Source organism: Hoplias malabaricus, chromosome 2 (genome assembly GCF_029633855.1).
Source record: "Hoplias malabaricus isolate fHopMal1 chromosome 2, fHopMal1.hap1, whole genome shotgun sequence".
In the NCBI taxonomy this organism is placed as follows: Eukaryota; Metazoa; Chordata; class Actinopteri; order Characiformes; family Erythrinidae; genus Hoplias; species Hoplias malabaricus.
This window is the reverse complement of record NC_089801.1, coordinates 11,982,193-12,094,026: the sequence shown is the minus strand read 5'-3', so window position 1 is coordinate 12,094,026 and position 111,834 is coordinate 11,982,193. Positions and strand designations below refer to the sequence as shown.

The 111,834-nt window shown below is 37.8% G+C and overlaps 4 protein-coding genes, 1 long non-coding RNA gene and 1 pseudogene across 19 annotated transcripts; 4 read left to right on the top strand and 2 right to left on the bottom strand.

Moving 5' to 3' along the window:
* Positions 1-14,389: 14,389 nt before the first annotated feature.
* LOC136687471 (SLAM family member 5-like) lies at positions 14,390-67,682 on the bottom strand. 13 transcript variants are annotated; one of them, XM_066661903.1, is made up of 7 exons: positions 67,552-67,682; positions 62,561-62,875; positions 62,182-62,469; positions 61,001-61,132; positions 60,569-60,639; positions 59,831-60,152; positions 51,380-52,752 (listed from the first exon to the last, which is right to left on the bottom strand). In XM_066661903.1, exons 1-6 carry the CDS (start codon positions 67,610-67,612, stop codon positions 60,075-60,077), a joined length of 945 nt encoding a protein of 314 aa, XP_066518000.1. In that variant the 5' UTR covers positions 67,613-67,682; the 3' UTR covers positions 51,380-52,752; positions 59,831-60,074. The 13 variants fall into 13 exon arrangements, with proteins under 13 accessions (XP_066517999.1, XP_066518007.1, XP_066517998.1 ...); XM_066661902.1 differs by lacking the exons at positions 51,380-52,752; positions 59,831-60,152; positions 60,569-60,639; ... (1 more) ...; positions 62,182-62,469; positions 62,561-62,875 and adding exons at positions 14,390-16,086; positions 16,421-16,491; positions 16,855-16,989; positions 18,058-18,345; positions 18,439-18,753 and having other exon boundaries at positions 67,552-67,674; XM_066661910.1 differs by lacking the exons at positions 51,380-52,752; positions 59,831-60,152; positions 60,569-60,639; ... (2 more) ...; positions 62,561-62,875; positions 67,552-67,682 and adding exons at positions 14,390-16,086; positions 16,421-16,491; positions 16,851-16,989; ... (1 more) ...; positions 18,439-18,753; positions 23,074-23,210.
* Positions 67,683-75,387: 7,705 nt separating this feature from the next.
* On the top strand, positions 75,388-80,516 carry LOC136687456 (piggyBac transposable element-derived protein 4-like). Its single transcript, XM_066661872.1, has 3 exons — positions 75,388-75,725; positions 78,002-78,070; positions 78,146-80,516. The coding sequence occupies exons 1-3, from the start codon at positions 75,562-75,564 to the stop codon at positions 79,770-79,772; spliced, it is 1,860 nt and encodes a 619-aa protein (XP_066517969.1). The 5' UTR covers positions 75,388-75,561; the 3' UTR covers positions 79,773-80,516.
* Positions 80,517-83,394: 2,878 nt separating this feature from the next.
* Positions 83,395-89,868, top strand: LOC136687457 (piggyBac transposable element-derived protein 4-like). Its single transcript, XM_066661873.1, has 3 exons — positions 83,395-83,581; positions 86,862-86,924; positions 87,042-89,868. Exons 1-3 carry the CDS (start codon positions 83,421-83,423, stop codon positions 88,585-88,587), a joined length of 1,770 nt encoding a protein of 589 aa, XP_066517970.1. The 5' UTR covers positions 83,395-83,420; the 3' UTR covers positions 88,588-89,868.
* A 7,260-nt stretch (positions 89,869-97,128) lies between these two features.
* LOC136687486 (uncharacterized) lies at positions 97,129-105,458 on the top strand. The gene is made up of 5 exons (XR_010800478.1): positions 97,129-97,377; positions 101,611-101,728; positions 103,635-103,767; positions 104,139-104,999; positions 105,306-105,458. It is a non-coding gene; the product is annotated as an uncharacterized lncRNA (long non-coding RNA).
* On the bottom strand, positions 99,211-104,373 carry LOC136687466 (CD48 antigen-like). 3 transcript variants are annotated; one of them, XM_066661894.1, is made up of 8 exons: positions 104,241-104,373; positions 103,419-103,757; positions 102,393-102,683; positions 102,173-102,286; positions 102,003-102,067; positions 101,609-101,721; positions 99,988-100,096; positions 99,804-99,889 (listed from the first exon to the last, which is right to left on the bottom strand). In XM_066661894.1, exons 1-7 carry the CDS (start codon positions 104,290-104,292, stop codon positions 100,012-100,014), a joined length of 1,059 nt encoding a protein of 352 aa, XP_066517991.1. In that variant the 5' UTR covers positions 104,293-104,373; the 3' UTR covers positions 99,804-99,889; positions 99,988-100,011. The 3 variants fall into 3 exon arrangements, with proteins under 3 accessions (XP_066517990.1, XP_066517992.1, XP_066517991.1); XM_066661893.1 differs by lacking the exon at positions 99,988-100,096 and having other exon boundaries at positions 99,211-99,889; XM_066661895.1 differs by lacking the exons at positions 99,988-100,096; positions 101,609-101,721 and having other exon boundaries at positions 99,211-99,889.
* A 3,228-nt stretch (positions 105,459-108,686) lies between the features above and the next one.
* On the top strand, positions 108,687-111,632 carry LOC136675762 (CD48 antigen-like; annotated as a pseudogene).
* Positions 111,633-111,834: the final 202 nt, after the last annotated feature.

Below are 111,834 nucleotides of genomic sequence, written 5' to 3'. Positions count from 1 at the left end.
ATAACATAACTGTTTTCAAATAAATGCAAATCTACCATTGGCATAAATCAAAGTTTAGAAACAATAAAGTTTAATGACCTAGAAAATGTAATAAATGACATGATTTGACAACGGGCCGCACAAACATTTACATAAAAATCTATATAATCCACATATTTTCATACCTGCACTAATCTGACAGAGTTCTTTAATGTTGATTACGGCTGTTTGGTTGCTGACTGGATTGGAGGCTACACAGCTGTAGGTGTCATGGGCTCTCTGCTGTATTTCCAGAGGAAGATGTACTGTGTCATGAGGATTTGAGCTGTTGGCTTGCTTTAATATGACACTGCCTTTAAACCAATAGAGATTCAGTTCCTTCACATTCTTCACTGAGCACAGCAATGAACAGAGTTTACTCTCTGAAGAACTGTTGGTGGTTGTATTTGTCACTCGGGGTGTTGAAACTTTATCTGACAAAAAGAACAAAAATTTAAAAAATTTAAGAAAGAAGAAAGTAATAAGAATATGTGTATATTGTTTTATACTAAACTGTGAAACAAACTTACCATAAACATTCAGCTGGTGGTATTGTGTTATCCGAGGCTCTTTAGTGCTCTCTAATTTATAAATACCAGAGTCCTCCATCCTCAGATCTGAGAGAGTGAAGAGTCCACTCTGACTGTTCCAGTGAAGACGATTCTTAAACTCCTCAGTGAGGTTAATATCAGTCTGTTTATTAAACACCGTACCAATGGTACTGCCTTTAAACTCTATATCTCCAGATACAGGTACAGAGGTGGGGAACGGAAGAGACTCTCCCACAGCTCGGATCAGTACTTTCTGACCTGAAGTAGTGGAGATTGTCACAGAGCTGAAGATCACTGTAAAATTATTGATGAACAGTGTCACAGTTAGGATTTTAGAGTCTTTAAAAAATCCAAATCTCAATGTTCATTTTTGAATTTTGTTTCATTCAATGTGTAACTGAAAACTCAATTGAAATGGAATTTTATTGTTTATAAAAACCTTAATTTCACAGTGGTGGATGCACAACTGAACAAGTTCCTTAAATTGCCTAAGATTTTTTTTTTAATTCACAGTTTTAAAGCCATGGTTTTAATTCAATAAATGGCATCAACAACAAATACAAATTCATATTTGAGGTCATGAATATGATTCCAACTTTAGGATTTTATCATATCTACAACTCTCCACATTCCTCTATGTGTTCGTTTCTTAAAGCTCAGAGAAATGTACAGACAGAAAGCTGCAAGCACCAAGAAATTACAACTTAGAATGTAAATAGTCTATCACGGCCAAACTCATGGCAGAAGAAATGCTCCAAAATTACACTGAAAATGAAAAAACCACGAACATCCATTAAAACATAGTAAGGTTGCTATCCTTCTGTAAAGCATTTTGTAGATTAGAGGTTCAGTGGAGACAGCAATGTGTTAATATGGTCATTTCAACTCACCCAATAAACACAAGAAATGTAGACTCCAGTTATTAACTCGACATGTCCTCGATTTCACTGCTTTAAAACACAAGCACAGCATTGAAGACATGACCTTATAGAGTTCGGAAACTTCACTAACAGTCTGCTTTCAGGCCGACTACAGCTATGTGTGGCCACTGTGTATACGGAGGGGGGGGGGCAGTGTGGGTTGTAGTGCAAAAAAATAGAACGCAAAATTAGTAGCTTGCACAACAGTGTCACTCTTAGTTCTATGATCACACAGAGCAGAGTTTAACGTCAATTATATTCATTTACTGATGCACCAACCTAGTAACTTCACTGAGTAATTCATTAGGAGACAGCTTCAGTTTTACATGTGAACCAATGACTGTGATCTGAAGAATTATGATCTTGAATTTATGTGACTTTCTCTCTTCAGTGAAACAAAGATTACTTTTAAAAAGGTAGGGGACAAATATAAATAGTAAAAAAAAATGTTGAAAGTTCGTAGGGCCATTACTGGACAAAAATACCCCATGTACTCACATAGACATAGATAACACAATATACCATGCAAATATATGCCAAAATTTCCATACAGGCTCAATATCAAGGCTTCATTAATATAATATTACAATTCTAGAAAACTGAATGTAAAATACAAGACACAACAATTCACAACAACCTACAACAAGGTCTAGGCAAATGTGTCTTATATTGTACACTGTATAAGTAGTAATGTAATGTAATAAATATATCAATTCATTCATTAGTTCAGGGTCGTGGTGGGTCCATAGTTCACTGGGAGCAAGTCAGGAACTCATGTGTCTGTATGCGTCATAGATTCTATATTAAACTGATTTTTAAACGTGGGTCTCCCGATGTAGGATATCCAAACTATTGAACATAAACTTGTCCATTCGTTTGATATAAAGGCGTTTGTGTGTATCTAATGTTGCCTGCATTTTATACCATATTCCACAAAAATGTTCTGTAGTAACAGCAAGGTCAATTCAATGTAGTGCACTGTATTATATCAACAAATAAGTAAACATTTATTTATATAGTACTTTTCGAACACAGGCTACAAAGGGCTTCACAATCAATAAAATAAAAGAATAAAATAAAATAAAATAAAACAAAAACACACATAGAAACAGACTCCAAAACATATAAACAATGCAGCGCCATCTAGTAGCCAAAAACACAGGGAACATCAGCTGTGTCCATCCCCATAGGCTAAAGTCTAAAAATATGTTTTAAGACTTCTTTTAAAAATGTCCTTTAACCCAGCAAGTCTAACGCATGTGCGGAAAAAGCACAGTCTCCTTTCCGTTTCCGCTTCATAGGGACAACTAAAAGCCCCTGACTAGAGGCCCTCAGTGCCCTAGCAATGGAATGTGGCACTAAAAAATATGAAATATATTCTGGACCAATACCATATACTAATTGTATGTTAAAACCAAAATTTTAAACTGCACTCTAAAAGAAACAGGCAACCAATGCAGAGATGCCAGTACTGGAGTAATAAGCTCCCTACTGTTAGTCCTAGTAAGTAAGTGGACAGCTGCATTTTGGACCAATTGCAGCCGTGCCATTGCCCCTTGTCTAAGACATGGCCAATGTCTTAGGGGCAATGTCCAGTCCAGAGCTAACCTGCAATCCAAGAACAGGGCATCAGTCCATCATAAGACTGATACATTCAGTTACCCACTCACACCTTTGGACACTTTCGAATAGCCCACCAACCTACAAGCAAGTGTCTTTACACTGTGAGAGGAAACAGAAGCATCCAGAGGAAATCCACACAGACACAGGGAGAACACAACAAGCTCTTCACAGACAGTCACCCGAGGTGGGCTTTGAATCCATAGCTCAAGGACCCTGGAGCTGTGTGACAATGACACTGTAGCTCTATCGTGGCACATTCATTCAAAATATAAGTAACAGCTAGCATTCTGTGAAGGCATGAAATATGTCAAATCATTGCAGTGAAGATTTGATTGCATGCATTCAGAGTATTAGTAAAGTCAGTTACTGATGTAGTGCATTTAAGAGCATTCCTATATGTCCATTCATCATGACGTTTTTGTACTATAAATACAAATAGCAACATCTGTTCCACTTATGCAGAAAAAATAAATATTGATAATGTTTTTTAATGTGACTCCACTACGGAGTTCATACAGGTTTTGGATGTATGTTTATTCTGTTGTGAAATACCTGTTGTGAGAAGATCAGGATCATTCAGGTCTTTTGATGCTGGTGAAAACGTAGACTTCTTTCTCCACATCATTATTAAAGCCACTGCTGCACATAGGACAGAAATGACAAAAATGACAGGGCTTAGAGAATCCTCAGCGTCAGCATCTATTTCTGTAAAATATAGGAAATTACTTTAATAAAATGATGTCATTAATTAGTTTCATATCATTATAAACTATTATTCTGATTCCACACAGGACATCACATATAGAAATACTAATTTATATTTAAACAGGTATTTTATGAATAAACAAATACAAATGATTATTATTGTTATTAATACTAGTCGACCCACTAGTAAACGACTCCAAATCACTTAACAAACATTAAATAATAAACTATGATCTAGGATTATTTCAGCATGATTGTTTTGACATCCCTGACCTACTGAAGTGTGTTGTTGATGTTCTAAGTGAAATTCAGGAAATAAACTTTTACTGCACATTTCATCAGAGACAGAATGCAGTACACAATTTATGTACATTTCCCCCAACAATACCTTAAACTCCTCAAATAAACTGTAATTGTGCATAGATTGTGCAGAAGGGTGCTCTGTCCACATGGTGAAACTAAATGTTCCAGTGCACTGACCTCTCACTAAATGTTGGATCAGTGTAAAAATTCTTACAAAAGTACAAGAGTTTCTTAAATGTTTTACTACATTCTCTTTTCCAAAAGCAAAAGGCAACATCAGTAAGTTTCCATAACATAACTGTTTCAAATTAATGCAAATCTACCATTGGCATAAATCAAAGTTTAGAAACAATAAAGTTTAATGACCTAGAAAATGTAATAAATGAAATGATTTGACAACGGGGCGCACAAACATTTACATATAAATCTATATAATCCACATATTTTCATACCTGCACTAATCTGGCAGAGTTCTTTAATGTTGATTACGGCTGTTTGGTTACTGACTGGATTGGAGGCTACACAGCTGTAGGTGTCATGGGCTCTCTGCTGTATTTCCAGAGGAAGATGTACTGTGTCATGAGCATTTGAGCTGTAGGTTTGCTTTAATATGACACTGCCTTTAATCCAATAGAGATTGAGTTCCTTCACATTCTTCACTGAACACAGCAATTAACAGAGTGCACTCTCTGAAGAACTGTTGATGGTTGTATTTGTCACTCGGGGTGCTGAAACTTTATCTGACAAAAAGAACAAAAGTTAAAAAGTTTAAGAAAGAAAAAAGTAATAAGAATATGTGTATATTGTTTTATACTAAACTGTGAAACAAACTTACCATAAACATTCAGCTGATGGTATTCTCTTATCTGAAGTTCTTTAGTTCTCGTTACAGCATAAACACCAGAGTCCTCCATCCTCAGATCTGAGAGAGTGAAGAGTCCACTCTGACTGTTCCAGTGAAGACGATTCTTAAACTCCTCAGTGAGGTTAATATCAGTCTGTTAATTATACACCGTACCAATGGTACTGCCTTTAAACTCTATATCTCCAGATACAGGTACAGAGGTGGGGAACTGAAGAGACTCTCCCACAGCTCGGATCAGTACTTTCTGACCTGAAGTAGTGGAGACTGCCACAGAGCTGAAGATCTCTGTAAAATTATTGATGAACAGTGTCACAGTTAGGATTTTAGAGTCTTTAAAAAATCCAAATCTCAATGTTCATTTTTTTTTAACTTCATTTAATTTAATGTGTAACTGAATACTCAATTGAAATTTAATTTCATTGTTTATAAAAACCTTAATTTCACAGTGGTGGATACACAACTGAAGATTATTTTAATTAATTCACAGTTTTAAAGCCATGGTTTTAATTCAATAAATGGCATCAACAACAAATACAAATTCTTATTTGAGGTCATGAATACGATTCCAACTTTAGGATTTTATCATATCTACAACTCTCCACATTCCTCTATGTGTTCCTTTCTTAAAGCTCAGAGAAATGTACAGACAGAAAGTGGCAAGTACCAACAAATTACAACTTAGAATGTAAATAGTCTATCACGGCCAAACTCATGGCAGGAGAAATGCTCCAAAATTACACTGAAAATGAAAAAAACCTGAACATCCATTAAAACATAGTAAGGTTGCAATCCTTCTGTAAAGCATTTTGTAGATTAGAGGTTCAGTGGAGACAGTAATGTGTTAATATGGTCATTTCAACTCACCCAATAAACACAAGAAATGTAGACTCCAGTTATTAACTCGACATGTCCTCGTTTTCACTGCTTTAAAACACAAGAACAGCATTGAAGGCATGACCTTATAGAGTTCAGAAACTTCACTAACATTCTGCTTTCAGGCCGGACTACATCTATGTGTGGCCACTGTGTATACGGAGGGGGAGGGAGGCAGTGTGGCTTGTTGTGCAAAAAAATAGAACGCAAAATTAGTGGCTCGCACAACAGTGTCACTCTTAGTTCCATGATCACACAGAGCAGAGTTTAATGTCAGTTATATTCATTTACTGACGCACCAACCTAGTAACTTCACTAGGTGAACTAGGTGAGTAATTCATTAGGAGACAGCTTCAGTTTTACATGTGAACCAATGACTGTGATTGTGACTGTTAATTTTAGATTTTGACTTTAAGATATGCAGCAGTGGTAAAAGTAAAAATCACTTTTTGGGCTGAGCTAGGCTTCTCAAATCATCTCAGGGCAGACTCAGATGTGTAATAGCTGTTACATGTACATTTTTGTTGGACAAGAATACTCCATATACTCACATAGAAAAAGATAACACAAGTGCAAAAATGCCAGCAAAATCCATAGGGGCTTATATCAACACTCCACATCCATGATATAACAATTCTAGAAAACTGAATGTAAAAATAGACACAACAACACAATAACAAGGGTCAGACACTAATGTCTGTATATTTAAGTAGTAGCCAACAGTTCTGTCTAGAATAGAACAAAAGGCCCAGTATGATGAACAGATCCCTTTACATTAATGTACTAAATATATTAATTCATTCATTATTTCAGGGTCATGGTGGGTCTATGGGTCTCTGGGTGCAAGCCAGGACCCCACCCTGTACAGAGTGGCAGTCATATATGGGGAGGTTATGGTCCTGCTGTGTGTAGGCACTCTCATGTTACTGCTGTCTCTGAGGCTACAGCAGCACCTGGATCTAAACTGGAAGAAGACAAATATTCTGATATTCTAATGAGGCCAGGTGTCAGGAAAACAGATATTGGTTCAGTCTGGGCTGCACTGGCACATGTTGCGGCATACGCAACTCTGTTTCATCATTACTCTATCCAGGAGTCGCCAGTCCACACTAGATGGGACAACAATCCAACAGTTCAGCCAATAAATAACAGTCTGTCATCAAACTGTTTAGAAGTGTGTTTTCTGTATGAACTGGAAAACAACAATATATGTCATGACGGTGGTATCCAAACTTTTGCACAGGTGTGTAAGAAACTGTGGATGACCACGTGAACTTGGGTTTGACCACAGCTTCCCTGTTTAGCTTTGATACGTATTTTACCTAAAGTATTGCGCTACACTAGAAATATTTAAGAAAAATTTACAGTTTACAATTGTAAATTACAATGCAAGTTACAATTTTTTACCCACTTGGCCAGGTAATTCTTCTTAGATATAATGCATTAATTGCTTTGTTTTGTTCCTTATATTTTTCACTTACAATCATCTTCTTTCCACTATTATCTTTAATTGCCATTTTTCATTCATTCATTCATTGTCTGTAACCTCTTATCCAGTTCAGGGTCGCGGTGGGTCCGGAGCCTACCCAGAATTGTACCCAGGTCGACACACACATTCACTCACGCCTATGGGCACTTTTGAGTCACCAATCCACCTACCAGCGTGTGTTTTTGGACCGAAGCACCCGGAGGAAACCCACGTGAACCCGGGGAGAACACACCGAGCGGGACTGGAATCCACAACCTACAGGTCCCTGGAGCTGTGGGCCTGTGACACTAGCTGCTGCCCCACCGTGCTGTCCAATTTCCATTTTTATCATTTCAAATAACTGGTCATTCTTTTGTTGATCTAACTTAGTTTTAATTCTCTCTTTCCTTTAATCCTTCTAATCATTCTTAATGCTTTACTTTAGATGATGTTATTTTATCCAAATTTATTTTAGATACAATTAGATACCTGTTGTTTTAACATTCCTCTGAAATCCTTTTTAATCTCTGAGTGAAATTCTTTTTAAACTGGGGGTGAAGGACAGTAACTGCAACCTAGTGGTATGAGGAAAGGAACAAATACAGTGGTATGAAAAAGTATGAACAGGATCTACACTTTCTGTAAATCCTATAACTTCATCTCACTTGTCAAATATCACAGTTCGTCTGCTATATAATATATTTAACTGAAATTGCTGATCCAAACAACCAATGATTTATAAAGGAAAATCAGGGGTGCCCAAACTTTCGAGAGGCAGTATTAACACGGAAAGGCATCGGCATCTTACGTTCGCGTAACACTGGCACATGCCAGTGACATCGGCACCTTACATAAGGGTGACAGTGGGATCTATATATTTTTTTTTTTTTTGGAGACAGTGGCATATGCCTCTGTTTTGTGCAAATGCCGATGACCTTGACATCTGTTTTATGACACTGGTATGTACTCCACTTCATTGTTGAACATCTGCCAGTAGACTAAGTTTAGCTAGCATTTGGATGTTTAAACAAATATATATATATATATATATATATATATATATATATATATAGAGAGAGAGAGAGAGAGAGAGAGAGAGAGAGTGAAAATCTAATATGACAGTGTATTAAAACGAAACATTACTTTTTTAAATTTTCTAATTTAAATTGAGGTAGCAACCCTGCTAGGCCTAATCAGAAAATTGAACACTGGTATCATCTAGGGGCCTAAGGTCTTTCTCAAGAAGAATGAGAAAACAATATGGAGACATTGCTTGGTAGGTGTGTTGTACTATTACGTATTAAATGGGTACAAATAGTGGTGTAGCTACCATTATTATTTATATTAGTTTATACAGGTAATGTTAAATGCCGTGTAGTATCATGTTCACTGGTTATCAGTAATATATGGGAAATACATTTTATACTGTTAATATACAATAGAATGCTGTATAGGAATGCTATTAAAAGTGGCAGAGGGCTATACTATAAGGTTTATTGTGCCTGCGTTCTGGTGCTGCAAGTCTCTGACATGTTAACATTAATACCTTAATGCTATCCTGTATTTATTTTGCTTTTTAGGACACACATTTAAAACGCGTGATGGTCTGTTTCATGACATCCAGGCTCACAGTACTTGTCCATTCTGTAGAAAGTGTGATGAGTGCACCCAGGACCACATCTCTAAAAAACATCTCTAGTATTCTGTTTTTTTAAAGATGCTAGCAATAGTAAGCAGTCTGTTTCTAATCTGAATTTCTATGTTAATAATGCTATATTTATTTTGGTAAATGCTGAGGAAATACTAATGGTCAAAATGTTCATTTGTGATCAGTGTGATTGTCTTATTATTGAGATTAAAAACTTAAAAATGATGTGCTGTTTATGATCTGTTGTTTTTTAGATTTTGATGACTTGTGCAGCTAAACTAACTGTTCAGTAGTAATTACATAATGTTGAATTCTTTTTTCTGTCAGATCTTTTCACAGTGCCATGTTTTTGTGGACAAGTTAAAGATATATATATATATATATATATATATATATATATATATATATATATATATATATATATATATTGCATAAGACTGACAAAAATATTTAGGGGAAATCTGGATTTTATGTCAGTAGAATTGGATGTCAGCACATATTATGAGCCTTCATCAGAAAGTCATACATTGTCTTGGTTAAAGCGTCAGCTTTCAAGAATCTGACATGCAGTGTTGTACAAGGCTATTAGAGCTTCACGTGCCATAAAGACATTTTCATTTATCTAGTAGTCCAGTAGTAATGTTGCTTGGCAGCATTGTGGTATGTCGACGTCTTGAAAGTGGTGGTTTTGAGGAGCGTCGTATACCCCTAACTGTGAAGAACTTGTAGTTCAGTTGTCCATGAACACAGTGACAGTGGACTGTGTGCGAATAAGGGATGCTATGTTTGTAGCATGTCACTTGTTTGGTCCGTTTACATGCTAGTAGCATACGTGTGCTAGTTAAATATATAGCTAGTTTAAACATCCAAATGCTAGTTAAACTTAGTCTACTGGCAGATGTTCAACAATGAAGTGGAGTATATGCCAGTGTCATAAAACGGATGTCAATGTCATCGGCATTTGCGCAAAACAGAGGCATATGCCACTGTCTCCAAAAAAAAAAGAAAATCGATGCCATTGGCACATGCCATTGTCACCAAAAAAATGATGCCAGTGTCACCCGTACATAAGGTGCCGATAACTTTCCACGTTAAAAGCGCTACTGGAACTTTCTCATGCCACTGTATAAATGAATGATTCTTAAAAAGTAGCTTTTTAACTGTGTTAGGGTTGAGGGGATTGTTTTTCTTAGATAACATGTCCCCAGCCTTAGAGATATGCTTTAACGTGGCACTGAGGAGGCCGAAATGCATTTATGTCAGTGCTAGCTGATATAAAAGTGGATATTGATGTTTTTGTTTGTTCCGGTATATAAGTGGATCTTAACTGGATTTAATGGTCTACAAAGTATCACGAGACTCAAAACGAAACGATCAAGTGTCCCATAGAATCCGTGGCGTCGTTTGTCACCACTCACGTTGTTTTAACGGTAACGATACAAGTGTCGTACCGGGGCTTTATCTGGCACCACCGTTTTTGCTCGACACAAGCTCTGACGACTCGCTTCAAATGTCACATCTTCCTACTACCGCTGACTTCGTAGATGATGGGTTATGTTGAATTAAGTACTAGAACAAGCCAGCTTAGCGGTGTAGAGTTGCTAAGTGATATGCGTGCCTGACATTATGTGAGTTAGTCGTTATGTTGTTATACAGTAAGCGTTAACTTGTGAAAGGAATAATACGTTGTTAAGTCGAGTGAAGTAAGGTTCACCAGGAACCATTTATGTTTAGCCTGCAGTAAAATATTTTCATGTTAGACATGACAGTGTTCAAGAGTTCATGGAAATGTATTTGGTTAGCATGAGATTTAGTTAATTAATTGTGTGTATTAATGTGGTAGTTATGAACAATCTCTTTTCTCTTTATTTGTTTCTGTAGACCATATCAGAATATCCTCAAATCAGCTACATATCACTCTCATATCTGCCTTCCATATTCCACCTGCCATATCCATAGACATGTTCATATTAAGTCACCTGTTGACGTACTCTCCAGTAAGTATTGAGTCAGCCTAAGAGGGTGTGAGACTGTATCAAAGAAACAATAATAGTTGTCTGGATGAGCTGCCGTTATTCAGTAAACCATCCTAACTTTACACTGACTCTGGTGTCTTCCTGGGCTCTAATAGACCTTCCCAGTCTGATGTCTATCTATGATTAAGTGAAACCAGTTTTTTGGAGTGGGATTGAGATAATCACATTGAAACCTTCACCACAGTTAGCCTTTATAAAAAAAATTCCCTAAATCCCCAGGAGCCGGTTTTTCAAAAGTTACCCAACAAGATTAAACAATTTAGTTGGAATAAACTGTAAAACTGTTCTGTAAAAGTGATTTTAAAGCACATACACTCAACTATATTTACAATAAAACAAAATTGAACTCTTTTAAAAGTATATTTAAAAGTATATATATATATATTATATTATATTTGCTCTCTTAAAATACTTGATTTAATCATTTTATTTTTCATTAACAACAAAAATGGTCAAATTCGTCCAGCAGATGGCAATATTGAGGAGTATTAAATCAAATCAAAATCTAGATTCCCCCAGGGGCTGGTATTACACCAAATTCTGTGACCCTAGAGGGCGCTACTTCAAAGCCTTGACATAGGGGGGTCACAACTCGACAGTCACAGAATAAAAGTTTTCGAAAGTTTTAATCTTTATCTAAATTGTCTGAATAACCATTTTCAGACTGGATTAAGCTGGTCCAGATTTCTCAGTATAAGGATTTCTCGATCTGGATTTTCTGTGATTTAACACTCTTCAAACGAGAAATGCTAAGAAATCACAAAGATAGACACTCAGCAAAGACTCAACTGAAAACCCTGGCTAAATACAGGGTTGCTTACCAAAATGGAAGCAGCTGGATTTAGAATTCAGGTGACTGGGACCGATGAGGAGGGACATGATTGGTAGATTATGGCACATGGTCTTGCAATGGATCTTGGGAACAATAGTCCCCTGAATTATGCAAGTCCAATGACACAGAGCGATGTGAGGTAAGGGAGTAAAGAGATACCTCAGTAGAGGGCGTGACACAATGAAAAAATGAATTTTTCAGCAACAAATGCATTTTCTGCAAGCGCTCTAGATGAAGCTCAACTAGGAACAGAACAAGACTAGTTTTGCCACACTGCCATTCACAGAGGTGTTTTTGGCATTTCAAAAACAGAAATGCCCAAATTATATACTCTTGTCATTGGAAGGTCTGGAGAAGCTTTGGTGCTTCATATCAATGGCTTTGTTTACATGTGGTATTTATTAGGTGATTGTGTTATACAGAAAATAAGAGAATAATAAATGCAGAAATGAAAAGGGAGCTCAAAGGTTTGTTCATGATATATTACACAGGCATCAGTGTTTTTCTTGTTCATTTTATTTAAAAATAAATACTAGATGATCTAACCACCAAAGAAGACCAAGAACAGTGTGTTGATTATAAGAATTACAATTACTTAATTATTCAATGTAACCGGTTAGAGAATGTGATGTTTAAGAGGCTGTGTGCAGCGATACGGGGTTTTGTAAACACACCAATGTCACAAAATATCTCCCCACAACTTACCTTTACAGTATTTCAGGCAAATACACACACTCATGTGAAATAAGACAAATTCAGCAGCCCTCCTGTCTCAGTGAGATATGTGTGTAAATTTTGCAGAGTTCTGAGCTGTCCTGCTGAGCTTGTGAACAGCAGAGAAATGTGACTAAGGCAGAGCCAAACACAGCCAGAGAAACACACGCAAGCAGGGCTTGTTCCTGTTTTATTTCCTGTTATTTATTTATGTGAAACATATAAATTTATATGAAGCGACCCCGTCCAGCTCCACTGGGCGATAAAGCTCTGAGCTTTCTTAAATTACTGAACCTCAACAAGCCCTGGTTCGCGCTGAAGAACCTACTCTTCTTTGATTCCGCCTGGGAACAAATTGTCGTGGTTCACAAACCAGTTTATGTCTGTGGAAATGCGCCGAAAATTTCCAAACTTAGTTCACGAACTCGTTGAAGGAAAAGTGAAATATGGCTGAACTAACAGCAGAAGTTGAAATAGCGTTCCCACTTATGCATGTGCATTCTAACATTAGGAGACAGTCACTCAGTAAGGGAAAATGCCTCTTCTAGGCCGGCCCTATAAGTGGTCTGGCAAAAATAAATAAAATATTTTATATTTGACTATTTCAAACTGTATCACTTTATAACAGTTTATATGTCTTTAATATTTAAAATACTCTAAAATGTCTTATACCAGACTGTAGCCAGAAAAAAAGCTATACAGATGATAGTAATCTGCCAAAAAAAAAAAGCTTCACTGACAAATAAAGGAGTATTTTGTAGCTCTACAATTATAGACTGTAGTCTGTCTGTTCTTTGCATACATTCTTATGCCCATTTCACCCTGTTCTTCAGTGGTCAGGACCACCACAAAGCATATATGATTTGGGTGGCGGCCCGGTCTCAGCACTGACACTGACATGGTGGTGGTGCATTAGTGTGTTGTGCTGGTGTGAGTGGAGCAGCGCTGCTCAACATTTTAAAAACTTATTTGTCACTGCTGTACTGATAATAGTCCACCAACCAAAATTACCCAACACAAACTGTGCAGCAAGACTTCAACAACAGTCTCTGATTTTGCATCTATAAGATGGACCAAAAGGTTGGTGTGTCTAATAAACTGGACAGTGAGTGGACACAGTACTGCTGTGTCTAAATTTAAATACAAGGTAGGTGTTCCTCATCCAGTGATCGTTAACTGTAGTGAGGAGGTCCCGGTGAGAAATCAATAAGCTTTTACCTGGACATAGCAGCAGTGTCCTCACAAGACCTTGGAGTCAATAAAAAAAATTAGCATAATAAAATAATAAGAAAAAAAAGTGTTTATCTACACACACACACACACATATGTGTGTGTGTGTTGTTTTCCAAATACTAAATTTACTGTCTACACTGTTCTGCTTCAACAAACATTTGGATTTTGCATTAAAGTAATTCCAATGCAAACAAACTTTGTCATAAATATAAAGCATTACTGATCTGCACAGTTCACTTTGTTCTACTTAAAATATAATACAGCTTTTTATAAAGGTAGTTTTAGCATTGGTTAAGTAACATTACTTGTATTTACCTTCCCTAATGTTTTACTTTGGCATCATGCACAGGGGTAATATGTCGTCGAGGTTAGCCCTGTTTGTCTAATTTTATTCAGATATTTATTCATGCTCAAACTTTACTCAGTCACTACTTTCTCTACTACTCTTATCAACAAGAAGCAGACGTCCTGTCCAGCAGATTATGTAGTGTTCAACGTTCCCCTGATGGTTTCTTGTTTGTTGTGGACAGTTTATAAAAAAAAGTAAAAATATTTTGTCAGAAAAGAAAAAAAACAGCACACACTATTTTATTTCATTGTTTAATGAGGGAGTGCTAAAAGCACAAAGCATTACTATAGTGCAAGTTTGGGACATGGACATATTTTTTAACTAAATATTCCTGTACATTTGGCATTTGTGAATATTATATCCATTCAACCACTGGGAACATAAATTAATGTATCCAGACTTCTTTGAAATAACTTCAGTGCAAATATCCTGAATGTGGTCTTCATTTTAGCAGCAACAGTGCACAGAGTTCCTATTAAATATAAAATAAATTATTACAGAATAGAAACAATTTGATAATTGTGATATCAACACTGGTGAACAAGTAGGGTTTGATCTAACAGAAGAACAAAGCAGGACTCAAGGCGAGAACTACAGAAACTGACTACGTGAAACAAAATACACTCAGTGCTGAAATAAAAGCAGTGAAATAAAATAGTACATTCATTACAGTACATTCGTTATTATAGTATGTGTGATATAGTAAAGTACAAGGTTTTGGTTGCAGTCTGTAGAACTTGTAATGTGTTTAGCTGAAATATAACTGTTTACAGGGCGTTATATTTTCCCGTGCTGACTGATATATAAACCTCAATGGTAGTTTGGCCTAGTTCTGCCTATTCCCACTCCAAAGAGGAACTTAAACAACGACATCCTGATTATTTTCCCTTCCTCGTTTTCATGCCGACCACATCAAATAAAAGAATAGCTGCTGGTAGCTGTTGTTCCTGCAGGTGTGTTTATGGCATTTATGGACCTGTTACACACATTGGAAGCAAAGTTTTAAAGTATAAACGAAGCAAATATCCAATGAAAGAAATGTGTTTGAGGTTGTGAAGAGATTATGTCAATAAGATAACTAAACAATCAGATAAATATTGGCAGATTCCAAAGAAAGTTTGAAAATGTATTAAAAAGTGTTGTGTTGCCCTGAAATACAGCAGTGATTTTTTTATTTAAAAAACAACAAACAACAACAACCTTGTAGCAATTAGAAATGCAGTTCAACTACATACAAAATAAACTACATTTACCAGTGATGTGACTGAATGTACGTATACAGAACACACATTTAGCAAAACATAGTAAAATAAATAAAATTAAACATAGAATAAAACAAACACTAGAGAAAGCCATTTTCCAACCCACCCACTCACACAATCATGTTTTAAGAGATTGTAGGTGTCACGTCTTTTAAGTGCAATTTGTAACAAATATCAGAGTAGTTCATTACTCTGTAAGAGTGTACATTTATTCATATACATGTGACAACCTTCAGCACTGTTTACTTCAATATGATATCATTGACAGAGTATTAAAAGTTTGGACATGGTTTGTGAAATATTAACCTGAGGGAATAACAGAACATGTCATCTACAATAGACACATCTACATTTTAACACACAATTTCTATTTACTTACTCTGCTAAAATTATACTTTGATTTACTTCATGTTGCAGTGTGGAATATGCTAATGGAAAAAGACATTTAGCAGAAATAGGCCCCCATGTAGAAAATGATATGATATTTTTCACTTAGAATTAAACCAATATGTACTTGATCAAGTTATTTAATGCACAGGATTGTATACATTGTCTGATGGCTGCTTTCCTGTTTGCAACTGTGCTGATCCATCATGGAATGAGACCCTTTACTTGTGTGGTTGAATCTTGTCATAAATCGTGGTTAGATGACATGTTTCCTCTGAGGTATGTTCACATATATTTCCCTGGTTGAGATCAGACGAGAGAGGGAGAGGGGGAGAGAGAGAGAGACTATAAGTGCATTTATCTGAGTTACTGGAGATACACTGTACAGTAGTACAGTTTAAAAGCTTTCACAGAACAGGCCATAAAAGCCAGACACTGCAGGCCTGCTGTACATCTTTTTAGCAACTTTTACACACATTTAAACCACAGCCCAGTGAAGTAGAATAACCACAGTGAAGTTCGACACAAAAATGAAACCAGACTTGCTCATGGGAAACTGCTCTGTGTGCACACTGTGATGTTCCTGCACGTTCAAGATTGTTAGTGTCTGTCAGTCCATCAGATGTCACTGACCTGATTACGATTTCTATGACTGATTACAGAATACTGCACTTCTTCCTGTTGTCCTTCAGTTGCAGATGAGTCTGCAAAGATAAACAAAGGAAGGTCAGTCGGAAGCTGATTTCACTTTGGTTGTTTTTATCAGACAATAGACACAAGGAGGACTGACAGACACTGACTAATACACTGTAGTTAGGGCATATTAAACATAAAATGCATAATGCTAATGTTTGAGATATGTTTGGTGATGACAGAGAATTATGTATAAAAACATGGTAATTACAATGAAAAATCTAAATATGAAAACACAATACAAGCTCTTCAAAGTTTCAGGTCTGTGTGTGCCCACAGATGACTACAAAGTTCATTATTATATGCACGTGTATTGTAAAAATGTGGTTTCAAACACATTTTTTTGGAATGTACATAATGAGACAAATACCTGCCTTCTCTGCGATGATCTGATTGATTTTTCATCTTTTTTCTCCACAAGCACCATGCCATTCCTATTATCACCAGAACAAATACAATACTGAAAACTATAATAGTCGGGATATGCTTTTTAGGACCTTCCTTCACTTCTGGAAAAAAAAAAACATAAAATTATTAGCTAACATATTTTTCCTACCCTTATTAAAGTTGACCTTTAGATGTTAATCTTTAATATTTTCTTTACTGTTTAAAATATATAATCAAATCTAAATATTTTTTTTCACTTGTTTAAAACTATACCACAGTTTCACCAATCATACTTCATCTCCAATTCCACCCCATAATTTTTTTGGCTGACTTCCCCCACCACACACAGTGCCACCAACATTCAGAGGGTGAGGACAAGCATGTTTCCTTTGAGAGACTAGGATTCAAAGCCGTGCATGACTAAGGAATCAGCAACCTCAATTTACCAGCAGCTCAACACAGAAATAAAAAAATAAATATCTTGACCATTTTCGAATAATGTCCAAAAAGGTTCATTTGGTTTCACAAGTTCAGAGTCACTAACACCTTTATATAGTGACTATGCACTTTCTAAAAGTTACGGAACTGGTATTGCAAATGATCAAGGCATCAGCACAGTAAAATCCCTAGTTTTAAATATGTTTAATGTTTTGTTTTTTTAATATTCTTTGGTGGGGGCTGTGGGTTCAAACCCCATCTTGGGTTACTGTCTCTAAGGTCCTGTCCAAACTCAAATATTGATAGGAGGATTGGCTATTCCAAAACTAGCTGTGAGGAGTTAGTGTGTTCTCCCCGTGTCCGCGTGGGTTTCCTCCGGGTGCTCCGGTTTCCTCCCACAGTCCAAAAACACACGTTGCAGGTGGATTGGCGACTCGAAAGTGTCTGTAGGTGTGAGTGTGTGAGTGAATGTGTGTGTGCGTGTCTGTGTTGCCCTGTGAAGGACTGGCGTCCCCTCCAAGGTGTATTCCCGCCTTGCGCCCGATGATTCCAGGTAGGCTCTGGACCCCCCGCGACCCTAAATTGGATAAGCGGTTACAGATAATGGATGGATGGATTCAGTTATTTAATAGAGTTCTTCATACAAATGTGAAAACAGTATATGTAGTCTGTTGAAAATATTTAAAGATATAAAGCATAAAATATACCCTTAAAAATTGCTACATTTTGAAATAAGGTGCATTTTTTCATACCTGCACTAATCTGACAGAGTTCTTTAATGTAGATTACGGCTGTTTGGTTGCTGACTGGATTGGAAGCTACGCAGCTGTATTTGTCATGGTCTCTCTGCTGTATTTCCAGAGGAAGATGTACTGTGTCATTATAATTTGAGCTGTAGGTTTGCTTTAATATGACACTGCTTTTAATCCAACAGAGATTCATTTCCTTCACATTCTTCACTGAACACAGCAATGAACAGAGTTTATTCTCTGAAGAACTGTTGGTGGTTGTATTTGTCACTCGGGGTGCTGAAACTTTATCTGACAAAAAGAACAAAAGTTACATTTTAAAAAGGAAAAAAATTACAAGAATATGTATATACTGTTTTATACTAAACTGTGATACAAACTTACCATAAACATTCAGCTGATGATATTGTGTTATCCGAGGCTTTTTAGTGCTCTCTAATTTATAAACACCAGAGTCCTCCATCCTCAGATCTGAGAGAGTGAAGAGTCCACTCTGACTGTTCCAGTGAAGACGATTCTTAAACTCCTCAGTGAGGTTAATATCAGTCTGTTTATTAAACACCGTTCCAATGGTACTGCCTTTAAACTCTATATCTCCAGATACAGGAACAGAGGTGGGGAACTGAAGAGACTCTCCCACTGCTCTGATCAGTACTTTCTGACCTGAAGTAGTGGAGGCTGCCACAAAGCTGAAGATCACTAGAAAGACATAAAAATTGGAAACAGTATGTTTCAGTACAGTTTCAGTAGTTATATTTTAGTATTTTCATGTTCATTTCATTAAATTGATAAAAAGCACTCATGTTAGGTATGTCCCACTAAAGAAACAAATTACTGTAAAGGTGGTTATTTTGGTTTGTTCAGTAAATGGTTTCAGTTGTGTATGAAAAGTTGTGTACAAGTTCAGTTGTGTACCAAACTCATCACACACAGTGACCCAAGGTAGGAATTGATCCCACAAACTCAGAACTCTGTAGCTATGAGAGAGAACAGCATTACCTGCTGCATCACCATGTTGCACAAATTAATACATGAAAGGGATAAAAGCCCACGAGTCCATGTACCTCATAAAACCTCTTTCTGGTTTATTCAACAGAGCCTGTCTGGTGATACACTTTGTGGACAGATCAGGGCCAGATACACAGTCAGGCCTGTGTACTGTGATGAAGGAAGTGAAGTTAGACACTATGTGTGTCACGTTTTATGGCTTGCAGAACTTCTAAAGGATGGACTGCTCTGTCATGGGGTTATTTTCTGTGATTGCATCAGTAAATTAATTCCATGTTTTGCTTTATTTCTTGTATATTTATAATGTTAATGGATGCATTGAATGTTGAATATTTAATTTGCAGTTATGTATGTATGTAACATTTACTAAACAGAAAAACAGAAGGAAATGATCGCTCCTTAGCTAGATTAAAAAGGGTAGGCTTAATAAGCTAATGCTTCTGCTTACTGCTTTTCGGTCAGTAATTTTGTTTTGACTGCAATGTCTATTAATTTAATATGTGGTATCTTTACTTCTGTGCTTTATATTTATGCAGCTTTATATGTGAATTCATTTTGAAAAACCAAAATAAACCAACTAACCAACTAAGAAAGCTACCTAGTTCCAGCTGGTCATAAATTTACAGTTTTTACAGTTGCTTTGCATAATTCTTTTGGCAATTGCCTTTGCTTGTAAATATTTAAAGATATGTCAGTGTTTACACAAATATACAATAATTTACTTATTGCATGTGCAATATTTATGTCTATATCATTAATATTTTTTTCACCTCATCTTTTATTACTAGTACACTGTTACCATCCATTATAGCTGTAGCAAATATTTTGCCAGATCAGTAACCTGATCCGTGTAGCCAGCTATGCAATAATATTCTCCTGACCTTCCAGAGTCTGTTACATTCTTCCTAGAAATTCAGAAAATAAAGTTATGGCAAATAAGTACTAAAACTATTGATTATTTATTTATTGTATATTTTATAGTTTCACAATATAAAATGCTATACCCCTTCTGGAATAAATATATTTCAAATAATTGTTTTTTTTTTTTTTTTTAGAGCAGGTCTTCTGCAGGCAATTCTCAAATCATTTAAACAGAATATAACTGTAGCACTACTACTTTTTCTTAATAAAAAAAAAATGACAAAACACTCATGGAACAAAGTATCAAAGCTCGCTTACACTTAATGTCACCTAATTTTTGGATCCATGACAATATTTATAAGGTAGCAGTGTTAAAAGTTGACAAATGCATTCATAACTATGTAATTACTGTGTCTGTTACTGAATCTGATAAGCGTAAACATATACTCTTAAATAAGACAGCCAGATAATTTTATTCCTTTTCATTCACTGTTTGGCTCTAAACAATAAACAAAATAGTGAGTTTAATAAAATAAAATAGAGAGTTTGTGATCATAGAAAATTTGATATTGTCTGTTCCTACCAAACTACGAAATTGAATCACTGCATTGAAATTACATTCAAGCGACTCCTTTACCCCCAGAAAAACATCATATTAATGGCTGGAAACCACAAGATTGCATTTTAACGGTAATGTTTTTTGAACGGTATTAAAACAAGCACGTTTACTATTTATCAACCAGAATAAGGGTGGGTGATACAGCCGTAAAATATTACACTGTCTCTGGATATGAGATGAATGAATTCTTGATGAATATATTCTTAGTGATATGACAAATCACTGAGAAATATTTAAATAATTTCTAGAACATATTATTATTGCAACAAAATGAATGTTATAGTTATTTTTAGAAAAATTGAACGGCTTCAAACAAGCTTTTTTGCAAACATCCAGTAGAAGTGTAATGTTGAGCCAAGCTCAGCTGCATAACGTGGTGAATGTTGTTTAAGCCGTAGTGTTGAATACAGCTAAAGGGACATGAGGCAATGTGTGTCCCATTTCAGCTTTAAACTCTCAGACCCCTTGAACACTTGAACTCTTGCACCCCTTTTTTCCTCATTCTTCAACAATGTCAAGAGACTTTATCAAAGTACACACTTAGGGCTTAGTGTAAGAACTGGGATGGAGGTAAAGACTGCGGTAAAAACCTAATCCCAGATATTTTTGAAAATCTAGAAATTATAACTAAGCAAATTCCAGACAAATCTACTATTAGATTTGTTCATTTACACTGTGCAATATTTGTGACCATGTTGCTGTCATATCCAACACTGCAAATCATAAAATAACTGGTTTGTTGAGGGTTTAATACCTATGAATTTGCAACACATTATTTGATGTACTCTATGGCACTTAATATAGTGCAACTGCAACCAATAACATCCAAAGAAGAACTGTTAACAATGTTAGAAATTATGGATTAAACTTTTAAATGCCAATTTGAATGACACTACAATTTCTTATATCTCATTACAACACTGACTTCAGCACACATATCACAGTGTTTCTGAGAATTCTGTTAAATAATCAGCTGTGGCATCTCTTACACTTAGACACAAAGCATTCATATAAGCTGTTATTTTACACTGTAAACTGGGCTTTAAGCTGTAAATCCTGCTTTGTGAGCCCTCTGGACTTAAGCAAATAATCAAGACAAAATATCAGCTTCCCTAAGAAGCATTAGTCCTAGTCAGAGTAACACAGAATACAGTACAGCGTACAGTGCTCTTATTCTGTTATTCTCTTTCTGCACAAACAACTATACTTCACTACTGTATCTCATTCTCCAATGAAAGACTCAATATTCCTGTTCAATAAATTCCCACCATCAAGCAGTGCATCGTTAGTGTTTTCTTATATATAGTAGGAAAAATAGCATGCTCTCTTGTGGATAATCTGCAGCTGATCTAAGAGAAACCCTATTCCCTCTTCAGATGGGCCACAACCCAAATACAATGCGTAAACAAGGAAATCTGAATTATTTATAACTATGAACAGTAGCTCACAGCTAATAATATTTGCATTGAAGGTTCTGGTTGCCAAAGTTTAAAATATGAATATCACAGGCAAAGTTATGACAAATTATTTACATAATAATTTATAATCTATAATCTATGTTCCAAATTACAATCTATTAAATAACACTAGACATTAAAATATTCATTATGTCCTTGTACTCTGATGTACAGGGGGATTAATAATGGGGATTATTTTGTGTTTGAAAAACATTTCCAACGAGGAGAAGGTCACAAATAGGGAAAGTGAAACAGAAGTGTCAGCTCTTATTTCTATAATTCATACATTTTCTTTTTATCTGTTTAACACTTTACCCTAAGTGATGATGCTTGATCTAACAAGCTGACCATACATTTCCTGCCCAAGCAGACAAAGACTGTTCTGAAGCACAGATGTGAAAGAGGGGGAAAAAGCTGCTACAGCCCACATTCAACCGAAAAGCCACAAAGTAGGAAAGCAAAAACTTCTAAATATGTTATAAATTTGCTTTTGTGTTGTTACCGCTTACAAATGCTATAGAAAAGAGAAAGGCTGATGCTCATTAAGTTCATTAAAAACTCAAACTGTTTTAAAGTGTGCTTTTGTTGTAATACGTTAAAAAGGATATAATAAGAGCATGTGTAATGCTCACGAGTTTAGCAAACAGATCTGTCCTACAAAACAAATATTCTACTGAAACAGATTCCCATCACAAAACTGGCTCGTCTTCTGCATGTTGTGTAAATTTGCAAGTCAAATATATGCCTAGGGATGGGCCAATGAAAAAAAATTCCTCCAACGGTTGATAACACGCTTTGGAGATTTTTATTATTAATAATAAACACAATCGTTCTACATTCTGTTTAAAACTTTGTGTTTTAGTCACTGTAAGTTAACCCTTGTACTCTCTGTATAAGAGATGAATACGTGTCAGAGCCTAAACTCTTTCAGAAGACAGTTTTAAAAGGTTTTAAAAAACAACATGATCAGACTTTTAAATTTAAAGTATTTATGTAGATGATAGCTCTAGAACACATTGGGAGTATAGAAACAAAAACATTCACAACACAAACAAGCTGTATTTGAAAATGTACCTGTCAAAAGTGTAAACTGTGGAATCCATCCCTTGTGTTGAAAACATGTCTTCATTTTCATTTATTTATAACGGGGACTTCATTTTGTTGAACCGAGTGCAGAGAACTAAAGTGCTCTTCTACAAGTGGCCTTTGTTGGAAAAAAGGGTGGGACTTATCCATCATGTGCAAAGGGGTATTTTGCTTCCACAGTGTTCCATTAAAAACAGACCATTTTAGAGAACATCCCGAGAGTTAAATCTACCACAATCCAGTTCACAATGAAAACAGAATCTTCAAAAACATACTCTTTGTATTCATAACTGTACACTCATTTAAAAAATATTAGCAAATATGAACGTCCTCCTGTGTCCATACTGTCAACACTGGATGTCTAAATTTGGTCTGTCTTCCACTTTTAGGGGGGCGGGGCAACAATGGACTCGGAGCAACGGCACCACCTACTGTTCACATGATTTAATTTACATTAGCAAACATTTATTTGTGTTTGTTTACACTTTATATTCAAATGCTAGTCACGTTTTATAAAGACTAATTTACCATACTTAATGCTGACAGCTGCTCCACTACTTGCACACAACATGTATAATCTCTGTATTAAAACTTCCACCAATAGCATGAGATAGCAGCAGCTACCCAAGCCTAAGGTCACTATTTCCAATGCAAATTGTCAGCTAGAGAGGTATAACTAAAGAAGGTACCCACCTTTGAGCTGTAGAGTAGTAGTTTTTTTTCAGGGATGGCACACATTTGGGATGAGCTGGATTTGTTTAAAATGAAAATGAATACTCCCAACATTCCCAATATCTGACCTTGCTAATATTTATTGTGTCCGAAAGCAATTAAATACTCACAGCAGTGTTTCAACATCAAGTATAAAAACTGTCTAGAAGTGGCTGTCTCTTTGTCAGTGTAATTAAGCCCACAATACTCCCAGAAGGATCAAAGGATCAGTGAGGTCGGGTTTCCTATACACCCACCCATCCTTGCTCAATTTACATGCTCTTACATGTAGATCCACATCAGCTCAAAGGCTGTACCAAGCCCCACTGGCGCCGTTAGTGCACACACATCATCACTTACATGTGGACACTACACTTTGTAAATCCACATTTGTGGACCTGGTCTGTAAGGCTATATTTAAGTGGCATGCAGTAAGGCAACAAATAAATGTGAGCGCCAAGACATTGCAACTGTGTTGGGTCTTAACAGCAACAATCATGAAGCAAACTGGACTCTTGTTGTGGACTCTGTGGAGGAGCAGCACCAGGTTTCACATCTCAGAGGATCTGTCATAAAGTGTCAACACAGAATCACTGGCCAGTGAGGCCCACCAACGCCTCTACTTCCTCCACAAGCTAAAAAGAGCTAGATCCCCAACCCCCATCATGTGCACCTTCTACAGAGGTGCCATTGAGAGCATCCTGACCAGCTGTATCACTGTATGGTACGGCACCTGCACCGTGTCCTGCTGCAAGACACTTCAGCACATCATGAGAACAGCTGAGAAGATCGTTGGCACCTCTTTCCACTCCCTCCATGACATACACAGCACCCATCTCACTCAGAAAGCCCTCTGCATGTCAGGCGTTCTTCTCACACATTACTCAGCTTCTTCAGCCTGCTGCCATCAGGGAGGACACTGTGGAGTCTCTGGGCTAGAACCACCAGACTGAAGGACAGCTCTGTCCACCAGGCTGTCAGGGTGCTCAACTTTCTGCCTGCTCTGTCCTCCCTCCCTCTTTGCTTTTGGTCCTGCCTCATTACACAAACTCAGGATACTGACACCCCCTTAAATACAAGACTTTGCCTTCTTAGGTGGACTATGACCTCATCCAAATTTGCACTACTGTTTAAAATTGCACTAGCCATACTGACATTACTGTTAGGTGCCTATGTCACTTATGTTTTTATGTCAACATCAAGGATATATATATATATATATATATTGTGTTTAGTGTCTATTTGTGTTTATTTAAGGTTAAAAGTTTATTGCTGCACCATAGGTCTAAGAGTTACAATATTTTAATCCTGCATATTGTAGTTTTGACAATAAAGCAGATGTTGACTTCACATGAAATAACAGGTATTTACAATCTGAAGGAATTTGAATGTGGGGTACTTAATATTTATAAATGTTCTCTTTTTATTTTTTTAATTCTATAAGAAAATCATACTTTTGGTGAAGTTATTTGAACAGTCCTGTGCTTTGTATGGAGGGTTTTTGTGACTATATTCATTCATTCATTCATTCATTATCTGTAACCACTTATCCAGTTCAGGGTCGCGGTGGGTCCAGAGCCTACCTGGAATCAATGGGCGCAAGGCGGGAATACACCCTGGAGGGGGCGCCAGTCCTTCACAGGGCAACACACACACTCACTGTGGCTATATTATATAATTAAAATGATAAAGAGATAATTAATAAAAGAAGAATTAAATAATTACATTTGATTATTTAATTTCATTAAATAATTTACATTTGATATAAAAGCTTAAATAATTATGTGATTTATTCTTTCATTTTCAACAACGAAAATGATTTGTCTCCATATTAAAGATGTAATGTAACTTGGGTGCACCATGGTGAAATAGTTCAATTGAATGTCACGACAAATTGCCCACCTCTGTATGCCCTTTTCCAACAGAGAACCCCAAAATGACCCTGATCAATCATGCTATTCAAGGCCATGAACAAAATATTGCAGAAATAAAAACGAAGGAGAAATCCAGCTTTCTGATGCCCCCTGTTGACTGAATGAATACAATGATCATGATTAAAAAAAGTTATTTTCATATCCCTGAGACAAATGTACAAATTAAATAGGTGCATATAAAAGTGACAAAATGAAAAAGAAGTGATAACATTTTGAGACTAACTTTATAACCCTGGTCCAGATTAAATGCATGTAATTCATAATTTCATGACAAGCCTGGTCTGTGTGAAACACCATATGATGTATTTTGACTGGAGGTATTTATGATCTTTGAAGTGCAATATAAATTTTAATTCAACCAATAATGTACAAATATGTGTGGATTCATGCAGTGGCTATACATTTTATTTCTGTTAAAAGATGCTTCAATTACAATGAACAGAAGACTAATTTAAATACTAACCACTAATTACTCACTACTGAAATGTCCTGCCTGACCACCATCCAGGAGAATATAAGTACTGTGTTGAAAATCTAGCTCAAAATAGAAATTTTAGTTAAAAATATTTTGTACATCAAAAAGTTTACAATTATTCAGATTTCTTTAAAATGTTCATCTTACAGTGAAATCTACATTCTCCTCTAACACACTTTTAAATTAAATCATTTGGGATTTTGATATTTTTGTAATATTTAATACAAACTGTTGTATTTTACTTATTACATTTGTCAGCACACATTATAATTTACACACAATTTTTTTTTCATAAACATACCCATACAAACAGGTCAAATTTAATGTCAGCCTAAACACTTTGATTGGTTTCTCAAGAGAATAATGACCTCGACAGGAAGTGTCACTTATACAAGTGTTTAATCTCTCTCACCAGATGTTAGAAACAAACCTAGGTAAAATCTTTCATAGAAGGACATGCATACTAAAATAACATCTGTGAAAATAATTTACCTTGTATAGTAATAAAATTAACTTCAAAAAAATAAAATATTATAACCCTGGGACACTTCATCTGATTAAGTTAAACCAGTTAACTTGTGACTCTCAATGGCCTAGTTACATAGTTATGGTTATAGTTACAAAAAACCGGGGGCGGCATGACTCCGATTTCCTCCCACGGTCCAAAATCACACGTTGGTAATTGGATTGGTGACTCGAAAGTGTCCAGGTGTGAATGTATGAGTGTGTATCGAAGGACTGGCGCCCCCTCAAGGGTGTGCTCCCGCCTTGCGCCCAGCCCAGTGATTCCGGGTAAGCTCGAGACCTATTGCAACACTGAACTGGGTAAGCGGTTACAGAAAATTAATTAATTGGTTAATTCATCCAAGTTAATGAATGAATACAAAACGAACAGCCCCAAACTTTGGCCAGGGAGGATCCGTTTCTGAACGACAACCACCACTTACAGAATGAACTGGGAGGGGACCATCAAGGGGACACAAGACCGACTGTAGTAAAAGAGAACAATTTAACCTTTCTATATTTATCTTAAATGAATATATGATTATATACTAATACATTCATTCATTCATTCATTCATTCATTATCTGTAACCGCTTATCCAATTCAGGGTCGCTGTGTGTCCAGAGCCTACCTGGAATTATACTAATACATTTAAAGTCGTTTCTCAAATATATGAAACAAAAATGGTACTACACATAAAGCTTGCCATGCATACATTTGTCCACAAGATCTAATGTGTCAATGACGTGTTTTTGTGTCACTCAAAAGACAAACAAACAAAAACACATGATTTAGGGTTAGGTATAGGATTAGCGTTTGTAGCAGCATACAGGCATATGCTTTGCCTAATGGTTAGGTTTATGTCTAACAAGGTAAGGTCATCTCCACACTCTCAGAAGAAAGTTGTACCGTACAGGTACAGTATTGTCACTAAAGGTACAAACAGTGTAAATGTAAATTTAAACATACAATTGTGGATTTAGAGTCCAATTTTATTACATAAATACACATTACATTACCACCCGTTATTTTTGTGCCACAATTCTGCACACGCGGGATATTGCCATGCAGATATTTCGAGCGAGCAAGAAGGTTTCTACCCGTCCTTGCTGTATGTGTTTTTGGATTGTGGGAGGAAACAGTGGCCCTCTGAGGCAACCCACAAAGGTACAGACGGAACACACCAATTCACAAATAGTGAGGATCAAAACAAGGACATCAAGATCCTGGAATTGTGTGGCATCCACATTAGCTGTTTCACCACTGTGCCTCCAAATTGCGAAACGTAATATTCATTCATCCAGAGCTTACACAGAATAAATGGGTGCAAGGCAGGAACACACCACGGAGAGGTTGCCTGGCCATCGCGGGAAACTGCACCTTCACTCAGTCTCACACACTTACAGCCAATCAAACCAACACCGTGTATTTTTGGACTGTGGGAGGAAACACACACAAAACTCCTCACAGACTATGATCGTTGATTTTTATACTCCAGTATTAGAGAAATCACAGCTAATTTACAAATAGAGCTGGGCATTATAACTAGTTAGCGTAGCTTAGATGCATGGACCTGAATATTATTACTACTTCTCTGAGTATTTGAAGATGATTATACCTTAGCTGCAGAGATTTCTTTAGCTAGTTTCTTTCTAGTTGTTTGCTAGTACTTTACTTCTACTTTAGCCTTTAGTGAAGTAACATTTATCTTGTAACAAGAATGTCTCGGGAGAAATTTGAGAAAAACTGAGCTAACAAGGAGACGTAAAAAAGTTAATCCTTAGAGGAACATTAATGAGTAATAACAAGATAAGGAACCTACTAGGTGTGGATTGAGTGTTTAAACCCTCAACACCTTCACCTACTTAAACCCTTAAACACACACACTCACAATATATATATATATATATATATATATTAGTATATTAGTTTCTAGTACGTTCCGGATATAGAGGTAATATCTAGGGTGACCAGATCTAAGAAGGTGAAAAAGAGGAGGGGGGGGGGGGCATTCACTGCCATTGTTTACTTTATTTACTACACAAAACATGGGAATTTCTTTTTTAATTCATCCGAGAACTTACATTTACGTTTCGGCATAGCTGCTCGAGATGAGGGTAGGTACATGAGCTTTGCCTGACGTAAACAAGGACTACTGAAGTGCAGACTGACCAATTAAATGTTTACAGAAAAGTTATCGACCAATAACGGTAGCTCTACAGTCAGACCGTCCAATCAGAAGATATTAGGCTACTTCATCATGCCCCCTTCTCACTCAAGCGAACCAAACAGAGTAGGTGAGGGCGGGACTAGTTTGTGAACAAAACGCTTCTCGAAAGTCTACGGAAGCTTTAGAAAAACAAAATCCCGGACGTTTGTGAAATTGTGCCCGGACATTTTTTTAAGTCTGAAAAAGAGGACATGTCCGGATAAAAGAGGACGTCTGGTCACCTTAGTAATATCTGAAATGTTTGCAACACAGAAAATTGCCCATAGTGCATCTGTGTAAAAAAAGCACTGGGGCTGGGACTCACAGGGAAGCTACCAGTGTGCACTGCTCCTACATCTGTTCATGGTTTTAGGGGTTATTATGGGGATTTAGGTTAAGTGTGTATCTGGTTATTTGGGATTGTGTGCATGTCTGGCCTTGGTTTGTAGTCAGATGTGTTGTTATTGGGGGCTGTCAGGTGTGTGGATCTCCCTGTACATTTATTCATTCATACATTAGCTTTCTGTAATTACTGTATCGTGTTCACTCTTTCTGTGGGTCCAGCGGCTATTAGGAATTACTAGTCATGAGGCAGGAACACACCCTGGATAGGGTACCAGTCCATAACAATTCATCACACACACACTCACATATGGACACTTTTGAGTAGCCTACCAGCATGTGTTTGGACTGTGGGAGGAAACCCACACAGAGATAAGAACACACCAAACTCACAGACAGTGACCTTAGGCAAGGTTTGAACCCACAACCCATGACCCAGGGGCTGTGTTACAGTGAGACTACCCATACTGCTTTGTTTATTTGTTTCTGCACATGTGCCCTTCAAAGGGCACTTAATAAATATCGCTTGATGAACCAAGGCTGTCTCAATACATAGGTATATGTTAATACATATATATGAGTCTGGCACTATGTATATTTAACTTAGTCTTATTGATTAATTTATTTATTGCTCCCTGTAAAACATGATATGATGTTGAGATAGAAGCTGCTCTTTTAGAGGACATGATTAACCTCATGTTGCATTACCTTAAAAAAATTACAGACGGCAGCATAATTCTTTGCTGTTAATTTGTGAATTTTAGAACAAAGAATATGGACTGTTTTTGTTTGTTTTTGGACAGTGACAATGTGTTAAATTATGTCCCCTGAACACACTGGCCAGCTATGAGCGATTTGGGAGAAAAAAATGAAGCTGTTAAGTAACAGCTTCAATGTTTTTGTTTAGGCAAAGCTCTTTACACTTTAGTGCTGGGTGAATAACTTCACAGCTGACAAAATGTGCAGTCATTTTATTTATTTATTTATTTATTCTTTTATGTGTTTTTGAAATGTATTTCTGTGATATAAAGAAGTATGGACATAAGCAATTAGGGAGAGAACAAAAAAAAAAACTATATAAAAACTGATATGTTTGATTAACCTCTTCACTCTCTGGTATTCTGGCTTTAATACGTCCAAAGATTTCACCGGTTTTCATCTAATGTTGAGGTTAAACAAAAAGCTGTGCAGATCAACTCGTCCGAGTCAGAAATGTTTGTGTTATAATGTGTAATAAGGACAGTCAAGATAACTTTCAGTTTTGTAAACTATAGAGCAGAAAAGGTCAGGTCACAGAAATATGTCCACACATGAATAAGGGATTGTGATAAATTACTTAAAAAAAACCCTCTACACAATTCTGTTAGTGACTTTAGTAAAACACTATAAAGTTAAGTCCAGCTTAGGGTGAGACTGCAGTGAGTTTTGTTTAAGCTGAAGTGACGTGCACAGATGAAGTGTTAAGAGGCAGTGTGTCCCAGTTGTACTCTCAAGTCACCGTTCAACAACGTCATTAAAGTGCACAGTTCAGGGAAAGCATTAGGGCTTAGGGCTAGAATATGGCAGTTGGGGGTGGGGTTATTAATATTATTATTAGTAGTAGTAGTAGTAGTATTACTGTTATTATTATTTAATTCATCACATACACTTTTGAATATTTACACAAATAATAACAATATGCTTAGATTAGCTTTTGTGATCTGAGCATGCTCAGAGGCACTAAACAACATACTGATAATTAGCAGAACTTAACAGATCATGTGATATATTTTAAGTCCCAAAATAGAACATGTACAGGGAAAAGAGGATGTTTGGTCACTCAATCTTGAGGAAACATTTCTCTGTTCATGATGTTACTTGACTCTGTCCCAAATTTAATAAGACATCCACATCCTGTTCCCCTTAATATTTCCAGTGCAATACAATTTCTCTGTGCAGCTGTCGCTGAGAAGTGAGCACTATGAGCACTGACAATAAAAGCATGTGTCTTGTGTAATTTACCAAAATTACAACAAATATTTTACATTGCACTGTAATTGACATTGACCAGTTCCCTTCAGCTTCCCTTCACACACACACACACACACACACACACTAAACTGTTCTTGTATAAGGAATGGACTCCAGAAGAAGAGCAATTCAAATTCATCATCTTCATCACAGGTTAGTGTTTTTCCACCATCTACATCTAAGATTTGTTGCCTAAAATTATTAGAAAAGTATTTCAATATAAGGAGAAATTAAACTTGCCCAGGCAAATACATGTTAAAACTATATTATAGAACTACAGTGGAGCTTCTTTGCATCCAGCATTTATTAGCAGAGGAGCTGATGTCTGTCATTTGTTCTTATCTGTTTGATATGTTTTTATTTATTTTAATTTTTTTGTGCAAAATAAAATGCTTAACTCCAAGCTAAGATATATATATATATCTGAGGCCAAGGACACTATTTATACTTTTAAAAAACAGGTACAGAATCTGAGCCTGAGGTGATTACAAATAACTGAGAACTGAGATTATAAATTATTATGCATTTAGATATGAAACGTAATATCATATATTTTAATGTTTTACCCTATATAAAATTAAAGCTTTATAAATTGTATTATATATTCATTATAAAAGTTGTTTAAGAAGACAGTGTGTCAGAACAGTGTAGCGTAGTAACCAGAGGTGATTGCTCCCATTCCTACCACCCTACTGCAAACCATAGCTCCGTCCATTGTGTCCGCAGCCACTCGTGTAATCAATTCTTCACTAACCTCTGGAACATTTCCAAACACCTTCAAGCAAGCTCAAGTAAGACCTCTACTCAAAAAACCTTCTCTTGCTCCTTCTATAGTAGAGAACTACCGACCAGTCTCTCTCCTCCCCTTCCTGTCTAAAATCATTGAAAGAACTGTCTTTAAGCAGGCAACAAAATTCCTCTCCCAACATAACCTTCTTGACTCGAACCAATCTGGCTTCAAGACCGGCCACTCGATGGAAACTGCACTTCTGTCAGTAATGGAAGCTCTTAAAGATGCCAAAGCAACAGGTCAGTCCTCAGTTCTCACTCTGCTCGACCTATCAGCAGCATTTGATACTGTCAACCACCACATCTTACTAAAAAAACTCACTGACATGGGCTTCAAGAACAATGGACTCTCCTGGTTTGAGTCTTATCTCACTGGCCATCCTTCAATGTGTCATGGTTGGACAAACATCAGCGCGACACCACCTCACCACAGGTGTGCCTCAAGGCTCAGTGCTGGGACCCCTCCTCTTTGCCTTGTACACCACCTCTCTAGGCCCAATCATACATTTGCACGGCTTCTCCTATCACTGCTATGCAGATGACACACAGCTCTATTTATCCTTTCCTCCAGGAGACACTTCAGTGGCAAATCGAATCTCTGACTGTCTCTCTGACATATCTACATGGATGAAGGAACATCACCTCCAATTGAATTTGTCCAAAACTGAACTACTGGTCCTCCCAGCCAAGCAAGCTATTCTCCACAACATCAGAATCAAGCTAGAGTCCCTATCAGTGGCTCCCACCAAGGTTGTAAGAAACCTAGGTGTCATGGTTGATGACCAGCTGACCTTCGCAGATCACGTTACTGCTGTAGCTCGATCTTGCCGCTTCTCCCTATTCAACATAAGGAAGATTAGGCCATACCTAACTCAACATACAACACAGCTCCTTGTTCAGACGTTAGTAATTTCCCGTCTAGACTATTGCAACACCCTCCTGACAAGTCTTCCGACCTATGCTGTGAGACCGCTACAGGTGATCCAGAATGCTGCAGCACGCCTGGTCTTCAACCAGCCTAAAAGAGCACATGTCACGCCCCTATTAGTTGAGCTGCATTGGCTACCCTTGGCTGCTCGCATCAAATTTAAATCACTAATGATGGCCTTCAGAATATTCACTGGTTCTGCTCCCATCTACCTCAATAGACTCTTAAAACCATACGTTAGCGCCCGCCCTCTCCGTTCCTCAAAGGAGCGCCAAGGAACTAACACGACCAACCCCCCGTACAGGTCAGTTGAGGCTATTCTCATCTCTGGTACCACGCTGGTGGAACGAGCTTCCAAGCACTATCAGAGCAACAGGAACCCTCTCCGCATTCAAGAAATCCTTGAAAACCCAGCTCTTCCGAGAGTATCTTTTGCACTGAATGTCTTTCTTTAATGAACTTATTACTTTCTGGCATATTGCACTCAATGTAAGGTATTTTGTATAATTTGTGCTGTAGTTCGAATGTTAGATCCTCTTTTGTATGTCGCTTTGGATAAAAGCGTCTGCCAAATGCATAAATGTAAATGTAAATAAACATTTCCCAAGGACCCCTGCAATTCAGACTTGCACGTCTGACAAATTTAATAAGGGGGGGGTGAAAATCAGACTCCTCTTAATGTGACGGTTGTTCAAGGTGAACAACCTGCACTACAGTTCCTGTGCCATTTAAGAGAAAAGGGGGGTGCTCGTAGAGTAAACCTGACCACAGTCCTAGAAAAGAAGATTATACAAGAAGCTCTCTTGGACACTGCATCAGACATCACTCTGATGTCATCCATACTCTTTGATGAGAGTATGGAGATTGCAGTTACAAAACTGTTCCCTACAAATTGTGCCTTATTCATACACGTATCAAAATAAAGTCTGTGGCAAGAGTGCTCATAACAATAGGACCCATAAGTCTGGTTCACCCTGTATATGTGTCTCCTATTGAAAACATTCCCTTCCTTATTGGCAAGGACCTGCTCAACATGCTTGAGCCACTGATTGACTTCAATTGACTTTCAAGTGTTTAAAATTCTGGGCCCAGGTTCAGAAAACCCTGCCCATCTCACACTCACATCACCTTGAAGCTCAGACCTGTCACCTAAACCCCAGGTCCACAGAGACTATTAACACCTTTCACACTCCAACAATGACAAAGGATGCCATGAGCCAGAGAATCTCAGCTCATGATGAACAAATGACTGTCCACACAATAATCCCTTTTGCTAACATCCATTCGGATCCCAAATGGCCTCCAGAAAGAGATAAATTAAAAGACCTGAAAAACCAGCGTAACCACATAAACATCCCATGTGATTTTGATCCCATTCAAATCCCAAGTGCAGGACAAAAAGGGATTAAAGTAAAACACATACAACACACAGGATAGGGATAGTTTGCAAAACTCCTCAGAGAAATTTCCAAAGCCCGTGACCATAGGTGAGGGTTGGAACATAGATTGAATGGTAAATCGAGAGCTTTGCTTTTCTGCTCAGCTCTCTCTTCACCACAACAGACCGGTACAGCCCGCATTACTGCTGATGCTGCACCGATCCACCTGTCAATCTCCCGCGCCATCTTTCCCTCACTCGTGAACAAGACCCCGAGGTATTTAAACTCCTCCACTTGAGGCAAGATCTCACTTCCAATCTGGAGTGAGCACTCCACCCTTTTCCGACTGAGTACCATGAACTCGGACTTGGAGGTGCTGATCCTCATCCCTACCGCTTCACACTCGGCTGCAAACTGGTCCAGCAAGAGCTGGAGGTTCCGGCTCGATGAAGCCAATAAGACCACATCATCTGCAAAAAGCAGACATGGAATCCTGAGACCACCAAACCGGACAACTTCCGCCACTTGGCTAAGGCGAGAAATTCTGTCCATAAAAGTTATGAACAGAACCGGTGACAACGGGCAGCCCTGACGGAGTCCAACTCCGACTGGAAACCAGTCGGACTTACTGCCATCCATACGAACCAGACTCCTGCTCTGTTTATACAGGGACTGGGTGGCTCGTAGCAAAGAGCCCAGTACCCCATACTCCCTGAGCACCCCCCACAGAATACCCAGAGGGACATGGTTGAATGCCTTCTCCAGATCCACAAAACACATGTAGACTGGATGAGGAAACTCCCATGCACCCTCCAGGATCCTAGCGAGGGTAAAGAGCTGGTCCTGTGTTCCATGACTGGGGCGGAATCCGCATTGTTCCTCCTGGATCCGAGGTTCAACTATCAGTCGGACTCTCTTCTCCAGTACCCCTGCATAGACCTTACTGGGGAGGCTGAGGAGTGTGATCCCCCTATAGTTGGAACACACCCTCCGATCCCCCTTTTTAAAAAGGGGAACCACCACCCCTGTCTGCCAGTCCAGAGGCACTGCCCCCGATATCCACGCGTTGTTGCAAAGACGTGTCAACCAGGACAGCCCCACAACATCCAGAGCCTTGAGGAACCCGGGGCAAACTTCATCCACCCCCGGGGCCCTACCGCCAAGGAGTTTCCCTACCACCTCGGCCACCTCAGCCCCAGTGATAGACGAGCCCCCACCGGGGTCCCCAAACTCTGCTTCCTCTGTGGAAGATGTGCTGGTGGGATTGAGAAGATCCTCAAAGTATTCCATCCACTGCCTAATGACGTGATGGTTTGCCAGAAACTTCTTGGAGCTGACTAAAAGTCATTTTCCATGTTCTCCCCGAACTCCTCAGTCCCCAGAAAACACAAACTAAGCATTTTCCGTTTTTTTTTTTTTAATCCTATTGTTTTTTGTTTAAATACGTTACAAACGTCCCTGTCCAGCTCCTTGTGCCCTGCCTACCTTTTCTGGAGCTTCTGGAGACTGACATGCCCACAGATACATAATAATAATAATAATAATAATAATAATAATAATTCAATTTAGTGGGATGCATGCATGAGGTTCATTGTTTCTGAGGGTGACGTAGATGTTATGCATTTTTGAGTGGGCAGTGGATGTACAAGAGTGAGTTTTAGCAGTGAAACGCAGCTATGGAAAATAATTAAGGCACAAAAATATGAGGGCAGGATGATCACACAACCAGGAAACAAAACAAAACAAAGCAGTTTTGAGGACAGAGGAGAGAGAATGGAGAAGATGGTGGATATTTATGAAAGTGCAGATTCTGTTAGATCTCATGAAGCCTGTACAAAGACTGAGTTTACCAACACGGAGTGGAAGACAGCAACACAGACCCCAGGTAGGCAAGGCAAGGCAAGGCAAGTTTATTTATAGAGCACCTTTCATACAGAAGCAATTCAAAGTGCTTTACAGAAAAAGAAATTACATTAAAAGCCAGAGTAAAATCATAAATTCCAATAAGACAATTACATAAAAAGAGTAAAATGATTAAAATGATTAAAACAATTTAAAATGACAATAAATGAAAAGAAATAAAAGAAATAAAATGCCGTTACAGAAAAGTGCAGAATATTTTAAACTGAGCTGTAAGCCTGCTCAAACAGGAGTGTTTTAAGTCTTGATTTAAATGTGTCTAACGTTGGGGCACTTCTAATATTCTCAGACAGCTGGTTCCATTTAAAAGTGGCATAGTAGCTAAACGCTGCCTCTCCATGTTTAGTTTTGACCCGAGGCAGGACTAACTGACTAGTTCCTAAAGATCTGAGATCTCTGCTCGGCTCATATCTCTGTAGCAGATCTGATAAATACACTGGTCCTACCCCATTTAAACATTTATAAACCAGTAATAACACCTTAAAGTCTATTCTGTAACAGACTGGTATCCAGTGTAAGGATTTGAGGATGGGGGTGATATGATCTCTTCTCTTGCTCCGAGTGAGAACTCTGGCAGCTGCATTTTGAATCAGCTGAAGATGTTTAATGGTCTTTTTTGGAAGTCCAGCTAAGAGACCATTACAGTAATCAATCCTGCTAGAAATAAAAGCATGGATAAGTTTCTCCAGGTCTGGATTAGTCAGAAAATCTCTAATCTTACTGATGTTCTTAAGATGGTAAAATGCTGATCTAGTAACCGCTTTAATATGACTACTAAAACTGAGATCTGAGTCCATTAATACACCAAGGTTGCGAGCCAGTTCTTTAGATTTGAGGGCTCTCGAGTCCAGATACGTAGCCAATCTTTGTCTCTCAGTGCTATTCCCAAATAGTATAATCTCAGTTTTATCTTTATTCAGCTGCAGAAAATTGTGTCCCATCCAGTTTGTGATGTGTTCAAGGCACTTGCTTAATAAGTCAACTGGGCCAGAGTCGTTTGGGGACAGGGCCATGTAAATCTGAGTATCATCTGCATAGCTGTGATAGGACAGCCCATAGTCCTGTAGAATCTGGCCAAGAGGAAGCATATATAAATTAAATAAAAGTGGACCAAGAATAGAGCCCTGGGGGACACCACAGGTTACTGGCATGTTCTCTGAAATATTATTTTCTATTTCTACAAAGTAGTTCCTGCCTTCCAGGTAAGAAATGAACCACTTCAGGACTGTTCCTGAGAGTCCAACCCAGTTTGCGAGTCTATCTATAAGAATCTTATGGTCAATGGTATCAAAGGCAGCACTAAGGTCAAGAAGTAATAGAAGAGATACCTTTCCAGCCTCTGTATTTAAGCGGATGTCATTAATTACCTTGATTAGAGCAGTCTCAGTGCTGTGATTAGACCGGAACCCAGACTGGAATTTGTCTAGGCTACTGTTAATGGACAAGAAACTAGTGATTTGCCTGAAAACTATTTTCTCAATGATTTTGCCAATGAACGGTAAATTAGAAATTGGCCTGTAGTTACTTATCTGAGAAGATTCTAAATTGTTCTTTTTTAGAAGAGGCTTTACAACTGCAGTTTTTAGTGAGCTCGGAAAAACCCCCGACATGAGTGAGGTGTTTACAATGTGGAGTATGTCTAGTGCTATAGTGTGAAACACACTCTTTAAAAAATTGGTTGGTAGTGTGTCAAGACTGCAAGTGGATGATTTGAGATGATTAACTGTGTCAATTAAAATATTACTATCAACAGTACTGAACTCTGACATTTTAACTAAGGAGTTTTTATGAGGTGATGGAGAGGGTACAGACTCATTGTTGGATATAGATGTACTAATCGCTTGTCTGATATTCTGGATTTTAGTGTTGAAAAAGAATGCAAACTCATTACATCTCTCAGTTGATACTAATTCAGGGGCCATCGGTGTGGGTGAGTTAGTAAGTCTGTCGACCACGGTGAAGAGGATTTTGCTGTTGTTAGTGTTATTGTTGATGATGCTAGAGAAATAGGATTGTCGTGTTTTGCATATTGTCGCGTTGTATTGACGTAGCCTATCTTTGTAGATTTCTTTGTGAATATGAAGACTTGTTTTACGCCATCTGCGTTCTGCCTTGCGACATTCCCTCTTTTGGATTTGAACAACAGAAGCATTTCTCCATGGTGCTTTCTGTTTGCAAGACATGGCCTTCATTTTAACTGGCGCAATCTCATCCATTACACTGACAATTTTTGTATTAAAACTATTCAGGAGATCATCAACAGAGTTGGATCGTTCACATGGTGTAGTGCACATTTTACTCATGAAAAGTGTAGCTTTGATTGTAGCTAGGTACAGTGACCTATGAATGAATAAACTAGTGTGTATTAACTATGAGTACTCTTTACTACAAAGGCAATGTTTTATGATTCAGTTCACTATCAGTTGTTACAGCAAGAGGCAAATGTTGCAGACTGGCTGCAATCTGGCTGTGACTGAGTGGGTTTCCTCTGGGTGTACTGATTTCATTATACAGTCCAAACAACATGTGTTGGTAGGTTGATTGGCTATTTCAAAGTCCCAATACATGTGAAAGTGTGAGTGTGTGATGCCCTGGGATGGGACTCAAGGTGTATTCCTGCATGATTCTGATGACAAAATTCCTGTTTGTAGACTCAAGACCCAATATGACCATGAATAGAAAATTAATCAAACGCCCCAAAACAACACTTGTAACCATTTTTTTTTCTACATAATAATGATTGCTGATAGGTTTTGTCCTTGGTATACGGGTTTCTGTTGTTTAAATTTAATAGTCTTCTACATTGATAATACAGCACAACATGTGTCAGGCTCGAGGGGGTCGGACTGACTGAGGCGGAAACACACGCTAAAGCACAGAAACTTTATTACAAAAAAGAAACAATGAAACAGACTAGGACTAGAAACACACACACACAGAAACAAACAACACTACTAGACTTGGGGAATCAAACGAGTAGGAGAACGAGTATGGGAACAAATGCACAAAACAGTACAATGAACAAATGAATGACAACAGGAAGTGAGGGAAGGGGACTTAACATGATGACTTATGCAAAACACAGATGAGACGCACCTGAGACAAATAACAAGGGTGACGTAAAAGAGATGGAGAAGAAGGCAGAGACATGGACAATAACAGACAGACAGAGCCACATGGCGGGGGAAAACAAACAAGATTGGGCCAGGATGTGACAACATGAAATGAGCCTGTTCATTTCTTCAGGAATTCCTACCGTGTGGAAAAGTAGACGGAATAAAATCAATACGAACAGCCCATAAGAAAATTAATATACATTTGTTGCACTTTGTGACACTGAAGGACATAACAGATTACTGTAAAGCATTGTCTCTCGCCTTGGCTTCCACATCTAAGAATTCTCCTCTGTCCTGCAAACAATCTACAAGGTCCATGGATTGCACAGAAATGCGCTGTGTATTTGCTGCATCGTCCTCATCTCCACTTGGACGCCATGGACATCAGCACTACTTCCAGATCCTCCCTCTGTTCTCTAATCACTTTCTAACAGTTCATGTGTAGTCCAGTCCAGCCTGATTTTCTCATAAACTAGTAATTCTCCAAAAGAGGGCAGCAGAGAGCTGTGTTAAATACCTAGTGATAAAAATGGAGGACAATCCATTCGCTGTACTGCTTTTTTAGTAATAATCGTACCTGTGTGTTATCTTTATACATTAGCTCTTAATGTAGCCAAATCCACTTCAGAACCTGCTATAGGTCAAGAGCTCCTCATAGTTCCTCCTTCAGGATTTGGCAAGATCTGCATGTTTACAAAAGAGGAAACTATGGCTGCATACTTAGTTTCCGCAAGTGTCCCTTGAGGTAATTTTCTGACTTGAGACTCGGTTTGCCAAGTCACCAGCTGCTGAGTTGTATGAGGCATTACAGGAAAAGTGTTTATGTATTTGTGTCTTATCTGCAGAAGCCAGCAGTGAGCCATATCCTCTTCTTCCAGACTGTTCCATTCCTCATAGAGCAGCTCCAGCTCATCTACTTGGAGAGGAAAGATATTCTGCCCTTGAAGACCTGTAATAGCTAACAGGAATCAAGTGCTTCATAAAGGAGTGACTTGCTTGAGGTTTTGTGTGTTTATTCACATCTTTTGCTTTTAGCTTGAATACTTTCATTCTTATACAACTGGAAATACAAAGCAAATTAACTTTAACAATGTGTTAAATTTTATTTGTAAAAACAAATAAATACATTACTGATTTACCATCCTCTGTTTTAAAATATAGTTTGCTTTCACTCTGTAAAAAGTTCTTTACATAGCTTTAGTACTGTGGTGTTAGTGGTGGATTTTTTTCTTACCTGTTAATGAGATATCTGGGCATGGTGATTTCCACACAGTCCGTCTATGTAGGGGGATACTGTTGTAGAAATAGCCAGTCTCATGTTATTTTCAGGTGCCAGCCTTTCCCTGTAATTGTTCTTAACATATGCTAGTGTTGAAAAACCACTTTCTCAGATGTATGTGGCTGGGAGAGGTAGAAATATTACTGCTTTCGTTGCAAGCTCTGGAAATTCTGCCTGACAATGTGTCCAGAACTTCACAAGGGGTTCTGTATCATGCATATGACTTCTGACAGTGTCTGCTGACATTTGAATTATCTGATCTTCTGAAGCTGTTAAGCCTGATTACGTTGCTGCATCATCACTAAATGGGAGCACGATCCATTCGCTGTCACAGCACCATTCATCTGAATCTTTGAAGTACTTCTGGAATTATAGCACAACATTCCTCAAATGTTCACAGACTATGCCTTTAGTGACTGCTGTCATTATATTCGTCAACTGAATGAAACATAGCCAAGTTGCCGCTCTCCACTTGTTCTATCCTCCTCGACATTTTTTTTACAACAGCCTCCAGCTTTTCATAGAGCTGCAGCACGTTAGAATCTCTCCCTTGCATTAAGCTGTTTAACTTGTTAAATTTGGCAAACATTTCAGTGAAATATGCAAGCTTAGTTGACAAGCTGCTTTCGCTGAACTTAGAAGCTAGTTCACTGTTCCTCTCGCACAAAAAATGGATAGAGTCATGCAACTCAAACACACAGCCAAGTGTATGGAAGTAAATCTGTCTCATCAGACTTTGAAATATTACCACCTTTTAATTTGTAGCAATGAATTTTTTTTTTTGCACTGAAATTATGCTTCTGAATTTTGCTGCTTTTGAATTTAAGTCTTCAGATTTACACCTCTGAATATTTTGCTTCGATATTATGCATCTGAATATAATTGCTCTTGAATAGAACTCGTGAATTTTCAAGAACATGTTTTCACTGTTAGTATTCAAGGTTAATAAATTCAGATAAAAAAATCAAGCTAAAAATAATTCAAACAATATATTTCAAAGTTGCTCAAATTCGGTAGACGAATTCAGATACCAAAATACGACTTACAAAAAAATTCAGTTTACATCCGGGACACCAAGGATGAGCAATCGATTCATTTGGATTTTCTCTTTCACCTTAAATGCTGCACTACTTGCATTCTGTCGCCGCTAGATGGCGAAATACGAACACAACTTCCATCCATCCATTATCTGTAACCGCTTATCCAATTTAGGGTCGCGGGGGTCCAGAGCCTACCTGGAATCATCGGGCGCAAGGCAGGAATACACCCTGGAGGGGACGCCAGTCCTTCACCGGGCAACACAGACACACACACCTACGGACACTTTCGAGTTGCCAATCCACCTGCAACGTGTGTTTTTGGACTGTGGGAGGAAACCAGAGCACCCGGAGGAAACCCATGCGGACACGGGGAGAACACACCAACTCCTCACAGACAGTCACCCGGAGCTGGAATCGAACCCACAACCTCCAGGCCCCTGGAGCTGTGTGACTGTGACACTACCTGCTGCACCACCGTGCCGCCCCGAACACAACTTCCATACCGTGGAAATACTACACGTTTAGCTTCCTTCCGCGGATATTATCTCTTTATTTTCAAAGTGTCTCAGAAATCTGAAAGCCTCACTAAAGACACAATATAACAGACATTGATATCCTGAAGATGAAGAAATTCTAATGTGAACATTTTTGTAATGGCCCTGTGAACCTGTGATATGACAGAATGTGGAAACGTGAACTGTGGGGATACAGTCGTGTGAAAATTAGAACACCCCATGAAAGCCTTTGTTTATTTAAAAATATCGACATTTGACTTTCATTTGAACAGCACTAAGAAATGGAGCTTATACAAATAAAACTGAAGAAATTACTTATAAACATAGGTTGTACAATGTAATTGTCTTTGGCAGAGAGGATTTGGCAAATTTTTCATGGGTGCAACCCACACACTCATCTTTACTGCTCCTCCCACAAATGCATGTTCCTTACAAATTTCAGTTAGAAATTTCATATATAATTTCAGTGCAAAAAAAAATTCAGTGCTACAAATTCAAAGGTGGTCATATTTCAAAGTCTGATGAGACAGATTTGCTTCCATACAAGTGTCATCCACGTAACCTCCGAGTGATAAAGAAGCGTGCTGTGTTGTCCTGTCAGAGGGCGGCACGATGGCGCAGCAGGTAGTGTCACACAGCTCCAGGGACCTGGAGGTTGTGGGTTCGATACCCGCTCTGGGTGAGGAGTTGGTGTGTTCACACGTTGGTAGGAGGATTGGCGACTCAAAAAGTGTCTGAGTGTGTGTGAGTGAATGTGTGTGTGTGTGTGTCTGTGTTGCCCTGTGAAGAACTGGCTCCCCCTCCAGGGTGTAGTCCGACCTTGTGCCCAATGATTCCAGGTAGACTCTGGACCCACCGTGACCCTGAATTGGATAAGCGGTTACAGATAATGAATGAATTAATTAATTAATTAATTAATGAGTTTTAAGCCCTGTTAGAGGGCGGCACGATGGCATAGCAGGTAGTGTCACAGTCACACAGCTTCAGGGACCTGGAGGTTGTGGGTTAGATTCCCGCTTTGGGTGACTGTCTGTGAGGAGTTGGTGTGTTCTCCCTGTGTCCGCGTGGGTTTCCTCCAGGTGCTCCGATTTCCTCCCACAGTACTAACACATGTTGTGTGGGTGTATGTGTGTGTGTGTCTGTGTTGCCCTGTGAAGGACTGACCTTGCGCCCAATGATTCCAGGTAGGTTCTGGACCCACCGTGACCCTGAATTGGATAAGCGGTTACAGATAATGAATGAATGAATAAATGAAAGCCCTGTTAGGACGGGATTCATTTTCCATGTGGAGCTGGGGTAATATAATTTTTCAACAAGGCATCAGTAATTTTATGGTGGATTCGCATTGGATAAGAAATCTCTGAAAATAATGGAGATGGGAGGGGCTACTCGATTCACACATTGTGCATCATACACAGCAGAGCTGCTTGAGTTTTTAGACTGTCACAACTCTTCTGAGATCAGCTCTCCAAGCAACTTGATCCTCTATGTTTGGCGACTTCAATAGACTTCAGAGTTGCCAAGGAGCTGAATAGGGGAAATTAATGCCTGACACGTTCTGCTGTTCAAACACCAGTCCAAGCTTCAGTTGATGATGCTTTATTTTATATCAAATCTTCAATGTTCAAACATTAAAAGTATCAATGAATCTGTCCACAGACATCCACGATCGACAACGGTATAAAATCCAATTCAAGCAGTTCACAGGCAAAAAATGTTCACATGAATAAATAAAGCAAACTTTGCAGAAGTGAATCTCTTTGTACATGCAAATCAATAAAATGTCATGTGACCAGTGATGTCCATATTTGTGCACAAGGCTTTGATAAAAAAGTAAATAACCAGATGAGCTCTGTGTTTGACCATCACTTTCCTGTTTGTCTCTAAGCTGTTCTGCTGAAGAGTGAAATTTCTGCTGCTTGTGGCTGAATCTTGAGGTCTGTTGTCAATAGCTGCTATGTCTCATTAAGGATGAGTTGTCTTGTATATGACTGTTAGAGAGAGAGAGAGAGCGCATTATTAACCAAAGTGTGAAGACAAAGCTTGACCACAATGTTGTTTTGCACAAAGTGAAATAGTGCAGAGCGCACGGTGGCGTAGCGTCACTGTCACTGTCACACAGCTCCAAGTATCTGTTTGTGGGTTCGAGCCCTGCTCCGGGGGACTGTTTTCCCCGTTTCCTTCGGGTGCTCCGGTTTTCTCCCACGGTCCAGAAACACACACCGATAGGTGGATTGGTGACTCAAAAGTGTCCATAGGTGTGATTGAATGTGTAAGCGTGTTTGCCCTGTGAAGTACAGGCGCCCCCTCCAGGGTGTGTTCTCACCTTGCGCCTTGTGATTCTGGGAAGTCTCCAGACCAACTGCGACCTGAATTAGATAACCTGTTACAGGCAATGAATGAATTAAATAGTGCAAGTCTGTGGTGCACTGCAGTTGTATACTGTATAGCCATAACTTGCTCATTCTACATTCATTCATTATTTGTAACATCTTTGTCCTGTTCAGGGTCGTGGTGGGTCCAGAGTCAGTCCATCACAAGACTGATACATTCAGTGACCAACTCACACCTTTGGACACTTTTGAATAGCCCACCAACCTACCAGCACACATCTTTACACTGTGAGAGGAAACAGGAGCGTCCAGAGAAAATCCACACAGACACAGGGAGAACACAACAAGCTCTTCACAGACAGTCACCCGAGGTGGGCTTTGAATCCACAACACTGTGACAGTGACACTGTAGCTCTATCGTGGCACATTCATTCAAAATATAGTAACAGCTAACATTCTGTGAAGGCTTTATATAAGATGTCAAATCATCGCAGTGAAGATGTGATTGCATGCATTCAGAGTATTATTAAAATCAGTTACTGATGTTGTGCATTTAAGAGCATTTCTATTGGTCCATTCATCATGACATTTTTGTACTATAAACACAAATAACATCATCTGTTCCACTGATGAAGAAAAAGTAAATATTGATAATGTTTTTAATGTGACTCCACTATGGAGTTCATACAGGTTTTGGATGTATGTTTGTTCTGTTGTGAAATACCTGTTGTGAGAAGATCAGGATCATTCAGGTCTTTTGATGCCTTTGATGATGAAAACGCAGACATCTTTCTCCACATCATTATTAAAGCCACTGCTGCACATAGGACAGAAATGACAAAAATGACAGGGCTTAGAGAATCCTCAGCGTCAGCATCTATTTCTGTAAAATATAGGAAATTACTTTAATAAAATTATGTCAGTTATTAGTTTTATATCATTATAAACTATTATTCTGATTCCACACAGGACATCACATATAGAAATACTAATTTATATTTAAACAGGTATTTTATAAATAAACAAATACAAATGATTATTATTGTTATTAAACTAGTCGACACAGTAGTAAACGACTCCAAATCATTTAACAATCATTAAATAATAAATTATGATCTAGGATTATTTCAGCATGATTGTTTGGACATCCCTGACCTACTGAAGTGTGTTGTTGATGTTCTAAGTGAAAAGCGGGAAATAAACTTTTACTGCACATTTCATCATAGACAGAATGCAGTACACAATTTATGTACATTTCCCCCAACAATACCTTAAACTCCTCAAATAAACTGTAATTGTGCATAGATTGTGCAGAAGGGTGCTCTGTCCACATGGTGAAACTAAATGTTCCAGTGCACTGACCTCTCACTAAATGTTGGATCAGTGTAAAAATTCTTACAAAAGTACAAGAGTTTCTTAAATGTTTTACTACATTCTCTTTTCCAAAAGCAAAAGGCAACATCAGTAAGTTTCCATAACATAACTGTTTCAAATTAATGCAAATCTATTATTGGAATAAATCAAAGTTTAGAAAAAAAAATGTTTACTGACCTAGAAAATGTAATAAATGACATGATTTGACAACGGGGCGCACAAACATTTACATATAAATCTATATAATCCACATATTTTCATACCTGCACTAATCTGGCAGAGTTCTTTAATGTTGATTACGGCTGTTTGGTTGCTGACTGGATTGGACGCTACGCAGCTGTAGGTGTCATGGTCTCTCTGCTGTATTTCCAGAGGAAGATGTACTGTTTCATAATTTGAGCTCTTGGTTTGCTTTAATATGACACCGCCTTTTATCCAATAGAGATTCAGTTCCTTCACATTCTTCACTGAACACAGCAATGAACAGAGTTTACTCTCTGAAGAACTGTTGGTGGTTGTATTTGTCACTCGGGGTGCTGAAACTTTATCTGACAAAAAGGACAAAAGTTACAATTAAAAAAGAAAAATAAATAACAAGAATATGTATATATTGTTTTATACTAAACTGTGAAACAAACTTACCATAAACATTCAGCTGATAGTATTCTTTTATCCGAGGCTCTTTAGTGCTCTCTAATTTATAATCACCAGAGTCCTGCATCCTCAGATCTGAGAGAGTGAAGAGTCCACTCTGATTGTTCCAGTGAAGACGATTCTTAAACTCCTCAGTGAGGCCTGTATCAGTCTGTTTATTAAACACCAGTCCAATCGTTCTTTCATTAAAATCTATAATTCCAGATACAGGTACAGAGGTGGGGAACTGAAGAGACTCTCCCACAGCTCGGATCAGTACTTTCTGACCTGAAGTAGTGGAGACTGCCACAGAGCTGAAGATCACTGTAAAATTATTGATGAACAGTGTCACAGTTAGGATTTTAGAGTCTTTAAAAAATCCAAATCTCAATGTTCATTTTTGAATTTTGTTTCATTCAATGTGTAACTGAAAACTCAATTGAAGTGCCCAAACTTTCTCATGCCACTGTATAACTGAATGATTCTTAAAAAGTAGCTTTTTAACTGTGTTAGGGTTGAGGGGATTATTTTTCTTAGATAACATCTCCCGAGCCTTAGAGATATGCTTTAACGTGGCACTGAGGAGGCCGGAGTGCATTTATGTCAGTGCTAGCTGATATAAAAGTGGATATTGATGTTTTTGTTTGTTCCAGTATAAGTGGATCTTAATTGGATTTAATGGTCTACAAAGTACCGCGAGACTCGAACCCTCTTTATGCGCGACACTCAAAACGAAACGATGAAGTCTCCCACAGAATCCGTGGCGTCGTTTGTCACCACTCACGTTGTTTTAACGGTAACGATACAAGTGTCGTACCGGGGCTTTATCTGGCACCACCGTTTTTGCTCGACACAAGCTCTGACGACTCGCTTTAAATGTCACATCTTCCTACTACCGCTGACTTCGTAGATGGTGGGTTATGTTGAGTTAAGTACTAGAACTAGGCAGCTTAGCGGTGTAGAGTTGCAATCTGTATTGGTTTGTATTCGGACCGAATTAGTTGCTGGACGAGAGAGAGAGAGAGCACGTTGGAGGAAAAGTGTGTATTAATGTGGTAGTTATGAACAATCTCTTTTCTCTTTATTTGTTTCTGTAGACCATATCAGAATATCCTCAAATCACCCTCATATCTGCCTTCCATATTCCACCTGCCGTATCAATAAACATGTTCATATTAAGTCACCTGTTGACGTACTCTCCAGTAAGTATTGAGTCAGCCTAAGAGGGTGTGAGACTGTATCAAAGAAACAATAATAGTTGTCTGGATGAGCTGCCGTTATTCAGTAAACCATCCTAACTTTACACTGACTCTGGTGTCTTCCTGGGCTCTAATAGACCTTCCCAGTCTGATGTCTATCTATGATTAAGTGAAACCAGTTTTTTGGAGTGGGATTGAGATAATCACATTGAAACCTTCACCACAGTTAGCCTTTATAAAAAAAATTCCCAGCTAATTGTTTTTAATGAACATTTTTGGATTTTGTAATCCAATCCAATCTTTAATCAGGATTAAATGCTACCGTTGGGTTTTTCAAAACTTCTAGCATAAATATTGGATAGTTTTGATACCAAATATCAGGATTATTATGATCCCATCTTGAGAGGTAGATTCAAGCAGGATTCAAGTCTGTTGAGGACACAGTACAGAAATGACTTGAAAATAAACCAGTGTTCTGTAAAAGTGATTTTAAAGCACACACACTCAACTATATTTACAAAAAAACAAAATTGAACTCTTTTAAAAGTATATTATTGACAAGAGTAAGAACCAATTATGAATGAAGAATGCTGTGTTAAACCTTTATTTCTCGTGATCATGGACATTTTATTACATGCATGTAGCTCAAAGAGTGTTTTTTAGACAAAACTGTGACTATATGATGGAGATGAAGAATAAAGGGAACAATTTGCTCTCTTAAAATACTTGATTTAATCATTTTATTTTTCATTAACAACAAAAATGGTCAAATATTTCCAGCAGATGGCAATATTGAGGAGTATTAAATCAAAGCAAAATCTAGATTCCCCCAGGGGCTGGTATTACACCAAATTCTGTGACCCTAGAGGGCGCTACTTCATAGCCTTGGCATAGGGGGTCACAACTCGACAGTCACAGAATAAAAGTTTTCGAAAGTTTTAATCTTTATCTAAATTGTCTGAATAACCATTTTCAGACTGGATTAAGCTGGTCCAGATTTCTCAGTATAAGGATTTCTCGATCTGGATTTTCTGTGATTTAATACTCTTCAAACGAGAAATGCTAAGAAATCACAAAGATAGAGTCTCAGCAAAGACTCAGGCTAATACAGGGTTGCTTACCAAAATGGAAGCAGCTGGATTTAGAATTCAGGTGACTGGGACCGATGAGGACGGACCTGATTGGTAGATTCTGGCACATGGTCTTGCAATGAATCTTGGGAACAATAGTCCCCTGAATTATGCATGTCCAATGACACAGAGCAATGTGAGGTAAGGGAGTAAGATTGCTTCATCTCAATGTCTTTGTTTACATGTGGTATTTATTAGGTGATTGTGTTGTATAGAAAATATGAGGGCAGGAATAATAAATGCAGAAATGAAAAGGAGCTCAAAGGTTTGTTCATAATATATTACACAGGCATCAGTGTTTTTCTTGTTCATTTTATTTAAAAATAAATATTAGATGATCTACCACCAAAGAAGACCAAGAACAGTGTGTTGATTATAAGAATCACAATTACGTTATGTTTAAGAGGCTGTGTGCGGCGATACGGAGTTTTGTAAACACACCAATGTGACAAAATGTCTCCCCACAACTTCCTTTACAGTATTTCAGTCAAATACACACACTCATGAAATAAGACAAATTCAACAGCCCTCCGTTCTTAGTGAGATATATAGATATATAATATTTGTGCAAATTTTGCAGAGTTCTTAGCTGACCTGCTGAGCTTGTGAACAGCAGAGAAATGTGACTAACACAGAGCCAAACACAGCCAGAGAAACACACACAAACAGGGCGTGTTCCTGTTTTATTTCCTTTTATTTATTTATATGAAACGACCCCGTCCAGCTCCACTGGGCGATAAAGCTCTGAGCTTTCTTAAATTACTGAACCTCAACAAGTCATGGTTCGCGCTGAAGAACCTACTCTTCTTTGGTTCCATCTGGGAACAAATTGTCGTGGTTCACAAACCAGTTTATGTCGGTGGAAATGCACAGAAAATTTCCAAACTTAGTTCACGAACTCGTTGAAGGAAAAGTGCTATGTGAAATATGGCTGAACTAACAGCAGAAGTTGAAATAGCGTTCCCACTTATGCATGTGCATTTTAACATTAGGAGTCAGTCACTCAGTAAGGGAAAATGCCAAAGTGGTCTGGCAAAAATAAATAAAATATTTTATATTTGACTATTTCAAACTGTATCACTTTATAACAGTTTATATGTCTTTAATATTTAAAATACTCTAAAATGTCTTATACCAGACACTAGCCAGAAAAAAAGCTATACAGATGATAGTAATCTGCCAAAAGAAAAAAAGCTTCACTGACAAATAAAGGAGTATTTTGTAGCTCTACAATTATAGACTGTAGTCTGTCTGTTCTTTGCATACATTCTTATGCCCATTTCACCCTGTTCTTCAGTGGTCAGGACCCCCACAGGACCACCACAAAGCATATATGATTTGGGTGGCAGACCGTTCTCAGCACTGACACTGACATGGATGTGGTGTGTTAGTGTGTGTTGTGCTGGTGTGAGTGGAGCAGCGCTGCTCAACATTTTAAAAACTTATTTGACACTGCTGTGCTGATAATAGTCCACCAACCAAAATTACCCAACACAAACTGTGCAGCAAGACTTCAACAACAGTCTCTGACTTTGCATCTATAAGATGGAACAAAAGGTAGATGTCTCTAATAAACTGGACAACGAGTGGACACTACTGCTGTGTCTAAATTTAATCCAGTGATCGTTAACTGTAGTGAGGAGGTCCCAGTGAGAAATCAATAAGCTTTTACGTGGAGATAGCAGCAGTGTCCTCATAAGACCTTGGAGTCAATTAAAAAAAAAATTAGCATAATAAAATATTTAGCAAAAAAAAAAAAAGTGTTTATCTTTTGTACACACACACACACACACACACACATATATATATATATATATATATATATATATATATATATATATATATATATATATATATATATATATATATATGTGTGTGTGTTGTTTTCCAAATACTAAATTTACTGTCTACACTGTTCTACTTCAACAAACATATGTGTTATAATATGTTCTTTGCATTCAGAAATCAGTTTACTGAGAGATAATAAAAAATAATAAAAGCTTTGGAAAGATTTGGATTTTGCATTAAAGCAATTCCAATGCAAACAAACTTTGTCATAAATATAAAGCATCACTGATGTGCACAGTTCACTTTGCTCTTCTTAAAATATAATACAGCTTTTTATAAAGGTAGTTTTAGCATTGGTTAAGTAATATTACTTGAATTTTCCTTCCCTAATATTTTACTTTGGCATCATGCACAGGGGTAATATGTCGTTGAGGTTAGCCCTGTTTGTCTAATTTTATTCAGATATTTATTCATGCTCAAACTTTACTCAGTCACTACTTTCTCTACTACTCTTATCAACAAGAAGCAGATGTCCTGTCCAGCAGATTATTTAGTGTTCAACGTTCCCCTGATGGTTTTTTGCTTGTTGTGGACAGTTTGAGGCCACAGTAGAACATTTAAAAATATTTTGTCAGAAGAGAAAAAAAAGGCAGCACACACTATTTTATTTCATTGTTTAATGAGGGAGAGCTAAAAGAACAAAACATTACTATAGTGCAAGTTTAGGACATGGACATATTTTTTAATTAAATATTCCTGTACATTTGGCATTTGTGAATATTTTATGCATTCAACCACTGGGAACATAAATTAATGTATCCAGACTTCTTTGAAATAACTTCAGTGCAAATATCCTGAACGTTGTCTTCATTTTAGCAACAACAGTGCACAGTGTTCCTATTAAATATAAAATAAATGATTACAGAATAGAAACAATTTGATAATTGTGATATCAACACTGGTGAACAAGTAGGGTTTGATCTAACAGAAGAACAAAGCAGGACTCAAGGCGAGAACTACAGAAACTGACTACGTGAAACAAAATACACTCAGTGCTGAAATAAAAGCAGTGAAATAAAATAGTAAAATATTTGCAGTACATTCATTATTATAGTATGTGTGATATAGTAAAGTCCAAGGTTTGGGTTGCAGTTTAAGTCTGTAGAACTTGTAATGTGTTTAGCTGAAATATAACTGTTTACAGGGCGTTATATTTTCCCGTGCTGACTGATATATAAACCTCAATGGTAGTTTGACCTAGTTCTGCCTATTCCCCCTCCAAAGAGGAACTTGAACAACGACATCCTGGTTATTTTCCCTTCCTCATTTTCATGCCAACCACATCAAATAAAAGAACAGCTGCTGGTAGCTGTTGTTCCTGCAGGTGTGTTTATGGCATTCATGGACCTGTTACCCACATTGGAAGCAAAGTTTTATGGTATAAACGAAGCAAATATCCAATGAAAGACATGTGTTTGAGGTTGTGAAGAGATTATGTCAATAAAATAACTAAACAATCAGATAAATATTGGCACATTCCAAAAAGAGTTTGAAAATGTATTAAAAAGTGTTGTGTTGCACTGAAATACAGCAGTGATTTTTTATTTAAAAAACAACAAACAACAACAACCTTGTAGCAATTAGAAATTCAGTTCAACTACATACAAAATAAACTACATTTACCAGTGATGTGACTGAATGTACGTATACAGAACACACATTTAGCAAAACATAGTAAAATAAATAAAATTAAACATAGAATAAAACAAACACTAGAGAAAGCCATTTTCCAACCCACCCACTCACACAATCATGTTTTAAGAGATTGTAGGTGTCACGTCTTTTAAGTGCAATTTGTAACAAATATCAGAGTAGTTCATTACTCTGTAAGAGTGTACATTTATTCATATACATGTGACAACCTTCAGCACTGTTTACTTCAATATGATGTCATTGACAGAGTATTAAAAGTTTGGACATCGTTTGTGAAATATTAACCTGAGGGAATAGCAGAACACGTCATCTACAATAGACACATCTACATTTTAACACACAATTTCTATTTGTAAGAATGGTGAAGAAAAGGGGTGGGGTTAGACACATTTAAGGGGGGGAGCGACTTCTGAGGGGGGACTTCCGGGTCGCGATCGCGTTTTGAGAGGCTTCCAGGTTGAGACAGGAGAGAGGAGGAGGTCGGGGCCTGGTGTGTGTGCGCGTCGGACGGTGGACCTGTTGCGGCCGTTGTTGATTGTGGGGAGCGGCGGTGAAAGGGTGAACGGCCCTGGACTGTGATATCTTCCGGTGGGCAGAGGAGCGTCGGGTGTGGAGGAGTTAATCGGGCGCGGAGCGTCGGACTTGGAGGAGTTAATCGGGCGCGGAGCGTCGGACTTGGAGGAGTTAATCGGGCGCGGAGCGTTGGGCGTGGAGGAGTTCATCGGGCGCTGCTCGGAGTGGAACCTACGCAGGCTTTGTCTGGGGACCTTCCAAATTGAGCCGGGTCAGTCCGTTCCTGGTCAGACTATTTTTATTGAGTCCATGCTGATGATGACAAACTCTGTGTTGCCCGTTTTGTGGTGTGTTTAGGGGATTAATTATTCATACTGACTCTCATATTTTCACAACTTCTTACGTACTTTTAATTAATACATAAGAGTGTAGTTTTATAGTGTTCTTTAATGTTTGGCGTGGGATTTCCCTTTTTATAATCTGAATACTCGCTACTTCCTTATATAACTATCTTGACTTAACTCTTTAAAGCTGTTGAAGGGGAGGGAGTCAAGTGAAGTGGGCAGTCTAAACTATTTATCTTTGCTGTGTGTAGTATTCTTTTCTTTTATAGAAACGTAGGGTTTACAAGGATGTGTGTGGATTGATATCACTTTTGGGGTGGATTATAGTTGTGATGATCACTAGACAAGAGTGTAGTTTTGGTCCACTTTTGATGACTTCCTGGAGTAGCTGTAGAGGAGGATTAGGTCAAATATAGGGAGGTATTTTATGGTGTTGTGCAAAATAAAAGATTGCTTCATATTAATCGGACCTCGTCTGGTTGTGCGTCATTGTTGGGGTTATAATTAAATTGTGTCCAGACCTTCCTGGCTTATCAAAGGTGGTGGCAGCGGCTACTCCTAACAAAGAGAGTCCCTACATTTTGGTGGCAGCGGTGGGATCTATCTTTTGAGACTTTTTAGAAGTTTACCCTCCCCCGTAGACAAGATGGAGCCTTCTAGGAATTCTAGTATGGCGGTTTCTAGGCCTGCGTTTATGCCAGATGCTTTTGATGGTGTCTCCTGTGCATGGCTTGATTGGCTGGGACAGTTTGAATTGGCTTCTGAATTAAATGCTTGGGATGATAATTTAAGGGTGAAATTTATGACTTTGTTATTGAAAGGAAAGGCTCGGGAAGTTTTTTTGGGCTTGCCAGCTGAGGCTAGAACTGGGTATACGCAGTTGAAGGTGCATTTAGAGAAATATTTGACTCCCCCTGCTAATGAGGAGGTTGAGAGGCTAAATTTTCAGAGTTGTAGGCGTGGGAGTCAGGAGTCAGCTTGCGAATTTGGAAATAAAATAAGGAGGCTAGCGCAGAAGGCTTACCCGGGAGTAGAAGTAAAGGTTGTAGATATGTTGGCTAAGGACCACTTTATTAATCAGGTGGCCCAGGGTGATATAAGGGTGCAGCTGAGAGCAGCCAAACCGAAGAGCTTAGAAGAAGCTATCACTTTGGCCACCGAGTTGGAAGTGTTACGGGATTTGGAAAGGGAGGATTCCGTATCTAGAGATCTTAAGGTACGAGGCATACAAGCCGCTTGTGAGAAGGAAGATGCAGCTGTTCTTAACAAGGTTTTGCAAGCTATTGATCACTTGACTCAGGAAGTTCAAAAGTTAAAGGAAGATAGGGCACACTCATCGGGCTTTCGAGGAGAGAGTGGGGGATTTAGGTCTAGGGGTGACCCGGATCCTTCTCGTCGGCGGTGTTGGCGTTGTGGTGAGCTTGGTCATATAAGCAGAGATTGTGTTACAGCAAGGGTGTCGGAAAACTAGAACGGGTGGGTGTTGTGGGCTGCTCATCCACCCGCCTGGGCTTATCCAGTCAGCCCCTGTTATGTTTAGAAAGTGCTGGTATGGGATTTTATATCCATGGGAGGATATTAGAACAGCCGGCTAGATGCCTTATAGACACAGGAGCACAAGTATCTCTTATAAGTAGTGCTTTTTTGTTCAACTTACGGGTTGATGCCGCCGTGGAATTGCAAGTTTATCGGGGAAATGTGCGGGCTGCAAACGGGGCATTGCTGGACATTCTTGGGACTTGGGAAGGTTCCTGTGGGTTTGATGATTTGCGGGTTAAACATGTTTTTTTGGTTTGTAGAGACATTAGTCAGGCTGTTTTGTTGGGCACTGATTTCTTGTCTAAATTTGGGGCTGTTATTGATTTGAAAAATCATACTTGTTCACTTTTAGGCAAGTGTTTACCTATGACCGGGGTATTTGAAAAAGGAGGTGTTAGGAAGGTGGTAGTGAAAGAAAATGTAGTCCTTCCCCCCCGTTCTGAGGTGGTGGTGTCGGGTTTGGTCCCAGGGATTCCGAGGGGTGAGGTTTGTGGACTGGTGGAACCCAGTGAGGTGCTTGTAGAGAGACATGATCTTCTCATTGCTCGTTCTGTGGGGCAGGTTATTCAAGGGGAAGTCCCAGTTAGAGTAATGAATGTATCTATAGAACCGATTGAGTTGAGAGCCGCTATGTCCTTGGGGGTTTTTACCTCTGATGTTGAGCTTTGTCAGTTAGTTGATGATTCTGTTGCGCTTCCAGATAACCAACTAGATGACATATGTGGTCAGTTGGGGTTGTTAAATAAAGGATTAAATAGGGAGCAATTAGAGGCAGTTAAAGCACTTGTAAGGGCAAATCTGTCTGTTTTTAGTATGGGTCCCCATGATCTTGGGAGAACCCATCTTTGTCCACATCGGATCAACACCGGGGAGGCCCCACCAATTAAAATGCCACCCAGGAGAGTGCCAATCCACTTCCAAGAAGAGATGAGCAGAGAAGTTCAAAATATGCTCGCAAGTGGTGTTATTAGTCCCTCTTATAGTCCCTGGGCAGCACCGGTTGTTCTGGTGAAAAAGAAGGATGGGTCTCTGCGCTTCTGTGTGGATTACAGGAAGTTGAATGAAGTTACTGTTAAAGATGCTTATCCTTTACCACGGATAGACGATGCTCTAGACTCCCTTACTTCTGCTCAGTGGTTTTCCACTTTAGATCTGGCCAGTGGCTATTGGCAGATGGAAGTGGAGGAGAAGGATAAAGAAAAGACTGCATTTGTGACGAGAACAGGACTATACCAATTTAATGTTCTTCCTTTTGGTTTGACAAATGCACCCAGTACTTTCCAGCGGCTCATGGAGCTTGTTTTAGCTGACTTACAGTGGACTTCCTGTCTTATTTATCTGGACGATATCATAGTTTTTGGCAGGTCTTTTGAGGAACACCTTCATCGTCTACAGGTTGTCTTGGGGAAGTTGAACCAAGCCAATCTTAAGGTCAAACCCAGTAAGTGTCAGTTGTTTGACAGGCAGGTTAAGTACCTGGGACATCTGATCTCTAAGGATGGTGTTCAGACCGATCCAGAGAAAGTGGTTGCGGTTCAAGAGTGGGCAGTTCCACAGAGCCAGACTGAGGTTAGGAGCTTTTTGGGTTTGGCTTCTTATTACAGGCGCTTTGTTAAGGACTTTGCTAAAGTGGCGAGGCCCTTACATAGACTTACTGAAAAAGGAGCCAAGATGAGGTGGACGGATGAATGTCAAGAGGCTTTTGATGAGCTTAAGAGACGGCTGACAACGGCACCTATTTTGGCTTTTCCAGATCCTGAGAAAACTTTCATACTGGATACAGATGCGAGTGATGTAGGCATCGGAGGAGTCTTGTCGCAGAAAGTAGAGGGGAAGGAATGTGTCATAGCATATGCAAGCCGTTCTTTGAGCCGGACGGAAAGGAATTATGCTACTACAAAGAAGGAGCTCCTTGCTGTTGTAACTTTTATGAAACAGTTCAGGCACTATTTGATGGGGAAAAACTTCATTTTGAGAACAGATCACAGTTCCCTGCGGTGGCTCCACAGTTTTGAATGTCCCGAGGGTCAAATTGCAAGGTGGTTAGAGCAGCTGGCGTCTTTCGATTATGATATTGTCCACCGTCCTGGAACTTCCCACTGTAATGCGGATGCTCTCTCCAGGGTTCCGAGAAGTGAGCTAGTCGCAGAGGGGGACCAAGCCATTGAAGTGGACTATGTCCACCAGAGTGATGAATGTGAGGTTATAAATTGGGACTGGAAAGTGGAACAGGACAAAGACGAGACCCTGCAAAGAGTGAAAGTATTGATCGAGCAAAATAAGCCGCCTTTGGAGATGAAGCAAGATCCTCAGTTGCGAGGGTATTGGAATATGTGGAGTACCCTTATTGTGAAGGGGGGCATTTTGAAGAGCTCCCAACGGGGTCTCCATGGTGTTGGTCCATGTGAACGAGTAGTGGTCCCAAGAGTGTTAGTTCCGGATTTGTTGAGATATCTGCATAACACGAAAACGGGGGGTCATTTGGGCCCTAATAAATTAAGGGAGAAAGTAAGAACTAGGTTCTTTTGGCCAGGGTGGAGTCATGATATCACAGAGTGGTGTAAGGAATGTGAACTCTGTGCTGTTTATAAGTCCAGTGGGCCTGAGCCACGTGCCCCTCTTCATTTTATTCAAGCTACCTATCCTTTTGAGAAGGTAGGCATGGATATTGTGGGTCCTTTGCCTACTACTTCTCGGGAGAATAGGTACATTTTGGTGATTGCAGATTACTTTAGTAAATGGTGTGAAGCATTTCCCTTGAAGAATCAAGAGGCTGATACCGTAGCTAGGGCTATGGTTGAACAGTTTATCCTTAGATGGGGTACACCTAAGAGTATTCATACAGATCAAGGGAAGAACTTTGAATCGGCTTTGTTCAGAGAAATATGTGACTTGTTGGAGATTCAAAAAACTAGAACTACCCCTTACCACCCTCAGTCAGATGGGTTGGTGGAGCGGTTAAACCGCACCGTCACAACTATGCTCTCAATGTTTGTACATTCTAATCAGAGAAATTGGGATGAGCTTCTCCCATATGTAATGATGGCATATAGGAGTAGCGTGCAAGCCAGTACAAAGTTCTCCCCTTATTGTGCTCTTTTTGGTCGGGAAATGGTTATGCCTTCAGATTTATTGTTTAATGTTGATGTAATAAAGCCTTACGTTTCAGTGGGAGGTTATGTTAAAGAGTTAGAGGGGAGATTACAGTCTGTTTGGGAGGCTATAGGTAGACATCAACAAAAAGCTTCACAGGGACAAAAACATTTTTATGATTTAAGGGTGCGTGGTCCCCAATATGTGGTGGGGGATAGAGTATGGCTCCGAGATAAGTCAAGAAGAAGGGGGAGATGCCCCAAGTTTCAGAGACATTATACAGGGCCATACACAATTAAGAAAAAGTTGTCTGAGGAGCTCTTTAAATTGTCTTCCCAGGAAGGATTAGACTTTGTTGCTCATTATAATCGCCTTAAGCTTTGCACGGTTCCTTCTCTTCCAGGGGTACAGCGACGCATTCCCAGAGAACTGCCTGTTGGAATATCTGGGGGGAGACCAGATCCGGGCCGGAGAATGCAGGTTTTAAAAGGAAATCCTGGCGCTTCTGCATGGGGAACCTGGTACAGCCGCAGAGAAAATATAGCCCTCCAGGGGGACACTGGGGTCGACAGGGTGTCCAATTTAGCCTCTCCGGGAGAGAGGTTAGCAGGGACAGTGGATGAGCCCCAGCTACCAACAAGGGGCTTGGACCCAATTGAACCATTGCCCGATGCGGAAGATCGTGTACGGATTCCAGATGGACAACAAGGATCCAGCGATGGAGGAGTGAATATTTCTCAGTTACCTTTACCTGGACGCACTAGAATCTCAAGGGCCCCAGTGTGGCATAGGGACTATGTTGTGAAATTGTGAAGGACGTGAGGGCACGTCCCAGTGAAAAGGGGGGGTAGTGTAAGAATGGTGAAGAAAAGGGGTGGGGTTAGACACATTTAAGGGGGGGAGCGACTTCTGAGGGGGGACTTCCGGGTCGCGATCGCGTTTTGAGAGGCTTCCAGGTTGAGACAGGAGAGAGGAGGAGGTCGGGGCCTGGTGTGTGTGCGCGTCGGACGGTGGACCTGTTGCGGCCGTTGTTGATTGTGGGGAGCGGCGGTGAAAGGGTGAACGGCCCTGGACTGTGATATCTTCCGGTGGGCAGAGGAGCGTCGGGTGTGGAGGAGTTAATCGGGCGCGGAGCGTCGGACTTGGAGGAGTTAATCGGGCGCGGAGCGTCGGACTTGGAGGAGTTAATCGGGCGCGGAGCGTTGGGCGTGGAGGAGTTCATCGGGCGCTGCTCGGAGTGGAACCTACGCAGGCTTTGTCTGGGGACCTTCCAAATTGAGCCGGGTCAGTCCGTTCCTGGTCAGACTATTTTTATTGAGTCCATGCTGATGATGACAAACTCTGTGTTGCCCGTTTTGTGGTGTGTTTAGGGGATTAATTATTCATACTGACTCTCATATTTTCACAACTTCTTACGTACTTTTAATTAATACATAAGAGTGTAGTTTTATAGTGTTCTTTAATGTTTGGCGTGGGATTTCCCTTTTTATAATCTGAATACTCGCTACTTCCTTATATAACTATCTTGACTTAACTCTTTAAAGCTGTTGAAGGGGAGGGAGTCAAGTGAAGTGGGCAGTCTAAACTATTTATCTTTGCTGTGTGTAGTATTCTTTTCTTTTATAGAAACGTAGGGTTTACAAGGATGTGTGTGGATTGATATCACTTTTGGGGTGGATTATAGTTGTGATGATCACTAGACAAGAGTGTAGTTTTGGTCCACTTTTGATGACTTCCTGGAGTAGCTGTAGAGGAGGATTAGGTCAAATATAGGGAGGTATTTTATGGTGTTGTGCAAAATAAAAGATTGCTTCATATTAATCGGACCTCGTCTGGTTGTGCGTCATTGTTGGGGTTATAATTAAATTGTGTCCAGACCTTCCTGGCTTATCAAAGGTGGTGGCAGCGGCTACTCCTAACAAAGAGAGTCCCTACATATTTACTTACTCTGCTAAAATTATACTTTGATTTACTTCATGTTGCAGTGTGGAATATGCTAATGGAAAAAGACATTTAGCAGAAATAGGCCATAATTTATTGGGCCCCCACGTAGAAGATGATATGATATTTTTTTCACTTAGAATTAAACCAATATGTACTTGATGTGCAGGATTGTATACATTGTCTGATGGCTGGTTTCCTGTTGCGACTGTGCTGATCCGTCATGGAATGAGACCCTTTACTTGTGTGGTTGAATCTTGTCATAAATCGTAGTTAGATGACATGTTTCCTCTGAGGTATGTTCACATATATTTCCCTGGTTGAGATCAGGCGAGAGGGGGAGAGAGAGAGAGTCTATAAGTGCATTTATCTGAGTTAATGGAGATACACAGATGTCTGTAACTGAATATTGCAAGATGCCAGAGGAGTTTTAGGGACTTTCCTACTCTGATTATTGTAGTCTTTCAAAAGTGCATGATACAGTACAGTAGTACAGTTCAAAAGCTTTCACAGAATAGGCCATAGAGCCAGACACTGCAGGCCTGCTATACATCTTTTTAGCAACTTTTACACACATTTAAACCACAGCCCAGTGAAGTAGATTAACCACAGTGAAGCTCGACACAAAAATGAAACCAGACTTGCTCATGGGAAACTGCTCTGTGTGCACACTGTGATGTTCCTGCACGGTCAAAATTGTTAGTGTCTGTCAGTCTATCAAATGTCACTGACCTGATTACGATTTCTATGATTGATTACAGAATACTGCACTTCTTCCTGTTGTCCTTCAGTTGCAGATGAGTCTGCAAAGATAAACAAAGGAAGGTCAGTCGGAAGCTGATTTCACTTTGGTTGTTTTTATCAGACAATAGACACAAGGAGGACTGACAGACACTGACTAATACATTGTAGTTAGGGCATATTAAACATAAAATGCATAATGCTAATGTTTGAGATATGTTTGGTGATGATAGAGAATTATGTATGAAAACATGGTAATTACAATGAAAAATATAAATATGAAAAAACAATACAAGCACTTCAAAGTTTCAGGTCTGTGTGTGCCCACAGATGACTACAAAGTTTATATTATATGCACATGTATTGTAAAAATATGGTTTCAAACACATTTTTTAGAATGTACATAATGAGACAAATACCTGCCTTCTCTGCGATGATCTGATTGATTTTTCATCTTTTTTCTCCACAAGCACCATGTCATTCCTATTATCACCAGAACAAAAGCAATACTGAAAACTATAATAGCCGGGGTATGCTTTTTAGGATCTGCCTTTCCTGGAAAAATAAAACAAACAAAAAACATTAAATTATTAGCTAACATATTTTTCTCTACACTTATGAATGTTGATCTTTATGTTGGTGTGAATTTTTATTTTCTTTATTGTGTAATTACATTGTTTAAAACTATACCACAGTCTTACCCTTATCATTTTTCATCTCCAATTCTACCCCATCATTTTATTTAGCTGAACTCCCCCTACCACACACAGTGCCACCAACACTGAGACGTTTAGGACAAGCATGTTTCCTCTGAGAGACTATGATTCCCAGCCTCAAATGACATCACAAGGCATCAGCAGAGATTGAATCAGAGATCTAAATATTTTGATATTAATTAAATGTCAACCTCAAGTTTCCAGCAGCTCAACACAGAACTCAAAAAATAAATGTTTTGAGCATTATCCAATAATGTCCAAAAATGTTAATTTTTTTCAAAAATGTTCAGAGTCACTAATAACTTTATATAATGATTATGTACTTTCTAACATTTTAGTACTTTAAAGAAACAGGACCCTGGTATTGGAAATGATCAATGCATCAGCACAGTAACAACCCTTATTTTAAATATGTTTAATGTTTTGTTTTTTTTATATTCTTTGTCGGGGTTGTGGGTTCAAACCCTGCCTCAGGTTACTGTCTCTCAAGAGTTTAGTGTGTTCTCTTTGTGTCTTTGTGTGTTTCCTCCAGATGCTCTTGTTTCTGCCTGCTGTCCAAACTCGCATATTGATAGAAGGATTGGCTATTCCAAAACTAGGTGTGAGTGAATGTGTGAGTGTGTTATGTCCTGCAATGGATTGACGCCTTGTCTAGGATGTGTTCCTGATTTCTGCCCAATTATTCCAGGGAGGCTCTGGACCCACTGCAACTCTGAACTAGATAGAGTGGTTGAAGGAAATGAATGAATATTTGAATAATTATGGATTCAATTACTTAATAGAGTTCTAAATGGCATTCATACAGATGTTGAAGATATAAGATTTAAAGCATCAAATATACCTTAAAAGAAATGGCTAAAATTTGAAATAAGGTGTATTTTTTCATACCTGTACTGATCTGACAGAGTTCTTTAATGTTGATTACGGCTGTTTGGTTGCTGACTGGATTGGAAGCTACACAGCTGTAGGTGTCATTGTCTGTCTGCTGTATTTCCAGAGGAATATGTACTGTCTCATGAGGATTGGAGCTGTTAGTTTGCTTTAATATGACACTGCCTTTAATCCAATAGAGATTCAGTTCCTTCACATTCTTCACTGAACACAGCAATAAACAGAGATTATTCTCTGAAGAACTGTTTGTGGTTGTATTTGTCACTCGGGGTGCTGAAACTTTATCTGACAAAAAGAACAAAAGTTACATTTAAAAAAGAAAAAGTAACAGGAATATGTATATATCGTTTTATATTAAACTGTGAAACAAACTTACCATAAACATTCAGCTGGTGGTATTGTGTTATCCGAGGCTCTTTAGTGCTCTCTAATTTATAAACACCAGAGTCCTCCATCCTCAGATCTGAGAGAGTGAAAAGTCCACTCTGATTGTTCCAGTGAAGACGATTTTTAAACTCCTCAGTGAGGCCTGTATCAGTCTGTTTATTCAACACCAGTCCAATCGTTCTGTCATTAAAGTCTATAATTCCAGATACAGGTACAGAGGTGGGGAACTGAAGAGACTCTCCCACAGCTCTGATCAGTACTTTCTGACCTGAAGTAGTGGAGATTGCCACAGAGTTGAAGATCACTAGAAAGAAGTAAAAATTGCAAACAGTATGTTTCAGTACAGTTTCAGTAGTTATATTTTAGCATTTTAATGTATTTCATTTTAGTATTTTCATGTTTATTTCATTAAAATAATAAAAAAGCACTCAAGATGTTAGGCATGCCCCACTAAAGAAACAAATTACTGTAAAGGTGGTTATTTTGGTTTGTTCAGTAAGCGGTTTCAGTTGTGTATGACTTAAAGTGTTTAAAATGAATTTCAAAAGAGTTTTGGAGAACATACCAAACTCCTCACACACAGTGACCCAAGGTAGGAATTGATCCCACAAACTCAGAACTCTGTAGCTATGAGAGAGAACAGCATTACCTGCTGCATCGCCATGTTGCACAAATTAATACATGAAAGGGATTAAAGCCTACAAGTCCATGTACCTTATAAAACCTCTTATAGCTTTATTTAACAGAGCCTGTCTGGTGATACACTTTGTGGACAGATCAGGGCCAGATACACAGTCAGGCCTGTGCACTGTGATGAGGGTAGTGAAGTTAGACACTATGTATGTCACGTTTTTTGGCTTGCAGAACTTCTAAAGCATGGACTGCTCTGTCATGGGGTTATTTTCTGTGATTGCATCAGTAAATTAATTCCATGTTTTGCTTTATTTCTTGTATATTTATAATGTTAATGGATGCATTGAATGTTGAATATTTAATTTGCAGTTATGTATGTGTAACATTCACTAAGCAGAAAAACAGAAGGAAATGATCGCTCATTAGCTAGATTAAAAAGGGTAGGCTTAATAAGCTAATGCTTCTGCTTACTGCTTTTCGGTCAGTAATTTTGTTTTGACTGCAATGTCTATTAATTTAATATTTAGTATCTTTATTTCTGTGATTTATACTTATGCAGCTTTATATGTGAATTCATTTTGAAAAACCAAAATAAACCAACTACTAACCAACTAACAAAGCTATCTAGTTCCAGCTGGACATACATTTACAGTTTTTACAGTTGCTTTGCATAATTCTTTTGGCAATTGCCTTTGCTTGTAAATATTTAAAGATATGTCAGTGTTTACACAAATATGCAATAATTTACTTACTTGCATGTGCAATATTTATGTCTATATCATTAATCATTTTTTCACCTCATTGTTTATTACTAGTACACCGTTATCATCCATTATAGCTGTAGCCAATGTTTTGCCAGATCAGTAACCTGATCCGTGTAGCCAGCTATGCAATAATATTCTCCTGACCTTCCAGAGTCTGTTACATTCTTCCTAGAAATTCAGAAAATAAAGTTATGGCAAATAAGTATTAAAACTATTGATTATTTATTTATTGTCTGTTTTTGAGTTTCACAATATAAAATGCTATACCCCTTCTGGAATAAATATATTTCAAATAATTTATTTATTTTGTAATTTTATTTAGAGCAGGTCTTCTGCAGGCAATTCTCAAATCATTTAAACAGAATATAACTGTAGCACTACTTCAGGTGGAATAATAAATATGAATAAGAAGCCAAAACATATTCTGCCAAAGTGTATGGACTGTTCTGGATGTTCTGAAAAGAAACATTTTTTAAAGTTTAAGTGACTAATAAAGTAATGTTAATACTTGTCACACAAATGTGACCATATTTGCACAGCCGTCCACCTACCAACCTGAGAATTTGGATTGTGAGAAGGTAACCCCCACAGACACATAACTCTGTGTTATACATAAGATTACTAAATATTAAAATTGATAGTGTGTTCAAAAAATTAAAAAAATTAAAAAAACACTCATGGAACAAAGTATCACAGCTCACTTACACTTAATGTCACCTAATTTTTGGATCCATGACAATATTTATAAGGTAGCAGTGTTGACAGTTGACAAATGCATTCATAACTATGTAATTACTGTGTCTGTTACTGAATCTGATAAGCGTAAACATATACTCTTAAATAAGACAGCCAGATAATTTTATTCCTTTTCATTCACTGTTTTGCTCTAAAAAAAATAAACAAAATAGTGAGTTTAATAGAATACAATAGAGAGTTTGTGATCATAGAAAATTTGATATTGTCTGTTCCTACCAAACTACGAAATTGAATCACTGCATTGAAATTACATTCAAGCGACACCTTTACCCCCAAAAAAACATCATTAATGGCTGGAAACCACAAGATTACATTTTAACGGTAATGTTTTTTGAACAGTACTAAAACAAGCACATTTACTATTTATCAACCAGAATAGGGGTGGGTGATACACCCCTAAAATATTACACTGTCTCTGGATATGAGATGAATGAATTCTTGATGAATATATACTTAGCGATAGGACAAATCACTGAGAAATATTTAAATAATTTCTAGAACATATTATTATTGCAACTAAATGAATATTATAGTTATTTTTAGAAAAATTGAACGGCTTCAAACAAGCTTTTTTGCAAACATCCAGTAGAAGTGTAATGTTGAGCCAAGCTCAGCTGAATAACGTGGTGAATGTTGTTTAAGCCGTAGTGTTGAATACAGCTAAAGGGACATGAGACAATGTGTGTCCCATTTCTGCTTTAAACTCTCAGACCCCTTGAACACTTGAACACTTGCACCCTTTTTTTCCTCATTCTTCAACAGTGTCATGAGACTTTATCAAAGTACATACGTAGGGCTTAGTGTAAGAACTGGGATGGAGGTAAAGACTGCTGTAAAAACCTAATCCCAGACATTTTTGACAATCTAGAAATTATAACTAAGCAAATTCCAGACAAATCTACTATTAGATTTATTCATTTACACTGTGCAATACTTGTGACCATGTTGTTGTCATATCCAACACTGCAAATCATAAAATAACTGGTTTGTTGAGGGTTTAATACCTCTGAATTTGCAACACATTATGTGATGTACTCTATGGCACCTGATGTAGTGAAACTGCAACCAATAATAGCCAAAGAAGAACTGTTAACAATGTTAGAAATTATGGATTAAACTTTTAAAGGCCAATTTGAATGACACTAGAATTTCTTATATCTCATTACAACACACTGACATCAGCACACATATCACAGTGTTTCTGAGAATTCTGTTAAATAATCAGCTGTGGCATCTCTTACACTTAGACACAAAGCATTCATATAAGACAGCTGTTATTTTACACTGTAAACTGGGCTTTAAGCTGTAAATCCTGCTTTGTGAGCCCTCTGGACTTAAGCAAATAATCAAGACAAAAAATCAGCTTCCCTAAGAAGCATTAGTCCTAGTCAGAGTAACACAGAATTTAGACACAGATTTTTGCACAAACAACTATACTTCACTACTGTATCTCATTCTCCAATGAAAATCTCAATATTCTTGTTCAATAAATTCCCACCATCAAGCAGTGCATCGTTAGTGTTTTCTTATATATAGTAGGAAAAATAGCACGCTCTCTTGTGGATAATCTGGAGCTGATCTAAGGGAAACCCTATTCCCTCTTCAGATGGGTCACAACCCAAATACAATGCGTAAACAAGGAAATCTGAATTATTTATGACTATGAACAGTAGCTCACAGCTAATAATATTTGCATTGAATATTCTGCATATACGTTTAAAGTATGAATATCACAGGCAAAGCTAGGACAAATTCTTTACGTAATAATTTATAATCTATAATCTATGTTCCAAATTATAATCTATTAAATAACACGACGTTAAAATATTCATTATGTCCTTGTACTCTGATGTATTCTGAAGTGTACACATGTGAAGTAAGGTGTAGAAACTCCAAACTGCACCAGCAGGTTTTATATTTACAAAATAAGCACAGTGGAGGATTATTTTGGGTTTGAAAAACATTTCCAGCGAGGACAAGGTCACAAATAGGGAAAGTGAAACAGAAGTGTCAGCTCTTATTTCTACATTTCATACATTTTCTTTTTATCTGTTTAACACTTTACCCTAAGTGATGACGCTTGATCTAACAAGCTGACCATACATTTCCTGCCCAAGCAGACAAAGACTGTTCTGAAGCACAGATGTGAAAGAGGGGGGAAAAACTGCTACAGCCCACATTCAACCGAAAAGCCACAAAGTAGGAAAGCAAAAATATGTTCTAAATATGTTTTAAATTTGTTTTTGTGTTGTTAACGCTTACAAATGCTATAGAAAAGAGAAAGGCTGATGCTCATTAAGTTCATTAAAAACTCAAACTGTTTTAAAGTGTGCTTTTGTTGTAATACTTTAAAAAGGATATAATAAGAGCATGTGCAATGCTCACGAGTTTAGCAAACAGATCTGTCCTACAAAACAAATATTCTACTGAAACAGATTCCCATCCCAAAACTGGCTCGTCTTCTGCATGTTGTGTAAATTTGCAAGTCAAATATATGCCTAGGGATGGGCCAACAGAAAAAAAATCCTCCAACGGTTGATAACACTCTTTGGAGATTTTTATTATTATTATTAAACACAATCGTTCTACATTCTGTTTAAAACTTTGTGTTTTAGTCACTGTAAGTTAACCCTTGTACTCTCTGTATAAGAGATGAATACATGTCAGAGCCTAAACTCTTTCAGAAGACAGTTTTAAAAGGTTTTAAAAGACAACATGGTCAGACTTTTTAATTTATAGTATTTATGTAGATGATAGCTCTAGAACACATTGGGAGTATAGAAAGAAAAACATTCACAAGACAAACAAGCTGTATTTGAAAATGTACCTGTCAAAAGTGTAAACTCTGGAATCCATCCCTTGTGTTGAAAACATGTCTTCATTTTCATTTATTTATAACGGGGACTTCATTTTGAGGAACCGAGTGCAGAGAACTGAAGTGCTCTTCTACAAGTGTCCTTTGTTGGAAAAAAAGGGTGGGACTTATCCATCATGTGCAAATGGGGTATTTTGCTTCCACAGTATTCCATTCAAAACAGACCATTTTAGAGAACATCCTGAGAGTTAGATCTACCACAATCCAGTTCACAATGAAAACAGAATCTTCAAAAACATACTCTTTGTATTCATAACTGTACACTCATTTAAAAAATATTAGCAAATATGAACGTCCTCCTGTGTCCATACTGTCAACACTGGATGTCTAAATTTGGTCTGTCTTCCACTTATGGGGGGGGGGACAGGGGCGGGGGCGGGGATGACCACATGTGTTCTCAGAGGGAAGAGCCATGGTATGGAGTGTGAACTCTGTCTGGCTGTGGTATAAATTCTCTGTTAGCACTGAACTAGAGCTTATTTCATGATAAAAAATGAGGAACTGTATCTGCAGTAAAGAACTGAGTTTAATTAAACACAGACATCTGCTGCTATCTACTTTCCAGATTATGTCCAGATTTCTGTTTAATCACCATGATCTACAGGAACTTTAGAATTAGAAAAACACTCAGCTGGGGCTTCATTAAGCTCAGTCACACCCACTGAGCTGTTTATACAAATCAGCCAGACCACTCTCTGTGGACTTCCTCTCCAAGGCAACACACCACCATACACAGTGGATGGAGCATGAACAAACATTAGTGTCAGTTAAACGTTTTATGACATTTAACGTATGAATTTGTGCAGGATGCTCTCATGGCTTTTTAAAGTTGAATATCAGTATTGCTTCATGGCATCTGCCAGTCCCCAAGCTTCCATTGGAATAACTTATGAATCTAAGAGCAGCTGTAAGAGAGAGGGGGAAAGAGGCAACAATGGACTCGGTGCAGCGGCACCACCTACTGTTCACATGGTTTAATTTACATTAGCAAACATTTATTTGTTTTTGTTTACACTTTATGTCCAAATACTTAATGCTGACAGCTGCTCCACTACTTGCACACATGTATAATCTCTGTATTAAAACTTCCACCAATAGCATGAGATAGCAGCAGCTACCCAAGCCTAAGGTCACTATTTCCAATGCAAATTGTCAGCTAGAGAGGTAAGGCTAAAGAAGGTACCCATCTTTGAGCTGTAGAGTAGTAGTTTTTTTTTTCAGGGATGGCACACATTTGGGATGTGTTGGATTTGTTTAAAATGAAAATGAATACTCCCAACATCCGTGTTTGATCTTGCTAATATTTATAGTGTCCGAAAGCAATTAAATCCTCACAGCAGTGTTTCAACATCAAGTATAAAAACTGTCTAGAATTGGCTGTCTCTTTGTCAGTGTAATTAAGCCCACAATACTCCCAGAAGGATCAAAGGATCAGTGAGGTCGGGTTTCCTATACACCCACCCATCCTTGCTCAATTTACATGCTCTTACATGTAGATCCACATCAGCTCAAAGGCTGTACCAAGCCCCAATGGCGCCGTTAGTGCACACAGCGTCACTAGTTACATGTGGACACTACACTTTGTAAATCCACATTTGTGGACCTGGTCTGTAAGGCTATATTTAAGTGGCATGCAGTAAGGCAACAAATAAATGTGAGCACCTAAAACACAATTTTGTAGCTCAAATAACATTCTGTATGTACAGCTCAGCGTCAACATGCCACCCCTCGTCTCATTAGTGTGTGCTTAGCACACGCTGAACAAACAGAAGATAACACTCAACAGAGAAGAATTTCCCCAGTACCAGCCATTAGGCTATTTATCTCGCAATATCCTAGCAACATGATTCTGTACAGTGACTCTCTGTGCTTCACAGAGCAGAGAGGGGAGTCAATCTTTAATGAACCTCAAACTCTAATCCTTTAGTGGGAAACAATAATTGCAGAGTGTTTCTCTGGACTGCTGTTTACGCTTTACACTTCAGTGGTGCCTGGCTGTATCATTAGAAAAACCTATATGTAATTATAGCTAAGTTAATAACATGGTGTCTTTTTGACTCGCTCGCAAACAGTAATAACTTGAATATTTTTACCATCAGTTACAAATATGGCAGCCACGTAAGACTGTAAAATTAAAGGTTTCAAACCACACCCCTGTCTACAAAACACCAATGGTAAAATTGCCCTATACAGAATGACGCCACAAACAACAATAATTGTGGGCCCTGAGCAACATTCTGCTTGGAAGCTGGTTGCTTATATTTCATAATAAATTTATACAAATATAACAAATGAATACAATTTCTAATATGTGGTATAATCTGCTCAGATTTTCAGACATGAATTGTTTAAGAATGTGCAGCCAAGTAGGTTGTCAGTGGAAGAATTAAACTGTAAACTGTTTCAGATTTTCAGATATATTATCCTCAAAATACAGGCCAATATGTAGATCCATCCAAAGGGCCATAACACATAGCAACAAATTATTATAGAAAGCAATAGTTGCTTACAAAATACTGTACAAAGATAATGTTATTTACTTCACATACTCACAAACACTACATAGTTAAAAGAAGTCCTCTTCAGTTGATGATCCAAACATATGTCATTGAAAGCACAAACCAATCTGATTAGCCTATAGATTTCGTAAAATAGATTATACTCAGAAATACAAATAGCTAACATAAGATTATAGGCTGTGATTAACCGTAAACCATTCCACTTTAACCAGCTGTATTCCAACATAATGACCACACTTACAGGGGTTAGACAATGAAACTGAAACACCTGTCATTTTAGTGTGGGAGGTTTCATGGCTAAATTGGACCAGCCTGGTGGCCAATCTTCATTAATTGCACATTGCACCAGTAAGAGCAGAGTGTGAAGGTTCAATTAGCAGAGGGTAAGAGCATAGTTTTGCTCAAAATATTGCAATGCACACAACATAATGGGTGACATACCAGAGTTCAAAAGAGGACAAATTGTTGGTGCACGACTTGCTGGTGCATCTGTGACCAAGACAGCAAGTCAGCAGTGTGGGAGATCACACACACCCTTCACACACACTCTTCAACCTACTGCCGTCTGGAAAAAGGTATCGAAGCATTCAAACCCTCACATCCAGACTCCGTAACAGCTTCTTCCCACATGCTATCAGATTCCTGAACACCTAGAGACTGAGACTGGACTGAAGAAGCGCACGCACACACACACACACACACACAACTTCACAAAACACTGGTTTGTTGGACTGAAAATGATATACTGAAAATGAGTGTACTGATTACACATATCCTGTTTACATCATGGTTACATCCAGTTATCGTTTACAGCACAAATACACTTTAAATTGCAGTCCCCCCCCCCAAGGTGCTACATTGTTTTATGTAGCACCTTGGTCCTGGAGGAACGCTATTTCGTTTCACTGTGTACTGTAAACACTGTATACTGCTGAACTGACAACAAACTTCTTGAACTTGATTCACTCTGCTGATGCACCCCTACACACCTTGGCACAGTTCCAATCTCTCCATTAAGTTTGCAGATATTGCAACTGTGTTGGGTCTTAACAGCAACAATGATGAAGCAAACTGGACTCTTGTTGTGGACTCTGTGGAGGAGCAGCACCAGGTTTCACATCTCAGAGGACCTGTCCTGAAGTGTCAACACAGAATCACTGGCCAGGGAGGCCCACCAACGCCTCTACTTCCTCCACAAGCTAAAAAGAGCTAGATCCCCAACCCCCATCATGTGCACCTCTACAGAGGTGCCATTGAGAGCATCCTGACCAGCTGTATCACTTTATGGTACGGCACCTGCACCGTGTCCTGCCGCAAGACACTTCAGCACATCCTGAGAACAGCTGAGAAGATCGTTTGCACCTCTTTCCACTCCCTCCATGACATACACAGCACCCGTCTCACTCAGAAAGCCCTCTGCATGGCAGGCAATCTTCTCACACATTACTCAGCTTCTTCAGCCTGCTGCCATCAGGGAGGACACTGTGGAGTCTCTGGGCTAGAACCACCAGACTGAGGGACAGCTCTGTCCACCAGGCTGTCAGGGTGCTCAACTTTCTGCCTGCTCTGTCCTCCCTCCCTCTTTGCCCCCTGCACACACACACTGTGGGTCCTGAATCAGTGCACAAACTCAGGATACTGACACCCCATTAAATACAGGACTTTGCCTTCTTAGGTGGACTATGACCTCATCCAAATATGCACTACTGTTTAAAATTGCACTAGCCATACTGACATTACTGTTAGGTGCCTATGTCACTTATGTTTTTATGTCAACATCAGGGATATATATATATATATATATATATATATATATATATATATATATATATATATAGTGTTTAGTGTCTATTTGTGCTTATTTAATGTTAAATGTTTATTGCTGCAACATAGGTCTAAGAGTTATGATATTTTAGTCCTGCATATTGTAGTTTTGACAATAAAGTAGACTTTGATTTTACATTTTTAAAATGTTTTCCTTTTTATTTTTTTAATTCTATAAGAAAATCATACATTTGGTGAAGTTGGGTTATTTGAACAGTCCTGTGCTTTGTATGGAGGGTTTTTTGTGACTATATTATATAATTAAAATGATAAAGAGATAATTAATAAGGATAATTAATTAATTACATTTGATTATTTAATTTCATTAAATAATTTACATTTGATATAAAAGCTTAAATAATTATGTGATTTATTCTTTCATTTTCAACAACGAAAATTATTTGTCTCCAAATTAAAGGTGTAATGTAACTTGGGTGCACCATGGTGAAATAGTTAAATTGAAAGTCATGAAAAATTGCCCACCTCTGTATGCCCTTTTCCAACAGAGAACCCCAAAATGACCCTGATCAATCATGCAATTCAAGGCCATGAACAAAATATTGCAGAAATAAAAACGAAGGAGAAAATCCAGCTTTCTGATGCCCCCTGTTGACTCAATAAATACAATGATCATGATGAAAAAAAGTTATTTTCATATCCCTGAGACAAATGTACAAATTAAATAGGTGCATATAAAAGTGACAAAATGAAAAAGAAGTGATAACATTTTGAGACTCACTTTATAACCCTGCCCCAGTTTAAACGCCACTGCTTTAGCATGTAATTCATAATTTCATGACAAGCCTGGTCTGTGTGTAACATCATATGATGTATTTTGACTGGAGTGCAATATAAATTTTAATTCAATCAATAGTGTACAAATATTCGTGGATTCATGCTGTGGCTATACATTTTATTTCTGTTAAAGGATGCTTCAATTAAAATGAACAGAAGACTAATTTAAATACTAACCACTAATAACTCACTACTGAAATGTCCTGCCTGACCACCATCCAGGAGAATATAAGTACTGTGTTGAAAATCTAGCTCAAAATAGACATTTTAGTTCAAAATATTTTGTACATCAAAAAGTTTACAATTATTCAGTTTTCTTTAAAATGTTCATCTTACAGTGAAATCTACATTCTCCTCTAACACACTTTTAAATTAAATCATTTGGGATTTGATATTTTTGTAATATTTAATACAAAATGTATTTTACTTATTACATTTGTCAGCACACATTATAATTTACACACATTTTTTTTTCATAAACATACCCATACAAACAGGTCAAATTTAATGTCAGCCTAAACACTTTGATTGGTTTCTCAAGAGAATAATGACCTCTTGAGTTTTGCAAGAGAACAATGACAGGAAGTGTCACTTATACAAGTGTTTAATCTCTCTCACCAGATGTTAGAAACAAACCTAGGTAAAATTTTTCGTAGAAGGGCATGCATACTAAAATAACATCTGTGAAAATAATTTACCTTGTATAGTAATAAAATTAACTTCAAAAAAATAAAATATTATAACCCTGGGACACTTCATCTGATTAAGTTAAACCAGTTAACTTGTGACTCTCAATGGCCTAGTTACATAGTTATGGTTATAGTTACAAAAAACCGGGGGCGGCATGACTCCGGTTTCCTCCCACGGTCCAAAAACACACGTTGGTAAGTGTGAATGTATGAGTGTGTATCGAAGGACTGGCGCCCCCTCAAGGGTGTGCTCCCGCCTTGCGCCCAGCCCAGTGATTCCGGTTAGGCTCGAGACCTATTGCAACACTGAACTGGGAAAGCGGTTACAGACAATTAATTAATTGATTAATTCATCCAAGTTAATGAATGAATACAAAACGAACAGCCCCAAACTTCGGTCAGGGAGGATCAGTTTCTGAACGACAACCACCAGTTACAGAATGAACTGGGAGGGGACCATCAAGAACCATCTCAAAGCATATTTACACAATAAAAGTCCTCCTTACAGGACACAAGACCGACTGTAGTAAAAGAGAACAATCTAACCTTTTTATATTTATTTTAAATTAATATTTGGTTATATACTAATACCTTTAAAGTCGTTTCTCAAATATATGAAACCAACATGGTACTACACATAAAGCTTGTCATGCAGACCTTTGTCCACAAGATCTAATGTGTCAGTTGTGTCACTCAAAAAAACAAACAAACAAAAACACATGATTTAGGGTTAGGTATAGGATTAGCGTTTGTAGCAGCATACAGGCATATGCTTTGCCTAATGGTTAGGTTTATGTCTAACAAGGTAAGGTCATCTCCACACTCTCAGAAGAAAGTTGTACTGTACAGGTACAGTATTGTCACTAAAGGTACAAACAGTGTAAATGTACATTTAATCGTACAAGAGTGGATTTAGAGTCCAATTTTATTACATAAATATACATTTCATTCTCTTCTCCAGAAGGAGAGGTAAATATTTGCAAACCTTGATTATATATTATTTAGCGTTAATATTATTTTGACGTATCTTAATTTTTGCTATAATGAATCCTGTTGAGAAATTGTCTTATTTTTTTGGCATACGTCCTTTATATTGGTAGGTCTTATATTATTTATTTATTTTTCCCATGACTCTAAGCCATTTTGAGATGTAATGTAATTATTTTAAGATACTATTTTGTGACATTTAAGGCGGAACTGAGGTGGAACTGACAACTAATGTGTTTTAGTGGGAGTTCAGTGAAAACGGGTGTAAAATGATAAGCCGTTTTTTAGGTTAAATGTTAGGAATAAGGGCTTACACAGGAATAATGTTAGGGTTAGTATGAAGATTAGGCTCAGTTGTATCCATCCATCCATTATCTGTAACCGCTTATCCAAGTTAGGATCGCGGTGGGTCCAGAGCCTACCTGGAATCATCGGGCGCAAGGCGGGAATACACCCTGGAGGGGACGCCAGTCCTTCACAGGGCAACACAGACACACACATTCACTCACGCCTACGGACACTTTCGAGTCGCCAATCCACCTGCAACGTGTGTTTTTGGACTGTGGGAGGAAACCGGAGCACCCGGAGGAACACACCAACTCCTCACAGACAGTCACCCGGAGCGGGAATCGAACCCACAAACCTCCAGGCCCCTGGAGCTGTATGACTGTATGGTGGAGCTGCGCCACCGTGCCGCCCCAGTTGTATCCAGCAGTATTTTTATCAACGTGATTCACTCGTCCATCGGAATCGGCTGAATCGAATGTTCGATTCGTGTAAACCGGTTCAGTACCGAATAGGACTTAGAGCGCATGCGCACGAAAGAAAGCCCGGGAGCCGCGGGTGCGTTTGTTGTGAAGTCAGCGTGCTTTTCAGCGCCGCAGATTCGCATTGTTAAGTAGATTCAAGTAGTTAAAAGGAGGTATTTATGCGTACTGCGTTTCAGATAGTGTCATAATCATAAACGTTTTTATTTGAGCTATTTTGAGGAAATAGCCGGGTTGTTTTTAAGTTATGCTGCTGAAATATTCATTCTGTAGAATCAGCTGAGTACTCAGATAAACAACGACTTTACAGAGAAGCACGCCTTCGAAAGAAAAGGGGGGTTTAATACGGTTAAGAAGCCAATATAAACTCAAAGTGTAGCTATGCCAATGCCTCGGAAAAGAAGGTGTACCACCCAGGATGTCGCCGAGGATGCGTTCGGTTCGGGAGATGAAGACCGGGGATCTGGGTTTGAAAGCGCTCTTTCAGACGCTGAAGAAATGTTTTCAAACGCAATGGACCCTGTGCTGGACGACCCCACACTGGCGTGAGTTATTCTGTTAAATGTTGAACATTGCCTCAAAGTAGTATTTAACATAAATGTATAGAATTAGACATTCAATAATTGCAGTGAAAATACAAATAGGCACTGAAAATGTATTACAAAATGAACATATAGATAATGTGGGCGGCACGGTGGCGCAGCTACACAGCTCCAGGGACCTGGAGGGTGTGGGTTCGAGTCCCGCTCCGGGTGACTGTGAGGGGTGTGGTGTGTTCTCCCAGTGTCAGTGTGGGTTTTCTCCGGGAACTCCGGTTTCCTTCCATGCTCAAAAAACACGGTAGGTGGATTGGAGACTCAAAAGTGTCCATTGCTGTGAGTGAATATGGGAGTGTGTTGTCCTGTGAAGGACTGGTGCCCCCTCCAAGCTGTGTTACTGCCTTGCTCCCTTTGATTCCGGGTAGGCTCCAGACCCACCACGACCCTGAACTGGATAAGTGTTACAGTCTATATAAGTGTTGTCTCTAGGGGCACAAAGCTCACAGCGCTTCCTTTTCTGCCCATGTCCTTCTTGGGGGAGAGCAGCCAGGGCAGGGGCTGGGGCTTGCACACTCCAAACCAGACTGGCAGAGGCTGGTGTGTGGGGAATGTGCTGGTGCCGTTGAATAAGAGGACTCGCCAAAGCTTTTCCCAGCTCTGCTAGGAACCTTTGAAACTCTTCCCCTGATTTCAGGTTGGGTCGATGGCTGTCCACACCACATATGCGTAGAAAGCACACACATCAAGGATGTTGTGGAACAGTGCCACAGGCCAGGTCTTCCACATCTGAGACATCCTCCTCTAGCTCTGGTTCAATTTCAGTGCCCTCTTCATCATGTCCAAAAACCTGGACCAGAACCTCTTCGACAGATAACCGCTTGGTCAGTCGCCTACTCAATGTGCTCAGAGTAAAAGGAATGCAAGGCGAACATCAAGCTATATATATGAAGTCTGAGTGAAGATGATACATTGATTCATCTGGAAGGTGTGGTTCACATGGGCGACAGGCAGAAAGGCATGGGAAAAAAATGTGTACCCGCAAAAGATATTGTTCAGTCCGAAATGTGGGTCAGTGAGTGAGTTGGGGTGGTGTGTATGGGGATGTTTTCTGTCTGATGGATGAATATAGCTTGGATACCCATTCATTTTCTATGGCGGTCACTTTTGACCGGGAACAAGGTTGATTAAGACACTCAAAATTTAATGAAAGAGGTGATCATTACTTTTATATGTTCAAGTGCATAGTGTGGAAGATATAAGTCCTTGAGACAATCAGATGTAAAACATAATATTTATGAGTGTTTTAAGTTGTAAATCGGTCAGAACACGACAGGAGGGTTAAGTTTGTATGTGTTCCACGGTGTTTGCGTAGTCATTATGTAGTATGATTTTGTAATATTAAGGATTGTGAGTTGTTGTACAGGGTGGGCCATTTATATGGATACACCTTAATAAAATGGGAATGGTTGGTGATATTAACTTCCTGTTTATGGCACATTAGTATATAGGAGGGGGGAAACTTTTCAAGAGTGAGTGTGTGAGTGAATGTGTGTGTGTCTGTGTTGCCCTGTGAAGGACTGGCGTCCCCTCCAGGGTGTATTCCCGCCTTGCGCCCGATGATTCCAGGTAGGCTCTGGACCCCCCGCGACCCTAAAATTGGATAAGCGGTTACAGATAATGGATGGATGGATGGAAACTTTTCAAGATGGATGGTGGCCATTTTGAAGTCGGCCATTTTGGATCCAACTTTTGTTTTTTTCAATGGGGTAGCATTGACAATCCAACACAATGGGCAGCACTTTGAACACATTTTATAAATGTTGAGAAACTTGTAAATAACTAATGAAAGAACAAAGTTACGTTAAAACCAAGCACACCATTGTTTTTCTTGTGATGTGTGACATGACCCTCTTCCCATTGAAAAAACAAAAGCTTGGATCCAAGATTGCAGACTTCAAAATGGCTGCCATGGTCACCACCCATCTTGAAAAGTTTCCCCCCTCCCATATACTAATGTACCACAAACAGGATGTATATATCACCAACCATTCCCATTTTATTAAGGTTTATACACATAAATGGTCCACACTGTATTATAAGATTATAAATTTTATTTTAATATTTTAAGTTAGAACAGAGTTGGAATAATCCAACTCACAATGAAAGAATTTACTGGAAACTGAGAGCCAAGCAAACTAAAACCAAACATAAAATGATAGCAAATCTGAAGTGGGTGTGGAGTAAATGCTATTTTTCTTTATAGTATTCTTCTGTTTACACAGGCAGGCTGAGGGGTCTGAGAGTCTAATAGCAAAAGAGTGTCCAGATGCGGTCAACAGTGAGTCCAATGAGTAAGTATATGACTTTCTGTTGACTTGTTAATATAGCTGCAAGAAAACTAATAGTTGCTATTAATACTTCATCAGGAAAAATAAATTCTTTGAAGAGTCAAAAAGTTGGAAGGATCTAGATGAGGAGGACAGTGACCTCTTCCACCATAAATTCCTTCCTGCCCGAAATCCAGGATCTCTGCTCAAGGATAGAAAATACAGTCCACTTGAACTTTTTCAGTTGTTTTTTTCCATGGAAACCATTGCAAGCCTGTGTAATAACACCAACAAAAATGCCAAGATAAAGAAAGAAAAAGGGAAGAAGTATAAATGGGAACCTGTGGAAACAGGAGAGTTCATGAAATTTTGTGGAATACTTGTGTACATGGGTATCATTCGTTGTCCTAGAATACAAGATTACTGGCGATCAGATAATGTGTGGCAAACTCCATTTGTTCGGAAAGTCATGGGCAGAGAAAGATTTCAGGCCATCAGCTGGAGCTTTCACATCAGCGACCCAGACACAGACAGTGAAAACAACACAAAGAAGGGAACAGAAGGCTATGACAAGTTGGCAAAAATCAGGCCACTGATGGAGAGCATAAAGCTGTCATGCAAAGCATTTTATCATCCTAGGAGACGCCTGTCAATTGATGAAAGAATGGTACCGACAATGGTCAAGAACGGGATGAAGATGTTCCTAAAGTTCCAGCCTAATAAGTGGGGTTACAAACTCTTTGTCCTGTGTGACTCAGAAACTGGGTATACATGTGATTTACAAGTCTACACCAGTAGTGACGTATACAGTACATCTAATGGATTAAGTTATGATTCTGTAATGTCTCTTGTGAATCCTAGCTTTCTTGGCACAGGTTATGTTTTATACTGTGACAGTTTCTTCACAAGTCCGGCTCTGTTCAGGGATCTATACGAGATGAAGATAGGAGCATGTGGCACAGTGCGAGAAAACAGATCAGGATTTCCTAGAACCCAGGAAAACGCTTTGACCAAAACATCGGAGCGGGGCAGTATGCGATGGATCCGACAGGGACCGCTTTTGTTTGTGAAGTGGCAGGATACACAAGTGGTGTCCATGTGCTCTACCATCCACAAAGCCTTTGCTGGGAATGTGATAACAAGAAGGCTGAGACAACCAGACGGAACCTGGAAACCCTGTGAAATTCCTCTGCCAGCACCAGTCAAATCTTTTAACAAGTATATGGGTGGAGTTGATTTGTCTGACCAGCGACTTCAGAGTTATACCAACTACAGAACAAATTACAAGTGGTACAAAACCTTCTTTTTTCATTTCCTGGACATGGCTGTAGCAAACACCTACCTGCTGTACAAAGAGCAATGTGAAACCAAATCATTAAAAACAATGACATACCTAGATTTCAAAAGGAGGCTCTGTGCTGAGCTATGTGATGTCAAAATGAAGATCCTTGTGCCTCCAGTTGTACCATTGGAACATGAAATTGAACGTCTCAAAGGGGGTCGGAGAGTGTGCAAACAGTGCAAGGTGGAAGGCAGGAGGAGTGACACTTCATGGCAGTGTGGACGCTGTGAAGTTCCACTGTGTGGATCAGCAGCAAGGAACTGTTTCCGGAACTGGCACCTGCCTGATCATTTAAAAAAGAAAGTAGATCCTCCATGTCGACCTCAACGTTTCATTTCACATTTACGTTCAAAGTGCAGTGAAGTCACTGTAACTATTGACTAAGATTTTAGGGTAATTTTTTTCCCTTGATACTGATAGAGAGTACGGGATACATACATTCCCTGCATTCGTAAAGCAGACATATATGCAGTGTACATAATGGCAACAGGAAAAATGCAGCAGAAGTGATTATTGATTCAGTGAGAATTTTGATATTCTCTTTGGGTTTTTTTATTTTTTTTTGGGGGGGGGGAACTTAAAATGGTCATGCCATGTTTAGCTTTAGCTAAATGTAAGCTTGAAATTTAAAAACAAGCAAACACAAACAAACAACTGATTTCTTCAGTTTTTAGTACATCACGAAGACCGTTGTGTGTAAAATACTGAACACTGTTTTGTTACTTAAATGTTTTACTGCTTCAGTTTTTTTCAGATGATAGAGCTTGAGCCATTCAAATATGAGTTTAATATAATTTTTCTTTTATTATATTATTATTTTATTTTTATTAAACTGGTGCCTTACCTGATTTGTCTCCAGGTGTCTAACAAATCGAAAATATTTGTCCTTTCACGCATGTAGTGAACAGGAGATTTTCTTTTCCAGATAGGTTCTCAGAGCTGGAAACATTCCATAGGTTTTAAGAAGGCAAAGTGCGAATGTAATTATTGCTGGGCAATATGACAATTAATTAAACAATTTACCTTGATCACAAGTCGAGAAATTATTGGGTTTCTATTTTTTTTTTTTTTTTTTTTGCACTCATAATTCGCTGTCAATACTTGTACTGTAAATATGTTCAAATTAAAGCTGGGATATTGTTTCTTAAGCTGCTGGTTGCTTGACTTTTTTAAACTATACACTGGTCATATTTGGAAAAATGGTTGTGCTTCAAGTGTTGAAACAGACTGGTGTATTAACTTTGGTTGCTGTATTTTTGTCAGAGTTGTGTACATTTGATTTCTTTATTCAGTGCCATCTTCACTAAAGTTAAAACATAACACAGAATTGTTCTTTGGTATCAGTTGCCAGTGGTGGGGGGTACAAAATTAACAAAGAACATGAACTGAATTTTAAAAGAATGTTATATAATCCGTGTAGGTGAGATTGTCTATTAGAATTTCTGAATGTCAATTTTGATTAATTGCTCGAACCTAATATGTTTTTTCCATAAATATCTTTTAAATAGGAAAGTATTTTAAGAATGCAGAACTCGACAGATGCCCGTGTGTGAAGTTAAAATAATTCAGACATTTCTCAACAGTGCTAGCAAGTCAATTTGACTAAAGACCCCTCCAATGAAAATCAAGTTATATATTTATTTATTTATTTATTTATTTATTTTTTAAAAACTTGTTAACATGTCTGTGAGTTTTAACATCAGAAGGCATATAGTGAAAAACAAATTATTGTTAAAGGTTTTATTTATTTATTTTCCCTTTTAAGTGAAATGCAATGTTGATTAACAAAACGTGTTCTTAAGCATTTAATGGTTTGAGGAGTACTTTAGGAACGGTTATAGGGTTGTAGCAGAAGCAGCTTTCTTAGGCCATATTTAAATATGTATTTTTGAAGTTGAAATGTTCTGAAGTTTTAGTGCTTGGGAACTAGGAGGGGAGTCCCTGCGTGAACCCATGTCAAATGTTTAGAGCTATTACATTTACATTTATGCATTTGGCAGACGCTTTCATCCAACGCGACTTACAAAAAAGTATCTAACATTCAAACTACAGCACAAATTATACAGACTACCTTACATTGAGTGCAATATGCCAGGAAGTAATAAGTGCATTAAAGAAAGTCTCGGAAGAGTTGGATTTTCAAGGATTTCTTGAATGTGGAGAGGGCTTCTGTTGTTCTGATGGTGCTTGGAAGCTCATTCCACCAGCGTGGTACCAGAGATGAGAATAGCCTCGACTGACCTGTACGGGGGGGTTGGCCGTGTTAGTTGGCGCTCCTTTGAGGAACGGAGAGGGCGGGCGCTAACATATGGTTTTAAGAGTCTATAGAGGTAGATGAGAGCAGAGCCAGTGAGTACTCTGAAGGCCATCATTAGTGATTTAAATTTGATGCGAGCAGCTAAGGGTAGCCAATGCAGCTCAACTAATAGGGGTGTGACATGTGCTCTTTTAGGCTGGTTGAAAACCATGTGTGCTGCTGCATTCTGGATGAACCTCCAGTTATTCATTAAGTCAAAACCAACAGACTGTTGGGTTTGAGAATATCAACTGTCAAGGATTCTAACTAATCTGCAAACCTTTAGGGCTCATTACTAAGTTTTAGCTTCACAAATGTTATAATGGCTCCTCATTACTGGGCAGCAAATCATTAACTACATCTATCTACACGTATGATCTCAAGCTACTATAAAAGTCTATGCATTTGCAAATAAAAATATTGACATTCTTGACCATTGTTGCATTATAAAGTGGAGGAATATGAAATGCTATGTCATATATCAATGGCAGATATGATTAAAAAAACAAATCTACAGCTGCTTATATAAATATAAACTGAATGCTCAAATAAACCTGTCATTGGATAATGCCTAGTGATTAAAAACCTGTTGCCAGCTCAAGCATGTTAAAGAAACACTAGGTAACACTTGGTGTATTTTTGCCCATCGGTCCCACTAAAATTGCACAGTGCAATTCATTTTTACAGCACTGTTCTGAAAGTAAGGGGTTGGGATTGGCTTCCTACCCTTCTCCTAAAATGACAGATTCTGCCGTGCTGAGTCTGGAGTAGCAACAACAGGGAGACTATTCTTCAGGTTAGTGAAGCTTCAAAATTATTTTGAAACATATTTTAAGGTTAATGTAAATTAACAGATAAAGAGCTTAGCATCTCAATTTTTAAGCCTTTTAATCTAATATAAAAAGGACAACTGTAAATATATTAATGCACAAATACATAAATTATGAATTAATAAATGTCAAAAAAGATATAATTAAGAAAATTATTTATCTCTACATTCTCATAAATCAATACTTTTCAGGGCTATATTCCTATTTTTATTTCATTTGTTTTCCCTACATTTATTTTGCTATTTCTATGATGCAGCTTTTCTACATTTCCAAATTTTGATTTATATTTTTCTATATTTCTACATTCAATTATTTCTGTAATTCCACGTTCCAATATTGCTTTTCTAAATTACTTCCTTTAGAAAAGACCATAAAATTGCAGAAAAGCAATAGAGCTCTGGTCTCTGATTCGCTGAATCCAGATGACCACGCCCACTGCACTTCAGCTGATGGGAGCCACATATCCCATCAGTTTCAGCGGACCTTTCTGTTTAAAAAAGTATTTTAACCAGACACATGGGTTGGTCGTCAGGACGTGGGACAAGAGAAAATAGCTAGTCTGAGGAACATCCTGGCACAACAATATTATGTTAATTTAAACATTGGAAATCATTTTAATAAATGTATTTTCACATTGTAAAAGCTACCTATTAGTTATATTAACAAAAGTTATATTATTATTATTATTTGAAACAGGTGGGGCGAGAAGTGTCCTCTGTTAAAACACCCGCATGATATTTACTTAGTGCTCTTTGTCAAAACGAGAAAGCCTGATCGATTGAGTCGGATCTTTGAGCCGGTTCGACCGAAATGAAAATATAGAATCGAACACCTTGGCTCTGCAGGAGGCTTCAGGAGACCACAGAGACACAGACTTGCTTATTTTACTTGGATACTACTTTAGTCATGGCCACGCCAAAGAAAAGAAAATCTAGAGTCGATGAGCTTGAGGATGAATTTGACTGCAGTGATGAAGACTCGGGATCTGGGTTTGAAAGTGGTCTTTCAGACGAAGAAGATATGTTTATCAACGGAATGGACCCCGTTCTGGACGACCCCAGAATGGCGTGAGTTATTTAATTATTCCCTTTGTGTGTTTGAATAATTAAAATACCCCAATATCAAAGACTTATAGATTTATATAGTGGCTGCACATATCTATTAAGAAAACAGGCTTCTGTGTACACCTTGAATTACACGGATGACCAGCCAGTAAATGGCATGTTATTCTATACTCGCCACACACACCATGTCTTTCACCAGTGGTTGTGAATTATATGGACGTGTATTTGGAGCAAAACAGTGCGCACATGTGGCAGTGGATGTTGTTGTAGTCACACACGTGTATCAATTCATTTTTAGCCCCAAAACTGCTTTAGGAATTATAAACGTTTAGATTATTTTTATTTATCTATCCCTTTATTATTATTTATTTGTATTTATTTAAGGGCACGGTGGTGCAGCAGGTAGTGTCGCAGTCACACAGCTCTAGGGACCTGGAGGTTGTGGGTTCGATTCCTGCTCCGAGTGACTGTCTGTGAGGAGTTGGTGTGTTCTCCCCGTGTCCGCGTGGGTTTCTTCCGGGTGCTCCGGTTTACTCCCAAAAACACACGTTGGTCGGTAGATTGGCGACTCAAAAGTGTCCGCAGGGGTGTGTGTGTTGCCCTCCAGGGTGTATTCCCGCCTTGCGCCCAATGATTCCAGGTAGGCTCTGGACTCACTGCGACCCTGGACTGGATAAGAATTTACAGATTATGAATGTATTTATTTACTTATTTTGTTATATCTGCGGCTGGGAATATGCTACACATTCACACACTCATCAAAATATATGGAGCCATGGACATATATGCACATTGGTAAATCAATAATGAATTAGTGCTATAGAATTTATACACCTTTTTAATCACATATTATTAATATTTTTCTTGGATAATGGTCTTGCACAAGTCAATAACTACATTTGCTCAAATCTGCAGCTGAGAATCTCAAATGCTGTTTTCGGTTTTTTTTTTCCCTCTCCCATTGTTTGCATGCTCTCAATTTTGCCCCAAGTGCATATCTCTGCAGGCCGGAGGCCCGCAAGTGGGCGGAAACCAGCAAGTGGGAGGGGCGTACGCAGCAAGTGGGTAGAAATCAGCAAGAGGGGGATCTAGATGTTTTGTGGGAAGGCGAATGTAGGAAATGCAGCCTTTGTGTTTTGAAAAAAGGGCATAGTTTATCTCCAACAGAACTAGGTACCCTATACTAGTTGTGGTTTCACGTTTCAGTGAAAACGAAATACACAGCACTCCTGATATTTTAATGATATATTTTTGGTAATCTGATTATGGGGTGAACTGCAAACTTATGAAATCCATTAGGTTTCTCATATCTACAATCATTATTTAAATTTGATTACAGAATTATAGGACTGTATTATTTGTTTTGTACTCAGCACAGTATTGGATTATAATCAGTTTAAATGTGCAAACCCTTAAGTAACACTTATGGCCCTTATTTATTTTATTCAAATAAATATTTAAAGCAGCTCCTTTCCATTAATGGACATGGGAGAAATGGTGCTAATAATTTGCAAATAATCAGTCATAGTGGGTGTATATAACAATAGAGTCAGTGCATGTAGCTACAAGTTAGGTGAACTTAATAAGATGGAAATTCACTGTAATGTAGTTATGGTTTAATGAATTCCAAGATAGTGGTGCAACCTTTCAGGAAATTTGGCTCAACTTAAAACTAAGAATATAAACAGACATTCAGAGAAGTTCACTGTACTTCATTTAGTTCCTTTGCATGGTTTTAAATGATTCTTTATAGAAGTATGTCCTTGTTGTAGAGCATTATGTTTTACTCTTTGTGTTCAGATGATCACATATGCTTTGAACAGGTAGAATAGGATCGGATTTGGATAACACTGGCTTAGACTGTCAGAAAGCCTCCCTTTATTATTACCTGGATTGTGCATGTGAATTTGTAGAAGGACTATCATTCATTCATTCATTGTCTGAAACTGCTTTTCTAATTCAACTCCTCACAGACCGTCACATGGAGTGTGGCTCAAACCCACAACCTGGAGCTGTGTGACTGAAACACTACCTGCTGCGCCACCGTGCCTCCCGAAGGGCTATCAATTTATTTTAATATAGTTAATTTATTCAGTTTAATTTATTTCAGAAATACATCATATGTACAAATATTTGAGGACAAATTTGTATTGAATATATTCTACATTAAGTTGCAACCGTTACTAACACAGATGTGCACACACTGCCTCTCTAATCCCTGTAGAGAAATCCTGACAATTGAACTGGATTCTTTGGAGTAGAGAAACATTAACCTAATGCCAGGCGAGGAATATATAGCACCCCAGCACTGAGCTGTGCTGATGAACCCATATTTACTGTCATGTCTCTTGTTAGGAAGTGAGTAGTAGCCTATATGTAAGCAAACATTATCATTCTCAGCACATGTGGTCTAAGTTAAATGGTTATTCTTTTTATTTATTGCAAAAAGCAATTGCAAAGCAGGACATCACAGTTAACCAGACAGCCTAGGTTTCTAAGTATCAAACTATACACACTGTCTGAACTGTGGTGTACAAGGTGCCCTGCAGTCTACTATCTGTGCCTTAAGAATTGAGGTGAGGGGCCCTACAGTCCAGTTTACATGCCTTAAAAATTCTGGGGTGAGGGGCATGGCGTAACCACAAATATCACATTGACCCTGAGACCCTGCTCATCAACACAAGCTTTTAGAAACAGCTCCATATCAGCCCTGTTTTTAAAAACAAATAAAAAAGGTTCTTTAGCTTCTGGGTCGTCTCCAGAGCGTTTACGACAGCTACATATCTCGAAGCCAGCGACGTGCTTGAGTCGTGCTTAAAATGTTCTTCCGTGCCCACTTGGAGCTGTACGGCCTACTTGGAGCTGTACCACCCACTTGGAGCTGCCTCCGGCCTGCAGAGATACCCTTCTCCATTTTGCATGAAATATCTCAGTCATTGTGGTGTAAAACAGATTTGTGGATCTCTAGTGCTAGGAATGGGTACTGTTCTGAAATCAGAGAACCCCTCTCCCCTTCTGACTAATCAGAATGGCATGTTTATAAGTTTGCAACTCCTAAAATGATTTTTTCTGTGACTGCAACTTTTACAGCTACTTATTTCACTCAGGTGCTCATTTGTTTTGCTCAGAATAATATCTCCATATAATTAAATTAGATTAAATCAAGATTAGCTTTAATTTGAAAGAGTTGATATGTGATATATGATTTAAATGATCAAGATCTTTAAACAGGGTTTTGTGTATGTACGATAGGTCTATGTCATCCATTTTTCTGTTTAAACAGGAAGCCTGAAGAAACTCCTTTTGCACCATTGTCTCCAGCATCACCTGAATCAGTGACTGATGAGTAAGTGTAACTTACCAACTTCCTAGAAAAGCACAGAATTAAAGTTTATCAAACAAACACCATAAATAATGTACAGTTGTTTCTATTATAATTCTAATTTGATTGTCTTTTCATCAGTGGACATCTATCACCACAAGAGTCAGAGAGGTGGAAGAATGCAGATGAGGAGGATAATGAGAATTTTTGCTTTAAATTCATCCCTGCCCGAGTTCCAGGATCAATTCTTACAAGTAGTAAAGACTATAGTCCACTTGAACTTTTTCAGTTGTTTTTTTCCATGGATGTCATTCTCAGCCTGTGTAGAAACACCAACAAGAATGCAAGGATGAAGAAAGACAAGGGGAAAAGGTTTAAATGGGAACCTGTCAACATCAGAGAGTTCATGAAATATTGTGGGATTCTTGTGTACATGGGTGTCATTCGTTGTCCTAGAATACAAGATTACTGGCGAGCAGATAGTGTGTGGCAAACTCCATTTGTTCGGAGAGTCATGGGCAGAGATAGGTTTCAGGCCATCAGCTGGAGCTTTCACATCAGCGACCCAGACACAGACAGTGAGAACTACAAAAAGAAGGGAACAGAAGGCTATGACAAGTTGGCAAAAATCAGGCCACTGATGGAGAGCATAAAGATTTCATGCAAATCATTTTATCATCCTAGGAGATACCTGTCAGTTGATGAAAGAATGGTGCCCACCAAAGCAAAGAATGGTTTAAAGGTCTACCTAAAGTCTAAGCCTCATAAGTGGGGTTACAAACTTTTTGTCCTGTGTGACTCAACAAATGGGTATACATGTGATTTTTCAGTCTTCACTGGTAAAGACCCATGCACAAATTCCCATGGTCTAAGTTACAACTCTGTAATGTCTCTTGTGAATCCTAGCTTTCTTGGCACAGGTTATGTTTTATACTGTGACAGATTCTTCACAAGTCCGGCTCTGTTCAGGGATCTATATGAGATGAAGATAGGAGCATGTGGCACAGTGCGAGAAAACAGATCAGGATTTCCTAGAACCCAGGAAAACGCTTTGATCAAAACATCGGAGCGTGGCAGTTTGCGATGGATCCGACAGGGACCGCTTTTGTTTGTGAAGTGGCAGGATACACAAGTGGTGTCCATGTGCTCTACTGTCCACAAAGCTTTTGCAGGGAATGTGATAACAAGAAGGCTGAGACAACCAGACGGAACCTGGAAACCCTGTGAAATTCCTCTGCCAATACCAGTCCAATCTTATAACAAGTATATGGGTGGAGTTGATTTGTCAGACCAGCGACTTCAGAATTATACCACTCGCAGAAAGACTTACAGGTGGTATAAAACCTTCTTTTTTCATTTCCTGGACATGGCTGTGTTCAATGCCTACCTGCTGTACAAAGAGCAATGTGAAGCCAAATCACAAAAGCCTTTGTCCCACCTTAATTTCAGAAGGAAGCTGTGTGAGGAGCTTTGTCACCCTAAAGGGCAGGTTGAAGTGTGTCCAGCTGTCCCAGTGGACCACAAACTTGAACGCCTCCAAGGAAGTCGGAGAGTGTGCAAACAGTGCAAGGTGGAAGGCAGGAGGAGTGACACTTCGTGGCAGTGTGTAAGATGTGATGTGCCACTGTGTGCATCAGCTGTAAAAAACTGCTTCCACAACTGGCACAGAAAATTAATAAATGAATAAAAAAGCAGACACAAGAGAAGTGGATACAAGCAGGATACAAAATTATTTTAAAATTGCTTCCTGGTTTGCAGCATGGATGCTCTGAAATTTGGCCACAAAAATGGTGCGTTCAGTTTTTGACTCAAAGTCTAAAAAACACGCATTATTCATTTGTTCATTCATTCACCTTCTATGACAGCTTCCTCGTGATAAGTGTTAGAATGTATCTCAAGCCTCCCATGAATGATTATGTGCAAGGCAGAACTCACACTGGCTGGGGCATAAGCCATCACGGACACTCACATGTCCACATTTTTAGATAATTTACAGCCAAACCAGCTTGTGTTTTTGGATTGTCTGAGGAAACCGTGGCCCCCGGAGGCAACCCAAAAAGACACAGACGAAACACACCAAATTCACAAATAATGAGGATCAAAACAAGGACATCAAGATCCTGGAATTGTGTGGCATCCACATTAGCTCTTTCACCACTGTGCCACCAAATTGCAAAACGTATTATTCATTCATTCATTTCCTGTAACCATTTGAGGAGATTCCAGAGATTACACAGAATAAATGGGTGCAAGGCAGGAACACACCACGGAGAGGTTGCCTGGCCATCGCGGGAAACTGCACCTTCACTCAGTCTCACACACTTACAGCCAATCAAACCAGCACCGTGTATTTTTGGACTGTGGGAGGAAACACAGACAAAACTCCTGACAGACTATGATCGTTGATTTTTATACTCCAGTATTAGAGAAATCACAGCTAATTTACAAATAGAGCTGGGTATTATAACTAGTTAGCGTAGTTTAGATGCATGGACCTGAATATTATTACTACTTCTCTGAGTATTTGTAGATGATTATACCTTAGCTGCAGATATTTCTTTAGCTAGTTTCTTTCTAGTTGTTTGCTAGTACTTTACTTCTACTTTAGCCTTTAGTGAAGTAACATTTATCTTGTAGCAAGAATGTCTCGGGAGAAATTTGAGAAAAACTGAGCTAACGAGGAGACGTAAAAAAGTTAGCCCTTAGAGGACCATTAATGTGTAATAACAAGATAAGGAACCTGCTAGGTGTGGATTGAGTGTTTAAAGGCTGTACTTCAACAGTAAAATAAACACACACATGGCGACTACAGCTTGCAGTATGACATTTTTTCCAGCAGGGGACGTGTTTATGTTTTTCATTGTCTTTCTCTGGGGAAAAAAAAGGATACCGAGTTAGGGGTGGGTTTTAAAATGGTCCCACCCTTGTCGGTGGAAGATTTTGCCATAATCCAGTAGCGTAAATTTAACACGTTTTAGAAGTTTCTGATACTCGTTACAAGAACACACATATGACACGGTGGGAGTAGTGACAGACTGATGAATGTGCTGTACCTGTGAGATTAAAGATATTTTCCATGTTCTTCATGTTCTTACTCTTATTTAAAAAATAGATGACTATTGTTACAGTTACAGGGAAAGGAGTATAGACTAGGAAAGTAAAAACAGGCTTAACACAACAACATCAGTTGAAAATTAAAAAAAAAAAAGGATATTTAAGATAAGTATTATATTAATTATTTTAAATAAAGTACAGAATATTCACATTAAATATAGAACTCTTTTTGGAAAATATTTTTTAAAATGTCATGATTAAATAATTATAAGTAATAATTATTATTCACGATTAAACCCTGAAGTACTTTGTATTCATTCTTCATTAGAATTGATTTTCCTGTCACATCAACAAAACTACATTCATTCATTCATTTTTTCAGGCAGGAACACACCCTGCAAGGGGCACCAGTCCTTCACTGGGCGACACACACTCGCCACATTTTCTGAGTCGCCAATCCTCCTACCAACTTGTGTTTTTTGGACTGTGGAAGGTGACCGGAGCACACCCATGTGGACACGAGGAGAACACACCAAATTCCTCACAGTGCAGAATTTAATTACAAAGTACATGTGCACACACAAATACACTTTGTTGGGATATTTCACAAAGCAGGATTTCTTAGTTTAAGCTGACCTTCAGTTCCTCTCATTAAAAAGGAAAATTACCTGCAATGTGAGATGGACACTTTGGGACAAATTCTATCTTTATTTATTAGAAGGTTTAAATATATTACTGAATGCTTCCATTTATTTTCTTTGCGATTGTCATCAAAGTTGCAAAGTTAAAGATATATCCCTTTAAAAAATGTCCCATACCCAGTAAACCGGATTGCTGTAGGACACTGCAGTTGTATAAACGCAGTTCCAGCGGTGACCGCCAGACGGCGCCAAATCACTAATTAAAATAAACCATTTACTATTTTTTTTTTTAAAAAACGAGTCATGTTCAGTGTTGCGGTGGGTCAGGATTATACACTAGAGAGCTACATAACTTACAACAGTGTTTGAAATGTTATTCTACACAATTCTGTTAAATGTAATGAATTAAATTACACACAATTCAGAATTAAATATCTATGTCTGTTATTTAGCTCCATTTCTACCCGGAAGCTTTGGCCAAAAGTTTGTTTGTTTATTATTTGTATATTGTATATTTGTATATTATTGTTAGATCTTTAAAAATTATTGTAGGAGGAAATGTGAAGACCCGGCTGAAACACAAACCATTTATATCTGTATGTGTATGGTAATGTGTTGTCTTGGAAACCGATCATTTGTAGCTGAGGATTTTGGGAGTTGTAGTGTTCAGAGAGGAAAAATAAAATTTGTAAGTCAGAGACTCTCTCAGATCATTTACAAAGGTTGACCAGTGTCTACCAAGTCATTTTAACTTATCATATTTGTCACTATTCAAAAAATAAATGTAGTGTCATGTCCACAGTTCTATTATAGTTTTCTGCACGTCATTATTCCAACTGATATCCTGTGTTCTGTGTGTAGCTTTCATGGAGTATTTACCAACAGAAATACTAAGCATAGTTCAAAATAGATTTTTCTTACATTTAAAAAATGTATTTAATGCCTTCTTCTGTTAAACTGATATTTTGAATACGTAATGTTATGCAGCAAAATGCCTGAAGGTTAATTTATCAGTCCTTTATAGGAACAAAGGTAAGATTTAGGGGGTTTTTGCTCACAGGGCTCGCCCCTAGTGTAATTCATTTTTACAGCACTGTATTAAAATCTGTAGTGAAGGCGCTACCCTCCTCCCAAATTTACATAATGCAGTTTCTGCAGTAACAAACTCAAATCTCCCTATTACATGTCAATAGTAGCATCACAATGATTTTAAGTTGACTATTAAGGTTAAAACTTTACGTAGTTCCTTTAAAGCATGTTTTGACCTTAAAATGATAGCATAAAATCATTGTGATAGTCCACTTATAAGAAGAATAGTGCCTCTGTGATTGCTACTCCAGGCTCAGCACTGCAGAAACTGAACTATGTAACTTTTTGGAGGCCCCCATGAACACTAGCATTCAGTACAAGACAGTATAAAACAAACAAGACAGTAGGACAAGAATATATTTAAACAGGTTTATTTCTGTGTTGTAAAACCTACACACTATTCCAATCTTACCATTATATGTAACCTATGAAGAGGTTGGTAATAAAATGAATGAAGTGTGATGGTATTGCAAGCATTGGAAAAACATTTTAATGTATTGTACAAAAGACAGTGAATTTGTATAGTATTTTCTAATAGAAATGCAAAATCAGAAGAGCTATTATAGGGCAGGTGTTTAGTATAAACAGGCAATCTCTTAGTTTATTAGTTTTGTTTGGGCTATTGCTAAATATATTTCAAAATGTAGCTGCCTTTAACTTCTGACCTGTATGTTCAACATCTAATATACTATAATTCTTTCATCAGCTTGACATGAAGCCCGTAAACACACAAGTGCTGTGTACAGGAACTGGAACCACAAAACCCAGTGAGTTCAGACATGTTTCCATTGAACAGGCTACATTTACATTCTGCAGCAAACCCTTATACATTCTGACCTACATAGACTCAACCACAGTAGGTAGCACACAGCATCACATGTATGATTTATATGGTACCTGTAGAACTTATTAAAGTATTCATCAAGTGTTTTGTTAACGCTGTATCTGTTTTCACATATTTCTGAAGAAACATGCAGTAACCAACTATGGTAATAATTTGAGATAAAAGAGAATGGGTCTTTCCCTCACAGTATGCCACTGCTGTGTAAATGTTTGAGTAGGTGAAAGGTGTTTGGGGTTTAAGACCAATGTGGTAAGATTGTTTTCATTGCTCCCACACTTTAGTTTTTTAACACAATTTGCTTAAACGATCTTATCTGTATAAGTACCCACATAATGACTTGATATTGAAAGAATCATATCACATCATAAACATTAAGAAACCGTAAATTATTGCTTAAATCAAGACTGTAAGACTATTATCATATTAACACATCAGTTGCATTGTACACATTATTGCAGATTGACCAACATTATAAAAAAAATAAAATTGTTATTTGAGAGCAGGTTCACAGACCACTCCAGAGCAGCATGTACAGGTTATATTCTGGGACTTGCAACTGGATTCTCTGAATTATCAGGTGGTTTAATAGGGGAACATGAATAATGCAGAATATTTAGGTGACACCATTTTGAAATGTGGTTAGTTTACTTCATTTGTAACTCTCTAGGAATAAGTGTAATGTTAAACCAGGTACACCTTATATCAAAACAATTTGTAGACACCTGCTTACTGACAGTTTCTATTTATATTCAATGAATTACATGGGTGAATTACAATAGTGAAACACAGAATCCGGAGTTATCTCTGGATGCAAGTAACCAAGTCCAAAAATGGTACTGCTTATTTGTGATTTTCAGGCCTTTAGGGAGTTCAGCTTTAAATATAGATATGATTTTCTAGTGGAAATCACTGCATGAGCTCAGCAACATATCTGAAAATCATTCTTTTTAAGCACAGTTCCTCACTGCTTCCACAGATATTAGTGGATACTCTACCATGCAATAAAGAAATCATATCTAAACAAGATCTAGAGACACCTTTTCTGGGTCTGAGCTTATTCAAGAAGGACTGTGGAGAATGGCCCTGTGGTCTGACCAATGGAACTTTTAAATTCTTTTGGGAAAATATGGATGATGTATTTTCTGGTCTAAAGAGGAGTGGGATAAAGCGGTGCACAGTTCAGTAGTCAGCATCCGTGATGGTATAAAAGATACTGTACAGGTACATTATTGTCACTAAAAGTACAAACCATGTAAATGTGCCTTTAAAAGATACAGCAGAGGTGTTAATATCCAGTTGTGTTCTCTATAGGTACGTTACTGTACCTCCTCTGTAATGTACTGTGTACTGTGTAGAAGATGTGACAATGCTGAGGTTCTCCTTCTAGGTCCAAAACCTGCTATAAATAAGATATCAGACTTGATGCTAAGTTTTGCGTACTTCCCTGTTCTTCCTAGCTCATCAGCTAAAGATCTGGATGTCATAATGGACTCAGATCTATCATTTGATCAGCATATAGGTAACATTACAGAAACAGCTTTCCTACATAATTTCCTACAATATCGCTAAGTTAAGAAATGCATTATCCCTGCAAGACGTGGAAAAATTAGTTCACGCTTTTATTACATCAACATTAGATTATTGCAACACGCTTCTATCAGGATGCTTCAGCAGAAACTTGAGTAAACTCCAGCTAATTCAAAATGCTGCAGCCAGGGTCCTCACTAAAACTACCATTACTAACATTTAAAGCTCTGCATGGTCTCGCCCCTGAATACCTGCGAGACTTCATCATGCACTATGAACCACCAAGATTACTCAGATCTCAGAGTGCCAGCTACTTACTAGTTCCCAGAATTCATAAGACTTCAGTGGGCTTCTCCTACAAAGCCCCTCAGCTCTAGAACAATCTTCAAGCTGGAGTTCAGGATGCAGACACAATCAATATTTTAAGTCTAGGCTCAAAACCCACTTGTTCAGTTTAGCTTTTCTTCTAGTTAATGTTGTCATGGACATGAGTTTCTGAAATCATGGTAAATGCGGCTGATGTGCTCTGTGACGCTGTGCTCACAATGTCTCTAGTTTGAGCGAATTGATGTCATTGTCTGAGGATGCTCTAATGTCTGTGTTCTTTCTGTTTTCCCTTCTTCCAGTCTGTTACAGTCAGATCTGCTGGGGTCACTGCACTAATAAATATATTTGCATACACTTTTCTGCTGCACTCAACCAAAATAATTGCTTCTCTTCCCTGCTTTCAGACAAATCAGCCCACTGATGTCAGATTGTTTTGCTGGATTCCCCATTTGACCACAGCAGACCAGCTGCTCATCTCTATCCACTGCTGCCAGCCTCTGACCACTCATCATCAGTTACACTGACGTAGAAATGGACTCAAATTAGCAACACTCTGATTGATGCACACAGTTATTGTGGCCCCAGATTGATGTCACTATTATTATTATTATTATTACACTGTAACATAATGGCCTTGCGCCCAATGATTCCAGGTAGGCTCTGGACCCACCGTGACCCTGAATTGGATAAGCAGTTACAGATAATGAACGAAATGAATGAATGAATGAATGAATGTAGCATAATGACACTTAAATGGTGATACTTTAAATTTCACCATAGTTATTCTTTTCACCATAGTTTGATCAGAGGAGAATGGATCCCTTTTGTGAGTCTTGGTACCTGCCAAGGTTTCTTCCTCAATCCTTGAGGGAGTTTTCCTTGCCGCTCTTACCTTCAGTTTGTTCACATTGGGCTTTGATTCAAATGATCTGTTCTGATACTAATTGTGTACATTTTGATTTGATTTGATTACATTCTTTACAGCACGGTGGCACAGCAGGTAGTGTCACAGTCACACAGCTCCAGGGACCTGGAGGTTTTCGATTCCCACTCCGGGTGACTGTCTGTGAGGAGTTTGGTGTTGTTCCGTGTCTGTGTGGGCTCCTCTGGGCGCTCAGGTTTTCTTAGTGTACAAAATATCAAATGAGGATCGTTCCAAAAGATTAGCTTTGAGAGAACAACCCCTTGATAACAGCAGTAAACCAACCTTGCATTCCTTAACGTCAGCATGTTTAAAACATGATCAGAGACTTTATAAGGAAGGAGACTGGTCGTTAGTTGAAAAATTATCAGTGTTGATTAGGATCACCTAATGGTGCAGCAGGTAGTGTCGCAGTCACACAGCTCCAGGGGCCTGGAGGTTGTGGGTTCGATTCCTGCTCCGGGTGACTGTCTGTGAGGAATTTGGTGTGTTCTCCCCGTGTCCACGTGGGTTTCCTCCGGGTGCTCCGCTTTCCTCCCACAGTCCAAAAACACAAGTTGGTAGTTGGATTGGTGACTCAAAAGTGTCCGTAGGTGTGAGTGAATGTGTGTGTGTTCCATCTGTGTTGCCCTGTGAGGGACTGGTGCCCCCTCCAGGGTGTATTCCTGCCTTGTGCCCAATGATTCCAGGTAGGCTCTGAACCCACTGTGACCCTGAATTGGATAAGCGGTTACTGATAATGAATGAATGATCAAAGGACACATTTGTATTCTTTTTCTGAGATGAATGGAAGTGGAATGATCTCCATTGTTTTGCCATGATATTGAATGTATTTCAGAGTAAAGATATACTCTAGAACAGGTTTGTCCAGCAGAGTCAGTGCAAAACAAACTGCTCATTGAACAAGTGTCTAATTCCATCCTTCATTTTTAGGTCAAACTGATTATACACCATTTGAAAACAAAGTTGAGCAAATGTTTGTTCCCTCTGACTTGACAGAAACAGAAACTCAGCAGTGATGTTAAACTCATATTTTAACTTCATTAAATATCTGTATTGAAATGAAGGGACTGTAAAGCTCATCTCAGACATTAATGACATTAATGACTGAAAATAATTAATCTCTAATCCAGTTGAGGATGAATAAGATGTGAAATGTAAAAAAAAAAAATACTATGGCCAATTTGAGATTTTATGACTCTATTTATATTGCTGTAAAATCAGTCAAAACTGATGTAATTAACTCCAGAGGAGAGCCAATGTTTTCAAATCTTTGTTACATTTCCATTCTGAACTGGCTGTCAGTGAAAATGAATAAATAAATGAAATTAAAAGAACATATGGATTTCTTTAAATTTGATGGTTTATAGGAATTCAGTTTTCTCCTGTTTCCAGGGAGAAGGAAACAAAAGCTGTGTTGCTGCCTCTACATTAAACCACTGTTTCAGCAGAGTTCTTTACAGTAAATATTCTCTGTGCATGGAAGAATAAAAATCTGCTTAGAAAAGGTCTTGGATTAAGATTCCTTTAGTCCATGTCTGGACGGTGATGGATGAGTTTGATGGAGTTTGATGGAGTTGTCTTTTAAGTGTGCCCTGGTCAGTAGGTGAAAGTTTTCCAGTTTAAAATTATCCTATTTTACATAAACAAATTGTTTAATGCTTCCTCTTCACTGACAACAACAACAACCTCATATTTAATCACAGCTCAAGGATGAGCAGCTTGTTTCCTGCTGAAATTAGATGCATTTCTATGTGTTACATTCAGATGCTTATATGACGACACTGTCCTACGTCATCATGAAGGAGGAGACACCACCTGTAAGTTCTTCGCCATTTCGAGACGAAGAGAGAGAGAGAGACATCGCTCCGAGAGCAGGGTTCCTTTACTTTTCTGTAAATAGCTTCAGAGCAAGAAAGAATGGAAAGACTGTTGACAAACTACTTCTGAACACACCTTCGTTTTTATCTTCTGTTTATTAATTGGACACTGTTTGGTGACTGTTGCTGAGACAGGTCTCTGGTCTGAACTGGTTTAAAGTGCTGTGTGGAGTTCACTGTGTGCGAGACGACGGTAAGTGAAAGTCAACATTATCAGTTAAATTATCAATCAGTTAGAATAATTAATAATATTTTCATTGTTAAACATCAGCATTTCTCTATAAAACACTGAAGTACTATGTAGAGTTTAAATACATTTATATAGATTTATAAAATGTATTTATTCAATTATTTTATTCAAATGGATTAATAGGGAAAGTTTTACAATAGAGAGTGTAAGGCAGTTGTGCAAAGATTTATGAAGTGCAGTGGCATCATTTACTCAGATTATACTGACTGTATACTCCACATAATTTAGAGTAATTTATTATATAGATTATATTTTCACATATTGATAAATTATATTACAGATAAACTGATTTTGAAGTAACTCCAGTTGTGATTAATGTGACACTGGTTTGGAATCTTGCTGTTTATTGGACAATAAACTGATCAGGAAAAGTGACATTGAATTAGTTCTGAAGGAGAAGCTCCAGTGTAGATGACTTTTCTAGGAAATTAAAATGGTATAATTTGGGCAGTAATCTGACATGTTTTTATGGGTCTTAGAAAACAGAAATAGGAGAAATACAGGTCTTGTTCAGATATTCCACCTGGAGAAGTGCTAGTCAGAAAAGTCTGAATGTTAGAGACTCATCCACTGTGAAGTGTTTAGAGTATTTTCCCCCACAGCAGTCAGATGTTTTACAGAAGAGTACAGTCACATGATATTGTTAGATGCTGTTAATCATGTGTATAGCCACAATAATATGTTTGTATACTTTTACTTTATTTTATTTTCAATTTCCAGTGGACGATGTAATCTGAGACTACAGATTAATAATAAAAATAGATAAAAAGATAAAAGTATTTTCGATAATGACTGACGTTATCATAAACACTACATATTAAACACATTATACATATACACATTCTGAGCACTAGGGGGCGATGTTGCGACGAATCCTAAATTTTTGTCACCTCAGCCAACACCCAAGTATAAACAAACAGGAGCAAACCTCTGCTTTCTACAAAATATATCACCTTCCATTAAACCAGTTCTACAGCATTAATTAGCTTATTAAATATTAGCTTTAACTCTACACTGCTCTAAATATTCTGAACATTCCCTAAAACCTGAGGATACAGTGTGTCCGACTGAAACATAAGGCCGTTTTTGTAGATTGTTCTCTTTATCTCTGGTTTCTAGATGAAACCATGCATTATATATAATATATAAATTATATATAATTTTAACATTGCTTGTTTAAATAATTTAAGGTATTGTGTGCAGTCAGTGGTTCTTGATTATTGAGCTTTTATAACATATCAAATAACAAACTAACCAAAGCGTAGGTAGTTTACATGAAGAAAAATAAAACAAGCTGGGACAGATTTACAGCGATGTACCACATACCATCAACTTAAAGTGAAACAAAACAAAAGTTTTGGGATTTTTTTCTCTTTCTGCGTATGACCAAGTTTCCCTCCACAATAGCATTGTCAGTAAAAGTAGGGTCATTTCATTAAATAAACTTAACACAAACATGAACTCGTAAAGGTCATAGACTTATTGTCCTTTACAGGGTCACACAACTCTGAACGACCACCTTAGGGCCTGAACGGCAAATATTGGTTTAGGGTCTTGTCCCTTGCATTGAGAGATTTCCCCAGACTCTCTTTATCTTTTAATGGTATTTTGCAGACGAAGAGTTCCCAAAGATCTTTACTATTTTTTAGTTAAGAAATATTATTTTAGATTGTTTCAGCATTTGTTCATGAAGATTTTCAGAGTGATGAACCCCACTCCATCTTCTGAGTAATTTAGCTTCTGAGATGCCCCTTTTAAACCCAATCACATCACATTTAACTAAGTTGTTTTGAGGTTCTTTTTTTTTATTTCATTATTTATTTATTACCATGGCTTTGAACTGGATACGTGGTTACAGACATCAAATGAATGAATGAATGAATGTTTAATTATTTGATTTTGCAGCATTACACAAGTCTTGTGTTCCAACTTTTTTGGAACATGTTTCTGGCATCAAATTCAAAATGAGAAAATATCAAAAATAATAATAATTAAACATTTAAAAAATATAATATTTATAATATTAATTAATTGTAGGTCTGAAATAGTTTGCACATCACTGCATGCTGATTTGATTTACATTTTTCAAAATGTAACACATTAGCTTGAAACTGTCTTTATAAATAACCAGTGTGAACAAAGTTAAAATACTAAATAATCAAATACTGTTTCACACAGATTCAGTCACTTGTTCAGAAAATGCATGGCCTACATAATCAAATAATCAAAAATAATAAACAGAGTAACACACACAAATAACTTATTAATACTACTCTATGGTTGTAAACTCCAGTTGAAAAACTGATTAAAAGAAGGCAGTATTCTGCAAAAGAAAAAATGTAAAAATGGTATTAAAAAGATGTAAACATGCTGAAATACTGAGTTAGATTCTGATATCCGAGTACACCACTGAGTCACTGGCTTCTTGGGTTTCTGTCCCTCTGGCACCTTTTCTCTGTAAAACACAGTAAGACACTTCCATTAAAAACTAAGGTAAGACTGATTAGACAAAACCAAATAGCACTGAATTAGCTGTGGTCTTTAAATAATGACCTGTGAAAACGTACAGGAAACACATCACAGATACAGACTCCCAGGGAAAAGGTCACTTTGGAATAGTGGTGTTTTACCACAAACACCGATGATGGATGGGATAAAGGATCTTGTAAAAGCAAAAATAAATGATGCAGTGTAACTAATCAGAGTTGGAATCTTAAATAAAAATAATCTGAATCTCAAGGTCAGTGGAGGTTAACATGATAATTTGTGATAAATAAACATCACAGCAAACTTTTCTAAGTAGTGCATGAGTAAATGTGGTGCTAGAACACTGAACTGATCGGGATTCATTACAATGTGACAAAATGTGTAAAAAAAAAACAGGGACGCTTCCCACACAAATCCACAACGGAAGTGTCCTTGATTAAGACACAGAACACCCAACTACTCCTTTGGTGAAGAGATGGCTGCAGGTGTTTGTGTTCAATGCAGTTCTGTGTGTGTGTGTGTGTGTGTGTGTGTGTGTGTATGTGTGTGTGTTCTCACTGTCACAGATGGGTTAAATGGAGAAGTCAAATTTCATTGTACAGCTGTCTGTCGAGAATAAATCAGGTTTCACATAATAGTCTCCCCTCAAGACCAGAGAATCTTTAAGCATCACAGCAATACAGCCATGAAAATGTTTTAAATAAAGACCTTAAACCAAGAGCAAACATCTTAATGCATAAACATTTTAGTAGAAACGAAAGTGGGAGTGAATGAAGATAAAAGATCTCTACAAGCCACCACCTTGGAATTTCCTCGTTGTGGAAATGTGTGGGGGCAGGGATAATCAACGGTCTGGAAACACTCCAACGGATTACAATACGCAGCCAGAACTCCGTTAAATATAAGAAGACGACTCACCTTTATTATTGTCCTTAGACAAATTGCTTCTCTGCATGTAACCCATCCGTCATAGTGAACACACAATCACACACTAGTGAAAAATTTTTCAAAAACAAAAGGGGCAGGGAGCCTAGGGAGCAATTTGGATGATGGGTATCCTGCACAAGGGCAGTTTAAACACAGATAAATATTTCCAACGACCCTCTGGCCTCCAGTTCACTTCCCTAACCTTAAGACCAAGGCTGCCCCCAAAATACTAAATATTAAATAAATTCATTAATACTAAATACTAAATACTTTATTCATTTTTAAAACACTAGAAAGATTCTCACTGGAACCAAAAGTGACACAACATTTGATTAGGAAACATGTATATATATATGTAAATAATTTTTCAAATAATTCCAGTAAACTTGATTGTGAAAACTGTGTAGTCATGAACCAGTCCAGGCCAGAGTTATGTATGTTTTCTTTCAGTGCATAGAAATATATGTGTGTGAATACGGCCATTGAGAAATCAGAGTAAACAAATAAAGTACTGTGACAAAGTACTCTTCCTGTTATATCTCCCTTTTGGGGAAGTTATTAATGTGGCTTTTCATGATTGTGTAGGACAATAAAGCCTCTTTTTTATGGTCGCTGGAGATAAGTATTTACTAGATGTTGTAAAGGTGACTTGATTTATATGCCAACTGGATCAGTAGAGGTTTAGGGCAATGTATTTTTATAAAATACTTAAATGAAGACAGTCAATAATGAAATTAATCTCTGGTGTGTCTCTGCTTACAGGGCTCCAGCACGTTCTACACAGGTGCAACCCTCGCCTACATTGAACCGAGAACATCCAATAGATGAGAATGCCTGCTGTGCAGAAATGGGTCCTCTGGATACTGTCTGGATCTAAACAGTAAATAGTAATATTATAGCTGTTTATACTAAAGAAATGCTCAAAAAGAGGCAATATTTGATTCACAATTTATCCCTTTTTCACATCACTAAAATATCCAGCATCCCCAGCACACACTTAACACACTTTTTGTTTTGTTTCCGTTCAATTACCTTCCAGCTGAGCCTCATATTAAGTTTGTTTTAGTTCCATAAATAAAAGGTGGCAACAAAATATATTCCACTGAAACATAATTACTTTAAAAATCGGTTAACCACGTGGAACACTTATTTACCTCTTGTGCTTCTTTTGAGTTCTGAGTTATTACATCAACATAATTCATCTCACCATCTTCAGCTTCTAGAGGCACAACAGAAAATAAGACACAGTATAAAAATAAGAGTGAAAATGTTTTAGATACGAAAACTGTCAACTGATTTTACAGAGGATATATGTAATTCTTGCCTTGTTTAATCTTCTTTTTCCAGTACAATATACATGTTATTATTAATCCAACGAAGACAAATATCAGGACCGGAAGTATAATGATGAAATGTCTTTCATGAACTTCATGCACTCCTAAAAAATATGTGCTGCAGTAAATCAAACATTGTTTGCCATGTGTTAAACTTCTGCAAATAGACAATGGATCTGAATCAGAGGAACTAGAAAATGAAACACGTACCTGTGTTAATGTTACAGAGTTGTATAATGTTGAGTTGTGTAGTTTGATTACTGACTGGATTAGCAGCTACACACGTGTAAATAGAATAGTTTGAGATGGTTATATTCAGGGGGAGAAAGAGATGACCACTGGAGTCTGTGCTGCTGATGCTGGAGAGTCTGTCTTTATCTTCCAGCCAGGACAAGTTCACATCCTTCCCATTGTCCACAGTGCACAGAGGAGAACACCTGTCTTTCTGAGTCTTTGAGCGTGTTTCAGATCTATTTTTAATTATTGGCTTCGATACTGGAGCTAGAAAAATAAATAAACAAATTCTGTAAAATTTATGCAGATACATACAATTAATAACAATATCAATACATCAAAATATGATTAACATATTAGAGCAGAAAAAATTAAAGCACTGGTAGAGTGAAATTTTTTTGCTTGGCTGCTATGACCAAGATCATTTGCCTAATCTTATTCTGCAGCTGCAGGACAAAACAGACAGGTTCCAGCATGCCTAAAACCTACTGCTTCACATAAAGAGCACGTTAGATCTGTGTGCCCACTCTCTATTCATGAAACATTTTGAATTGTTTAATATCTACCTAATAGTATAGGGATTTTCCATATTTACTGAGGTTTTAATATGAAGTAAAACGTTACTACCTGGATATAATAATAATAATTATCATCATCATCATCATCTTTGCTGCTTAAACATCTATAATAATAATAATGAATATATTATTATTACAGTAATTGTTTTCAGGTGAGCTCCTAAGCATTCAAGGGCACTGTCAGAAAAATCTTACTAATAACCTACAGTAAAATCTACAAAGATATATAGTGTATGTTCATAACTTAGTTAAGATTCCCTTCAACTAACATTTAATTATTGTTTTTAAATTCATGCTTATTAAACCTAGTTCTAACTTCATCTGCACCTAACACTAACATTTTGGTTAATTATATTCACCTGAGTAATTCATATTTATTCATTTTCCACTATAATTTGTATAGATGTTTTTTTTATTTACTCACAATAGACATTAACTCTGAAACTCCAGGCTGAGGGTCTTCCATTAATGACCTGTAATTGATAAAGTCCAGAATCTTCTCTGCTGATGTTTCTAATGGTTAAAGATCCACTGTTTCTGTTCAGCTGCAGTCTGTCTCTGAATCTCTCTGTGAAATATTCTATAACAGTTTCTCCTCTAAAGATGTGGCTGTTCACTATCCTACTTTCTACTTTCTCAGGTCCATAGAACCACAGAATGTGAGAATCATTCTGAACTGCAGTTAATCCAGTGTGAATTATCACAGTGTTTCCCTCCAGCTCCTGCAGTTTAACAACCTCTTCTCCAGCTGTGGACAGCAGACCTGAAACAATGTAAGTAGAAAATAAATATAAACGTAATGATAATGTCAATACATATTGTAAAAACTGTTTTAACAGGTTTGGTATGTAACTATTCACAATAATTCACTGGTCAAAATGTTAATAAATTAACATTAATCTACTGTTGTGTGTTTGAATCCAGAGCTAATAAAACAAGCTTCATCTTAACCTTCCTCCATGATCCTACCCTTTATCCATCATCCTACACAAACAAACTAAAGATATTTAATTTTTAAACTACATCCAAATGTTGTATTAAATATTCATTATAACTGCACTTCACAGTGATATAACATCATAAAATAGTGCTATAACTTTTCTTAATTCTCTTCTAAATAACAGAAACACGTCTATATTTACAGCGGCACTATAAACTGAGCTGAAAGAACAAAGACGAACCGCGTTGAAACCGGACTGACCACTAACTGTTAAATTCAGAACTCCACATTTTCTAACAGACTTACAGCAGAAAAGCAGGTAAACAACAGCTCCAGGAATCCTGTAGAGTGAGGACATGTTGGAGGTGCCATTCTACTCAGTAAACGGTGTCAGTAAACTCTTCAACTCCATCGTGAATCTCCTGCAACTTCAGAGAAAACACAGAGCTGATGAGACTGTGAGGGCGAGGCTAGACATGCCCACAATGCACTGCGGGAATTAAAAAGCAGATTTGAAGTAACACTTTACCCCTTTTTCACTCAGACTCTTCACACTGATAATAAACACCAGAGATTAAATATATTTTAGCTGCATATTGTAGCACTCACAGCACAGTTCACTAAGCACTGATAACCAACTGCTTTTCTTTATTCATGATAATTAATCAACTACATTTGCATATGAACATACATAGTTTTTCAAATCCTGGCAAGTTGGGTTTAGGAGTGTAAACAAAGAAATAAAAATTAATACAAATTTTATCTGTTATGAGACTTATCATAGTGCTGTATTAACTAGGGAAATAGCTGCTAAAGTACAAGAAATATATGCAAAACTCACTATATACTCTACTTACTGTAGTGAATTTCACAGTGACGTTTTGATTCTTAGAATTAATGCATACTCTATCCTCCATTTGCCATCATCCATGGATCAATATCAGACGCTGTTGTAATGTAGGAAAAATACATATCACATGGTTTTATTGTTGATCCCTCATCGCTTATTCAGTGTGTTGTTTCTTTCCACAGTGTGAGCTCAGCAGAGTGAGAAGAAATAGACAGGTACATGTACTGTACAAAGCACAGTGAAAATGAAACATATTCTCAGCAAGTAAACAAGAGCCACAGCTGCATGGACCTTTTTTATATTTTTTATGTTTTGTTTGTATGTTTGTTTATTTTATTTGATGAACTCTGTCAAAACAGTCCCTAAAATCCTCAGAAACTGAAACTACTCTTTTAAAATTCAGCATAAATGTAGGACTTCTTCTAATACAGTTATGACTAGATATTAGATATTTCAACTGCATTTGAGTTTGTGCAATTATATTCAAATAAGTGATGTTAACCTGCTGGTTTGCTTTTCAGATGGAGGCAGGTGGTGCAGTTAGGGGCTCATCCGCGTTCATTCTTGCATGAAACCACACCCAGTCACACTAAAGTGCAACCCTACTTCCTACAACGTTGTACTGTTTACTTATTTATTTATTTTACATTAAAAATGGTTAGAGCTGTTTTTGAATTGTAATTGTTGAAATAAACAATAAAATAAAATGAGTTTTTACTTTGTGTTGCAGAATACAAATAAGCACTTTACAGCCTCAAAGCCACATTAATCACCATATTCGTGTGTGTGTGTGTGTGTGTCTAAGCTGCTTAAAATACACAAATTTAAGCAAAAGCTCAATTTAATTTGTAAGATATGGAGATCCTAAAAAACAGGGAAAGAGTATTGAATTGATATTCATTTTAAAATTCATGAAAATAAATTCTGTGGCAGATGACCCAGTATCAGAATTAAATATAATTAAAAATAAATATCCCTGTGCTGGTTGCAGCAACTTAACCAATGATACAATATTCAATACATAAATAAAACGATTAAATCTGCTTGAGATGTAGTACACATCTAAATTAGTAGCATGAAGCATCAGCAACAGAGAACTATACTTTATAAACATATATTTATACAGAGGCTGGTGGATCGGTAAATAAATAAAATATTGAATATGAATGTTAATGTGAAAATTTGTTCCAGGTAAATCGTTTGATGAATGGCTTCACGCTAGGAGTTGGGATACTTCCATAAGGATTTGAAAGCCTAAAAACAGAAAAAAAAATAATAGTGAGACAAGTCCTGATTTTAGATGATTAGTTCATTCATTCATTCCTTGTCTGTAACTGCTTATACAAATCATGGTCACGGTGTGTCCAGAGTACCCCAGAATCCCTAGCACAAGGAAGTAACACACAATGGATGGAAAGCCAGTTCATCACAAGGCACCTCACAATCACACATTCACTCATACACTTGGATGATTCATTTTGGATCAGAAACACCACTCCAATTCATTGTAGGTATAAGGTGATCCTCCAGAGGACACAGTACAAGTGCTCCACAGTACAGTGCTGAGGGTGAGTTTACTTACTACTCTAGTGAACACTACACACCGGTCACTGATCTTAGGCTCATGTGCAGCTGCTCCAAAGCAGCACATTTTGTTTATGAATTTACTAAATGTACTATTATTAGAAATATATTTAACAAACTTTAAATTAAAGCACATATTTATTTACAAATGTGTTCACTTCAGTATTTGTTTCCTTCACATGAGAAAAGCAAAGAAGCAGAGCTTTAACCACCTACCAGACATCTTCAACTGAGCAGCAGTAACCACTGTAAACCACAGTCAATTACCACAGACCCTTCAGCCCAGTTGTCTTCCACAGAGCTGTTTCACCCAGATTATAAAGACTGAAAAACTTCCACAAACACGTCCTTGCAAAAAAGGCCCCTCATCTCTGCTCAGAAAATAAATAAATAAATTTAAAAAAATCTAATTCTAAAATGTAAGACATTTGTCATACCTCATTCATTTTTGTATACATTTGATTCATTGTTTTTTTTTTTCTTTCACATATTATCCATGGGTCCTCACCCTATGTAGTCGTAATTAAGTTGTATATGTTATATTTTTTTTACCATTCTTGTACAACATTCATATGAAATGTCCATAAAGGAACACATTAGATCAATGCAGCATGTTTGCCTTAAAATCACAGCTTTAAAACCATGTTGATTTTTCACTGACCTGTAATAGTTTGCATAGATTCTTTATCATTTCTACTCTGGTCTGAGTACTGCAGAAATTACACTATGTACATTTCAGAAGAGGGCATGAAACCACGCCCCCTGGCATAACCTCCATCTTGAGTTCAAGACAGTTACGGCTGTAAAGTGAATTCCACTCTGGAAGTTGTAGGGGAGCCCAAAAATACCAAATCGTATACAGTGTTCCTTTAATATGAATACTTCACAGTGGAACTGAACAATTCAGAAGAAAAAACATCTATTAAGGCTCTAGTGTCTGTCACGGAGCTACAAGACGTGACCAGCAACCAAAACAAAAAGATGGTATGATAGAATTAGGCAATATGTTTACTCCCTAAAATTGCTGTGGGTTTACGGCTGCATAGAAATATGTCCTCCTAATACAACAATCACTCACAGTGGTTTGCTGAGAACAGAGTGCAGCTTTTATTTGGATGTTTAATGGCCCAACAATGCTGTTCTTTGTTATTGGAGCAATCGGTAATTTTCTCCCAGTGACTATTTTGCACATTTATTTACACAAATAAACAGACGTTACACTGACACCAAGCGGACTGGATGTGTAGTTTTACACTGAACATAATCTAATCGCTCTACAGAATTTTATTTTACATTCAGAAATATAGTTTGGTAAGATATCGTTTATTTTCCCCCCAAAATGACATATATACCCTCTGTATAAGTGAGACGTCTTCCTGAAGCTTTACACAATTGCAAAGAGCACAGTGACACCTGGCGGTTTGCAGAAATACTACAGCTCTCTGAACTGAACTAAAAGTTTATATATTCCAGGTTAAATCTGATATGAACACTAAACTCTGAACAACGCTGTTTTGTCTTTATTTTATTTTTTATAGTATTCATTTATTAAAATAATTAATCATTATAAATGTATATGGTTTAATGGGGAAATTGATGCATAATAATGTGCTACAATTAAATGTTTATTGTTATATCATTTAATAAAGCTATATAATGCTGGTTAGTGCTCATCTGGTGGTGGTTTAGTCGGTCAAATTTTATGACCCTGTTGGCTGAACACCAGATTATTAAAATCAACAACAAAGTTCTACAACATATGAAACATTTAATACATAAAACTAAATCAATATACTACATTTATCTAGATGTCAAAACTTACAAATAAAAAATATGCAAATAAACAATAAGGACATGTCTTTTCAAGAATAGAGTGCTGAAATGAACTGGAAAATGTTCTGGAGAGTGTAAAGTAAAATAACTTTTGTTTGATGACAATGCTTATATTCCAGTATTTTTTTTATTGAGTTTATAAATGGTAACAAGATTAAATATATATATATATATGTGAAAATTTGGATAATTTTACTCTGTAATATATATTTCCGTAGTATGTTCTGATTTGTAGATCATGTCTGTGAGGTTCTGATATTATGTGATTTGAAGTCAATTTTCCCCATATGGATTACATCCTGCTGCTCAGATATAGATTACAGCAGTCTTTATAGACAGATACAATTGTTTATAGTATCATATTATAACATATAACAAAATTTAACTAACCCTTGCCCCAGTGCATTGTGGGCATGCTTAGCCTCGCCCAATTTGGCCACATAAGTTCCGTTTTCATTTTTTTCTCTGAAGTTAAAAAATTCACGATGGAGGAGAGTATACTAACATAGTTTATGAGTAGAATGGCACATGGAAGATGCTCTCGGTCTACCTCTCTGTCTACAGGATTCCTGGAGCTGTTTTTCACCTTCTTTTTTGCTGTAAGGGGTTTTGTTTCTGAATCAGTGCCGTCTGATTGTTAAAACACTTGGAAACGTGGCTTTATTTATAGATTTTTTTTTCTTTACACATATTTATCCTTTGATTATACTTGTAACTTTCAGGTCTGCTGTCCACAGCTGGAGAGGAGGTTGTTAAACTGCAGGAGCTGGAGGGAAACACTGTGATAATTCACACTGGATTAACTGCAGTTCAGAGTGATTCTCACATTCTGTGGTTCTATGGACCTGAAAATGTAGAAAGTAGGATAGTGAACAGTCAGGTCTTTAGAGGAGAAACTGTTATAGAATATTTCACAGAGAGATTCAGAGACAGACTGCAGCTGAACAGAAACAGTGGATCTTTAACCATCAGAAACATCAGCAGAGGAGATTCTGGAGTTTATTAGTTACAGATAATTAATGGAAGACCTTCAGCCTGGAGTTTCAGAGTTAATGTCTATTGTGAGTAAACATCCAGATTTGTGTAGAACATGTTTAATCAGATCTAGATTCAGAAAGTACCATCGACTTTATGAATGTGGTCTGATTGATTATAAATAAACAGTCCTTAGGTATTCAGTCAAGCTCAGTGAACTTATGGACCAAAGCTTTTCAATATTACAAAAGAGTAGAAGAAATTAAATTAGCTGTAAACACTAATACGTTGATTATGCGTGTTTTGTCTGCAATTACTTTACAATAATAATACTTTAAACAGTGCAGAGGGTATTTTATGCATAAACATATCATGCATTAGTGGAATTTTAAACAAATGAGGAGGTTTATAGTCAAACATGTAATAAATACAGATAAAGCTTTGACATTTTGTACTTGCAGTGGTTAATGTTATTTGACATACTGCATTTGTAAATAGTTGTAGTAATGTGAGTAACTATGCTCCTTTGTAGTTTAATTTTTTTTATTCAATAGCTCCAGTATCAAAGCCAGTCATCAGGAGTCACACAAAAATACACTCGGTGAGTCAGAGAGACTGGTGCTCTCCTCTGTGCACTGTGGAGAATGGGAAGGATGTGACCTTGTCCTGGTTTCAAGATTCAGAGAGTATCTCCCGCATCAGCAGCACAGACTCCAGTGATCATCTCTCTCTCTCTCTGAATATAACCACCTCAAACTGTTCTATCTACACCTGTGTAGCTGCTAATCCAGTCAGCAATCAGTCAACACAGCTAGACCTTACACAACTCTGTAACATTAACATAGGTAAGTCTATTACTATTAATAAACTATTACTAAACGATTACTACTTAACTGAGTTGGTTTCACAAAAAAGAAATAAAACATTTCCAGTTTTGATGGCGCATATTGCTTTGGCTTTTTCCATAAAATTAACATAAACATTATTTTTTTCCTGAATTTGACAAATTTATAGCAGAAATAATTTCTAAACATCATTATTTTTTCATTTTTAAATGAATGATCAAAGGACCACAAGAGACGAATCTCATGAAGACCCAAACTGTTGTAATAACACTTGTTGGATTGACAGCTTTATTATTTGCTTGTTGCTGGAAGATGGCTATGAAACAAGGTAATAATTACATGTTTCTATTTCTTTATTTGTTTTTTATTAGATTAAATATTTACATTAATTCACTATTAATTTTTTGTGTTTAGATGCTGAGCTGTGTTACACTGAAGTTATTTATGAAGAATTCAAAAGACCCTGAAGTATTAATTATTCATTAATTCATTCATTTATTCATTCATTATCTGTAACCATTTATCCAGTTCAGGGTCGCGGTGGTATTAATTATAAATAATAATACAAATTTTATATAATATTTTTATTAATAAATATATAATTGTTCTATATAGCTAGAACCCGAAAGATCTGAAGAAACCTTTAGATATTTAAAGGGTTCTTTGCATCATGAAAGCCTTTTCAGATTAATGGTGAATGTGCTATAAAAGGTTCTAACATCATTCAGAAAAGGGTTCTATATGGCACCAAAAATGGTTCCTCTATTGTTACAAACTTGACATCATAACAATAGAGGAACTGTAATCGGTGCCACAGAGAACCCTTTCCTGAAAGGTGCTTTATAGAACAGTTTATAGCACATTCTCCATCAATTTGAAGAACCCTTTCATGATGCAAAGAACCTTTTAATAATGCAAGAGGTTCTTTAATTGTTCAGGGTTCTAGATAAAATCATTTCATTTACCAAAGAACCAGAACCACCATTTTAAGTGTGTGGAATGGTAGTGAATGTCTACTCTGAGATATTTAAACTTGGTTAATGTGTTTTGAATGGAATTGTGGACTAAAAAATATGAGACAGTATTAAACTGAGATTATTGGGATGTTATTTCTTATCTTAAGTAGCTCAGGTTTGGACTTTATAAATTTACTTTATATATATTTTCTGAAAGCACAGATATAATACTACACTAAGTATTAAATGCTGTGTCATGCTTAATGAAAGTTAGCCAATTTTTAAACAGTTGCTCATGTTTACAATTATGTATTGTTAAGTTTTGTTCACTTTTAGGGCTGTACTTTTGGGAGACTCCAGAGGTGAATCCTGTGTTTTCACGTGTTAGTGCAGATCAAATGTAGTGCTTCAGTGAATTAATTTACTTTATTTGAATAGACTGAATCATCTGTTCTCTCTGTATTTTTCTGACTGTGTGTGTGCTCTGTGGTCGACTGGTGTGCTGAATAGTTTTACAGGATTTGGTCAAAGTGACACAAGATCAGACAAATCAGGTTCTGTGACATTTCTACATAACATCGCCCTCTAGTGCTCAAAATATGCGTTTCATGTCTCATCATTGTTAGGCCTCCTGCTTCTGCCGTATCTAGAGTAAGACCAATAAACGTTATGTTTTTTAAAATCAGTTTGTTGACACCGTTTCTGTCGTTAATGGAACTGGGGAATGAAATTGTACTATGAGGCAATACCATCACCCAAATAATTTAAATAATTAAAAATATTAATTTAAATAATTGCTTGTGTCCGTTACTTTGTCTCTGTATGTACATGTTATATCATAAAAATAAAATTATTTA

What these genes read in the sequence shown, in the direction of transcription:
- LOC136687471 (XM_066661902.1), bottom strand. Translation starts at nt 67,612, where the DNA reads ATGAAAATGAAGACATGTTTTCAACACAAGGGATGGATTCCAGAGTTT. An exon ending in TCATCAGCTGAATGTTTATG is followed by an intron (nt 18,346 to 18,438) that starts GTAAGTTTGTAT and finishes TCTTTTTGTCAG; the next exon opens with ATAAAGTTTCAGCACCCCGA. An exon ending in ATCAGATCATCGCAGAGAAG is followed by an intron (nt 16,492 to 16,854) that starts GCAGGTATTTGT and finishes TTATCTTTGCAG; the next exon opens with ACTCATCTGCAACTGAAGGA.
- LOC136687456 (XM_066661872.1), top strand. Translation starts at nt 75,562, where the DNA reads ATGCCAATGCCTCGGAAAAGAAGGTGTACCACCCAGGATGTCGCCGAG. An exon ending in CTGGACGACCCCACACTGGC is followed by an intron (nt 75,726 to 78,001) that starts GTGAGTTATTCT and finishes CTGTTTACACAG; the next exon opens with GCAGGCTGAGGGGTCTGAGA. An exon ending in GTCAACAGTGAGTCCAATGA is followed by an intron (nt 78,071 to 78,145) that starts GTAAGTATATGA and finishes ATACTTCATCAG; the next exon opens with GAAAAATAAATTCTTTGAAG.
- LOC136687457 (XM_066661873.1), top strand. Translation starts at nt 83,421, where the DNA reads ATGGCCACGCCAAAGAAAAGAAAATCTAGAGTCGATGAGCTTGAGGAT. An exon ending in CTGGACGACCCCAGAATGGC is followed by an intron (nt 83,582 to 86,861) that starts GTGAGTTATTTA and finishes CTGTTTAAACAG; the next exon opens with GAAGCCTGAAGAAACTCCTT. An exon ending in CCTGAATCAGTGACTGATGA is followed by an intron (nt 86,925 to 87,041) that starts GTAAGTGTAACT and finishes TCTTTTCATCAG; the next exon opens with TGGACATCTATCACCACAAG.
- LOC136687466 (XM_066661893.1), bottom strand. Translation starts at nt 104,292, where the DNA reads ATGTCCTCACTCTACAGGATTCCTGGAGCTGTTGTTTACCTGCTTTTC. An exon ending in ACTCTGTAACATTAACACAG is followed by an intron (nt 102,287 to 102,392) that starts GTACGTGTTTCA and finishes CATATTTTTTAG; the next exon opens with GAGTGCATGAAGTTCATGAA. An exon ending in ACTCAAAAGAAGCACAAGAG is followed by an intron (nt 101,722 to 102,002) that starts GTAAATAAGTGT and finishes TTTACTGTTTAG; the next exon opens with ATCCAGACAGTATCCAGAGG.